At 32.8% G+C, this 128,706-nt stretch overlaps 2 protein-coding genes across 2 annotated transcripts; one reads left to right on the forward strand and one right to left on the reverse strand.

Moving 5' to 3' along the window:
• Positions 1–23,926: 23,926 nt before the first annotated feature.
• On the reverse strand, positions 23,927–81,342 carry LOC124358427 (sensory neuron membrane protein 1-like). The gene is made up of 11 exons (XM_046810724.1): positions 81,232–81,342; positions 69,417–69,574; positions 65,731–65,878; positions 64,490–64,744; positions 59,837–60,025; positions 59,626–59,660; positions 47,541–47,707; positions 45,068–45,186; positions 27,156–27,281; positions 25,470–25,603; positions 23,927–24,047 (listed from the first exon to the last, which is right to left on the reverse strand). Exons 1-11 carry the CDS (start codon positions 81,337–81,339, stop codon positions 23,927–23,929), a joined length of 1,560 nt encoding a protein of 519 aa, XP_046666680.1. The 5' UTR covers positions 81,340–81,342.
• Positions 81,343–106,325: 24,983 nt separating this feature from the next.
• LOC124358428 (sensory neuron membrane protein 1-like) lies at positions 106,326–122,967 on the forward strand. Its single transcript, XM_046810725.1, has 9 exons — positions 106,326–106,511; positions 107,416–107,570; positions 109,617–109,776; positions 114,214–114,471; positions 115,654–115,868; positions 119,810–119,976; positions 120,146–120,264; positions 121,252–121,377; positions 121,789–122,967. The coding sequence occupies exons 1-9, from the start codon at positions 106,326–106,328 to the stop codon at positions 122,923–122,925; spliced, it is 2,523 nt and encodes an 840-aa protein (XP_046666681.1). The 3' UTR covers positions 122,926–122,967.
• The last annotated feature ends 5,739 nt before the right edge of the window (positions 122,968–128,706 follow it).

Genomic DNA, 128,706 nt, shown 5'->3' on the forward strand with positions numbered 1-128,706 from the left:
AAGTAGCGCACACCATAAAACAGTTTGTTTTATGGTGTTTATTTTAACATATACACCATAGTTAAGTAATTGTGTATATGTTACACTCAAACACCGAATTCGGACAATGTCCGAAATTTTTTACTCACTCCGCGATGTGGACACGTGAATTACCCACGTCGCGTATTGAGCATTTTTTTTCGGACATTGGCCGAAGCGAAATACCCAGAACGCGTTGTGGGTAAGCGAAAGTACTCAAGAGACGAAATAAACACGTTCATCGGAGATTGAGCAAAACCATAATAACCCATAACCCGACGTGGGTAATCTAATTTGCCCACGTCGGGTTGTGGGTATTTGTAATTTGCGCAAACGCCGAAAAGCCTCCAAACACAATCCATACCATACCCTACACTAATTCCATTATAACAAGTAAAATAAAATCAAATTTTCCTTGAAATTCCATTTATTTCAATCAAAACAAAAACTAAACAGTAAAATACAAGTATCTTATTATTGAAAATAGAAAAAAAAAGTTTTATTTTTCACACATGTACCACTTTCAATGTTTATTAAAGTTCTTTTCAGAAAAGTATTCACTTTACTTGTTAGCACAAGAAGTGCTACCGTGACATTTAGAATTGCATTTTAAATTTGATTTTACACATTTGCAAGATCTGCCCGAACACTTCTTCTTGCATCCACATCTGATGAAAACCTTGTTTGGACCCGGATGACTTCATTGCTTCTTTACGGACATTGAGCTGTTCATCAGGTACATCGATGTTATTAATAAATTTATTAGGAGCTACCTGGAACTGGTTTCTGGAAAACTGTTTGTCAAGAACTCCAATGCTTTGTACCAAGGGTATAGGAATCATCGTTCTTATTTATTACAACAGCCATTACATTTCTTGGAGCTAGTCGGCCCCGGTCGACATCAGGAATGTTTACCAAAACGTTATCGCCGACTGAGACTGGAGTTAATTTTCTTTCAGTACGCTTTAACATTTTGGCTGCCTGACTTTTCAATGCAGTTACACAGTTTTCTCGTATTGTGTCTATGGCAGATTTTCTTGAGCAAAGAGTGCACAAAGGTAAGCCTAGGTCTTCGTTATTTAAAACTTCATAATATATGTGCTGACCACATTCAAAACTGCTGTTTGCTTTGTCACAATCTATTGCTTTGTCACAATCTATTGCTTTGTCACAATCTATATTACAGAGTGTTAAGTTATCGCTGGACATAGTTTCTTTTTCTACGTGTTCATTGTTTTCTACAGTCCTTGTCAAAATCTCCGAAGCATCTTCATCCACAGCATTTATTTCTTCGTTGTCTTCTTCATTAAAACTTTTTTCAAGCTTAGAGAAACTCTCCTTCTAGTTCTTCCTCAGTAGTTATTTTTTTTACGGACGTCGGCTGTCAAAGGGGAATCTAATAATCCATTTTTTCTGTGGTGAACCAAACATTGCCTCATAAGGGGTTCTCTTGATCCCACTGTGGTAACTGTTGTTCTTAGTATTCTGAATGATCCTGAGACCATTTGCCCATCCTGAGGTGTTGTTATCAGTCATCCAAGCCACAAGACTATCTCGAACGTCTTGATTGGCCCGTTCGACAGACCCTTGACTCTGCGAGTGTCTTGGTTTTCCATGTACTAGTTTTTATGCACTCCATTTACTGGCTAGGTTCTCGATAACCTGAAAACCGTACCATTACCATTACAAAAATACTAAATTCTAGGGTGGAATCTTTTCACTACAGTAATTTGTTTTTACCAACTTACCCGGTTACAAAATTCCCGTCCATTATCACTGTGAAGTATGTATGGAGCCCCAAATAAGCAAAAATATATCCAAAAGGATGTCGGATACTTCATCAGCAGTTTTTAGTTTTCAAGGGACGTAGAACAACAAACTTGGTGAGATGATCTTGATAATTAAGGATAAACTTGTATTCGCCGTCAGGCTCTGATTGCATATCAATTAGATCCACCTAAAATACAATAAAAATACATAAATCGACTCAACATAAATGTTATGTCAACTATACCATATACCTCATTATAAACAACTGCCAGTGCGTAATACGCTTAGGTATTTGTCAGCAAAGGAGAAACTGGTCTTATTTTAGAGAAATGCTATGATATCTTACCTGGCAGCGTGAATTTAATGCTGTCATAATGATGGGTTTATTTAACAACCAGCCCTTTACTTTTTGACTTTTTCTTAAGTGCGCAAGGTTCGCCAAAGATCCAAAATATATTTTAATTACCTCCCTGGTAATGTTACAAAATTTCTTTTTTAGCTCGGCTTCCATAGCTTTTTTTTCTTTTTTATGACCAACTCGTAAGTGAGCTGAATGAATTGTGTCATACATTTGATCAATGCGACAGAAATATTTTATATCTGTCATTTCTTCAGTTGTTTTTTTTTTTCAATCAACATTTCTTTATCGCCAATGTTTATGACATCAAACCGATTGATTCGGCGATAATCTTTAGACATCAAGGAACTGACCATTTTTCCTCTTCTGTTTTGCCTCCTTTACTTCGCTGATAATTTCTTCATAGCGTGGCTCCTCGATAATAAAATTTCGACTTGTGAGACCATTCTTCTTGGACATCAGATCTTCCAATTTAACTGTGAAATGATTCCTTCATTTCAAACAAAATCACACAAAACACAACAGCACTTTAAAATAAGTCAACACACGCCACTTACGCACAGAACAAAGAAAAAACTGCTTGTGTATAACGACAGTGCACTAATGTCAATGAAAATAGACCAGTAGGCCTATTTGTTGCTAACAGTGACGATAGTGGGGGTGGGGCGCATGTCTCGACCTGCACGTCTGGACTGTGGAGAAACGGATTTCGGCGTTTGCGCAAATTACAAATACCCCACAACCCGACGTGGGCAAATTAGATTACCCACGTCGGGTTTAATGGGTATATGGTTTTGCTCAATCTCCGATGAACGTGTTTATTTCGTCTCTTGAGTACTTTCGCTTACCCACACGAACGCGTTCTGGGTATTTCGCTTCGGCCAATGTCCGAAAAAAATGCTCAATCCGCGGACGTGGGTAATTCTCACGTTGTCCACATCGCGGAGTGAGTAAAAATTTCGGGACATTGTCGAATTCGGTGTTTGAGTGTAACATATATACTCTTTACTTTCCTCTTTTTTTCTTTGGTAAGTGAAATACAACAAAAATTACATTTAGTAGTATTTCAACGAAAAATACAGACTAAGGCTAAGCACCTCACAGTTTATAGACGTAATATTGTAATATTGCTGTATTTTATTAGGAGTGCTGGTGTCCGAGTGGACTAAGACATCGGAATTTAGATCTGTGTTAGAGATAGCACAGGTTCAAATCCCATCTGTGACAATTGTTTCTTTCATCAGTACAAACGACATTGCACTGTATCGAATCTCCCCCCCCCCTCCATAATATGTTCATTCTGACACAATCCAGTGGTCTATGAGTGGTCCTCTACTTTGAAAAAGTGTACCTGCCATGAATACGTTATCTAAACAATATATTACAATAAATTGTCTGGTTTTGAAAATATGTCATGCAGGTTAATGATAAAATGGCATTCGTTATTTCGCATAGTTCAAAGCCAAAAATACCTGAGACGCCGTATAAATAACAATATCTTGTTTCGAGATGATTGAGAAATTAACTTGATAGCGACTTGCAGATACGTAATAAATTACTGATATTATATGATTGATAGTAACAATGACATATGAAGTCTAACTGTTGAGTGAACTAACTGACAATTAAATACTAGTAGTTTACAAGTAATTAAATGTAATATTTAAATTTTCAGTTTGAAATTTGTACCCATTTTGTTCCTGATGTATGAATTTTCAAGTGTTAACTGCATAAGGTGAAAGATAAAATGACTTGTATAAATCTAAGAGATAAACTGCGCAGTACAACTAAAATCTGGTGAACAGTATATTTCATAAATATAGTTCTTGATACAACTTTAATTCCCGTTAAAGATTGCAACTGCAAAACCTCATCAGAGAAGAATTACTCGCGTGGTAGGTTATCAGTTGCTCGACCAAAATTGAGCACATATGTGTTGTATTGTACATTTCTTACAAAAAATGAATATGAAAATCACAAATTTAGGATACTTCTTCTGTATTGCTAATATTTATAACTTCTTCACTAAATTTTTTTATGTTGTCTTTTTTATAAACTTTTAAATTACTTAATGTAATTAGATTTTTACGGCAAATTTAATTTGCTAAACTGTATTAAACACGACGTTACATTATTTGGGAAGAATTATGTTTTTATATTTGGTTAGATATTTGTATATTTTAGTGTTTGGACATTTGACACACAATCTCATAAAATCAAGTGGACAGACTTAAACAAAATTTGGCAAGAATATTGCTTACATATCAAAAAATGTATCACATTTTTATCAAAAAAAGTAGTCGTTATAATTACTCGTAACTTGTGTTCCCATGACGGACACTGTATACTGAATACTGTATTTACCGCAGTGTTGCATTGTATAAATACCATAGTTAGCTTTGGATAGTCATGACAGTATTATTATCTAAATTTTACTATAGATGGCAGCAGTGAAGAATTCGCTTGTGACCACAACTTGAGGAAACAGTGAACCTGAGATCATTGCAAATGAAAGTAACATTGTAGGCACAAAGATAAACTTTTTATTTTTTTTTTAATGGGTCCGTTTTACTATTAAGAAATTACTTTATTCATTTATTTAGTAATAATTCTCAGGTATTGCGTATATTAATTTTTACAAAAAGTGTACGCTACATATAAATGTTAGCTATAGATTCAGGAAGATAACTATAATCTTCACATAGCATAAATCTGTTAATTGCACTTAAAAAAATCAAATTGGCTCAAAATTGGGCATAATTTTGTACTTTTTGGGTTCGGGCAATCAATTTACTAAATTCAAAAACACACACACACACACACACACACACACACACACACACACACCATCACATAAATTTAAGTCTCTTCTGCCAGAGAATTAAAACTAAATATATTAATAAAAGAATATTATACATACTTTTTTACCCTGTTTACCACAAAAGTGGCTTTTTCAAGCACTAAGGGATTTTATAATTCAAGAAGAAAATACCGTTCGCGGTTTTTATACCCACAATATAAATGAAAATATCAAATCTAATAGATAATAGCTAAAAACTAAAAATGTTCATTTGTAATAATCTGTGAAGTATTAAGTAATTTATTGAAAAACAGACGATTCCATCTCTCGATTTAATTCAAAGTAATTCGATTTTCAGAATTTAAACGTTCTAAAAAAAGTAAAAGTTATAGTGGATAACTTTTCAGGCAATTTGAAAATTATCCACTATTTTGGGCACGATAATTGTGTAAAATTTATTTTTTTACTCTTAAAACAAGGTAATCTATTACATATTTTGAATATGATACTCGCAATATAACTTTCTATAATTGCTTGTCTAATACATGCCAATTAAAATATCAGAATACCATTTTTTTGGATCTCATATTTTAATTTCCCTTCTCACTCACTCTAACAATCCAAAAACCATTGCATTATATATTTATTTAGCCAGTCTCTTTATCCAACGAAAACTCCTAGAAACAAAACTGAAATATTCAATAAAAAGAACATAAATAAATTATTTGTTAGCCTTGGTATACAAAACTTAATTGGATTGGTAAACACGATTATCGTGGGTAACTTGTTAACTTCAACGTGCTAATTTTAAGAAAAATTCTTGTTTTCTAGTGACGTAATTCAGTAACACAATCCAAGAGCCGTGTTATGTCAGAATTACGGTTTATAACGTTTTAATCGAGGTTTTACAACCACCCCCTCACCTACCACCCAAACCCCAATTCCCTTTCTTTACAGCAATCGTGTCATCTTTGCAATCTGGTTTAATACAGACCTTCACAAATGAAAAAAGCCTGGTGGCTGCTTTCGTTTTGGTCAAATATTTACTTTGACAGTACAACGTGTGGCTCGCACTTATTTATTCTTTATGGTAAACCATAATAAACTCAACTACTGTGTGGTGAAATCCGAGATCGTCACCTAAAATTTTGCAGTTCTATTAAAGTTTTGTTTCAAAAATAAATGAAGAACTAATCAAATATAGGGACAAAAGCAAATCAAAAAATTGAATGGAGAAAATAATTACGTAATTGTTAAAATTTTACGTAATTATTAGATAAATTTGAAATTTTGGAATGAAATAGATCATATAAACCTGTCGCTAGCACTAGAACATTAAAAATAAGGAAATTTTTATATTCGAATATTTTTAGTTGATTATATGAATTTGTTTTTCTACCTTTTTATTTTGCACATTACTGAAAATAAAGGAATTACAGGTGAAATCTATAAGCAATAATACAAACAACAAAAAACTAATGAAACTAGAGCAAGTAAAATATATTATTCCATGGAATAATCCATTTCTTCCTCTAGACACAATATATAAGAACAAATGTAAAATCTTAGAGGGTTCATAGGTTACAAATATTAAACTTTTCATGGAATTATATTACCAGTTGGTTCTATCGATATTTCTATTGTTCCTAAATAAAACTTATATATACTGTATATATATATATATACATATAGGTATATATCATCGGTGTGTGTGTGTATATATATATATATATATATTTATATATATATATATATGTATATGTATATATATCGACGTTGATCTTAATTCTTGCCTCGTTGCAGTGGGATCCACGGAAGAGCAAGTAACTTTCAATAACAATCTTCCTTCACTGGGATATGAACAACAAGTGTAGAGAGGAACCATCACGAGGGGTAAGCTACTGCAACCGGACCATGTCTTCAGAACGGCTCCTACGGTACAACTAGACACTGCTAACGAGTACAAGAAAATAGGGCATAGAGACCCAAGACTGTCCGAGAGTAAACAAAGTGCAAGACTTTGAAGTGACGCGCCTAGACGGACAGACACGCGGAAACACACGATGTGTCCACCAACGAGAGACAGCGGTCAAATCGTATTATAGGTACAACGGTCACTTGGATAAGCTCCCCAGTATCGATTTTGGTATAGGAATCTCCTAAACTATTTTAAAGAAAACAAGGAGTCTTCTACTGAGTATTAAAACCTAAAACGTACTCTACTGGATATATTGTACATATTAAACACATTTATTATAAAAGACATTCATGTATCACTTTATTATATATGTTATCATGTATTATATATGTTTATTTTATTTTCCTGTCACTCTAAAAATGGTAACCCGAAAAGGTCAAATAACCGTTGTGTGACTTTTTAAATTAACAAACTTATGCTTAGAATTCCTTAAATAAGAGAATTAACAAACTAACTTGTTAAAGTTTACCGATTTTAATGTAATAGTTGTCCAGGCAACCTAGCAATTTAATATTATGTATTATGAAATTACTTAGCCGATCGAATGTGGGTCGTGTATGAATGTTTGAGTGGGCTTTAATGGATAGTATATTTTTAGTTGCACCTCCCATATAATAAACATGCAGTGAATATAGCATGTAGCTGTATACGTGTAGCGAATATACTAAAAGCAATATATAATTCTTTTTTGGCTCTGTAATATTATAACTACACCAGTTTCGAATTAGTTTATTGTAGTTTTAAAATGTAATTTTGGAATGTAATAATATATCAAAATAATAAAATCATTATTATTAATAAAACTTGCATATTATCACCACAGATGATCTGAGTGGTAAACTATAATTTTCTCCTTATTTATTTATCATTCTTAGGTTATGAAATCTCAAAAATTAATAAAGTTTACTTTCTAGAATTTGGTACAGATATAACTGAGATTTTAGTTGTATGAAGTAACTATGGTTATAAAATTAAGGGCCTCGCTCTTTTGATTTCGATATTTCAAGAGCGGTTCTATTAATCTTAAGATGTGCTCAACAAAATGGCTAAAACATCTGCAAAAGCTGTTAACATATCTGTAAAGGCTGCAATAAACGAAAAGTGCTACCACAATGTACTTTTTAATGTAATTAAACATTGATTGCAATGAAAAGTGAATTACCTATATTTCTTTTACCAATATTGAGTAGAATGCGATAAAGATAATCATAATTATTGAATATTTTTAATGACGACTCCAAGCGAGCATTGGTATTATGAAAATCATTGAAACATCAGTTCAATTTTGTGAAATGGACGCAGAGGGTCTTGTTGACCAAATGCTTACATAGGGCGAGGTGGCAAATAATTTAATAGGTTTTACCGTAATTACTCTCGGAAAATTACACTTCCGTTTGTCAGTTTGTTCAGTCCTTTTGACATGGTGACGTTAATTACTTCAGATGGTATTTTATATCACGTGGATATTATAATTGTGGGTATTTATTCTGTATCGTACTTTAATTAAATTGGGATAAAATATGTATTCCTACAGAAATACATTCCTACAGAAAGCTGACTTATTATATAACAGTCTTTTCTGGTCATATATATGCTTAACGTGTGTAAGCAATTACAAATTTTATCTTGTGATTTAATTTTTGAAGTACCACTAACATCACTTTAAGCAGACGCTTTAAAATATTTTGACTAAATTACATCATGGTTAACGTAATATTGAATATGACAGCCACGCAAGCTCTTAAGTTATCCTCTCGTATTTTTAAGCTAGTGGGGCCAATAACTATTGGTAGCGTGTCGATATTCTTCAACAACCGCTGTACACCAAAAATTTACTCCATCTAGTTTTGCAACAACTACATTTATTCTATTTATGGTTATCCTTCACATAAGATCATATTTAAACTCAAAATAGTAAAATGACCACAATTTTGATGATTGCTGCAATAATGTAGTGCTTGTATCTAAATAGAGGAAATTTCATCATCCAAATACAGGCCACAGCTGTCATGTGTGATTTTTTTTATTGATTAGATAGGTTGTATTTTTGAGTAAAGCAAGAAACTAAATTAGGGAATTTTAGTGACTTTGTTTTGAATTGAAGTTTATTTTTCTTACATCAAGCCTCTTTTCATATATCGTTCCAGAGTAGAATGAGCTTTTCTGTCAGATCTTAATACGAGATTACGTATAGTTGAAATATCTAGAATGAAAATTTTTTTCGCTGAGCGAAGAGATTATTCCTCTATAGTAGATACTCTTTCAAATAGTTATCATCAAACTAAAAAAAAATAACTGAATACTTATTACAATTTATTTGTATATTGGCTGAATACATAACAAATGCATAAAGAAATGGAACTAATATTATAACATCAACATAATACTTATTAAACATTGAGTAGTTTTTACATAGCAAATATTGAGTATCCTAATTTTACCACTCACTTTAGTTATATCAATCTATTTGATTTTCCCTTTCTTGAGGTATTCAAGAAAAAGTAAAGGAGAAGTTGATTTTTGTCAGCAGTAATGAGACCGAGTCACTCTTCTCCGCTGATTACAAACAGACATAAACTTGCAGGGCCACCCCCCCCCCCTCACCTCTCTTTACCAAGAGTATAATTTCGTGTTTTATAAAAAGATCTTTTAATTATTGTAACTTTTCACTGTCATGAATTATAATATAATAATTATAATACTTGTTTATGATTCTTATTGATTTTATCCTGTATTTGTTTCTTTATTTTTAGCACAGACCATCAGTTTTCATGTAGAATTCTTTCCATTAAATATTATAATGACTCGATGGTGTTTAGGAAATGTATTGTATAAATTATGATTTTTAATATCACACTTTAGGCTATAATGTAATATTTCACTATTTTTTCTTAGACCTGAACATAATTTCCTGAATATTCTGTAAATAATTTATATCCAAGTGCTACATATGTTTCCATTAATTATTATACTATTAAATGTACGGTTATTGTTGTGGAAATAAATCTTTTTTGACTTGGTTTTCAGGACGTTAGAATAGTTTGGAAATATAAATATTCTAGTGCTGCAAAGTTATATAAATAAATATAAATAGTCTAAAAACTAATATCAATCATATTTAGAACTTATATAATTGCTTTTAGAAAATCTAACTATATTACAAGTCTAGAAAATATGAAACATATATTATATGGAAAAAGCTGTAAATACTTATAATCCCACTTGATAAATGGTAACATATTTTTAAATTCTTGTACGAAATTTACAGTAAAACATATATGTATTTTAATTACATAACAAATGTTTTGAAAAATAATAATCCCACTTGATAAATGATAACATATTTTTAAATTCATGTGCGAAATTTACAGTAAAACATATATGTATTTTAATTACAAAACAAAATTTTGGAAAAATAAACTGACAATTTAGACATAGATGTAATTATCGCTCTACTGTTATCTGTGAATGAGGTTTGATAAGAATGAGGATTTAAGCAAAAATACTCCTGATAGGTAGAAGGAGATGTTAACTAAAAAAATATCTTATTTAGAATCTAATAACCACGTCATAAATACTTCTGGCTATCTCAAGTTCAGGCCTATGTCATATCACACTGAACGTATATATTAATGTTATCTGGTATATTAAATCTGCAACTTCTCTGCAAATCAACCACACTTAAGATGTTTATTAACATCTGCTGAATTTGTGTTAATATTTCCTTCATAATATGGAACGTGCAAGATATCACAGGCATAATTCTTTATGAAGATTTAAAGTTGCAATCTTCTAAGGGATGTAAAACTGTATTAAGAATTGTAATACAATGCAATGTCTATTGTTCCCCAGATTCTAGTTTTATTGCATAGTTTTATTTCTTAAATTTCAACGAGTCTTTCCATCTTCTACGTTATTCATAAAAAATGCAGTCCCCGCTTCTTAGATATCTTTTTTTATCATAGCAATATTCTGTAAAATATTCAAATGCACATAATACATAAATTTACACATTTAAAGCTGGAAATAATATGGCTGCCTTTATTTACTTTTAAATTTCTACTATTTAATTATCCGTTTCATTACTCAACAGTAAGTAGGAAACGACAAAACACCCACCACCACATAACACACACACAAGCCACACAGAAACTGTTTACTGTTTTTTTTTTGGGGGGGGGGGGTGTTAATTAGTATTGGAATTTTGGTAGCTTCTGTTTTTGTGTTTGGTGTGTCTGTATTGTTCGATTTATAAATCGTATAATATTAGTAATTCATTGAATTTTTTAAGTAATTACTAAGTTAATTCTTTATTTATAACGATACCGAAAAGTAATATGTAAATCACGTCCCAGCAATTATTAGTTTTAAATTTTGAGAAATTAAGTCACTTTATTCTATATAGTCTAGGAGCCGGGAGTCAATTGCACTGTATAAGTATATAAACTGAGTTTTTGTAAATCGACAGAGAAATTTCCCTGTGGGTTCAAATCAATGGTCAGCCGCCCTAATTTTTGTGAAGGTCTGAATTAAATAGTATCAAAAGGATTATAAAAATAAAACGGTAATTCATTTTTTTGTTTATATTTGTTTTACTTACCACTCTTACAGCTAACCGTCAGTCATGTAAATAAATGCAAATGAGCGTCAGCTAACGATATATAGACTCTTAAAATGGCAACTTTCAACGTTTTTAGAATAGTATAATATCTTTACAGAAGAATTCTGGTAGATACATTTACACTAATAGAACGCCGCTAGCTAAGAGTGTCTGTAAAGTGGATTAAATTCATTGTAGTCTTGAATCAACTTTATGATGGTTTATTTTCAACTCACCAAACCAAACACAAAGAAAAAGTGTTGGTTTAAACATTTCTTAAGAAAGCAATCTGAAAACAATAGGATGGATATTTTGAAATAAACACAAAAACCGACTGTTGTAACATGCCATGTACTGTTACAATTGGCTTATGACTTTAACAAAGGCTTTTGAACGAGTTACACGATTTGTTGTTGTAACGAGTGGTTGTTACGTACCGTACAGTAGTTCCCGGACAGTTATAACAAGCTGCTGAGCCTCGGAGTTGTGTTGGGATTGTTCTAAAGTAACTTAGACATTTTGTTATAGAAAGGAACGAAGCAATTGTATACTAAGTTTACCAGAGTTTGCTATGTTATGTAACAAAATTAAAAATCAACTTTTTAAACCCTATTTTATTGTTTAGGATTTTTCTTTTTTATACAAAAAAATAACATTATATATGTTAGGAGACTCTTTTCTTAATTTAGATAACGATCGGCGTAATTATCCTGTTTCGTTCAAACCACAAATGTCTTAAAATCGCGATTATATGCGTGAGAAGTGATAAAATTGATAATCAAAGAATCACTTAGGTGTTTTGTTTTCTGTATTAAAATTATTCACGTTAATAAAATATAAAAGTATCTTTCTATATGGCTGTTTCTTACATTAAATTATCTTAACTTATCAGAAAATTGAAATAGCATCCATAAATAGTGGGTTACTAACAACACCACTGTTTTAGTTAAAATATTTTATGATAAATTTGATTACATTAAACTGACTGGCCCTTAGAATGTTAATCGTAAATATTAACTTAAGTACCAGTATTATATTCAAATAATAATGTTTTACCTTAACATTATAAAAACAAATAAAAATATGCAATACTTTTATATTTATTTATAACTAAACAACCAAAACTACATTACTGTGACTACCCAAAACTCAAAGATTTTGTTTATGCACCTTTGAGGACCCAGCTTTATAACAATGGTTTTCGTCCATTATAAAAACTACTTGTTTACTCATATGTTCAATCATCCTTTGACAAGGCGCCATGCAAAAATGATGCATCAGTCAATAAAAATGATGCAAGTATTATTTCAGTCAATAAAAATGATGCAAGTATTATTGTGTTATACTATGTCTACTGTATTTCATTTAAATGATAATAAAGATATCGGTATTAAATTTAGAACACTTTTTAATGAATATAGTGGTAAAGGATGATTCAAAAAGAGCGCCGGTTTTGAGATATAAAATTAAGATTTTATTTATTAAAAAACAACAAATAAATACATTATCATGTTCATACAACCTTCCAATTCGATGTATGAAAAGTGATTTCATGCATGTAGCCTTCCCTACTGCGCTGGCACGCAACTTCAGTTGCATTTCGTCGACAACACGGCAAATTTCCTCCATCAAGTCTCAGATTGTTCATACACCAATGACTTCAGATAAGGTCAATTGTCTTTCGATACTGAGGTGTATAAAAGTTTAGATTTATTTTATGTAGCTTAGCATTTGGTGAGCGAGAATTCAATCACCGGAGAGCTTCAAATCTGAAGAATTCTGATATGTTTTTACTGTAAAAAATAACTTGATGTATCAAGTCCATGATAATATTTAATTTAATGACATATAGAAAAACACTATTCGTTGGGTTCCTACTAATAATTTCTCAATCAATTTTCGTTTTAGTGGAATAAAATGTTTGTTCGAATGACACAGATTTTGAGTTTGGGAAAGAGATGAAGCCTTCATGGCTGATCATTGTCCATTTACGTTATTTCAATTTGTTTGTCCACTAGAGCTAATTCCCAAATAAATTAAAAAAAAAAACACTCGGAAAATTAGTGAAATATTCAATATCTTGAAATTGATATTGGGATCCTGCTAAAATCGCAAGAATTCTGCAGTAGGGATCAACCAGAACAACCGCAAACCAAGATCCGGTGGGCATACGGACTAATGCACAGGAATTATGTTATATATAGCGCAGATTTAAATCCTGTCCGGACTGGTGCATTTTTATCAGTACTTTTCACCTCCAACTGCCTCATTATCTGTAGTCTTTAGAGAATGAACAAAGTAAAGCCAACACTAGATAGGTCTCTTCTTTATTAGATAGAATCAAACTTTACTGGATATATAATATGCAGTCTTGCTGCATGATGTTTCACTATGACGTGTTTTTGACTGTTATAGTTATAAGAAGAACGTACAATACCGCTCTTTGTTGTTGAGGGACCAGCCAGAACCACCTCTTGACAGAGCACTCTACTGGGTACAATATGTACTACGTCATCACGGCGCTACGCATCTGCAGAGTGCTGCAAAGGATCTTTCGCTTACTCAATACTTTATGCTGGATACTATTATGATGGTAGCAGGTGCTGTTTATCTCTTGGGTTATTTGCTAGTGATATGCTGGCGTAAAACCTTCACGAGGAAGAATATTTCTAAATTAAAAACTAACTGTAAAAATAATAAATTGAACATCTAATTCACTATTGAGTACTTGTATTGCTCTATATTTTTAATACATTGATATTCAGAACTATGGTTTGATTCAAACTACAGTATCCTGAATTATCTTAATAAAAATAAAACAATTCACTACAAATTCTAAGAAAAAATAACCTGTTTAACTTTTAACTAGTATTTTTTTAATATGATTGATTTTTTTGGATAGCAGGGATAATGGATATTGAATTCTCTTAATAGGACAGTGATAAAAGTAAAGTTTTGCCTATTAAAAATTAAACGATACTACAGACCAATTAAACCAACTATTACTCCCGTTATTGTTTAAATATACTTTTCTATCTTTCCATAAATATATAATTTGTAAGCGTTCAATTGACAAAATAACCTTTTAATGACATACACATATAACTTATTAAGTGTAATATATCTGTATATCATAAAACATTATAGAAAGTTAATTAATAAACTTATTATACTTACACTTATTATAAACTTAGTTAGTTAGTCTCTATGCTTGACCTTTCTACGTAGAGGTCAGGTTGAATAAATTTTGTGAAATCCTACAAAATAAAAATTACAAATAGAAGGAAGTCCCTTGATGACGTTTGGCCAACGTACAAATAACAGGCCGAGTTTTTGAATATTTATTAGTTGTGTTAAAATCACAGGAAAACGGAAACCGTTTGGAACAAAGTAATTTGTAGAAATACTTAATGCACTTTTTTATTGACACAGCAAATACACTACGGTACCATCACTGTAAGTGAACTAATACAATATATTGGTTTATTTGCTTCTGCCGGAGCGTAAAGCGTTCTAAAATTTGGGAATTAGTCTGTTATCATCATGCAGCACCAAAGTTTTCAGAACGCTTGCTGAATCCTAGGGATGTAGGATACGCTTGTTCCGCAAGAGAGTGCTGGGAGGAAGGTTTTAAATTTGAAATATTAAAATGCGGACCATTTTAGATAGATACACAATACTTTGCAACACATTTCGTCTAACTAAAGTGACTTGCCACATCAGAATTTAACATTTGGACCACGTATTAGTCTAAATATAGGTTTAAAGCATGATTTTTTTAACCAAAGTCACTTTCAACAGATGGTTGACTTCGGTTTTATGTATTTTATGTATAAAAACAATTATTAGGCAATACATTTCTTACACGCAACATGCCTTTCAGAACCAGAACAAAAAAATAAGAAGTAGTTAACAAAAAGAACTGAAAGTGGCGATATTTATTTTATCCCCAGTCTTCCAACTTCCCAGGTGCGTGTGACGTGTTGTGTATTGCGCTTGGTTCTGCGCAGTGACATCGGTTGAGTCCAGTCTGGACTTAGCTGTGTGCTTGGTTTTACGACATAAAAAATATTTTGTTGCCAGTTGTAGACGGTAGCGATTTCATTGCTACGCTTTTTATGTTCTAATGTTTTCTGTATTAAAAGTTAAGTATATCTCGTTAAATTTGTCTCAGCAATTTTGACACTACTCAAAAAGGGGGTAGATTTTATCATTTTAAGACATACTGTTCTATTTTTTAACGTAACTGTGAAAAAATTCCGAAATGCGATTAAGTTTTTTATATTATTCTCTTTTCAATTTTTTTATGAAATCTAAGTGCAAAATTTTACGGTAGTCATTATACCGCTCGTAAACTAAGAATGAAGATGATTGTGTTGCCTGTTTTCTTTATTAACTGTAGTGATAGCTACAATACTTTACAATCCAGAGACCAAATCTGTACCAATAAAGGGTTTATTATCTTACCTAAGGGCACCGTCCTACTGAAATTTTAAATAACAGCAGAGTCTACTAAAATAAAATATTTCAACACAATAATGTTTGTTCGTGTTGTGTAAAAGTTACACATTAGATCTCTAACATATTTGCGCTATTTAATAAATCATTACGTTTTTAAATTAGTTCCAAATATATGTTGGTTTTCCAATGAAAATGTCTATCTGAAAAATATTAAGATTCTCTTTCTTAGTTTATACCTTGTTTGTGACTACCACCAATGCAGCTGCTATATTGTACAAAAAAGTATAAAGCAACGGGTAACATTACAAATGCATTTAATATGTATGTGTTATATACATATTATTAATATACACAGACATACATTAATTTAAAAAGAATTTTCTTTTTCAATATTACCGTCCTAAATAATAAGTTAAATTTAATTGATTAAAATTGTTTCCCAATTTAATTACTTGTAAATTCTACAGTGTTAAAGTTGGTCGGTATTACCAACAGGACTCTCCACAAGATAATACCATATGACAAAGAGGTTTTTGAAATAATGTTGGTGAAAAGCAAACTCAACAAAGCAGATTTGTCAGATTTATCAAATTACTCAGCTCATTGTATAAAAACAGAGAGGAATAAAGAACTTCACTACAGTAATGGTCCCCCGTAATGGCAGAAAGTAACGAAGTCGGAATCTCGGGTTACTCGTTTCTATAACGAATACACATATGGGCTAATCTGTCTACATTCGTTAAATTCCTTGTTGAGAAGGTCGTAGAATGCAATTAACTTAATTAATCAATCCAGAGTTATACATAGTTAAAATTTAGATCGATCGCTTTCCTACTGAAAACAACTCCACACATCTTGGTTCTATTGTTATAGTATATTTTTAAATAGTACCGAAAATGGCCTTTTCCGGGACGGGATCGTGTTTTACGCCGAGCCCGGAAATTCGATTAAGGGCTGGAAAATCACTTTATACACGATGTTTGAACAATACTTTTTATCAGTCTATAAATAATAACAATAAAACAAGAACAATTTATGAACATAATCTAATTTAGAAATAAATACAAATACAACATATGTAAAATATTTAATGTTTAGTATATTTATTAGCTAATTTAGTTTTAGAAACTATTATCCTATACTTGATTAAAATATGACATTTAAATCTAACAGGCATTGTTATAAGGTTTGCACAGTAATATTTCTCACAGAATGTTTTTAGGCAATACTGTTTAAATGTTATACCACTAATTATAAGAACAGCTGATATTGCTGATTTCAAATACTGTACATTACTACTGCTGATACAAGTAACCGGTTAATAACGCCTATTTTGACGTGACAACGTCTTAAATTAGGTTGCGGCTCGGAGTCACTCATGAAAAAGTGTAACGCCCGGTAACGTTACGATGCCCGTCCAGTGGGTCCGCCGCACGGGATCCGCACGGGATAAAGCAGATAACTGTGGGTCCGCCGCACGGGATAAAGCAGATAACTTGTTTATTCGTGAAAATGTGGAGTGCTTAGATTCGTCATTTACAACAACTACAACAATAAAGGTAAATAATTGTACACTGATATTTCATTATCGTAAACTATGATTGATTGATTAATTGTTAGATTGACACAAAAGTTGAGAAACTGAGTTTATAGGTTATGTCATACTATTGACAAATGTTGATAGTGTTAAGTAAATTATTAGTTTAAATCACTCTGCAATCAATCGTAATTCAGTCGATTGAGAAGAGACAGCGCGTATTGCTAGTCAAACATTTAAAATAACAAATTATAACCTCTAACCTGTCATAACAGTGCGACCAAACAAACGAACTAAACCGACCAATCACCACGCGCGGAGTTAGAATTTAACTGTGTTTAGCAAGAATTTCAAATTCCAATTTTAGTAAATGTTTTATTCAACTTTACCATTTACAATAACAAATTTTAATTAATTTCAAATTATGTACAATGTTTTAGTAAACAAAATATATTTCTATAGTTAAAATTTGTGCAATTCTTATTTTCATTCTATTCCTTGTTCCTATTGTGCAATTTAATAATATTCATACCAATAAATATTCTACCGAGAAAAAGACGTTGTCACGTAAAATCTTCGCCCGTAAAACCGACTTTACAGGCAACCATAATTTTTTTTTAAAGTAATTACAAGGTAACATTTAAACATTTTTATCAGGATTACACATCACTAGCCTACTTGCCATTAAATAATACATGTAACAAATTTTACGTATATATATACACTTATATATATATATATAATTTTGTATGTGTGTGTGTGTGTGTGTGTGTGTGTGTGTGTGTGTGTGTGTGTGGGTTTTTAACACACGCTATTGGTGTTAGAATTCATAACTACTAATAGTACAGAATAAATTCCAGTTATTTTTTTTTTCGTGATATAAACTGGAGAAATGCTACTGCAGGTACACATAACTATTATCAAAAATTTATTCTTCGATACAGATTGATGAAAACAAATTATATAGGAAAAATCTGAAAAAAACTCTGCCTGAAAATCGAGAGTCATTTTTATAACATGTTGCAATACCTAGAATGCACGGGGAAATGCGGGACAATTCAATTAGTTACATCAATAAGATCCTATATCAGAAACATCGCATATTAAAGAATGTTTTCCTTTTCCAATATCGATGCTTCTCTATTTCGTTTGTCGATACATGCAATTAGAGGTATCCATATACAAATTGCTCCATGCCATATTGGTGCAAACTAATTAAACTGCATAGATAGTACTGATTACAGTTTGTTTGTGGAGAGTAGAAACACGACCTCAACTAGTTTCACATTTTTTCAACACAGATAAAATTTTTATCATAATGTAGGTGTCGTACATAGAGAACCACTGATAATATTATAAACAATCACATGTATAATGAAGGAAAAGAACTTTTCCGGACATTTGTCATCGTTCAGTAATACAAAAAATCGATAACGTTTTTTCGTTTCGAGATTTGCAATCTGATGTCTTCTTCAGGTAAATAACTAATCTAGCACATAATCGGTGAAGCATTATGTGTTACATTAGTCATCACTGAACGATGGTAAATTCCCGGAAAAATCCTGTTTTCTTCACAATCCTTCCATCGTCAAAAACAAATTTCAAACAAATTTTGTATCGTCTTAGAAATAAAGCTTTACTATTTATTTTTACTTTTTCTGTTGCTTGTCGTCAAAATTTGCTATCGTTTTATCGTATTAAGTAGTTTTATCAGGCAATTTTAATGTAAAGATAACATTATCCTAAACCAATTGCTTATCCAATGGTATTATTACAGAAAGAATTGATGTTTTCAATTTGTAATATCTTTATGATAAACTTCAGATGTATATAGTTTATTTTACATTTTACATCAAACCTTTCAATTAAATCGACTTAAAATCCAGAATATTAACTGAGAATTTATTACAAAAGTATCAAGATTACAAATGAAATTCAAACGTAGCATCATGTTCCTTTATGTACTATAAATATAAAAAAGAATGAAACTCACAAAGATATTAGAAAGCAATGCAATTTAAGGAACCGTTGTAGTACATTCTTAATTCCTGAGCAGTCAAGCCTACGCTCGTAATCCAGGACTCCAGGACCTTTCTATAAGAAATTATCGTATCTACGGGCGCACATAAGTACAGACAGGCAGAAAGATAGACTGTCCAAGTTGTATCAAGTTTCAAGTCTCTAGAACCTTTCTACCAGGAGTTATCGTATCTACGGGTGCACATAAGTAGAGATAGACAGAAAGATACACTGTCCAAGTTGTATCAAGTTTCAAGTCTCTAGAACCTTTCTACCAGGAGTTATCGTATCTACGGGTGCACATAAGTAGAGATAGACAGAAAGATAGACTGTCCAAGTTGTATCAAGTTTCAAGTCTCTAGAACCTTTCTACCAGGAGTTATCGTATCTACGGGTGCACATAAGTAGAGATAGACAGAAAGATACACTGTCCAAGTTGTATCAAGTTTCAAGTCTCTAGAACCTTTCTACCAGGAGTTATCGTATCTACGGGTGCACATAAGTAGAGATAGACAGAAAGATAGACTGTCCAAGTTGTATCAAGTTTCAAGTCTCTAGAACCTTTCTACCAGGAGTTATCGTATCTACGGGTGCACATAAGTAGAGATAGACAGAAAGATACACTGTCCAAGTTGTATCAAGTTTCAAGTCTCTAGAACCTTTCTACCAGGAGTTATCGTATCTACGGGTGCACATAAGTAGAGATAGACAGAAAGATACACTGTCCAAGTTGTATCAAGTTTCAAGTCTCTAGAACCTTTCTACCAGGAGTTATCGCATCTACGGGCGTACATAAGTACAGACAGACAGAAAGATACACTGTCCAAAGTTGTATCAAGTTTCAAGTCTCTAGAACCTTTCTACCAGGAGTTATCGTATCTACGGGTGCACATAAGTAGAGACAGACAGAAAGATACACTGTCCAAGTTGTATCAAGTTTCAAGTCTCTAGAACCTTTCTACCAGGAGTTATCGCATCTACGGGCGTACATAAGTACAGACAGGCAGAAAGATAGACTGTCCAAAGTTGTATCAAGTTTCAAGTCTCTAGAACCTTTCTACCAGGAGTTATCGCATCTACGGGCGTACATAAGTAAAGACAGACAGAAAGATACACTGTCCAAGTTGTATCAAGTTTCAAGTCTCTAGAACCATTCTACCAGGAGTTATCGCATCTACGGGCGTACATAAGTAAAGACAGACAGAAAGATACACTGTCCAAGTTGTATCAAGTTTCAAGTCTCCTAGAACCTTTCTACCAGGATTTATCGCATCTACGGGCGCACATAAGTATATCAGACAGACAGAAAGATAGACTGTCCAAGTTGTATCAAGTTTCAAGTATCTAGAACCTTTCTACCAGGAGTTATCGTATCTACGGGTGCACATAAGTAGAGTTGATCAAGTTTCAAGTCTCTAGAAACCAGGATACAGGTAGACTGTCCAAGTTGTATCAAGTTTTAAGTATCTCTCTACCAGAGTTACTTCTCTACCAAGTTGTGTCAAGTTTCAAGTCTAGAACCTTTCTAACAGGAGTTATCGTGTCTACGGGCGTACATAAGTACAGAGAGGCAGAAATATAGACTGTCCAAGTTGTATCAAGTTTCAAGTCTCTAGGACCTTTCTAACAGGAGTTATCGCATCTACGGGCGATTGACTGTCCAAGTTGTATCAAGTTTCAAGTCTAGGACATTTCTTAAAGAGTTATCGAACGGTCGGAAAAACGGACGGACCGCCAGGCGAACTGCTCTTTGACATTTTAACCCCAAAATTAATGTTTCTTCTTTGGACCAAGAATAGGAACCCACGTGGTAAGTTTCAAGCGGCTAGCATTTTTCAGCGCACAAACGAACAAACTGACTATAACGACGTATAACGAAACAATTTCAATAAACGCGTATCTTTTACTTAATAAATAGGCAATATCCATTACAAAAAAGAAATTCTTTGATAATATTATGAATATAATGTTTTAACGATATCTGGAGAAATTAATCTTTAACAAATATTTACCCACTACACACAACAATTTTAATTTATTTTAATTCAAGATAAAATAGTACGACGAAACTAGGATATAGTTCAGGGATTTGTTATCCACGGCCTTGTTCACATTATTCTGCAGTACGCTTTGTTGAGTAGTTTCACATTCATTGCTGATTAGGTACGGTACCCACTGATTAAATATTGACTGAGATATCATAACATATGAATAAGGCATTATCAGGAAATTCTCAATAATTTTTTTCATAAAAGGCTAATATAATTGGTAAATTTCAAGATAAATTTAATATTAATTTCCACAAATAGCTCATATCGCAATGCGGTGTATTTGCAATATCATGTGTATGCATGCGTACCCGTTTTACTCGCCTCTCAGGCATGCAAGCTCGCTGATAACAAGAAGACAATGGTTGGAACCTTAACACGAGGTTTAAAAATGTATTTCTGAGGAGAACTTTTGCTTTTGCAGTCCATCTTAGTTTAGTGCTGTCCATTGGAGACGTACTAAGAAAATCTCAAACCTTACGTTAGACATTTGGAACCGTTTTAAAACAACTTACTTTTATTTCCATCAGTTACATTAGATTATATATTCTTGAGTACCGTGGCTCATAGCCACTACAACGTATGTCAATACTTGTAATGAAAAAAATGTAATGAATCCCAAGCATCTTGAATAGCATTCTTAGACTTTCTTAGGATCGTAAATCTTCCATTTCAAGTACAGGGAAAACTATTGACGGAAAGCTTGAGGTTCCAAATTAAACTCCAATGCATGAGAACTCAACTTTTGTAGCTAAGTATCTCTGAAATCTGTGAATCTCTATGGTAGAATTTTTTTCCTCTGTTCACAATCTCATTTCACAGCATGAAGTCTGTAAGTTCCAAGCCACCAGCTGAGATAATACCGGAATCGCCGGAAACCCCAAAACATTCAAGATTGTCTTGGGATATTTATTGTCAAATATCACCCACCACAACCCTCTCAGATTCACTATTCCATCTCTGGACATTCTAGAGATGATGTCATCACAAATATTCGTTTAACTTAAACAAGCAAACTGAGTAACCAGTGCATGATTCAGTGGATCATGATTATCATCAAATGATCGACGTTTTGACCTTGTCAACTATTGATAAAACACATTAAAATCTTGAAGTATTTCGGAATAGTCTTAGAGTCACAGTTAATAAATAAACGGGACTTACATCCTAAAGATATAAACTTCCTCAAACTTTAACAAAATGTTCTGGAAGTCAAGCTTATCACTACAGGATCTCTACAATGATAACACGCTATCAAGTTTTTTGTAAATACATTTCATAAAATTTTCATGATACAAAATAATTTAGTTTATAACAAGCTGCATAAAATGTAATGAAACATAAATTATCATAAGATAGTTAAGTAATTTTCTGTCCTTTTTTTCATTTTTTTTTTATTTAGGTCCCAAAAAATACTTTCTTCAAATTTTGGGTTTTTAAATATTTTGTTTGTTGTAATTAGTTTCTGAACCAAAGTTAAATCGATTTGGATTAGGATTTCAGAATATAACTCACTTGAAAACTATGCTCGGTTGTTAGCCTACGCAGGTATAGATATAACACAGGCTTAGGCACAGAAACCCCTCCATGTAGGCCTACCCCTGAGACGAAGGAAAATTTAGTTATTATTATTTTTGTAAATTATTTTTTGTATCAAAGTAAATTTTAATTTTAAGTTTTAATATTTCGATAATGCGTAAGTATGATTTTTATTTATTTATTTTACATTTACGAACATTTATTTTACAAAACATTCTTGTAATGATATATTATCCCTATTATAAACTCAAAAACTAAATGAAAATACGATCATAACAAAAAGCATTATTAGAATAAATGCTTGTGTATAAATTCGTAAGTGATAGGTGACGTTAAGACTTTGAAACTAAATCTTTAATTTATTGCTTATTTTTTACATAGTAACATAAATACTTCTTATTTTATTTCTGTAATGTAACAAAGCAGCCACCAGTGACACAATTCTAATGTTTAAATCTAACTTATGATTAGTCTTCTGACCCACTTTAGAAGTGGCTCAATACGAAATCACAGCTATTACTATTATATTCCTGTCCATGTAATCATGGAAATTCGTTCACACTTTGCAAGTTTTGATGTGTTTCTTATTCAGATCAAGCAGTTTTATTTATAAACTTTAAGTATACTTTAATATTCATCTTATTCTACGTAGATAAAGGTTGTTATAAAATTGCAATAAAGTAGTTACTAATATATTCAAATTATTTGTTGTTGTTTGTATTTTTAAATCTTTTACAATAGAGCACATTTGTATTATTTGTATAATAATCGACGTTTCTCTGTTTTCTTAAATGGACGCTAGTACTTTGTAGATGATGGGCTTAAATCCATAACTTGAGCAGGACTAGGAGTTTTACGGCGTGTTGGGGCAGGCTCATGGTCAAAGTATGTAGGCATGAGATTGTTTCGCATGGCATACCTAAAAATTAAAACAATTCTGTATGAGCGAAAATTAAATTAAATCTACATATAAAAATAATTTTATTATAAATCCATTATCTTACAACTTTCCTGATAGCGTGGCGAATATGAATCTATAAGTAAATTCCTTCCCCTTATCATTCGTGGCATTTATATTTTACTTTTTTTACTCCTTACTGTCTGTATTATTATAAATTTGATATTACTCGTATATCATATGATATATTATACCATAATACGGTAAATATACTATATTTAAGCGCACATGAGAGTGTTATTTAGTTAGGGGTTTCATTTATAAGTTGTCGCATGATAACAAATTCTAAAACTTTCACAAGTACTTTTAACCTTTTTATTCAAATATTATTCGTCTCTTATGCACCGACATCTCATGTTTAATATATATATATATATATATATATATATATATATATATATATATATTATATATATATATATATATATATATATAATATTACCACAGTATCTCATCTTGCAAAAATTAGAGAGTATTTGACAAGTCATAATTAAAGAATTTTACTTGTTAACGTTTGATAGTATGGTGTGATAAAAGCTCTCCTCTCAACGATGGGCTTCATAGAATGGATCACTAGTCTCAGGTTATGCCAGTAGAACTCACACCGGGTACAAAACGATTTTATCACTTGAATATGAAAAACTCTTTGGATATCCAGGAGTTGCATGTCACCATCAAAAAATTGTGAGATTTAAATTAAAGGGATAATTTAAACGTTAGGTCTAGTTTAGTGCGGTGCATGATAGTAGTACTTGGTGGAGCTCCCTTATTGTTAAAACAAGGCTAAACCTGAGAGACCTTTTGCTTTTACTGGTAGAGGTTTTAGCAGAGTTAACTTTTCCTAAGAAGGGCAAGAAGAAGGCATAACAGAATGACAGAAACCAAGAGTACTAAAAGGTTACTCCTTAAGGTAACTCTTCTATAGGACCTTAGCTGAAAGTAACCCCAACCACACATCCATGCTGATCCTGTGCATCATGTCACTTCGGGAGGCACTGCAGAGGACCTAGTAGGTTTAAGTGCAATAGAAATTACCACAGCTTCACGTTCTTGAGAAAAAGGAAAGAATGGTGGTAGAGGTTAGGTACATAAAAAGTAACAGTTAACTAAGAGAATCATAACGGTTAAGTCATGAGGTGAAAGGGGTTAATAGGAACAATGGTTGTTGGTAATAAGGCCATTTAATACAAAACTCAAAAAGGAAAACAATAGAGGAATTATAGTCATAAATGGTGACTATTGCTTATTGTTATCCTTTACGAAAACTTAGTTCATTAAAGAGTATCATTAGTAAAACATAACGTTTTTCACAACTTAGTTGACACATGTTACAGATCAAGTGGTAGACACGTCTCACTCACTTTCTTTTTTTTATTGCTATACCTTATAACAAAGGATGTGGCTATCATCAGCAGACCGAGGGTTAGGAAGACCCAACGACCGCCAAACACCCATCGCAGCGGCCGGAATAGGCTCTTGTCAAGGATGTCCAAAAATTTCTGATCCAAGTCTACACCCTAAAAACAAAAACAAATACAAATTGCTAAGGTGTATCTATAAATTAGTTTAACTTTACATATTAAATAAATTCAGCTTTGTTGGTACTCTTTAAAAAATAGTAATTTAAGGTTAAAGGTTTTTTTATATGGTATTAATTTATCTAGTACTTGAAGCCACTTGAGTGTAATAAAGACAACATTTACAACATACTCAAAGTAGCCAACAGCTGGCTCCAGTAGGAAATAACAAACAGAAAACAAAACAAGATTACTTTTAAGTGCATTACAAATTATAATGAGTTCCCTTTACTAAGAAATGGCTTGTTTCTTTGTTTTGAGAGTTCGTTCCACAATCGCTACGTCTTCCTTCTTTATCTAGTGGCAGTAGTAAAGTAATATACTACTTGAATTTCACTGCTTGGTGCTCTAAATTCACATGGTTGAATCTGAATTTCCAGATAATTGACTTTACATCCATATGGGAATTGTGTGACGAACATTTTGTTCGATTAAACTAAATCTGTCCCGTAAAGCTAAGATAGCGCTACTATAGTAAAGCGTTTGTTTATGGCTGTGATCCATTTTAATGTCGTAGTATTTACACCTATTTTATTAATTAAATTTATAATCTTGGGTATTTTTTACTATTGTTATAGTACGAGACATATCAATGCAAGGCTGAGTCATGGCGCCGTGTTGCCAGCTGTAACAGAAGAAGTAACTATTCATCTTTATTTCTCATCTATCTTCCTGAATCCTTCATCTTCACGATTTAAATTAATACATGTATACATTACGACACTTAACGTGAACAAAAATAGTAATAACAATTAAAACGCCCAGAATAAATGGACGTCGAAGAACAAAACAGATGTAAACAACCGGAATTAAGAGAGATGTCTCGGCACCTCATACTGAGAATTAGCTAATTACGACAATGTGGCAACGCCGCAAGGTGAGGGGGGAAGTGCGGCGCGGCAACAGCCCACACGGTCAAGATTGCAACGATGTGTCTCCTACTATAGTGTTTACTCTATTACATAATGTTTAATACTTTTCTATCATAATCGCTATTTGTTTTGTTTCCGATAGAGTTGCAAGATTACCGTTAGCGCAAAATCACAACATTCATGATTTTAGCATTAGATGCAATATCTTCTGATAGAATATAAGCAATATCACAATCAAAGGTTGAATTTTGTGCAATGAAATTTTTCAGTGTCTCTTTTGAAAGCCCCACGAAATCCGATTGCAGTTCGATGATGTAGCGATGTAGGGGGAAGGAGATTGCTCCTGTTGGACAATCATCTCTTATAACTAATCCTATAGGTCCTAGCACATTGAAGCGAAATACCTTGAGGAAATGAACAATAACCTATAACGTCCACATACGAAGTGTCTCAGGTGAAACCGTACGGGAAAAGCTTGTATAAATTTAACAGGTTAACTATTACAATTGATAATTAACCTATTTGGATAATTGAAACAATAAATAGTATGCAAAATATATCATAAGAAATACACAATCTCGCCTTTTAAATAATTCTATCTCACCTCTTTTTTGACTTACCTCTTCAACCCAGAATATCGGCAGTAAAGCATCGGGTAAGTTGATCATAATCTTGACTTTCTTGACCGCGTGCAGGTGTATGTTGAACTGCAATCGTTTCCTAGCAGACAGGGGGGTCCCAGTAATCTGTAAAATAATACAGGGATATGTATATAAGAGTACTGTACATTCGCTTTACTTTTAATGTGGTTCATCAATCTGCCATCACTGTTACAGGCAATACAGTAACCCAATGGCGAGCGCTCGTCTAGCTTATCGCTGGTTCGCACGTGAATCTCATAAGGAAGCTCTTTTAAAATAAAAAATTGACATATTTTCTCTTTTAACAATTTTCAATGTTTTAAATTAAAATAAAATGAAGTATATTTTTATTCACCAGAACAATATAACTTGTAAAATTAAAATGACTAAGCGAATTAGTTCCCACAGAGTCTACAAGAACCGTGCGAGAGACGAGCTCGCATCAGTATTTAAACATGGTAAATACTATACTATATTTTCATCAAGCTAAATTATTGTGGTATTTATTAATAAAAAAAAACTATTAACCCTGTTTTAACAATAATAATAGTGTAAAAATAATACATTTTGGGCAATGTGAAGTAATGGTGTTTTATATACCATAATCATTACATGCTTCTGTTATTATTTTTTTAACCATGACTTGTCTAACCGAAAATATTTTTTTAATATTAATGATCGAGAAAATCCCTTTCAATATTCGTATGTTAAATACTTTTTAAATCAGGTTTTAAGAAGGATTCGGTTTTGACTAGTTGTGATTCATCATCAGACCGAACGCGTGTGATGGTAGGGGAGAGGTAGCGAGCATGCTGCTGAATCCCATGCATGACCCAAGTAAAAAGTGAGAACACGTGTACTGGAACTAAATTACTAGTTAATACCATATTATTTAAAGTTTTTGTAACTAGTGGAAATGCCATTGAAAGTTTTAAATATTCCAACTAATTGTTGTTGTTAATGGTTTGACTGATTTTTTTATATTCCAGATTAAATGTCAAAACTAAGTTTAAAAAAGTATAAACTGTCCACAAACATAAGTTAATATAATTTACGTATTATATTTACACGTTTTCATGCTGTAATTTCAAACTGAGAATGTTTGCTTTAGAGTTAGAGAAAATATTTCGCTGAGATTTAGATAAAAACTAATTAAAAAGGCTAACGAGGGAACGTTCATAACAAGTAAGATTATAAACAAGTTAGTAACTGATGGGACATTATCAGATTAAGCTTAATAGGATAAACAAGGGTTTCCTTTGCCTCAAGATTATAGCATTTAAGAATAGTTTTAGGGTCTTATTGTAATATTAGATTTAGCTCTAACAAAGATTTACATTTCATAAAGGCGTTCAGTTTACAATCTTCCTTCACTTTTTTGCTATTGTTTTATATGTTCCCATTACAATTATATAAAATTCTCTTTAATCTATTATAAGCTAGAATATAGCCTGCATGTTAATGCCTATTATATTAGCCTTCATGTTTACTCCAACGTCTTGCCTGAAACTGGTGTTTCTGCTTTATTGGAAAATGTCACTCAAGGTGATCTTCGGGGTATCGAGTTCTTCATTTAAATATAAATTTCCACCTCATTCCTCAACTATTTTATGTAATGTGAGAAGAACTCATAAAATTTTCAACTATTAGGTGATAGCTAAAGGTTTAATTTAAACTCTAACTGTAAATGTGCAATGTAATAGGTTTCTAAAGGATAATGAGAAGTGGAGAGATATTCAGGGTCTAATGCACAATGGGATATTCGAACTTCTCACTTTTCGATCACTCTTCAGGGTAAGTTATGTTCTAAAAATAGCAAAATCGTATTTCCCCTCAAAATATACATTAATTCTTCTTGCGCGTTCATCATCTAATCACATGCCTAAAGAAAGTGTTTATTCTTAAAGGCTCGCATTACAGTTTAGAGGTTGTTGATGTAGTATATTAGAAGTATCTGCACTCCATGACCTAAAACCACAGTCCCACTTAAGGATAACAAATAACATTCGTTATTGGAATAAATCCTTTTATTTTCAAAAATAAAGCATCTTTGGATAGCAAGATTCAGATAGAATTCCGATGTAGGTCATTGGTATTTTCTCAAATCACCGACACTATGCAATTTCCTCTTGAAACCCTCTAGAGTGTATACTAAGTCTCTGGAACAACCTGATTTCTGGACGCCCGCGGCTTACACTGATTATTTGGATCATATCCAGTTATTGCTACTTCTAAATACCAGCAACCCCTAGGCTTCAGGGCAGCTTATTTATTGATTGGCGCATGTATTATGTATTTTACGATGCGTCACACCGAGTAATTACCATAATATTTCTCAGTGAGATCGTCTAAGTTATGGAAGTTGTAGAAAGAGACCATGCTATTATATTTAACAAACAGTATGAGATCAGAAAATATATGGTTTCATATGACGTAATGATCAAAAAAGAAGTTATTTTATGTTGTAAAACTTATTAGTTTTTAGGACACTAGTATTAGTGTTATGGGTTCAACTAATAATTTTTCAGAGCGAATTAGTAATTTTGACGTGTTTTACTAAGTATCTACTGATAAGCCATCCGATGTGTAATGTGATTAAATAAAATCTTCTTCATACGAGAGATACAAATATTTTACTGAAGGAAATAATAAAATAAACTATGGAACATTTGGTGACTGAAAATGGCAGTGAGGACTAAATATTTTAAGATATTTGTTGTGTGTAATTAATTTACGCAGTGTAAACCAGAATTCTCTGCAATTTCTGTAACAAATTCATTATTTTACAATTTAAATATGCAAAGTGAACATTTTTAATCATATTTGCAACAAATAAATGTCCGAGCTTAAATTAAATAAGCTAAAAAGAGAAATGAAAAGCTGCAAATCTCAAATGATTGAAAAATGTCACTCTTTATAAACATTAATTATTATATTCAGTGATTGTATTTTTATATTTTCAATAGTTTTTAAACATCATCTTAAGTAATGGCTCATAATGAAACTCGCTTTAGTCTTTAAATCTATAGCAATAGTAAGACATTAATTTTATCTTTGATATCTGAATATCTGTCAATAATATTTGTTAAAATTTACAGTGTATAGTTTTTATAAAAAATTTTATTTTTAATAAAACTTCCAGTGTTATTATCTGGTTAACGCTTGTGCTCAACAGTGATTGACATAAACAGTTGAAATAAGAAGTGTTGTTACTTTCAATCTTACTATATATGCTTTCAAGCTATTTGATTGGGGTCAAGTGGAATAGAGGACTTTATAGTCCTAACTTCGCTTTTGAAATAAAGCCAAGTTTCATGTCAAGCTATAAACGTAAACAAATTTAAAATGATACTTGAAGAAAATGGGTCTTTAAAATTATAATGATTCGAAGAACAGATGATTACGAAACCACATTTACTATTTTCTGATTATTAAAAAAGGGAGTTATTATCGTATTACGAGACAGCCATTATTATAGCTGTGATTTGAGGATATACCTTTATTGAAAATGAGAGATAGAGAACTTGGAGATTAAATTATAAAGAGACAAGATATAAAAGGTATAAGTTAGAGAGAATTATAAGTTTATAAAAAGAGAAAAGCTCATTTTAAATTAAAACTAGTGTAAAGAAATGTAGTGACCAAAATAGCGATAGTATAATAATAAAATAATATGAATATCTCTCATTGTTTCTATCGATACGATGAAGGTATGAATAATGTATCACTTCCTCATTTAAACTGTATACAGAATATTTTTTAACCTGTAGGTTTCTTTAAATAATTTGTTTAACCTAAATTTTATTTACAATACATTCCAACGTAACTCCTATTACAGAAAACGACTTCAAGTAATAGCATAACAAGATGCGTTTCTAAGCATGCGGTTAACTCGTCTTGTAAAACGTAATTGTAAAGTAGAATGATCACTTTATATTGTACAAAAAAAGTATTACTTAAATTAGAAAATAAAAACCTATTTGGTACTCAAGTAAAAGAGAATTTGGCTTCTCTTACAGATATGTATGTGTCTACTGCGTCACTTGTTAACCAATAACGATAATATACTACAGACTCTAAACCTGTCAATAAATCGAGGCAAGTGAAAATGAACGAAAAAATCAAGCATAAAAAATATTACATCTTTAAAAGAGGTTGGTTTACCTTAAACGATTTTGAATTTAGTATTATAAAATAATTTAAAACAATTTAAAAGAATAACAAGTTTTTAAACATTTTCCACCGTTAATGTTGCAAACATAACTAGTTTTACGGAATTAAAATTTATTATTTTCTTCAAATCTCAAGGAACCTTAAGGCATAAGGATAAGCATACAAAGAAGTAATTAATTGTGGTGAAAATCTTTGGTTATAAACGGAACAATTTACGTAAAAAGCGTAGTATATATACCTGAGAACCTCGGGTGACGAAAGCAAGTACCTAACACATCATTGCACAGAACTTCACATGGGAGCGCGGTCCGTCATCTGAAACAATGGGGGTTAGCATGGCGACTATTTTTAAAGGTAGCCATCTTTGGCCTTACGTTTTTGTTCTTCATTTCAAAGCCATAGCCAGTTTCGAATTTCAATGGCTGGGGTTTTTTAAGCTTAAGGGTTCATCGCCATGTATTAATTACTTTTTAATTTTATGTGTGCTTAACCTTATGATTTTATTATTTATACATCTGAGGAAGAGGGTAGATTTCGATATTTGAAACGTTGTATTTTTTAATATCCATAACTATGAAAAATTCCCTAAAACCCTTTATCCTTCCTTATCCTTAAAATTTCCTTAGCCATTGTCAATAATTAACTTTATACTATAAAAATAGTTGCTCTTATAAAATATCAGTTTTACCTTGGTTTTTCAGTTTTTAATTTTTATTTTAAAGTTACGTCTCAAGTCTAAATTTTTGTAAGATTTGGCGTAGCTTTTAATAAAAAAAAACATATAGCTTTAGTTTTTTGTAAATTGAACATTTAAAGAGGCTTGAAGTGATATAAATCATACTACTATAATAAAAATCTAGTTAAGCTCTACAAAAAGACTCGGGCAAGAATTGTGTAAGATTCAGCAATTTTGTGACGGGACTAAAATCAATATAGCCACCAACTCCATCGGCTTTTAAATCATGCCACGTTCAGTAGATGGAAACATATTTTATCAAAATGATTCATGTGCGATCCCCATCCACAATCTCGACTCTAAATCTTAATGACTTTAGCCATTTCTTACCCTCATTACTCTTATTAATCGTTTATTTCCTCCTTTACGATATCTTTGCAATGTAATAATCTGGGAACTTATTTCCAGCTTTTCCATTATAAGTCTTTCTGTACAGTACGGCATATTATTATATAATTAGACTGTATATTGTTTAATAAATTATAGTAGGATGTGTATTTAATAAATTATAATACGCAAATAAGATGATGAGCTATATGTGTAAGATTTTTTTTGATCTGTCTTAGCCACAACCTAAAAGCAATTGTTATTTACTTGTGGAAAATAATGAATTATTTATTAAAATTAATTGTCCATAAAGTTACCTAATTTCCACTTTTTTGTTTTCCAAAGATTAATGTGTATTTATGTGTGTATCTACTTAACTCGTCTGGTCAGTTTTTTCTTTTAATTTAACATTAATAAAAATTTCGATTTAGAGTTAATTAGTATGGGGCCCGTTTAGGCGGGTTCGTGATGAAATCTTTAGTGGAGCCAAGATTTTATAGTCTCATCTTTTGATTGTCTTATATCAAATTTTTCGATGCGGGAGAGCGATCCAAGTCGCTCGGGACGTCCAATTATTCACTGAAGAAATTAAAATACCCTCAAATTGTCTTTTTATTAATGAGAAACATTGGGATAGTTAGTGACGTGTTAATACCTAGGTAGGTTGATAGAATTAGGTTATCACTATTTATAATTAGTATGTTTTAATATCAGAATGTTTAAGAAGTCAATATGCGTGTTTCATCGTGGACACGGTGCTATGTACATAAACAGTGCAATTATATATAAGAAAATGTATTATTAACTCCGAAAGGATAGAACTTTAACTGACTTAAAAGAGTGCCCAACCCGTTATACCTCAGTATACATTTTTCAGGAAAACTCGTTTCTTTAATATAATAGAGAATTTGATACTAGAGGTTCTTTACTTAAGGTATTTTGTATTTACGTCAGAATTTCTTCTTATCATTTGAATTTTTAAAAATCACAAATAAAACATGTAAAGATTTCAAGATTGTATATATAGATAGGATAGAATTTCTTTTACTTTAAAGCAAATGGGTACAGCAATAACTGGTAACTTAACTTAGATAAGAAATTTAAAATAGACAAAACATCAAATAGAATGTAAACTATCTAAATTCCATCATTAAAACTGTGATTTCGTTTCCTAAGGTTAACGCATTTCATTATTATTTCGTTTCTTTCGATTACAACAATTTTAATAGTGGTGTCTAAAAATGCTTTATTACGTTTGAAGAACTAAATGGATATATGCTTTTGGAGTTGCTAATACATTTCGTATCCCTGGTTTTATATAATTCTAGTTCATAAGATTAAACTAAAAAAAGGTTTTTAACTTGCGCAAACGTCAGGCATGAGTGATGCAGAGACTTCTACATGTTTCGGCACTATAGTGTCATCAGAAATGAAGAAATGAAGAAAATAAAATCTGGATTAATTAGCTTAGCGTTGCCAATTCTTTAAAATATACAAATCAAATCCAGTTCACAATCAAATTTGCAAATCAGCCAAAGTCAGAAAAATGTTTACGGACGTATTGACAAAACCCGCCTTCGGCTCGCTGGGGGCTACGCCCCCCAGGCCCCTAATTGAGGAGTTGGCTGAATTCGGGTGTAATCGGAATTCGGAGACAGGATAAATATCCAAGGGTATGTATGTTACCGAGGGTTAATACATAAAGATATAGAGAAAAGTCATTGGACCTTTTTTGTAGTTCACTTCATTCCTGACTAAACGATTTTTCCTCCGATTCGAGCTAGCTCTAACGGTTCGCCCGCTATCCGGGCTTCAAAGGAAAAGCCTGCAAGGGTGAAAAGTGTAACATTTCAAAAATTTTTTGAGTGATTTAAAATAAAAAAAATCCTGTTTTGACGATAGGCACAAAGTCTTTTTGTAGATCACGCGATTTTCTAATTCCAGTACTACATCCATTTTGGGCTACGATCAACGGTTTGGCCGCTATGGTGCCCGGAGTCTAACATTTCACGTAAAAATTACGCCCCCAAAGTGAGTGCTTAAAAATTCGGGGAATTTAATAGATTTGGTGATTGGTTAAATTCGGACACGAAGTTTAAAGGTTTATATTATTTCACCTGTTTTTGATTCTTTTCATTTCTTTGTTGTTATTCTATGCTAAGTTGATAACTATCGTGATTGCTCTTTTATTATACCTTGAACGGTTTAGTCGCAATAGGTCGGTGTCAGCAACTCTAGTTTGGCAGATATGGACATAGTGAACATCGGCCTTGGTTTAAATTTTCTCACATTCTTACTGGTTTCAGATTGTTTCTTCTTAATTGACAGTTAACCTACTGGTCTACCTAGATTTAAGCTCCGATCAACGGTTTCGGCTGTTATCGACACCAGAAACTAAATTTTCACTCAAAAATTACAAAAGTATTGCATTTAAACGTGTTTTGTGGACAAATCATTGAGGAGAGGGCAAAACGTTACTAGATCTTTTTTGTAAATTCATGTCATTTCCTAAATCTTCTTGACGACTTGTTTTGAGCTACGACCAATGGTTTCGCCGTTATCGAGCCCGGAATCTAAATTTTTACGTGAAAATTGCACAAATGTTGCACTTAATCACGTTTTGTGACCAAACCGATGGAGACAGACACTAAAGATACTTGTCCTTTTTTCTAGATCTTATCAGTGCTATTTTTCGTTAACTGTCAACTAAAAAGAGATTCAATGTTTTTTGAACTACAACTAACGGTTTACCCGCTATAAGGCCCGGAAGTTAAATTATAAGTAAAAATTACAAAAATTTTACACATAATAGCGTTTTGCGGCCAAACGAATAAGGAAAACAGAGAAAAGTCGTTGACCTTTTTTTGTAGTTCACTTCATTCCTGACTAACGATTTCCCTCAGATTTGGGCTAGCTCTAACGGTTTCACCGCAATCGGGCTTCAAAGAAAAGCCTGCAAGGGTGAAAAAGTGTAAGATTTAGATCAGAGAATTAGCTTGGGAGAAAAGTATGCACTGGGCTGCTAATGTGAATTATTGAGTGTAAATATAATTAAAAACATACACTAAGTTAGTATTTTTAACTTGATGGTTTAATTTGCTCAGGAGTTTTATCTAGTCATGTCAGGAAATTCCCTGGCGGGGAGGTTAATGTTACCGGGGTTTAAGACATCAGGGGGTTTTAATTTACTCAAGAGATTATCTGGTCATACCAGAAAATGCCGGGAGGGGGTTAATAATGTTACCTGGGGGTAATGACACATGTCGGCCTCTTATCGACGCTTTGCTTACGCTCAGCTAATTCGCGATGTGGGCTAGTAAACGTATATACTAGTCATTCGTTTACATAGTAATACAAACTCAACCTGGAACCGGGTGAATGTCATATATTTTTTAGTTTTTTATCAGATTAAGTTGATCAGGGGGCTTTCATTTACTCAGGAGTAATTCCCGGGAGGGGGGTTAGTGTTATCAGGGGTTATCAGATCAAAATACGTTGTTTTTTCTGGGGGAAATTTATCGACCAGATAATCCGAAACGAGATTAGGTTTCGCCAGAAAGTGGTAAGTGTTTAATTTGAACCAGACTTTTGAGTTTGAGGGCGTTTTGTGGCTTAACCGTATAGGAGTTATAAGGTCCAGTCATTTTTTTTTCGAAATTTCATTTTGTGTTTCCATTCTGCCATTGGATTTTATGTAGGACCTATGGTTTAGCCGGCACAGGGCTTCCAAGAAAAGTCTGCACTGGTCAGCTTCTGTGACTTGTTTATTGTAAATATCATAAAACCCACCCTAAGTCAGTATTTTCAAGTTGTTTAGGGTTTTTAATCTGCTCATAGGTTTATTTATTCATCCAAGGAAATTACGGGGGGGGTTGTTCAATGTTACCTGGGGTTAAGACATCAGGAGTTTAAATTTTACACAGTATATTATCTGGTCATACCAGAAAATTCCACGAGGGAAATGGTACCGGGGGTTAAGACACACGTGGGCCTCTCTTGGAGGGTGTTGTGTTTGTGATCACAAATAAAATTCACTCTGTCCTTAATTACTATTGACCTTAGCCAGCGCTCAGTCAATTCGCAATGTGCTCTAGTAGACGTATACTAGTCAGTCGTTTACTTGGTAATACAAACTAAATCTGGAACTGATATGTATTGCACAATTAAAAAACAATCAAAAATCCCTAAAAAATTGCTAATTCACAAAAAAGATTTTGCCATTGAGAGCGTATAACAAGCTTACGGAAAGATATACACCAAAAAGCTACTGAAACTTTTTTGTAGATCCTATCAATAGCTATTTATAAATGTTTTGAGATTTTAAGCTAGCACAATCGGGTCAACCGCTATCGACTCCAATAACAACATTTTACAATACAAAAATATTAACATTTATTAGCCAAACGATGGAGATAGGGCAAAAAGTCCCTAGACATTTCTTGTAGGTCGCATTATTTTGTATTAATAGATTATTAAGTTGATCAGAGGGTGTAACTTAATCAGGAGTTCTCTACCAGGAAATTCCTGAGAGGGGGTTTTAAGCACGCGAAGTACTAATCTGGGAAATGTGTCTGTGTGCTACGAGAATATGTGTACAGTAATTTTTATTAAAAATAAAACTTTGATCTGAGAGTTTATATTAGGAAATTATCATTCAATACCAGAGTGTTGATAATGAAATCACTATTTCATTAAAGTAATTAAAAAGTAACTCTGTCCCTATCTATTATTGACGGTTAGCTAACGCTCAGCCAATTGACGATGTGGGGTTGTAGTCTCTCGTTAATGTACTGACACAAGTTAAATACGGAACTAGAACGGATTGCACAATTATAGTCGCACCATATTTTACAACACCTGAAATTGCTAATTACAACCAAGATTTCCATTAAGATAGCTTTTAGGGCTTACGTAAGGTTGTACGACAGAAAGCTACCTAACCTTTGTTTTTATCTCTAGATTGGTCTAGTTGTTGAAAATTTAGGATTAAAGTTATGGCCAATGGTTCGGCTGCTACCGCCTCCAGAAACAAAATTTTCACGTAAAAATATTCCATTTAAACAGGTTTTTTCGGCCAGACCTTTTAGGATAGGGAAAAAACGTTACTAGGAATTTTTTGTAGAACAAGTTATTTACTGCAACTTTATTAAAATGCGTGTTTTGGGCTACGACCAACCGTTTAGCCGCTATCAAGCCCGGAAGATAAAATTTGTAGACGAAAATTTCCAAATATTTTCACTTGGTTGTTGAAATATTTTCACATCATGTGTTCGATTTTCGTTTTACTGGATGTGGATCAGATCAAATAGGTACAGTTGTTTCTGAGAGCGCCAAAAAGCAACTGTCACTGTTTGTCCAGTAAACAAAACCCCAATGTTTTGAAATTCCTCGGCCATCAGAGATTCTAAAACATTGGACAGATAGATAACACTTTCGCTTACATCCCCCCCCCCCACACACACACACCTGTGCTGTCACAGGATATAAGGCGTCGTGCACAAAAACATTTTTTTCAACGGCTACGGATTGGCCCTGGATGGAGAATTCGCCTGGAAGTTTCATCGGTGCACAAGTACCGATAAGATTCTGAACCCTTAATGTTCTGTAAATACAGTCACCAGCGATGTGTCGTATCGATGGCCGTTGAATAAAACTCAAAACCAAGGGCCTTCCACAAAAGGGCACAAGCAGAATTCGCAGTGCACTGAGCGTTTTTTGCTCATAGGATATAATTTTTCGTTTCCCTGATGGAAGGAGCCCTTCACAACACAAGAGAAACACATTATTATGTTAAATAAACTTTGAATTGTAATACAAAAAATTAAGAGGAACTAGTGTTTGTAAAAAGCGAGAAAAGAAAAAGGAAAGGAGAGCAAATATCGTTTATAAATAGGTAGACGAAGAGGTTAAACTGTCAAAGTAAAAAGAGATTCAATCTGAAACCAGTAAGAAAGTGAGAAAATTTAAACAAAAAACGATGTTCACTCTTTCCCTATCTACTAGTGTTGCTGTCACTGACCTATTGCAACTGAACCGTTCAAGGTAGAATAAAAAGTGATTGTGATTGCTATAAACTTAGCATAGAATAAACCACCAATTAATAAAACGAATCAAAAACAGGTGAAATAATATAAAGCTTATCTTTTCCCGAGCCGGCCTATCTTGCTTTGTTACGTCCCGTATAGAGTTCGCTGCTCTAAAATAAACGTTAATTGTAATTCAAAAATGAAGAGGAAACTGTAGTGTTTGTAAAAAGCGAGAAAAGAAATCGGAAAGGAAAGGAACAATCGTATATGAGTAGGTAGACGAGGAGGTTAAATGTCAAGTAACAAGATATCCAATTCAAAACTAGTAAAAATGTGAGTAATATTTAAACAAAAGCGATGTTCGGAAAAATCTTATATTGAATAGGGAGACCAGGATGTTAACTGTCAACTAAGAAGAGATTCAATCTAAAACCAGTAAGAATGTGAGACTTAAATTATCCAAGGAGATGTTCACTATTTCCCTATCTGCCAACCAACTGTTTGCTGACACAAACCTATTGCGACTAAACCGTTCAAGGTAGAATAAAAAGAGCGACCCCCGATAGTTATCAACGTAGCATAGAATGACAACCAAGAAATGAAAAAGAATCAAAAACAGGTGAAATAATATAAAACTTTTGTCCTAACCAGAGCCTGCCTATCTTGCTTGGTTACGTACCGTACAGAGCTCGCTGCTCTAAAATAAACTTAAACTAGTAATACAAAAATGAACTGTAGTGTTTGTAAAAAGTGAGAAAAGAAATCGGAAAGGAAAGGATAAATCGTATACAAATAGAGAGACCAGGAGATTAACTGTCAAAACTAAGAAGAGATTCAATCTGAAACCAGTAAAAATATCAGACAATTTAAAACAAAGGCGATGTTCACTATGTCCCCTATCTGCCAATCTGCTGTTGCTGACACGGGACCTACTGCGACAAAACCGTTCAAGGTAGAATAAAAGACCAATCGCGATAGTTATCAACGTAGGATAGAATAATACTACCAAGAAATGAAAAGAATCAAATACAGGTGAAATAATATAAAACTTTTACTTTTCATAGTCTGCCTATTTTGCTCTGGTTGAGTACCGTACAGAGCTCGGTGCTCCATCCCTTTTTTGCAACTGAACTGTTCAAGGTAGGATAAAACTAATCGTGATTACTATCAACTTAGTATAGAATAAAACAATAAATAAACGAATCAAAACATATGAAATAATATAAAGGTTTTCCTAACAAGAGCCTGCCTATCTTGCCTTGTTACGTACCGTACAGAGCTCGCTACTCTAAAATAAACTTAAACTAGTAAGACAAAAATGAAGAGGAACTGTAGTGTTTGTAAAAAGTGAGAAAAGAAATCGGAAAGGAAAGGAAAAATCGTATATGAATAGGGAGACCAGGATATTAACTGTCAACTAAGAAGAGATTGAATCTGAAACCAGTAAAAATGTCAGACAATTTAAACCAAAGGCGATGTTAACTATGTCCCTATCTGCCAATCTGATGTTGCTGACTGCGACTAAACCGTTCAAAGTAGAATAAAAGACCAATCGCGATAGTTATCAACGTAGGATAGAATAACCACCAAGAAATGAAAAGAATCAAAGAGAGGTGAAATACTATAAACGTTTACTGTTCCCATAATCTGCCTATTTTGCTCTGTTGAGTACCGTACAGAGCTCGGTGCTCCATCCCTTACTACCCATCTCTGTCCCTAACTATTGAGGTCAATTTTAACGTGTTTTCGACTCATTTTGAGGGGTTTAAAAAAAAAATCCGGTTTTCAGACTTTTCCGGTGGTTTCACGGCAAAAGCCAACTACGTGCCAAATTTCGTGTTTCCAGCACTTCTTCTAGAAGTTACCTTAGAATTTGTATACGTGAGTGAGTTACACATGCGGCTGTAATTTTTTGTTACCCATTCTTAATATTATGCTAAACACAATTAACATATCAAACTGTTAAAGTTGTTATAAATTTATTAATTCACTTCCTATTCCGATTCCATAATTATTTACCTCTACGCTCGCGAGTTTATTGCAGATTATCGGCTAATAAAGTTTCCTAGTCTTCCCTTTATCGAATATTACTTTATTTCGTCCGCGGTAAAAGTCTTGAATATCGAAGCAAGGATAAGCAAGCTTATCCGACTTTGTGTGCCAGGAAACTTCATAAAGTTAAATGCCTGTTTACGACAGATAATATTGGATGCATCTGCAAGATTTCGTGTTGTCCTTTTTACACTGATATTCAATAATGTGCAAAATTGATATCCTTGTAAACCGCCATTCAGATCAATTAAATAGACTTGAGCCTGCAAAGCTTTACAACAAAAATAATTGAAACTCTATGTTCAAAACACCATAATTTCTACACAGTTTTCACTTTTAATTTAAACATATAGTATTGTTTAATACTTATGTACAATGTATTGTTTTAAGATATATTTAATAAATCATTAAATATGTTTCATACATATGTTTAATTTCTATAAATGTTCACAGCTCCCGTTTCATAAATTGAAAACTATTTTTAAAATATACATCAGTTAACATAACATATAATAACATCAGTGCTTAGAAAGCGCGTATTTATTATTATATGTACTGGAATGTTTATCATGTAGATTTTTAAACTACATATTGCATTGTGTTTGTACAAATAAATCTATACCTGTGTACATAAACACTTGTCCTTTTTTTAGGTTTGCATACATGTTACATGTATGTTTTCCATGTAAATTAAATACAAATTTCGTTGTTAAAAGGGAAAGTAAATTCCTCCATCAATGAAACACAAGATAAGGATCCTCAGAGCTAAAAGAGATTCACACAAATACTCTAGAGTTTACGTAAGTTTTATCCAGTATTGTTAAAAAGTTCGTTCTTAGTTCTAAAATCACCTTGTGCATAACAATTTGAGACGTATTGGACAGTATTTAATAAAGCATATAATTTATATTGTATTAAATATATTTTGATCAGATATACCAGGAGTGGAGTTCGAGTATCATAAGCGTCTTCAGCACAACTATTCTGTACGCCGTATTAATAAATGGATTTGGATCAGAATTGTTATGAATTTTGTGTGATTAAAATACAAACAGTGATTTTAAATTATATATTAAAATACGATCAATATTAAACAGTAATATCACCTTCTTCAACATGACGAAGTTTCCACAGACCAATAAAGTTTACAAGTTCAAATCTTACACGTACTATCTTACAAGGAACCACCAGAGAGTGCAGTTGGCGGCGACCAATAGAAGGGACTGGGCTGCGCGACGTTGCCACACAACTGCCGCTGCCGCCCGGCACGGCTGGCGCATTGTGGCTGATAAACCGCTGCGCTGTCACAACTAACACTGATACTGAACATTTAAAACTTATCAGTATAATTGAAAAACAATATTTAAAATGCGTTGACAGTTTGTTATATTATATTTAAATTACTTGTATAGTTTATTAATGTTATTACAAACTAACTATCGATTAAAACAAACAAATCGTCCCGTCAGTTTAGTCAGAGTAAAGTACTTGCTTATTTCCATACGATACAACAATCTTTTCAGTGATTTTAAAACGATTACTAAACACACACAAAATTTAATATACATGTTGCTTATATTGGACACTGCGTGACGTGTTTGCTTGATTAAAAATAATTAAAAAAATATGACAATATATAATCAATTTTTAAAAATTATCGAACAATTATATTTTTAAATTACGAAATAATCAAATTTTCCACTAAATAACTTTAGGGGCCTACTATTTTAAAACGAAATACGTTAAAAAAGCATGATTGACTTAATAATATTCCTACCTTTTGCACTTGTATTTTATTTATTCGCTCTCAGGCGGCAATATCGTAGCCAAAACCTCGGAGTCTTCTTCATTTTCACTTTCTGCCTCACTGCTACTCGTGTCAGAATTGTCTGCTAAGTTTATACTTATTTTGCTCTACAACACTTGTGCGGATACATTCCTTTTCAAAATCAGCTTGCTGCAAGGCTTCTGCGTGCTGAACTCTTGATTGCCAGTCTTCTTTAGTCACTTTGTCCAGAGCATCATGAAACAAGTTTCTCAACGTCGGTTATTTTTAAATGTCTTATTATTATTCTTGGAAACAGTATGACTCATGCCGTTTGGTATTACCACCACTGCTAGCTGGTGCGGCTTTTGTTTACAGGTATTTCACCCGTTTCCTCCACATTTTCACTCGTCTGACATCATCTATTATGTACTGTGTTCAAATTTCATTGGATGTTATATAAAACCGTTTACTTTAGAATTTTATAAGAAAAGTGCATTCATATTATAAACATACTTGTGCTGTATGATTTTTTCAACTATGGCCCAGTTTAAATATTTAAAATCACCCACGTGTGAAAAACAATTTTACATAACAACAGATTCAAGACTATTAATAGCCAGTAGGAAAAATGCTTTCTAATGGTTATAAATTTATGAGAACCGAAGTGCGTAACAAAACCGTTGCGGCAACAATTCCCACCGTTATGTACTTAATAAGTATACTTATGGAAAAGAACATATATTTCAGATGTATTTGATAACTTTCTTACCAAATTTAAAATCCATTTAACATAACATGATTATACTATGCAAACATGTATTGCCTTATTATATATCAGTGATAATGGCATTATCTAACTGTTAAATACGGGAAATTAACGTTTTTGCGGTATTGTTATGTTTTCTTTTTTAATTTATATTTCGGCTAAAGATTTTAATCCTACGATCTTCGTATATGAGTAATATAATACAATAATTTATTTCAATCCATTTAACTCAACATGGAAATAAGCTACAGAGATGTACTTTTTTTTTAAATGACCGTAAAATTACAACGTTGTAATACGTAGTTAATTAATTCAAGACAGCTCTAACATTTCTTTCGAGCGTAACGGTTTAAGTATTTTAAGAACGCTGGACTCGCTCGGCTTGTGGTTACAGCGGGAACAAGTTTGGCAACGTCGCTCAGTTCTCGTTGGCCGCTCGAAAGTCACGGGCAAAATAGGCTCCTCCTCAACTGCACTCTCTTGTGGTTTTTTGTATAGTAGCTTGGATGGGAGCTTCCCAGACCAAGAACCTCTACAAACTCGAATCTTGCATGTATAGTAGCTTTTAGAGGATGGAAGCTTCCAAGGGCCAAGAATCTCTATGATTTCGCATCCTTTATTATGAACCATTTCCTTCTAGGGCGGGAGCTACCATAAACCCAGAGACTCTAGAACCTAACCTAACCTAACCTAATCTAATCTAACCTAACCTAACCTAACCATCCAATGGTGTGATATCTTATACGTACCATTGGTTTCAAGAGGACGGAAACTCCCATACACCGAGACACTCCAGAAGCTCGGGTCTTATACGTACCATTAACTCCTAGAGAACAGGAACTCACAGATATTCTCGAAATTCAAATCTTATACATTTTAGGAGCTTCTACGGTACTGAAGCTCGTAGGGACTGAAAATTACCATGTATTAGGAAATACCATGGATCTTGAGCATTAAAAGGCAGAAAGTCCTATAATCTGGAAACTTCAGAGAACGGAATATTCAAGAAGCTATATAGTGCACTTTCTTTAACTCAACATTTTATTTAAAATAATGTTCATGTAGCTGAGCATTTATGAAAAAATATATTTCATACTATTATATAAAACATTGATCTTTGTAACTTAGCCCATTCGTCAGCATAAAACCGATCCTGGACTATCGAGGATCTTACGATACCGAGTATAACATCAGCTTTAAACAGTCTGTAACGGGAGGATACTAATCAGTATTCAGAATATATTAAAATTTGTATACTTTAATTCTTGAATGTAATCTAAATTCTTTAATGCAGATGTAAATTCTCGTCGGAGACTACTCAGAGGGCGAAATTCTGTCTACATTACGTTCTTTGCTATTGTGACAGATTCCAGTGCGCCAAACGCGTTCGATTCATAGTATTCCAGATATTTTTGCAGTGAGGAAGTTTCGCCCATCTCCTACTATTACCAAATATACAATTAATAATATACATTTTTTTATAAGAATAATTTATAATTCAAATCCAGAGTTACTATTACCAATGAATAAAAAATAATATTATTATAGTACTATTATGACTACATAAACACAAAGATAAAAAAAGAGTACTTTAGTACGGTATGCCAACAAACAGTTGCAACATAATATTTATACAGAGTTGTGCAAATAAAAACTTCGAATCGTCCGCTGTTTCCATAGTAAATATAGATTATGTAAATTTGTAAGTTCTACTTCGTAACTGCGTTTTCTGATTCTCACTAGGTTACAAATTTTTTTATAAGAATAATTTATAATTCAAATCCAGAGTTCCTATTACCAATGAATAAAAAATAATATTATTATAGTACTATTATGACTACATAAACACAAAGAAAAAATATTTTAGTACGGTATGCCAACAAACAGTTGCAATATAATATTTATACAGAGTTGTGCAAATAAAAACTTCGAATCGTCCGCTGTTTCCATAGTAAATATAGATTATGTAAATTTGGAAGTTCTACTTCGTAACTGCGTTTTTCTGATTCTCACTAGGTTACAACATTACAAGTTTCTAGTTACCGGCTCAAAGATGAGGAATATCTGATGGAGCTCGCCTCGAGGGTGCAGTCCCTCAACAGTCTCCAGGTAGGAGGGGTCGGTGTCGTAGAAGTGAGGGAGAGTCACTATGATTGGCGACTCTATACAACATGGCAAACCAGTTTTACTCGTTTTAATAATCAAAACATTGATTTAGTGACTGGTAAATGTCATTTCCTTACTTATTCATCACTCACCTACCTATATTATTACCAGATCCGTGAACTTCCTGCAATATCTGTAAGCAAATTTTATAAAATAGAAAATTTCGGGCTTAAAAAGGCTTCAATTAAGAGTCAGCTGTAGTGAATTTACCTTACGTTTTATCGTATAAGACCAATTTTACACTTTAGACCCATTTACGTCCGAATCATGGCATATTAGAGAATTATGGAATATGTCACAAAGATATAATTAATACACATCCCAAAGCTTTTTCAGTTTTTCTTGTACACTATATATTTTTTTAATATATGGTTTAATACAAAAAGTTTTAAACTTTTTCTGAGTACGCTAACAATTAAGTCTATTTTTAAATGAGACATCTGCGATAATTCTACGACTAAAGCTACACGCGTAAAAGGGTTCTACGTGACATGTAGCACTGTCATACGTAATATTTCGTATTAATCTATTTCATATATTCCTCTTTGGTTTCTCTCTATATTAAAATAACTCCTTGCATATTTGTTGATAAGAGATGACCTTCTTAAAATATCTGTTCATGGCCATTCTGAAAATCCGTACGAAAGTCTGACTAAGGAGTGGATGTGATAAAATTACCTTTTTCGGCTATAACGCATTATGTATTGGTGTTATGGATTCAATAATTGCATTTAATGATGGAACAATAAGAATAGCAGCAGATGTTACAAATCTAAATCTCAATATTTAAAAAAATCTCCGAGATTTAATTATGAATGACCAAGCAAGAATACTGAAGCCGTTAAAAACGAAGGAAGAATCAAAAAGAGTTAACAGAAATAAATGTAGAAGAAGCATGAGACAATTATGACTATGAACCAGGACAGTTCTAAAATTAATCTTTTACACCATGTTTTTACTCTCTTACTCAACTGAAGACATTTTTTGAGACAAATTTTCTTCTAATTACTACTGTGGATAGCCCCAGGAGGTAAGATTTTTACTGCAGCTGTGGTTTGAAATAAGAATGCATTTGAATTCAATCTAATATTAAAAAAATGTACATTTCACAATAAAACATATGCATATTAATTTTATAGTTAAATTATATATTTCCCATAATTCTACGACGAAGCATCAAGGTGTAAATGAGTTTGAAGTTCATTTAGTTCTTGTGGTGTAAAACTAGTTTATTTCACTACTGCTAGCTCTTAAGTTCCCAGTTAGATCGGCGTTGTCGTCAGAGTAGAATCTTCCTGAAAACTGCTTTCTCTGTGTGCACATTTGATTACATGTATTCCAAATTATATTTTAAATAATAGCTAACTTTATTCATTAAAATCTTAAAAATAAATAATTACTCGTCATCACGAAGAGGAAATCCTTGCTTATTGCACAGATAAATTGTCTTGCTCTAACTTGCATAAGCTGCTGGATGTAGGTCAACCGATATAACTAAGGATTCAAACCAGGAATACGTTGACCACTTTGCATTGTTGGATTTACACTAATATAATTACATTTATTTTATTATCTGACGCCATATAAATTGTCTTTATTTTCATGTAAACAACACAACTATCAAAAATGTTTCAAGAACCACCGATCGGGTATAGTACCTGTCTTCATAGTTTTAACTCACTAAAAGTATTTGCGAAGTATTTGTGGCAAATGACTGGACAAAGATAACTGTAACTATCGCAGTACAACCAAGAATATAATAGAACGAATCCATTGAACATATTGGGAGCAAAGAGTGCAGCTACTCTTCATATCTCTTCTTTTCTGTTCCCCATTCACTATTTTTATATTAATGAACATTCATATTCCTAGTGTTAAATTAAACTTAAAAAAAACAACTAATGTAGGCTTCGTGGACCAAATGTTTTTTTTTCCTTGCTACGTAGCATTCATCATTACAATATTCCTTGTTTTATTTCTTGATCTTATGTGGTTCTGCATGATTAAATGTTCAAATATTCATGCAATTGTCCAGTTAAAAGTGGTTTCTGAGATTTTATTACAGTTTTAACATTTAATGCCAGTGAAAGTGATTCCTGATGCCAGAGACCAAAGCCTTCCTTGGTGACGAAAACGTAACATGGATGTGTATACAAACATATTTCCAGTTTTAAGGCTTTTGATATTAACTTTTTTAGTTCTTTGTATATAATAAATGTTTGAACGTCACTCCGTTGAGGAGAGTGTATTACTTATGAATAGCCAAAGTTCAAATTATCAAATCTCAGCATCAACTGTTACAATAACGTAGTAGAGTAGTATGCCTAGCAATAGAATGTGAGAAATATACCCAAGCACTCTGTAAGGTCCAGAGCTCCTTTCTTGAGGCAAGTGTCGGCAGTGGGACAGAAGCAGTGCTCTGCCGGGTTGTTGGCCATATCGCCCAGAGAGGCGGTGTAACTGTAGGCGCTGAACCCCTGGTACTCGGTCGAATACTGATATTTAGCTCCCAGCGACCTGTCCAAATTATACAATAATGACGTGAATAATCAGTTGTGAAATTAGTTTTTATTTCATTAAAATCTCTTATATTATTGAGTGCAGAGCCAATAAAGGGTCCGAAACTATTAGGTGTACCCTTGAAAGAAGTGACGTCAAAGTGTTACTCTCAGGAGTAACACTTAAAAGTTCGCGTTATCTTAGACCTGTATGCTATCTCACTTCTTTTAATAAATATGTTACCCTATTTTTAGACCTTAAAAATTTTAAAGTTCAAAAAATACAATAATACTTGTAACGTTTATTTTCAAACAGCTGTAAGCTTCTGATATCAATATTTAAATTGAAAACCAACTGTAATAAACGGCATATTTGTTCAACTTTATTCAGCATATTATTTATCTACACACCAGCAATAATGCAGAGTACCGAGGAGAAAATTTCTTTCCTATTATTCTCAAACTACCATCTCATTATTATTATTTCAGTACCTTTGAATATTCAGTGAAATTCTGAAATTCGAGTGGAACATCGTGGACATACTTCTTTTAAATGTCATTCTAAACACTCCTGAGTTAGGCGATAATCAGTAAAAATATTCCAATTTTCTGATCTATTTTATACTTAAGTTTAAAAATCAGTGTTTTGTAACCCTTAAGTCGAAGAGTGAAACAGATTTTATAAGTACCATAACATAACTGAAAGTTTTCTCAATTTTTCATGATAAATAATTTCAGTAACAATTAAACTATGTTGGGCCGGTATGGATAAACTATACTCAACTAAATTCCAGGTTTCTTAACTTTCCAGTTAACACGCTCGTGATTTAATGAATAATGGGGCCCTACGTCATTTTTAAACAGAAGTTGATTTTGCGTTGATGCGCCGATCAAGAATATAAACACGCTGCGTTCCAGGTTGACCTATGTCAATTGTACTTTATTCCGGTTTAAGGTATTTCTGGTGCTATATTTGAGTTTTTGTAAAATGTCTATATCGAAAAAACAACTAAGAAGTGTTTCATAACAGTCTTTAAATCTGTAGTAAAAGTTAGATAGTAAATTTGTCTTACCGTATACTTAAAACAAAAACATTTTCAGTTAAAGTATATTTTGACTAAAATTTTCTATTTTATTATGTGGATAACATAAGTTCTTATCCGTGATTCCAGAGAAGGTTAACATACGAACTTTGTTACTTTTTAACTACTGTATGCTTTCAATACTATAAATGTAAAGAAATTTAAAATGATAGTTAGATGAATTAAAATATGATTGTGATGTTAGGCTTATACAGGGTGATTCATGAAGTTCTCCCCCCCACTTCTACAGCACATTGTACTAGTAAAAATAATGAAAAAATGTTATATAAACATAGGTCCGAAAACGCTTCGTTAGCGAGTTACAGCTAGCGAAAGATTTCGCCTGAATTCCTGGGTAAAGAGTAAAATAAAGCCATACTGAACTTTTGGAAAGGTTAATTAAGTAAGAAATATCGTGGATTCTTATGTATTTTTACCTGATAAAGCTAATAAAATAAGTTTCAGAACTGTACCTGTAGTAGTTTTTGAGGGATTCAGGGTTATATGCAAAAAAATTGGGGCACAAAACAATGTTTTTTTAAGTTTGATGTACAATAAACTTTGTTAAATTGGTAATAAATACATAAAATCAACAAAAATTAATTGTAGAGAATTTAATTCTGAGAAATTGATATAATCAAAAGTCTAAAATAAAACAGAAATAGGTACCAAAAAATCGATTTTATTCAGTATAATACATTACTAGCTGTAAAGAAATACCGTACAGTATTTAGTTAAAATAAAACAAAAACAAAATGTTTGTTCCTTAATGATGAGATAAATTGAGAAAACAAGATTAACTGTTAAATAAATTTGTTTGTAAATAAAAAATATCATGTTTTATTACGTTGTATTTTTTTTTTTTTTTTTTTAATAAACATTTACATCAAATGTTCGAAAATAAATGAAGCAAACATTTTCCCCATTAATGTTTTACTAATCATCGAAATGAAGTTTTTTGTTTCATTAATGTCTAAGTTGGTAACGCACGAATAACAGCTGATCAACAATGGTATTCTGTACTGTTACGTTAGAACTGTGTGTATTAGTGGTGTTTTGCAAGCTACAGCAGGAGATCGGGTTCTGTGAATCGTGTTATTAAATGCAATTTTTCTGTGAGTTATAATTCGATTGTTTATTCAGCGAAAAAAATGCCTTACTTATTTACATCAGAGGAATACGCTGATATGGTTTTTTATTTTGGGTTACTGTAATGGTAATGCTAGAGCTGCTGTAGAAGAATATGAACTACGTTGTATGAACTACGTTACCCTAATAGGAGGATTCCAGATACCAAAACAATTTCAGGAACTTTTCGTACTCTTCGGGAAACAGGATCACTACCAAGTACTAGAACCAATTATGAACGAGCTGTCCAACTTGATGATGATATTGTTATTAATGCTGTTCATCGCAGTCCAGGTGTAAGTACACGACGTATTTCTAGGCGGATAGGAGTTTCGCAGTCAACGGTGTGGAGGTCACTTAATCGAAACAAATTTTATCCGTTTCATAAACAAAAAGGTTCAACATCTACAGCTAGGAGATTGGAGTTGGAGTTTTTGCACTTTTTGAATATTAATAATCAACTCTACAAGCGTATTTTGTTTACGGATGAGGCACAATTCACTCGGGATGGTGTCAATAACTTGCACAATGAAACACTTATGGGCAGAAGAAACTCCACATGAGGTAGTGGAACAAAACTTTCAACGCCGATTTAGCGTCAATGTCTGGTGTGTGGCCTTTTGCACAATCGGCTGATTGGACCTTTCATATTACCTGGACGCCTAAATGCTGAGTTCTATTTGCATTTCCTTCAAGAAGAGTTGCCGCAGCTGTTAGAGAATGTTCCTTTACATCTCAGACAAAATTTGAACTTCCAGCATGACGGAGTACCTCCCCACTTTTCACGTGCCGTTTCTGCTTATTTTAAATCATCAATTTCCTGGACACTGGATTGGTCGTGGAGGGCCTCACCTTGGCCACCAAGATCACCAGATCTATCTCCATTGGATTATTGCATCTGGGGGATGGATGAAAGACATAGTATACAAGACAAAAGTGAATTCTCGTGATGAATTAATTGCCCATATTATGGATTCGGCTGTGCAGATACAGGGAAGTCCTGAAAAATTAAGAAACGCAACAAAAGCAATACACAAACGTGCTGCAAAATGTATTGATAATGATGGCCTCATTTTCGAACATCTATTATAAAAAGGTTGCGTACGGTTGGCCCAACCTGATTAATTTTGCTTAAAACTAGTAATGTATTATACTGAATAAAATCGATTTTTTGGTACTTATTTCTGTTTTATTTTAGACTTTGATTATATCAAATTTTCTCAGAATTAAATTCTATACAATTAATGTTTGTTGATTTTATGTATTTATTACCAATTTAACAAAGTTATTGTACATCAAACTTAAAAAAAACATTGTTTTGTTGCCCCATTTTTTTGCATTTAACCCTGAATCCCTCAAAAAACTACTACAGGTACAGTTCTGAAACCTATTTTATTAGCTTTATCAGGTAAAAATACATAAGAATCCACGATATTTCTTACTTAATTAACCTTTCCAAAAGTTCAGTATGGCTTTATTTTACTCTTTACTCAGGAATTCAGGCGAAATCTTTCGCTAGCTGTAACTCTCTAACGAAGCGTTTTCGGACGTATGTTTATATAACATTTTTTTCATTATTTTTACTAGTACAATGTGCTGTAGTCTAAGTGGGGGGAGAACTTCATGAATCACCCTGTATAAAGTTTGCAATGAACAGTTGATTACAAAAATATATTTACAATCTACTCATTAACTCAAAAAGGAAGTTTTCAGGACCGGGGGGGGGGGTTTTAGAAATAGGAAAAGGCCAAATTTTAACCAGAAACTCTAATAATGCGCACATAAAATTTCAATAAAATCGATTAAGTAGTGTTTACATGATTTAGTAACACAAGTAATAATACACAAACATTTCATATTTTATTTTTATGTAATAGAATAGATATAGTAACTGATGGCATAAAATATAAATACCATATAGCTATTATTCTATTATTGGTTGGAAAAATATACTCCGTCCATCACCTGTGTTTAGCACCATAAATTATGTATAACCTGAACATCACTCTTGTGTCTTACCTGCATCAGTCATACGCCTAACTGAAAATGTGCAATTGTGAAATATATTTAACTACCAGGAGTTACCCTTGGTGGCTTCACTCGGGTTCCCACACTATTTAGAGGAGACTTTAATTTAGACTTCGATTATTGGTTATATATCTTAGACATAGAACTTTTGTGTCTAGTTTTCTAAAATAAGGGAAATTATTTACACTCTTGTATTGTGATAAGCAACGAAAAATAAATTCATCTAGAAAAAGTACGTGATCTACAATTGGGCACTGTGACGATTCTGGGTGTGATGTGCGAAACTAGCAATCTCGTCAGTTTGCAACCAAGGAGGAAACGTCAGAAAGACAACGCATTGCGGAAATCTACCTTGAACGTTCAGTGTGGCTGGAAATTTAAATTGTTTACATCATTCTGAATGAAAATACTCTCTTTGGAGTCTCATCTAATCTAACATATACACTAGTTCCTTTCTATGTAATTTTAATCTCAATCCAACTCAAGGTCTTTTAGTTATATAATAATACAGTATTTTATTTTTATCAATATTTGTTCTATTATTGGGGTTTTGTGTTAAAATAAGGATGTATTGTGATGACGCACTGTTAAATAAAGTTAACAATTACAACTCAAATATAATATATCATTATTCAAATCTTACCAGTACTGTTCAATAAGCTATTACCCTATTACACGACTCGGAATTTCTGTTGTATTGCAGGCAATGCTTTTAAGACCACGTTCTTAACATTCTCTTGTACTTAGATTTATGTATACATTCCAACGAATAAAACATAATCAATTATGTACTATAAAAACCTGTGATGAACATCAAAATTGATTTTTAATTAGTTTTTCCTTTAAAATTGATTAATTTTGTTTTTATTGGCCGCCTAATTTAGTAAATAAGTATATTATTCATTTGTTTTAAACTCACTGTAACTTTTAGACAAAACCTATAAATTTAACTTCATAGTATTTTTAGTTTACATTTTAGACTATATTTACTATTTATTATTCGTTAGTGTGTTCCCAGCCATACGTAACCAAAAAGGGAATAAAGCCATATGACCAGTGCTGTTCCACCGTTCGGTAGAGCTCTTTGTTTCCGATACCAATATGTAACAGAACCGCATTCATCTCATTGTTTGCATGAGGCAAGAGTCTTTCATCCGAAGTTAGCGGATTTTAAAATTTTCAGAACAACATTATATGAATTAAATCGCCAATTAAATTGCTAAAAAATCAATTATTATACATTTTGCAGATCATTAAACAAGAATAATATATTTTGAGGCTCTTTATTTATGAAACACCTCACCATACTTATATCAACCTCTATGTCAATCCACCAATGTTTACTCATCACATTGTACATCACATTGTACTCATCACTCACAATATACAAAAGAATATTATGTACATGTTTAATCATAATATCGCTTTTTGTTCTTGTAAACAATTCTCTAACTATCGTCACGATTGCATTAGTAATTCTTAATTGATATTAAAGAGGCTCGTCATGGAAATTCTAAAAACAAAGCTTATTTTTTATAGCCACTTGAAATGGAAAGGCGGGTGCCTGGTTCAAAAATCCGTTCCATTACTAGGGTTTTATAATTTTTGAATTACATGGTGTATATAATATGAGGAAACTCACTCAAGTTATAACTCAGATACTGGTTTTGGTATATCTTGAAAATTACAACCAATTGCATTGGGAGATATATCTGGAATTCCAAAACATCCAATAAGTGTTGAAATTTGAAACTAATATACTATTATCCGGTGAACTGTTGAAATATGGGGAATTCCGTCAAGTGTAAACCACATCTGCACAAGTTTTTAAAGTAGTGATATTTTTGTCAGTCTAACGAGCATGTTTTTAAAGTAGAAACTTTATAAAATTGGTCAAATACCTACACCTTATGAAATTTTTTGAGTAATTTGTTTGTACAACACACATGCAATTAAAGCACAATTTTTTACTTTTTAAAAATCGCAACTGACACCTAATAAAGCAAAACAAAATAAGAGAAACAAAATATATTACCCAACAGAGATAACTTTTTAGCAATAATCATTGAATGCAGCCTTCTAAAATCAGTTCTACCTAATCACAGTAGGCAACGGTCCTTAGGGGTTACTTGGTGACCAGAATTAATATAAACAGTTTATGAAACAAATAAACCGATAAACCGATATTAGTTACTGATGGTTTTTTTTAGTGGATGCAAAGATTATAGTCGGAATTTACAAAACTTTCTATGGAACAATATGTAATTAGGCAAAATAAAGCTTCTCTAATTAGAAAGAAGTGGTGTCCAGGTTGTACAGGTATACAACTTTTTAATCACATGTGACTTGGGCGTTAAGGTTTTAACAAAAATAATGCTGTGTGAAGTGCGTGGATTTTAACCAAATGTTACTTTACACTATAATAATATAGCACTATACACTACAACATAGCTACAGCTTTCCTTAGAGTAAATTGTGGTAGCAAGTAATTTAGACGCAATCTTGTCGTAATGTTGGCGAAATAAGTTACATTGATAGTACTGTAACATCTGTTACAAGTGACATAGTTAACAGCTGTTAACAGCCATGTTTCATTACCTGTTATAACGTTTATAATAGATTGTAAAATAAAATTACGGCAGCACAAATCATTATGAACACAACCATATTTTTGTGGCAGAGCCAAACTACCCTCACTTCCCGTAGAGGTGAAGTTATCTGTAATTCTGATATAATATTCGCTCTCGTGTTAGCTACACTAATATTTTTTTCTCGAGTTTTAATGCTATAAACTAACTAAATATTTACAATAAATTAAATTACGTTAAAATGTGGCTTGTTTAATTTTGCACTAATACATATGAATCAAATTGTTTAAAGATAATAGGCTTGATTTTTTTTTATTTGACCATCAACAAACAAGGTACCAGTTTTTGGTACTTTTCAATTAAACTGCAACTTTCAAAATTAATAACTCGGAATCATAAGATCCGACAAAGACAAAATTCCTATACAGAATAGTTACAAATCTACTACACATAATTCAGGTATGGTGGGAAAGATTGATTCAATACGAATGTTGAATTTCAGCTCTAGTTCACCTTCCTTTAACGTGCAGCATCTGAAATCTGATGCTGTCGCAAACTTGACTCCTGAAATCTGGAGTCATGTTCGTCTAAATTGATCCAAAAATAGTAGCCGATGAAGAACGAGGAAGCTCAAAACTAACTCTTTGAATAGTTTTGACGTCAGAAACACCTAGACTACAACATTTAGTGCAATATAAGTGAGGAGGTACTCACATTGTCTCATCAATTGAGTGCAATACGTTGTTAACTAACACGATCCCAAAGCACGGTGGAGCAACCGAATCTTTTACACACCGAAGCTATGATTGGAAGGATTGATGTAATGCGAGAGATGCAAAACGAGCAGATGTCGGTCATGGGTAAGGCATACATGAAATGTTCTTTTGTGTTTTAAATTGTTTAAGATTAAATATCAAAACAAATAACCAAAGGTAGTTTAAAACGTTCCATTTATAAATTTAGTGTACTACAGGTATTTCATGTTAGATATTAAATATAAAAATCATGTGAATTGTGATTTACGGATTGAGTGTAATGCAGGAATGTATATTGAATATTGGAAGGCGTCTCAAACCCGTCAGTCACTTCTGCATTGATAGAATGGTATTATATTTCTTGAAGGCACTAAGTCAATTGAGAACTTTGCGTGTTGTTTAGAAAGGTTACAGAAATCTGCAGTCAGTGCTTTAACTTGAAGAACAAATATCATTATTTAGAGAACATTCAAGTTGTAAATAAAATCACAAGGAAAATGTTGGCCATAGAGTCATAAGAGTTTAAATTTTCTCTTTATATTATATCTATTTATAGAGTTTAGGCTTTTATATAAATTATACATTTTGCGTAGTTTTTATAGATTTTTTAATATTTCAGAAAAAGTACCTATTGTTTTAATAATTATAGTATTTTAAAACAAAAATAAATTACTATATCGTATTTGATGCAGAATTAAAAGGATTCCACAACATACTTTATGATTATATAAGGTAATTACATATTCTTTATTTACATAACGTGTATTTTATGTGGCAAGTAGATATAGCTATTCAAATTTGCGTCTTAGGCCACAGTATAAAAGTATTTTGTAAATCCCCCTCCTCCATCATTAAAGCTACACACTGTCATATTTACTCCAAGCTTTAGTGTCCTTAGTCCCTTAATTATTGTTTTGGAATGTAACTCCATAACACTTTTCACAAATTCGTTCAGTTGCTTGTTTTTTCCCTTCAAGTAATTTTCTAACTACCTAGTGCCTACCAAATCCCTAAATATATGTTACCACACTAGTTAGGAAGGAGGAATAGATCTAATTTCAGCAAATTAATAATTGGTATATTCTTATAATAGTACTTTTGTTATAGTCTTACAATAAAATAAGGTTCAGGTGTTATATACCGTTGTAAACAGCATATTCGAGGCTATAAAATTGCATCAAAAACATTTTTCTTATTACTTGGAGTCCCGCCCCTTTTAAACAAAAAGTTGTACAAAAGCTGAAAGTCAACAAATAGCAAACAATTTATTTATTTATATAGCGTACGTATATCTTTGCCGTAGAATCAAAAGTTTAATTATTCACTTTAAATTTTGTATTCTAGGTACAGATGAGACTTTGGTTTTATACAACTTCGTATTAGTTGAACAAAACGATTAGTTAACATATTTACTTGCATAAGCCTTAACTAATGCAGAGGGTATTTTATTTTTTCAGTATTTATTTTCAGTAAATTAATCTTTCATCTTATAAAATTTGTTTTATCGTGAAAAAATTCTAATTGTCATGACGTAGCGTCTTATAAATAAGTTAAAGCTATGAATTCCATATTATAAGTTCTCTCAATAAAAATAATATAATAATACAACAATTTGACGAATGTCCAATTGGATGAAAAGATTACAAAATTTGATTAGTGAATTCTTTGTTCATTTTCAATTCTTTGACAAAAAGGGAATGAAGCTGAAACCAAATAAACAAGTTGGTCGGTTTAAATCCATTACCTTTAAATGCATATTGAATTAGCGTGAGTAGAACAGAAAACAATCTGTGATTACACCATCGATAGTTGAATCGGTTGTTGATGAATTCAATAGTATTCACAAATAAATCGATTTGCATGTTCCATCTTGGTAATTAGTCGTTAGCACATTTGTCTTTCATTACATGAATAAAACATAAGGGACCATGCATCATCAATCACTCTCTCTGTAATAGTTCAGCTTTTGTAGGCTGTGTGTTTGCGTTATAATGGGTAGGAATTACAGATTCACGGGCCGGACATTTCATAACGGAACATCCGACATTATCCAACTTCATCTCCTAATATTAGCGCTGATTAATAGCAATACTTTATAATTCGTCATTCAAGCAAGCAAAATTTGCAAGTTTTTATATTTATTGAATTCCTTAAATATTTATGAAACAATAATTCAAACTTTTAACATGGTTGTTGAACTGGTGTGTACACGTTTCTTTCGGGACTTGGTTTAAACTATAAATATTTGGAAATATGGATGAAATAGATTTAATTTATATTTTTGTGTGAATGGCAACAAAAAGAATTTCTCAGGTATTAATCATAAAAAGCCCTAATTTAATTCATTTCTTTGAATCATTACCAACATTTTGTACATGACTATTCCACACCCTTTCTGTGTAATAACAAAATATTTCATAACAATTTACTGAAATCCTACAATACATTACCATTGACATCAATTTAATTTAAGTCATTACTAATTGACACAGATAATTAATAAATTTAATCCATTTTTTAAGGAATTACATTAATTTTAGGTTAATTAATATAGGATTAAAGTGAATTGAGTAATCAATTTAACGTATATCAAATTTAAATGATAATTTAAATATTATAATGTTTTTAATGCGAAGAGATGGTATAAACTCAGTAAAGGTTCAGCCTCAGTAAAGAATTTACATAAGCTGCATCTGACCGCGATATCTCGCAAGTATACGAGTGACATACTGATACTGACGGCGTGCATTGAATTAGTGTGGTGTTTTTTCGTAATACGAGAATAATATATTTGAACTTAACATAAGCCAACATTCTTTTTATGGTAGTTCTCTCTATTGAGAGAAATTATATCGCGGATTTCATACTTTTCCACAGTAAAACGAATTTTTGTAAGTGGAAAATAAGTTCAATAACATCAAACAACTGACTGGACTGATACATAATATCTGCATTGGGTAGGTTTATAAATCCTTCAACTTTAATAAATTATTAAAGTTTATAACCTTACTTATGCAAAAAAATATGTCAACTAGTCGTTTGTTAAATTAACAGAAACTTGTATGAACCAGAAGTAAAATCTTATTCGGTCGCGGGTTGTTTTATGAGTATTTGAAATCATATACGTTCATCTGTAGTATGTAAAGTGAATAATTACATTTTCTGATTCGACGGTAAAGGTGTACTACATATAAAAATTGGAGCGTTTAATATTTCAGCATTTTTAACTTTTGTTCAATATTGTTTCAACAATACAAACCTTTTTCAGATTTATGTAAAAATATTGTTTATATTTATTTCATTTTAGTAGCTAGGTGAATGATTGGTAACCTATTGTATGTAAATTTTAAATAAGACGTAACTCATTTTTGTTATTGTATCACTTTAGGGAAAGTGCAGCAGAACCGTTCTATATTTTAACATTAGTACTATAATATAGCGATTCACAGATAACAGTGCCATCATATAGTTGTAAATACACAAAAATTAAGACAGTACTATATCTATGGATCGCTATTTGCTCTGAAATTTATTTAGGAAACTTAGAATAAGATAAAATAAACTAGCCTATAAATAAAGATAGAAACAGCAGATCATTATATTATCCTGAACTAATCCAGTATATATTAAGCCGCGCAGTTGTTTTGTTTATATCAGCACTGATATACTAGCTAGTAACCTAGTATTACAACAAACCTGCAGAGGTCCGGGGAGAAGGAGACGATGTCGTCCTGTGGAGAAATCAGAGCAGGAAACACGGTAGAATCTGTACCCTCTAACTTGTTACACTGCGAGCCGTCCCACACGTACAGCTGGGACTTGTTTTTGTATCATCCCTGATATACTAGTATTACAACAAACCTGCAGAGATCCGGGGAGAAGGAGACGATGTCGTCCTGTGGAGAAATCAGAGCAGGAAACATGGTAGAATCTGTACCCTCTAACTTGTTACACTGCGAGCCGTCCCACACGTACAGCTGGGACTTGTTTTTGTATCATCCCTGATATACTAGTATTACAACAAACCTGCAGAGATCCGGGGAGAAGGAGACGATGTCGTCCTGTGGAGAAAGCAGAGCAGGAAACATGGTAGAATCTGTACCCTCTAACTTGTTACACTGCGAGCCGTCCCACACGTACAGCTGGGACTTGTTTTTGTATCATCCCTGATATACTAGTATTACAACAAACCTGCAGAGATCCGGGGAGAAGGAGACGATGTCGTCCTGTGGAGAAAGCAGAGCAGGAAACACGGTAGAATCTGTACCCTCTAACTTGTTACACTGCGAGCCGTCCCACACGTACAGCTGGGACTTGTTTTTGTATCATCCCTGATATACTAGTATTACAACAAACCTGCAGAGATCCGGGGAGAAGGAGACGATGTCGTCCTGTGGAGAAAGCAGAGCAGGAAACACGGTAGAATCTGTACCCTCTAACTTGTTACACTGCGAGCCGTCCCACACGTACAGCTGTACAGCTGGGACTTGTTTTTGTATCATCCTTGATATACTAGCTAGTAACCTAGACATACAACAACAAACCTGCGATCCGGGGAGAAGGAGACGATGTCGTCCTGTGGAGAAAGCAGAGCAGGAAACACGGTAGAATCTGTACCCTCTAACTTGTTACACTGCGAGCCGTCCCACACGTACAGCTGGGGCTCGTGGTTGTACAGAAGTACTCGCCCCACGTCCTTGTAGTTTTCTGTTCCACGCTTGACATTAAAGGTCCCTGCCTCTGGGGTTCCATTTTTCTGTTAACAGTTTTAAGAGAATAAATAAATGCCTATGAATAACTGAGAATATTTTTAAGAGGCTTTGTTGTTAGTTAATGCGTAGTAGGTGCATGTAACACTTTTTTGACCAACTCAAAAATTATCTACCTCAAACTTATATTTCAATTTCTTTATATATATATATATATAATCCAATAATCTTTGTATGATAGGTTGCTTATTTTGTCTTATTTATCCAAATTACATATCGTGTGTTGGTGAGCGTACTCTAAAACTGATGCAACCATAGACCTCGCAATACTCACTTTAACAATGAAGTACCGTTGGATCTGCCTTGAAAGTACATGATAATTTAAGTTTTGGGGAATCACTATACATATTCCTTTAATCAGTGTTTGACTACTAACCGTTTGCCTATTGTGTTGTGGGACCAATACAATATTTTCGTACGATGCTTTAGATTAGAATTTACACTGTATATTTTATAAGATATTATAAAACTCAAACTGTGGTGATTATTTTATAGTAGATGTACGACCAAAACTAGAGAGAAGTCAAGATATTTCTCATTTGAATCAGATTATAGTTTAATCAATAAAAAAGTGTTTTCACGTTTGATCCACTTGGTTGATCAACGCAAAAATTATTTACTTCTCCGCTATTGAAGAGTCTTTAACTGACTGAATAATATCTGCAGTATAAACCGTATGGTACTCACTCAGGCTTTGAAAAACCTCACCTTTTTAACATCAAATCAAGATTTCGGTATAGAAAAAGATAAACAATACTGGGATTTACTTGGTAATCCATTTGATTGAAAAAACTGCCTGGTAACATATTTTTAACAAGAAAGACACATTTTAGGGTTCGTCATATTGTTATGTCTATGCGACATCTCATTTATAATTCTTTTTAGATTGCACTGATTAAAGTCATCCATATCATTTTTATTTTTCTTCCTAAATCATTGTTATAGGTGAAAGAATAGCTTTTAGATTTCCTTGTGCTTACAAAAGCGCAGTAACCATACTACAAGCTTCCTTCACAACATTTTAAGGCACATGTGAGTTTTATTAGACTTTTAAATAGTTTTATATTATGCAGTATTTCTTGGGCCTGGATTTCGATAATCTGTCTTTATAATTTAATTGTTACAATTGATTTGCAGATTATTATTTGACTCAAATTTGTTTGATTGACTAATTTTATTACTTAGTGAATTGAGAAATATATCAGTAAACCATCACTAAGTTGTGTGACATTAATTCATACGCACGTAGCGACCATACTGATACTTGAAGCACAGAAAGTTGTATCTCGCACATGTGCAATAGATATTGCCTCAGTATTTTTGTGCACAAAAGGTGACGTCCTGCTATGACAGAAAAAGCTGCAATTGAACGAAATAAGGTTTAACTATGCTTCTTACAGTTATAATTCTATTGCTTCGCCAATGTTTTCAAATACTTTGAAAAGTCCTATTCCTAGCAAATAAATATTAACAAATGTGCCATTTTGAGGAAGATTCAGTATAAGTAGGCATATTTGTGGCACTTGATTAAATTATTATTATTATTGTTATTATTATTATTATAAAAATGAACGATAAAATTATGGAGTAAAGTAAAGCTTTGTTGAGCTCTGATAGATTGTCGTGAACTTGACTTTAAAAACAAGTTTAAGTGAAGGTATATTATTTTAATTTAAATGTATTTTATTTTTTAGATTATTACTTTATACACAGTTTTAGGGAACTCAGAACTTACAGGCTTAATTCATACTAAATTATTGTTAATAGGTTATTAGTAAATTAACTATTTCAGTTGTAACTTAATTGAAAACATTGTTGAATAGTCTTACAATGTCTCCATTAAACTGTTTACTACGAGGAAGTAACCTACTTTATTCATTACTCTGACTAATAAGCGTTTTGCGTGCTTTTGTTATTGTCGATGCCTTGAATAAATCAAGATGCTCGCTGTGTCGTTGTTCATAAAACTAATGTTGATGGAAGTTGTTTACTCGAAGTTCCGTGTTTTACTTCAAGAAACTGTTGTCATGAACAGCACCAGATGAGTTTCTTACTTAGAAAATCAACGAGTTACGCTTGAATAAATCTATCTTGCATTAATAAATAGCCTGACTTTTGTTGGTTTCAATACTTTCTAATGTTGTGTAATCATCGAGCTGGCTGTGAGAGAAATGTCAAATAGCAACATGGAATAAGTTTATATCATTGAATATATAATTGGAAACTGCATAACAATACTTTTATATATTTCATATTTATACTTTGTAATCGCACATTAAAGTGGTGTGATTAGTTTATTGTTAAGCTTTATTTCCAATCACACAGTCGTTGATGATTTGGCTGGAAACAGGAGATCATTTTATATTATGTCTTGATGAGGAATAATTATATACATTTATACGAAACAATTTGAAAAAATGAAAATAGGCCAATGAAAACAACGATGGTAAGGATATGAAAATGTATAGTATGTATATTAATTATATTTGAAAAAACACGATTTGGTGAAATATTACTTAAAGAAGTAAAATTATGGTTTACTGAAATGTTTATACCCTTCAGTTTATTTACACATACTACAAAAGTTCATATCTTCAGCCATTTTTTCGTGGGACTAATGTCAACATGACCCAAATTACTATTTTGAATGCCTACAATTTCATATATAGTAGATTTATTAAAACGATATCTATTCCTTTCGTCATCAATTAATGTATTCAACGTCAAATAAGCAGTAAGTATCGGATTACAATAATTCAACCAAATACAAACTACCAAATCTTAAATAATTTACAACGTAAAATTACGCCACACCACGTGTCGTAACAGGCTTCGCTGAGGTTGCATGCAAACTTTCAAATTTACAACTAATTTCATTCTCAGGATGCCTTGCGGATAGATAGACAGACAGACAGATTACATTCATAAGACGTCATGAAAATTACTCATCATAGAACTCATTCTTGTAAAAATTACGTTTCATGCAAAATGTCAAGTCTGGAGATGAATTCTTTGTCGAGGTATTTTGCCACATGATATATTATAAAGTTCATTTTTTTTAGTTAAATTAAATTTAGTTTCAGATCAGTGTTTAAATAATAAAATTCTACATACCGAGTAACGATAAAATGATTTTGTATATTTTGCGATAGTTAGGCTGTACGTGTTGATATGTCAAATGTTTTAATCTCTAATGGATCTTAGTTTGAGTTCGTTTACTAGTTTATTAATTCTGATATATTCCCGTTGCCTTCAATCTTACCTATAAGACCAATGGAATATTCACTAACACTCAGCTAAATCCTATAGACATACACAATCATCTAACTCAGTGTTCTTCGTATAGAAATGAAGCTTCATTCACAATTCCACAATAGTTCAGTTCTTGTTAGAGATATCGTGCGTACAGGCAGAAATTAAATTTGTGGAGTGATAAGGTTCGCTAAAGATCAGCCAATTAATATAAAGCGGTGTATGTTTTAGATTTTTTACTTAAATATACGACCAAGGACAGATTAGAAGACATTAAGAGTAATTAGCTGTACTTTGCGTTCACCTCGGCATAAGCTAGGTATACTGTATATTTTGGAATATTCAAGTTTTTACTGAAGTATTAATTAATATAATAGTTGCACCAGAGTAATGGTAGTTTTAGAAAAATAGTTTAGTTGGAAAAACTAAACTCTTAGACTTATTATACTCACTCAAGGACTTGAAAGTATATTAAAAAATCACTTTAATTCAATAACAGAACTGAAAATGTTATTTTTCGAATGTGTTTTGCATACGTTCATTTTTTTTTTGTTATATGAAGCAAATACTAATATTTCCAGGATAAATTCTATCTGAAGAGTTACATAAAATTTAATGCAGAGCTCTAAGTCAATTCAAATTCTTAAAACTAATAGAAGAACAAGGATAGCATAGGAAAATGAGAGGGTATTCTTCCATGGCCTACGACTTACAATTGAATCAACAATAATAAGGAAACAATAAGGAAACAATAAGGAATGGGTCAATCTTCATTGATTGGAGTGACCGCTTTGCTTAATAAAAATTACTCTAAACTTGTTAGTAGCTTCAAACTTATAATGTCATTGTATTATAACATGTATCACAGTTTTCCGCGGAAGAATTTCTTTAATAATCATTTGAAGGAAATCGTAACGTTTCATCTGGGACCTGAATGTGTGTTTATTGTTGGTCTAATTAATGAATGTCTTAATAAAGAAGGACGGTGTGTTGTATTTAATACTTCACTTGAGTATACTTCATTCCTGAGAGCTTTACGGTCCACATTATGTTAATAAACCAAATATATGCTCTTGTTTTAATTTAGTGAGTATTTTAGTCTTACTGTTGAACCCTTCAATACAAGAGTTATATTTGCATGGAAACCTTCAACAAATATGCATAAATGCTTTCAAAATAAATAAGTAAAAATAACTCACAACTCCAAACAGGGAGAATTTAAAGATGTCGTCGCTGACTTTGTGGAGGCTGGCAGACTGGGCGCGGATGGCGGAGCACAGTGCTGAGGGAGCGAACTCCGTAGAAGTGCAGTTGATGACGTTTCCGTCGAACAGGAGGTCACGCACTGAGGTGGTCAGGAAGACGGTCTCGGGGCTGTTGTATAGCGCGGGCAGAGCGTTGTTCACAACCCTCAGCGAGCCGGGCTTGCGCTTCTCCACGATGTACACAAGTCCCTAAATTTACACAATATTAACATGCTTCATAATGTTCTATGCAACTTTAATTCCACAAAATTATGGTCATGCAATCAGTTTTCGGAATATTTTTTTTTTATTTTCAACAAAAATGTTGTTACTGTCCTTTAAGATCCCTTCTGTGACAGGAAAAATTAAACAATTTTTTGCTTTATTCCAAGAGAAGTGGTAGAAGCTTGAACACGAACTGTTTAACCTCTCATAATCAGATAGAAGAAAAATTGTTGAAGCAAAGAATATGAATTTTAATAATTTGTAAATATGTATTCATAAAGCATATAAGTAATATTATAAATTACATGCTGTTATCGTAAACTGTTTTATAATCGTAAATTATTTCTTACTATTTTTTATTTTTAAAATTAGCTATCCGTTATATATGAGTAAGAAAATTTAACTCCTGGAGCCATAATAATTAATGTCGAATTTTAATCATCAGCAGTTTTTATTTGAGCCTGAATAGAAAATTCCTTAAACTCCCTTCTTAAAATGCCTTTAATTCCTAATGGAGTGATAAAAAATTTATTATTTTTATGTTTTAAGGACAGTTATCTTAACTGACATTAATTTTAAACTAAAAAATATTTTTCCAACCGAAAACTAACTGTATTACTTTACACGCTTTCAATACAGAATTAGTTATAAACGATTTCCAACCGATAAAAATAAACCATGAGTTGATATAAGTAAAATTATATCAAAAGTATTTATATCAATACATATCGTTCAATAAACAAATCTTCAAATACGATTGTTTAGTTGCCAACAGTGAATATTTATTGAGTCATGAATAACATATGTCAGGAAAACACACCGCAAACACGGCAAAAGCAATTCAATTAAGTGTAAACCCGACCCAGTATTTGTACGTAAATGAGTTGTCTTTGGTTTTTTTTTCTAAATAAAACTCAGTTTATTCAATCATCGTTAACTTTTGATGTAACTTTATTCGTATTGACACTTACCAGCATTGCCATGTGGGGCACAACCACAATCTCGTCCATAGTCAGACCGCCGCTTCCTTCAGGGTTGAATATCCAGGTGTTCTTCATGTTGAATGATACAGTGTCGTTGCCGTTGTGATCCACCACGTTCACTTTCTCCTTCCATTCACTGAAACGTATTAAAACCCTTGATCGTGAGGAGTATAAAAATTAAATCGGTCAAACAATATATTTTTCGTAATTTTATTCTTCGCATGTTTTATCAATTATTTCAATAATTTTGTTTAAAACTAATTTCACTTAAATCAGACAAAAACTTTAAACGGTATGATACATTTTATGAAATTATGCACAGTATATTCTCACCTCATGGACCGCACATCCCCTAGAGAAAATATAACAAAGCCAGTTGCAATGATGAAATATATGATCACACTCAGCACTTTTACTTTCCAAAGTTTGGCATTGATTAAATAAATCATATTTTTAAAGATTTATCCAGTCTAAAAATTATCCATTCTATAAGAAAAGTTTTCATGGGTACATCCATAAATGTCTAATAAATTTTGAACGGTCTAGATCTGGTCTAGGCTACCAAAAACCATCTTCATTCTACAAAAACACCCTAGAACTGGGAATTTATGAGACTATTAGGTATACGATGAGAGGAAAACCATGAAATGCAATGATTGAAAGAATAAATGATTTGGTGAGCTCCTAATAAACTAATCGGATAATGCTGTTCAATATATTTAAATGAAATGCATACAGCAAAGGTCTTTAGCCATAAAGTAGCAAGAATACATGTATAAGGAGCAGTAGAACCCAGACTGTGTATCTTCTAATGGAGCTGTGATGTATCTTATAGGTAAGTATGCTGACATGAGGTAATAACACAAAAACATTTATTTTAGTTTCCCGAAAGTCTTACTTTTACATGTGACGCACTTTATCTAAGGAAACTTTTGAAATGTTTACATAAATCTGTGTTGTTTAATTAGGCTGTTTCAAGTGTACATTTTAAATGTAAAGTTTTCTTTCTACATAGCCACATTTAAGCTCTGCTAATAACACATTCACTGTAAAACTTTTCGAGTGAATTTAAAATAATCTAAGTACTACATACTGTAATAAAGTTTTACAAAAAGCTATTTGTGTGTTTAAATGTGTGTGTTTAAAAATGAAAACGAACTGAATCTTACTTAGATATTGAGAAAATATATATCTGAAGATTGTACTAATTAATATAAGGAGTACAGGATGTTCCGGCTTCCCTTAAATGTTCCTTCAGCATTATGTAAAAATATTGTACCTTTGAACTATAATACTTGTGCACCAACTTTGGTTGCAGTAAATTTTTTAACCATGTAAATAATTAAATTAAGCAACAAGTTTAAACATTGATAACTTTGCTTTACAAGTATGTCCTTTCCCACTGTAATATGGAAGCGTTCATATTCCATATTAATACGGATTCGTATTTCCAAAATTGGGTCTTGGAAATGGCCCAACCACCGAGCCTGAGGCTCAATTAAGGCAATGAGAATTATTATCTCAAAGATGGAAAGCGTCAACTTGCCTGTGATGGGTTGGTCATTCTTCTCGCATTTAGACTAATCGTTAATCACGGCAGTCAAAGTTAGTTTTAGAAAGAAGTGAAATTATGATTTCTCTGGTTCTTGGTGTGCGAGTTATAGGATAAGATTGAAGCTTTCAGTTAGACAAGTTCAGTGCTATTTCCTTGCATTTCATTGGAAAAAAAATAATAAAGCAGTTTGTATTATTCATTACATGATTATTATGGAGGGGTAAGACATTAATAAAATTGTAAGAGGTGAATTTTTCTTGAGGATTTCTTGATTTTATTAAATTGTAACGATATATATATATATATATATATATATATATATATATATATATATATATATATATATCGGCCCATCCTGTCTGACCAAACTTCCCTTCAAGGCTGGAGCCTGGTAGAGTCGTTTTCTTGGTTCTGTTGAGGCACAGAAGATCCTAAACTAAGTGGATGTTCTTGTAACTGGGCCAACTCAAGACATCTTCAGGACCTACACTGCCGCATTACAGTAATAACCAATATACAGGTAAGTATAAAAAAAGAGAAAACGGGTTTGAATCAAATAGTTCAAAGTGTAAGCCGAATCTTTTATTCATTCATATTATTTTACATCCTCATCCTCATCCTAATAATATTATAAATGCGAAAATGCCTTTGTTTGTTTGTTTCTCTTTCACGCGTAAACTGTTCAACCGATCGTACTGACATTGAACATTCTTAGGGTCCTTGGCATGAATATAAGCCTATTATTATCTCGAAAACCCCTCCGGGCTAAGTAAGCCCACTGGTCTTTAAAGTTGTGGAAATTAATTGAAAAATACTATTAAATATAATCAACTGTTTTGTGTAAACATTGCTTTATAACACCACGACAATATTTGAATATAACCACTATTTTAATTATAATATTCATGTTTCATGATCTAAATTAAAGGATACTAAACAGCTGTTTACACTTTTAAACTTTCATTAGTGTTTTTGCTGAACTACATCAAAAAGACAGAAATATTTTTTTCTATTTTAATTTTATAATACAAGTGCTTAAACAGTAGTTTCATGCAGATAACAAATATAGATACCTTATAACTTTTATTCCGGAATAAGCCACTGACGCATTAAAAACATCTAATGAATTGGAAATACTTGACTTATAGTTCGTTTTTGGAAATACCATCAAAATAATGTTATAAGATCCGCCTTATTGAGAAAAAACTTCCCAAGGATTTTCCTCTTACACCGGGAATAGATTCATTGCCGTAGAGAACTTCTCAGTCCTGAGTATGTGTCTATATTTTCTTCATAGTGACAACAAGACAAACCCAACTATATCACTGGAAATATATTAGACCGGAAGTAGATCATAATCACCGAAAATAAGCGGTGTTTAAACCAAAGTAGATTTCTGAGACCAAATATATATTTTCTTGATAGGGCCAAAAAGGCAAATTCAAGTACGGAATCTGAAATATAATTCATTTCAACCAGACCATCATATTACATGATAAGTAATTCAAGTAAGGACTTTGGCTTTAAAAATTGAGTGCGAAGCCGCAGGCAACATCTAGTATATGATAATTAAGTCTATGAAACAAGTTAAAACATTATGTATAAAAGCGATTTATTGAATACTATTGTTATTTGTAAAGCAAACTGCTCATACGATCATAAAATTTGTATTACTCAATGTTTAAATCGAACCTCATAATAATTAAACACTTTTAATAATATATTGAGGGAATATAATTTTGATGCCAATTAACTTGCTACCACATACAAACTCTTCTATTATTGACGAAAATTTACAATTATTAAAAAGTACCTTATTGCCATATTGTTTGCAATTGGTACCTTATTGTTGATTTTTCTTTTCAAACTCACTTTAAATGGACATAATAATTCCAGATGAATATTTAGAAATGTAATGAATAAGCAAAAACAACCAAACTCGTAATTTACACTTCAAAATATTGATTTTATTCGGTTTAGAAGTTTGTTATTTTAAAACACGAGTTAAATTTGAATGAAACGAGTTGGAAGTATTGGAAAGTTAAGATGACTTGTTGAGAAGTTGAACTGAAACTTAATTACATTCAATATAAACTTTTCATCTCCCTCCGATACTTACAAAAAGGCGAAAGGTCCAATCTCCTGAAGAACGGGTTTGCTACCATTGTGCACCTCCCAGGGGTTTGTTATGTTGAAGATGTAGACCTTGAAGTCGATTGCTATTGGCGCCTTCTCCCATGCCTTCCTTATGTCGGTGTCTGGAGCCAAGTTCACGCTCTGTAATTTATATATTTTTATATGTTTTTTTTATATAAAAAATTATTGATTTAAAAAACTTTAATTGCTCATACTTATTCATTAAAATTTGGTTTTCTCCTTCGTCCCATTTTTTATATAATGTAACAGTTTCAATCATGACTGATCATATCGAAGAGACAAAGATTATACCTGGAACGTAAGATAGAAAAGAACAAAAAACACTTCTTGGTCCAGACAAAATTAATAGTCGTGAGAAGATGTGTGGGAGTTTCCTGCACCTTTTGTTCTTATTTGTGATAGCGGCTGTTCTACAGCCCTCAGTAAACTACATTTACCACATTTCTTTCTCTAGAAATGTAAAATATTACAAAATGTTTACATCCTTAATTAAAATTATATTATACTACAAGAGTGCTGGTTTACACTTTATTATTAACGTGATCAAAAATCAACCTACACTGTATGGTAACTTCTTAAAAACGGTAATTTCTCAGTATGGAATCCTTTTAAACTAAACTAAAATTATTTTCCGGCATTAAATGTAATCTTAAGATTACTTAAATTGTAATGAAATTTTTACAAATATCTTACATGGAAGTATTTGTTTGACCGTAATAACACATTTAAATTATAGAGTGGATCACAAAGTCAATTAAAGGATTTTATAAGTGAAATATGCTTTACATCATGTACGTGTTAACTAGTGTTACTTGTAAAGAAACATAACAAAATACATACGTGGACTCAAATTCCCTTCCATGTTTTGAAAATGTATATAAAACATTATTAATAAATAAATTTAAAACATTAAAAGCATTTTTAACGTCATAGAAAGGCAAAGAAACTTATAATAAATATTTTTCATTGGACACTTGATTATTAAATAAGTTAAATAATTCAACTATAAATTAATTTGAGACTATTTACCGTATATCCACTATAGACAATTTTCTATAAGGTCCAATATTTTTTAATTGTGATAACACTTACTTGTAAAATATGTACTTAAGAATTATTCCAAATAAACATGCGTTAAAAATTTACTAATCGAGTGGTTTCCTACAATAATGCACATATCGACAAATTATTGTGTTTCGTATAAAGATTGATACAATAAGTTTTAAGCCTTATTTTTGCTAGAATTAAGGGAATAAAACTTCACCGGTACAAAATTTGTTATTCATTTAGGCAAGAATAAAACAATAGTGAATTTTATGGTCCACTTCAATTACCGAGTTCCTGTGTAAAAACCCGTTGCTCAATGGTTACAGTGTTCTACGTGTGACGGGTTACAGTACGAGATACAATATGTCTGGCCGTTTGGCTTTATTACTCATTGTAATGTAAAAAGACCTCAATTAATAATTATATTACCAGTTTTTTTACAAGAAACATTCGTTTACTCCATTCGTAATACTGCTTTGAAGTTTAAACTAAATATCTCAGAGACATCAATGCATTAAACAAAAGTTGATTTGCCACAACTCAAGCTTACCATGACCTCTCTTACTACAGGTTGTAAATTCGAGCTTCGCTAGAATTACCTCATGGGAAAGGACTATGCTGTCCATAAATTCCACGAAATTAAGGAAGATGAATAAACAAAAGTAGTTGCAAGGGTTGGCTTTTACCGCGTGGTGAATTACAAACCTTATAAAGGGTTGTAGAAGTAACCGCAGCAAGTAACATTAACAATATTTGTTTTTTTTAGTAAAGAAACCACTTCTGAGTGAATTTTAGACGAGTTTGTTTTTCCTTACTTTATGCAGCCTTTGAGATATAACATAACCAAACCTCAGTCTTCTCTCCAGAGGAAACTTTTGAACTAAGTTCATGAAAAATACACTTCTGTTTACGTAGAAATCACATTAGGTTATGTAAGTTACAGAAAGTAAAGCAAACTGACCCCAGTGCCGAGGGATGAACAGGTATTTATATACGACTTGTTAAGAGTTCTTCTGATGCTGGAGGGCAAACAAGAGCGGACAGTAGAGACGTGAGTCACGCGTTCTATGATCATGAATTCCCTCTGACTCCGCTAAGACGTAAACACCCTTTTCCTGACATATACATTATAGGATTACTCCCTAAGGCCTGCTGTTGTACAAGATTAACGCTTTATACCTGTTATACCTTCTGTGAAATAGAATCAAATCATACATAACAATATTGTGGTTGGACAAATGTTTATTCATAACATGATTTTTATTATTTTTAAATATTCTAACCGCACTTTTCCCAGGAATTCGTACAACACTACATTAACTAGATAGGGGATATTTGAACATTTTAAAGTCGTCTATAATCCCTTTTGGCTTTACGCTGAGTAATAAATAAATTCTTTATTTCCCATTTTAATAGAATTACTTTTGAATTACTTGTCTCATTTAATAATTTCGTCAGCTATGGTTTAAGTACAAACTTCTGCGCATGTGGCCAAGATTAAATATAATTAAAATAAATATAATGTACCAAAAGCTGTATTGTACTTTTTTATTTTTGTTCATCTACGATGGTTTATCTAGAGGTCGTGCAGCGTTTTAAAATGCAAACTGTTTTTATTTATCCTCTTCTGTTAACTTACTCTAAAATCCATACGGAAGTTATGCGTACTGAAAAAGTTATTATTATTATTTTTTTTTAACAAACTGTTGTTAAATCCAGTAATTTTCTCATAACGTAAAATGATTTCTTGTCTCATTAGCTTATGTCGAAGTGTGTATAATTAACAACTCTGATACTTTTATTACTATGCCGACCCTTAAAGCAATAAAGGGTGTTTAATGATTTAATGATGTGTACTAAAAGTAAAAGATTGTTTTCAAATTTTGTTGATTATATATTTAGTATTATTGAATCATATAATCAAATAGCTTACAACGTGGAGTATAATTATTTAAATACAAATATTGGTACTGACTGAGAGTTGTTATTATAAATAGGCGAGAACCAAGAAATTTAGATAGATTAATATTGGTTTATGTGATGTTGAGCTTATCACGTCTTGAATACAAAGTACACTAAGACATTAAAATGAATTAACTTCAGCGAGAAAGCATTTAGATTCACTGAGTTGAGCACGATGAATTTGGTTCTATAGGTAAGCTCGTGTCATGAATAAACGGAAAAATAGACTAATCCTGAGGGAAACTGTGAAGTTGGTGAAGTCCGGCAATACACAATGTGAACCGGGAAGCTCGACTGAGAGTCAAGATGAGAGAAGAGCTTAGAAAACCATACTTGGTACTGCCCCTTCACAGTTTGAAAAAAATATTTAAAAAAAATTAGTTTTACTGTATTGTACAGTATGGTAGCAAGGGAATCGCGGACGTTGAGAGCAGAATAAATGCGATACACACTGGGATGTTTTGTGATGCCGAGCCGAGGGGAAAGGTGTATAAGGACTGCGAATGAAGCCTACAAATACAAATTGTTTTGTAATTATAGAGCATTGGCAAAAGGACTATAATTGGTTGAAAGATGGTTTGATTAACAGTTTAATTGAGATTGAAAACATAGAAAAGTAAAATTAAATACTTTAGCTTAAACTGCAACACTAATACAAAGTAAATAAATAGTAATGTAATATATAATTATAATTAGTTAAAATATATTATCCGACACATATTACAAATCAGTTATTCTCACAGAAATCAAACCTTATCATATAATTAAAATTAATCCTTTTTTTTAAACAATTTTTTTATTTCTGATGCTCCAAAATATCTTTTTGTAGGGCTAAAATTTTGAACATTTTATGTATTTTTGTACACTTATTTTGTAACTCGTGCAAATTAAGACACATTTTCTTTAACCAGCCTTCTTTAAGGTCAAAACAGATTTACATTATTTTTCTATTACTTATTATTAGGTAAAATAACTCTGATTAACGAAGGAATAACTATTTATTATTATAACTAAAGTATTTATGTGATTGAGCTAAAGTGTTATAAAAATTAACTCTCATTTAACTCTCTGATCATTCTGGAGATTTACACGCCACACTACAGCTCTACTTACATTGGTCGATGCTCTGTAAGCATTAAGAGACTAAATCAATAGAAATGTTGAGTTTAGCTCCATTTTTATCTTTCTGCTTGGTGCAGCGTATGAAATCTGACACTGACACAGACTTGACTCTTGGAATCAGGTGCCCACGCTTGTCAGAAGAGATGAAAAAGCGACGAATTCATTCAAAACAAACTCTTTGCAAGTCTGTGACAGGATCAAATTACAAACGCTGCACTACGTAGAAGTAAAAATGGACTCAACATTCAGATTAAATCAACCCTTCCCATTAAATCTACATTATGTGTAAATCAATGGAATGAGTTTTAAAAATTACTGATTAAAAATTAAAAATCCATCATGTATTAACAATATAGTATTGATAATTAAATTTATAAATCTTACCTAAAAAATCTTTATATATATATATATATATATATATATATATATGAAAACATTTTACTTCATGAGAAAACATTAGTTGAGACAATCTTCATTCCTTGAAATAACAGGGATATAACACAAAACCATTGACACATAATGTTGAAGCTGTATTATTGCATAAATTACAAATGAATAATGTAGTTCATATTTATAATGTCACTGACGACAGCAAAAGAGCTAATATCTATTGACATTGATACAAAGTCAGGGACTGTTTGCATATCATTTCATCTTTACTTTGCCTTTTGAACGATGTCATTACAATTCGTATGTTACTTAGTATACTGCACAAGAGACTTACTGTATTTCAATTATTTGAGTCTAATAGTTACTAGTGTTACAGTTACTCTTCACTTAAAATGCTATTACTATTTGTATGTCCTGTTATTTGACAGTGGTATCACAGCATTTTTATATTCCAGATTAGAAATCTAAAGACCTCTAATATCATCTTATATCTGAGACAATATTAGACTAGGTTTTCCCACTGTTTGTACTGAATTGAGAAATCAATATCTCCTTATCCCGTTCCATCTGGACCCATAGGGTACAGAGAGTAAAGTATAAGGTTTAATGGTACTTAAAGAGCATATGTAACTAGTTTTACAACTAAGAATGGTGAACATAGAGTGATAAACAAGAGGAACTAAAAAGTGTTATTATTACAATAATTCTGATAATTGGTTGAATTAATTAAAATGTAAGTATAATAGGATTTCAGACATTTGCCATCGTTATACGTTACAGAATGTATAACACAACGTTTCGAGGATAAAAGTCTATCATCTTCGTCAGTTGCAAGTATAAAGTACATAATTTTTTTTTTAATAAGAGAAAGAAAATAGGTCAAACGTACTCCTTATTTTGTCCCCCTATCTTCCTTTCTTTTATCATTTACTAATTACATTGGCACTTGACAAAGAGGATAGGCTCAATCCTTGAAACGTTGTTTTGTACATTTTGTAACATATATCGATGGCTAATGTCCGAAATCATATTATTCTTTCAAACCTTCCACCGTCGTTAACTCACTTTAAGCAAAGAATTATAATGACTTGTACAAAAATAAATTTAAATAGTTTGCTATGACCTGTGCTCATGTTTTATATTACGGTCTTCTCCATTGTCTATTAAATACTAGCAATCCATTAGGATGTCCCAATCTCCCTCCAATATTTGTGCTATCAATTACAATTACAGTCAAAGTTTTGAATTACCTGATCTAAGATTATGACTCTTTGTACACTCCAATTTTCAAGACTCTGAAATTAAATGTAAGCTACGAGTATTTATATTGGCATGGAGCTGAAGGATAAATTTAAAATTATTATCGGTGAGTACTTTAGTGATTTGGATTTACAAAAAAATACCAGATGATGTTCTTACCACAACATCTTAGAATAAGTCTTTGTAATTAAATTGCTGTAGATTATGTAACATATACTAAATAAAAATAAATCTACCTGGTAAATACCTGAATTTCTTGTCTGATTATATAATTTTTGTGTCATACGCCATTCGATCGTAAGTAAGTGTGTATAAATATATAATACATATATATATATATATATATATATATATATATATATATATAATGTATATATATATATATATATAATGTGTGTATATATATATATATATATATATTTCTATATCTGAACAGCAAGGGAAATTCAACTTATGGCACTGGATATATCGGACTTTGATTACAAGAGCGAGTAGTAGACGTTTTATGACCGAATTTGTTTTGAAAACCGACGATATATTTCTTTATCAGAACAATTAGCCAAATTTTACTGTGGCACCTTAAATCCAATTAACAGAACAGAAAGTGAATTACACACTTGGAATAGACACTTTTAGGCCGATCGTGGATAAAAAGGCTGTAGACGATGGGCTCCTCAGTATATTTTCTTGATCTGAGATACGAACCAAACTAAACTTATGGAACTGGAAATATCTTAAGCCGAAATTAAATCACAACGGCTGAAAGTAAACACTTTTGTTTGGATTTTGTTTCTGCTGGTATATATTTTCCTGATTGGGGCAAACTCAGGAACTATGATACTGAAACTACCTTAAAATCTAAGTGAATTTAAACGGTTGGCAGCTACGTTTTTTACCGAGGTAGTTTTTCGAGACCTTCATTTTGATACTTTCGTGATCGGGCATCATACCAGTGACACTCGACTGTGGAATTAGAAACGTAATTGACACTGAAATAATAAGCACCGGTAATATGCCTAATTATGTTTGAAAAATATCTCGGGCAAGAATCTACGCTCACCGTATATTAACATTGTGTGCGAAGCCACGGGTAGCGGTAGTACACATTAAATTTAAATTCTTTACTCAAACTGTGCAGTTATATCATGCCAAGAGAGGCTTATCAACAGACAGCTAGAGACAATGTATTCTTCGGATATTCTGAAAACATCTGACTTATCGAAGACATTTGACTTCAATGTTCATTCAGTTATTCTCTTATGCATAAGAGTGCAAATTATGATTGCTACTGTTTGTTGTATATTTATGCTATGTATTGGGAAAAAATAAATACCTGAAATGTACTGCACAAGAGACACTCAATAAACATCAATAAACATTGATCAATAAAATGTATAAACCTTTTAAACCAACATAAAAATTCACCTTCGAAGGATGAGGTAATAAAATGTTTCTATGATTCATACATATTACCATAAAATGTACTAGGTGAGGAAGGAAACCTGAAGTAGGGTCATATTAGTAATATTGTGAAGGATTGTCAACTGTACTGATTTGAGTATTCATTCAGCTTTTACCGATGAAGTACATAAGTAATACTCGTTGCGCATTTTCTTTGCCTCTAGAAAGGCAAATAAAGTGACTTGGTAATGAATACATAATGAGCACTTTAAAAACACTTAAAGTTTAAAGATTCTGTTTCTTTTGAAAATACGACTTTATTTTTTAAACATGCAATTGAAAATAATAATGTGAGAAAACATATTCATTACACTTTTATTGTTGTAGTAACAAAAATGGCTTGGGATTAAATTGCATACATTTCATACGAACTCATACAAAAATTTTCACGGCCAAAATATACATAGTCGTATCGTAAAATAATAGTTCTATATATAAATATTTTTGACTGCAATTTCCAAATTAGTTATTTTAATAAAGAAGTAATCTGGTAAAATATCTTATTTCTGACTAATTCTAGTAGAACCAAAATAAAACATCTTACACTAAATACTTTTTACACCTTTTAAGAGCGTATGGAATACAAATAGTGAAAAGAATATACTGCAAATCATTCAATAAGAGCAATATTGAAATAAAAATTACAATTCTTGGTAAAAGATTTGATCTGCAGTATAGTGTATAATAAGTTCATTTGTTACTATACAATCCATAAGATATTTCCCACGTCTTAGCAGATCCCTTTAAATCAGATTGGCATAAACACGAAAAACATTCCATACAGCCTTGATATGAGCGATACCTGTTGCCTCCAACTGCTAAAGTACTTTTGAGTTCTTGAATGTCAGACCAATTACATTTAATAGATACGAGTGGGCATCTAAAGAACAATGCCGCGTTGCAACGTTTTTCATAGCTACCTGTGTAATAATATGAATGACTACTCTAAATCATGCCAATTGATTAGTTGATATTTAATTTGTTGCGTTTTATAGATTTATATCCTTTAACTCTTTCCGAAAACTAAAATTTAAAAATTATCACTAATGCGAGTTGTCTTCGCATTAATCTTAATTAATAAATCTTAATAAATAACAAGTGCATACCATACCACAAATTTTGAGTTTACTACAATTGAGGAAAAGAAATTTGGTGTAGCTACACAACAGTGGTTTAGCGGTGAATATATAGCGAAAACTTAAAGTTAGTACTACAAGTCTCTTTATAATCCAGAGTAGCTTAAACAATGTCTCCATATTAAAAATCAAAACTCAAACTACCTTTAAACCATGCCGTGTGGAAAAGAATCCCTAAATCCAGTTTTTTTTTTTACTATATGCAGTGTTTTTTACGCAGTTTCCTTCCCACATTTTGTGATTTTTTTTATACATACGGACTTCAAATTTTATATTACAGCTTTTTTATACCTTAATATATAAACTGTGTTTTTAGTGTATTTAACAAAGCGGAGTTATGTAAAACAAATTAAAATTAACAAAACATTCTAGTTTTTAATAGGTTTTAATACATCGTTTTGCTACAAATAAATATTTTTAAATTTCATTTAAAACACCTTTTAGATAAATTTAAGACCCCAAAGACATCAGATAACAAATTTCGTACTGATTAAACAGATAGTTTCGTAGAAAATGTTACTTTTATGGGGGTCTCGCCTGGCTTGTTGGGGAGACAAATTTGCATTTTTCTGTTATATCAATAAATTCGCAGAAAAATTCAATAAATCATTTGTTACAGAACAATGAAGTATCAGTTCAGTGAAGCGAAGTCCGATGGTCTGGGTCTCCTGTGCTGACCTGTGCATGGGAAATGTCCTCGACTCGAGCCCAGCCCCTTGCCGCGAGTACTTGCACCCTGTACCCTGTACTCTGGTTACGGTGCTTGGTGGCGCCTCTACGAACAATTCGCATGCGGAATATTGCAACGTTCAAAAGGTCAAAAATTCGACTGGCATAGTGCCGTGAATGCCAAGTCTATGAAAGATACGTGAAAAGGTAGAATGATTTCACCGAGTGTGGACTTTAGGAATTCTGAACACTGCAGATAAATATATACGAATGATAGGAAAAGTTAAGAACTGATGATCCTCAGCTCTAAGGGTGAAGTAGGAGGTGTTCAAAGGTATAGTGTTTAGGTAAAAGGGTACAGGAAGAAATACTTTGAAAAAGACATACGACGAGTTAAGGACAAACAATCCTCACCTCTAAGGGGGAAGAGGAAGGTATTTATATAATAATAATAATAATAAACTTTATTGTGAACAGAAAATGCACACATTGTATCACAATCGTCCTACCTAACCTAATCATTCACACTGACAATACACCATTCAGACATACATTGTATCACTCACGCCTCTTTCACACGATTTACAGGCCCGGCAAATTTATTTGTTTTGATGGTCTTTGAGAATTTTAAGTATAGGTTTTAGCTACAAGGGTACAGGAAGAAATACTGGAAACAAGACATAGGAAGAATTAAGGACAGATGATCCTTAGCTCTAACGGTGAAGAAGAAGGTATTTAAATATAAAGGGTTTAGGTACAAGGAAGGTTACTGAAGCAAATTACTGGAAAGAAGACATAGAAAGAGTTAAGGACTGATGTACTCAGTTCTAAGGGTTTTGGGGAATGTATTGAAATGTTTAGGGTTTAGGTACAAGGGTACAGGAAGAGAAAACTTACTGCTATATGGAAAGAACCCTGGTGATAAGACTCCGACTTGTACCAGACGTGGAAGTAAGAACCTCATATCTCTAGAATCTCTATCAATATAGAAGATAAGATACATTAACTGTATTCTTCATCCGTGGTACAGAGAGTTACATGAAAATACTTAACCAGATAAATTATAGAATGTTCATTATACAAAGCAAATTTTTGTAATTGGCTTAAATTGTAATTGAATTTATACTAAATATTTAAATTCACTTAGTTTGTTAGAAACTTTAGCAGTAACGTGTATACATAACCCAAACAGAATTCTCGACGTGTTGGTAAAACAATATATTGACAACAAAACAACATTAAATTGATGCCGTTAATAAACAAAATCGTGAAGCCTAACTAACGTTCGTAGATGAAGGGGGATAAACTATCCATAAAAACCTACCCATAACATAACAAAATGAGGCAAAAAACAAAAGGGAACGTATTTGAAGTCGGTTAAAAAGTATTAAAATTATTGTGTACATATGTTTAAAGCCCTGTGTTAAGCCATATAATTATATGACATAACTTCTTTCACATGCAACAACAAAGTATAACTGTTGTATGCATACATATTGAGTTTAATATGCGCACAAATTTACATTTTATTCGTAATTTTTATTTCTTTACTCCTACTAACATATTCTGGGAACTGTCAACAAATACATACTTCAGGTATTTACAAATTGATTATCAGATATTCTATGTGATTATGAAAGAAGGAAAAAAAGTTTCGTGATCACACAGAATACCTATGATATATGATTATGTACCTGTATGATATATGTACCTAGTCCAATTGATATACAGGTGTTATGTATGAAGTATGCAAACTATTTGATTGTTTAATTTAAAATTTTACGATGTGAGAAGTTTCTATCACAATGAAGAATCCTAATTAGAATTATCCTAAGTTAAAATTAAATCTTTTTAACAACACGTTTCCCAACCATTTTTTAACAGGATTTAAATCATAAAAATGTTTAAAAATTGTCAAATTTAGAGAAACAATATGCGTAAATAGTTGTTTAAGAACAAAATTAAAATTAAGAGGTGTCTAAATATTTACCAACTCTTTGGCTAATGTATTCCACCTACTTTCTATGAATCAAAATAAACATTCTCATGAAAAAAATAAACTTTTTAATTATTGTGAATAAAATATTATTTATCAGCTACATATATAGTTGAATGTTGCTTAAATTCGAAGTAAGCAAATTCAAAATTAATGAAGTTCTTCTCAACGACGGACATGTTCTTGTTTGATAGGTACATTCAAACTATAAATTAAATTCCGAAATTGCGATTATATAAATTGATTACTTCTTATATCCAATATACTAAACTTTTAAAGAAATTTTTAATTTTCAGATGTTTTCAGTCATATTTAGTTTCACAAAACAGTAACACAAAGTACCGTATTACAACTTTGAAAAAGATACTTTACATATATTTATTACACACTCATTATATATATATATATATATATATATATATATATATATACAAATTTAGAAAGTTGAATGAAATGCCTGGAATCAAGCAATACGGTCACTTTACACAAAAACTTCTGTATAAAGTTTGATAAATCAAAGGTACTGAGTGATTTTAGTAATGACGTTATATTATATTATAAAAATATTTTCCTTTTTTAACCGCACGATTGCTAAAGAGATTATTTTATGTATCCTAATTAATTTGAGTTCCAAGTCGTTTTAATCATGAGTTATTTATTTTCGGAAAGATATTGTTTAAAATATATTAAAAGCGTAATAGATTTTTGTCTTTACTATTTAGCAGTGTACTTACGCTAGTTAGTTTGTAGGTGATGAATTTCCAGAAACCCCAGAATCCAACTACTGAAGACAAAATAACAACTATGACACCCGCTATGGCGAGTTTGTTTAGAAACCCCATGTCTGAGACAGGTCAAGAAGTTGTTGGCATGCAGCGCACTCTGTCAGGAGAGGTGTGCACTCGTTGAGCATTCAATTATTTACAGGACAATTGTGGGTTGTGCGCATGACAGCTCTTAGTTTGAAAGTAGGTCTTCTAAATTGCCTTGTCAATTATGCAAGAAGTGGTTTCATTGGTAGCTTCTTGATGGAGGCCAATTATGTGTCGCCGACCCATTTTGTTTTTTAAAGTTTATGTATTCTTCTCTGTACTAATTGTAACTGAATATCTACAAACCTTTAATTTTTAATTATATTTTTTCATTTTAACCAAAAATATTGCCAGTTTAGAAAAGTGTAATTAAACGGGAAAAAGTGTTTAGTATAGATATTGAAAATTGTTCTACCTATACCTAATTAAGATTCTTCGAATCACTCAGATACTTCTTCTCTAATGTTCAGATTTACATTCCAGACTGAAGACTGAGTGATAAACTACATTTAACTAAATTAAAACAGCATAAGCATCTTTTTCTAAAAACTTACTCCGTGAGGAAGAAGCAATTTTTTGTATAACAACACAATTTTGTTTATGGTAAAATCGAAAGATAAATCTCCCTTAAGAATGGAATATATCATCAGTAATGCTGCTTGTGGTGGAAGTAAAAAGGTCAAGTAGGGAAAGGGTTAAAAAATACCAACTAATGAATTTGTTACAGGTTATATATTTTAGCTTGGCGCACATGAAACTAATCGTCAGAAATGTGCATAAAATTTATATGCAGGGGAGGACGAACATAAAAACTTAACCTATGCATGACCTTGGTTTGGCACTATCCCCCCAAACCACTGCCCCTCCTTTCCACTTTTTCCATTTTACCACACCATACCATAGTTACTTTTTTCATGTATATACTATTAAACAATACATATATATTTTGTCCATTACTTTTGTTCTAAAATATCCACTCTGTAAAGACCCCACCTCTAAGATTCCTAAACTCTGTACATGGCTTTGTTATTATTTCGGAGTGAAGAGGATCAATTAATAACATATATAATTACACAGCGATTGGTAGATTTTTTCAAGTTGAATAACAAAACCTAAGAAATTAATTTCAGCGAATATTTTGAAGAACTTTATTGAATATACATCAAGGACAAACCAGCTTTTTCTTGGTATTGTCGATCTAGTATATGATGAGTTTTAATTTTTTTCCATTGTCTCTCATGAGACAAAAACAGAAAGGATAAGTGCAATCCTAAGGGATAGAAACAAGTTTGAGAAGTTTGTCTTGTAGTGAAGAGGACATTAAATACTGAACACTTCTATTTGTTCTCTGTCTCTTTCTCTGCAGTCGTTTTGAAAAATAGAGGCTAGAATCATCAGTTTGCTATATAGTTTGTTACTATTAATGATTGCATGATTTCTGTCCGTTAGGAATATTTCACAATCAGTTTATTTCTTTAAAATTATGTAATTTTTCAGGTATTTTAGTGGATGTAAAACATTAGTTCTACTTTCCTGTATTCTAAGGACAACAATTTTCAATTTTTTTATTACTTACAGATTTTAAAATCAAAGGCGTTCTTTGATTCTTTGATTCTTTAAGATGGTGATACTTATAACATGAAACAGAAAATAAATTACTATAGGGTCCTATTTAAGGCTAGACAATGCTGCTTCATTTACAACCAGGTTACAGAAAAAGCACAACATGGTTGTTACTTTATGTAGATTTTTCATCTGATTGCATTAATTTTTTTCTCCCCGCTGTATTCTACCATCTATGCTTGTCTTTGTAAATTGGCTGCTGCCGTTGGAAATAAAAAATAAAATAAATAAATAAATAAACATGGCACATAAATGTTGGACGATTTACGTTTAATATTCTTTTCTTTACCTGGCGTGTTTTCTTTTTACATTGGTTTCATTCTCATAGACTTGTCCACTCATATTACAAAAATGCAGTTTCAATTCATCTAACTTTTTTAAAGTGTCCCAATTAAAACCTACATTCCTGAAATTCTCACTGACATTGGGATCTGATATGATATGCCTGACAATGAAAGATACCTGTTCTGTATGGTTGACGTCAGGAATACGTTTTAAAATATAAAATAGTAAATATATTTTTCCAGTTTCATGTACCTTGACTTTTAAGTTAAGCTCTTCAAAAATTCTTTCGTTGCAAATATCTTGTCAGAATGATTCTATATATTGTATCCTTCGTAAAATTTTTGTAACTATCCCATCAAATTTACCAAAGATCTATAACACTTCAAAATTTACCATTAAATATATTTTATATCTTGTCTTCTTTACTTCAAAATGATACATTTGTGTTGCAAGAAATTCTTTATAATTAATATTCTTTAAAAATATCCTTCTGTAGTTCAATTTCAGAGCATATTATTTTTCCATTATCTTAGTTCCTGTTTTCTCCCAAGCCTGATATGATTTCTTGCGTTCAAAGAATATCTTGTATTCTGGAGGCAGTTCATTAATTTCTACAGTTGCATATATTACCTAAAGGCCACATAAATTCTGTCTTACTGGCTTTAATGAAGGAATAATGTCTTTGTGGGATAAAAGCAAAGTTAGTCCAATATTTCCAAAAGACAGCAACAAGATAAAAAAACTCTGATTTCTCGATAAAATGTAAGTTTGCCAAGTTTATTAAATTTCCTCGCTAATCTCCAGACATTTACGTTAATGGATCTTGCTGAACCTTCGATTTCTATTGGGGGAAAAGTTATGTTGGTCATATATATCTACCACGTTCCATAATAATTTATAAAACTGGTAATTTTATTGGCTTTAAGAACTCAGAGATATAACTAGTAACTTAATGACTGAAATAGTTCATAATACTTCAATGAGTCACTGGTCTATAGAAGAAAGTTTTCAGTAGTCGTCAAAAATTTAATTGTTAATTATTTCTTAGTTACTACCAAGTGGAGTAATCAGCACCAAGTATTGATTGATAATACAACTCACGTAAATAATAGCATATTTTTAATCTGGCCTGCTTATACTATTACACTTTAATTAGGTACAAGTTTTATATATTTTGGTTTTGTCTAAAACAACACTAAAAGACTTATTTTGTAGATTGAAAATTGAATTGTTTCAATTTCAATAGCTTATATTTCTACGGAAGATTGCTTCGTCATACCAGAGGAGAGCAATAGGTTTTACTACAATTGTTTGCTTCTTCAAATGCAGATATTCATTCGCCACCATTGGTGTAAGGACATCCGATAAGGATGAAGATTGAATAATCCTCCAAACCTTTGTGCTGAATTCTGCTGAATCAGATCCAAGTATGCAAATTTTTTTTTACTTTGTTGGTGTGTATGGATCTTGTTACTTGTTATTAATTCTTAGTTTTTTTTGCATTGTCACTTATTTAAAACTATTTTATTAACATTGTTGTTCATTTATATATTTCTTTTTTTTTGTTCTTGTTATCCATTTATAGTTTTCTGCATTGTTCATTTTTATGGATAGTTTGTTATTTATTTCTAGGTTGCTTATCTGCTCAACAATTATTATCATTACTGTTATATTTATTATAATTTATACTTATTATGTACACTGTCAATCATGTCTAGGAGTATAGAGTCCAATCGCATGTTTGGCTTGTCCCTGTTATGTCTGGGCACTATAATGGTAATTAGCTACCTTGCACTATGTGTATTGTTATAAAGTGGTCGTTGACCGTTGAAAGGAAATAAAATAAAATAAATTGAATCGTGAAAATTTATCAGAACACCTCCAAAACTTCAGATTATTTTAGGCTCTTACAGGTATTACAGTGTGATTACCTTTATACTTGTCGCTGAAAACAATCAGTTAAACGAACAGATTCGGCCAAACGGATGAACGCCATTGAAGAATGGTAGATATCCATTCAGATATCCGAACAGCTACGTAGTTCTGGAAGCCTTCACTTATCACCATATACGTAACCAAAACCCTTTAAACCTTACCATAAAATGTAATAATTAAAGCCACATTAACTCTGCTGGGGGAAACAAAAAGTGACTTCTGAATCATTAATAACTGCAAGGGAAAATTGAACAATATTCGATATCCACAACTATTTGATTAGTCTAGTTTCGTGTTGTCATCTGCACACAAGCGCAAGGACGTACTTTGTCCTACAAGTCTGAAGTACTGCTAGATTAAACTTGGAATCAATTAATTAGTTTTAGATCAATACGAGATCTAATATTAAGAATGTTTTCTCTCTGTTTTAAAACATTAATAAGTATTCTTAATTTAATAAAAACACATTCACGTTTTTTAACACTATTACTAAGTAGCACAAGATATAACTACAATATAAAATATTCGTTTTAACAGGTACTTTGTAACCTTTGTTACTACTCAGAGCTTCTTACTTTTTGTTTTAAACTTTATTGTAGTTTAATGTTTTTAAACTAGAACGCCAAATATAATTTCATGTTACTCCCCATTTAGCCTAAGATGGTTATAGTTTTAGAACACTTATTTGGATACTGAAAAGTAAGCAGTAAAACTTGCATTAAGGCATTTTGTTATAATCTGTACAACACAATTTAAGAAACTGTGTTGGTAGGTAAATGTGTAAAATAGTGAGCTGTTAAATACAGTACCACGTGTCGTATGTTCCTATCTGAAATTATAAAATATCCCTTACCATCCCTTGTGGGGGGTTTTTCAAGGTTGAACATATTTCTTTAGTGACTTCTATGGGGTAAAAAGTGTGATTTTCTGTGAAACAAAATACATAACTCAGTTGCTATAATGGTGGTCTAAAACAAGCTCTATATATTTTGGCTGTACCCTGGCGTTTTAAGTTTTGTTGCAAAGCCTATAGAAACAAGACCATAACAAAACCAATACGTAAATGTTTAACAATCAGCTTTTAAATTATTTTGACTCCTTCAAAAAAAGGAACAAAACGTTCCCACAGTTCTAAGCTTGCAAAATATCTCTACGGCCCGCTATTACTAATTTATAGTACGTTTGAATCATTGTGACAGGCCACAATTCCATTTGCATGTATTATAAAAACACCTATAGTTTTAGTAACATTTAATACATTTTTAGACATATAATCACTCCTAATACATTACCTATTCCTAATATCTAGGCAACTTTTCCTTACAAATTAGTTTCTTTATAGTTGTAAGACCTCTGGATTTACCGTTGAAACAAATGTTCAGAAAGTCTAGTAAACGAAATTTCTTAATTTTTTATTTATAATTTTTGTACAAAGTTATAAATACAATCAAAATTTTTCTGAAAATAATTTTTAAAAACATTCTTCTATCTATCTATTGCAAAATTATTGGGAATGAGTAGACTTATAAAACGTTGTGTACAGTTTGACAAGACTAAAGATCTGTTTTTTCGCGACAGTAAAATTTAGGCTTGGAACAAATCAATCGCAATTTCTGTATACTGCCAGACATAAACAGAATGTCATTATGTCAAGACGGTGTCATAAAAGTTACAAATCTCCATGTCACTTGAAATAATTTCCATCTGTGCTGATTAATACTGTACTTTATATAAAAAAAATTCTACTCATATGAGTGTTGCAGGAAAATGTATACATTTTTAACATATTTTAAACCAAATATTTTTAGAATGTCTCAGTCCTGAATATTGTTGGTAAATGTATTGTTAATATTTACAAATTATAAGTAACGGGCTTCGCTGAAGTTGTATGCAACACTTGAAGTATATAGCTGAATATGCTATTGTGTCACATGTTAAAATGTCATATCATCCGTTTTTTTTACAAACGTAGTTATCCTGTGAATTATCGCTGTCAACAAAGTTACCAATAGGATCAGGTTTACTAACGCTCAGCCAACCCCCTTTAGAAACATGCACCATCATCAAATACGACGTTACCTATATAGAGACATGCAAAATTTCAAAACTATACATCACTTCGTTCTCGAGATATCGTGCGGGTAGACAGACTGGAATGAAACTTTTCCATCTCAACGAAAGATAGGTTCGCTAACGCTCACACAATAATAAATTTTTTGTTCTCCCATTTCTGTTTCACAGACATGTAATTCGAAATCTTGCTATATAGATAAATTAATATTATAAATATAAAATTAATAAAAAATTATTTACACAATAAATAACATGTATAATGGCGATTCATTCACTTACAATACATTAAAACTCTATGATTTATTTATGGTATATTACTGCGTTAAATAGATCCCTAATTATACTCAATCAAGCGCGGTAATTAACTATTGTACGTATCCAGTTCAGCATTGACCGATCCATATTAGTACACTCCATTGCACTGATAGGATGGCCTCAGGGGGGATTAAATTGTCTTCGGCGAGGAAACCGACCCTAGAGCTACGTTAAAACCATTAATGTAATGATATAGACTAGGTTCCAATATTACTATGAAACTAAAAGCTAATACCAGTGTGAACAATAAGATTTGAAAGATTAATTTTAGAGGTTATTGTAAAATAGAGATAGTAAAGCAGCACGATAAAAGTTGTAAATTTTAAATTTCCGATTACAATGTAGTAATACCATTTGTAGTTGAAATCCTATCCAACTCGAACGGTTCACCACATGTAAGCTTTAAGTGATTCCGCAGAGCCAGCCACTGACAAAACTTGCCTTGGCTGAATACGAATAGCGTAGTGGTGAAATTTATCATTGGGTCGAGAGCCGTATTCAAACTAACCCAGTTTTCAAACTAACTTTTATTGGGTTTCAAAACCAATTTAAGAAGGAAGCCCATATTATTCATACGTACATTGATAGTACGGTGAGTGGTTTCTTTGACATTGAAATAAAGCTGCCGTCCTGACATTTTAATGAAGAACCATAACACAGCTACAGTACTGGGAGAACGTAAACGAATTTCTTTGTTGCATGTGGATATTTTTCCAATACCTATCAATATCATATTTATATAAAGTGGACATGACCTAGTGTTAGATTTTTTTTAATACGTCACAAATGTGACTCAAATACGGAAATTAAAGGTTTTTATTTGTCACACACACACACACACACACACACACACACACACACAGAAAAGATTTTCGTTTTTTAATGTGAAATGTGTAAAATTTCTATTACATTTCGATACATTTCTGTAACTTTATTACTACCATAGTATTCTGTATTACATTTTGAGTAAGTATGGATAACTTTTAATGGGTCTGAATTCCCAAAAGTATTTACTAAATCGACTTAAACTAGGATTCTCATTTTTTTTTTAATTAAATGGAACAATCACAATTCTTTATACAAAATGCTAGAGACTACCAAATTTCATAGAAACTGCTTCAAAACCTAAGCTTTAAAAAATATGATACAAGGTTTTTGTTTTTTTTTCATATTTAAGTACAGTTATGTGAGTTTCAATAATGTAAAATACGATGTTATCAATATTTCACTAGCAAAACACAACTGCATTTGAATCCCTAAATATTGATGATATAAATTAATAAGTCCGACATCGTGGTTTTTATTATATAAAGCTACATATCAGTTTAGAGTTTTATTTCAGTTTATTTTCAAACTGTCCTCTATTCTCTCTTACGCAGGCTCCTATATATATATACTCGCCTTCGGCTCGCTGGGGGCTACGCCCCCAGGCCCCCAAAGTAAACGCTTGCAAATTCGGGGATAAGCGGAATTCGGTGACTGGTTAAGTCCGGACATTAAGTAAATGACAAGGGATTTAAAAATTGACCTTTTTCATAGATTTTTTTTCCGGATTCGTAAAAACTTTTGACTTTGAGGGCATTTTGCGGTTAAACCGTTAGAGATACGACAAAAGTGACTGGACCTTTCTTGTTGGAAATTTAATTTTGTCTTTCGATTGTGCCCTCAGATCTGATCTACGACCTATGGTTTAGCCAGAAATGAGCTCGGGAGAAAAGTCTGCACGGGTCAGCTATCTTGAATTGTTTAGTATAAACATAATAAAAACCGACCTCAAGGCAGTATTTTAAGTCGAACAGGGGGTTTAATATCACCAGGAGACTATCTAGTCAAGGCGAGAAATTCCCTGGGTGGGTGATTAATGTTAAGGAGGTTAAGACAAGAGGGGGTTTAATTTCGGTCAGGATATTGTCTGGTCATATGAACAAAATTCCCAGGGGGGGTTAACGTTACCGGGGGATAAGTCTCCAGGGGGTTATCTGGTCATACCAGGATCTTCCCAGGGGGGGGGTTAAGAGATTTGGTGACTGGTAAAATTCGGACATGAGGTCATGGCAGGAAATTCCCTGGGGGGGTTTAATGTTACCAGGGGGGGGTTAACACATCAGGGGGTTGAATGTACAGGAGGTTATCAGGTCATACCAGGAAATCCCCGGGGGGGGGTTAATATTACCGGGGGTTAATGACACACTTGGGCCTTTTTTAGAGGGTATTGTGTCTGTGAACATAATAAATATTCCTCTGTCCCTATCTACTATTGACGCTTAGCTAACGCTCAGCCAACTCCCGAAGTCACTGAACCTTTTCTGTAGATCACGTGATTTCCTAAATCCCGTTTAAAATTTGTTTTGAGTTACGACCAACCGTTTAGCCGCTATCAAGCCCGGAATTGTAAATTTTTAGGCGAAAATGTCCAATATTTTCACTTAATCGCGTTTTGCGGTCAAACTAAGGGAAATATAGTAAAAAGTCACTGGACCTTTTTTGTAGGTCATCTTATTTCCTAAATAAAACGTTGGTTCTTATTTTGACCTCCGACCAATGGTTTCGCCGCTATCGACCCCAAAAAACAAAAGTTTCGCGTAAAAGTTACAACAAAAATTGTACATAATCACGTTTTTCGGCCAAACCAATCGAGATAGGGCAAAAGATTACTGGACCTTTTCTGTAGATCGCGCAATTTGCTAATTTGATGGGTCAATCAGATTTGAGCTACGACCAACGTTCGGCCGCTATCGGGCTTGAAACATTATTTTTTATCGAAAAAATCTCTGGAATTTCAAATGTTCGAGCGTTTTGTCGCTTAACCATGGAAGATAGAGCAAAAAGTCATTAGACCTTTTTTGTAGTTCACTTCATTCCTGACCATGAATTTTCCGTCAGATCCGAGCTAGCTCCAACGGTTCGCCCGCTATCGGGCTTACAAAAAATGCCTGCAGGGGTGAAGAATGCGCGATTTTTTGGGAATTTTTTTGAGGGGTTTTTGAAAATGAAAAAATTCTCACTTTTCGGGATTTTCCTGGTGGTTACACGTGGAAAGCTATCTGTGTACCAAATTTCAAGTCTCTAACTCATCTGGAAGTAGGTTAGAATTAGTATACGTGAGTGAGTGAGTGAGTCAGTCAGTCAGTCAGTTACACATGCGGTTGTATATATATATTAGGACTCGCCTTCGGCTCGCTGGGGGCTACGCCCCCAGGCCCCCATGATGTACGCTTGCAAATTCGGGGATGAGCGGTAAAATTTACGCTTGCAAATTCGAAGATAAGAGCGAATTGGTGATTGTTAAAATTCGGACATGAGGTCATGGCGGGGAATTCCCCTGGGGGGGTTTAATGTTACCGGGGTTTAAGACATCAGGGGGTTCATGGTAAAATTCGGACATGAGGTCATGCCAGGAAATTCTCTGAGGGGGCTAATGTTACCAGGGTTTAAGACATCAGGGGGTTCATAGTAAAATTCGGACATGAGGTCATGCCAGGAAATTCCCTGAGGGTTTAATGTTACCAGGGTTTAAGACATCAGGGGGTTTAATTTACTAGGATGTTATCTGGTCATACATATACTTCCCGGGGGGGGGGGGGTAATGTTACCGGGGGTTAAGACATCAGTGGTTTAATTTACTCAGGATGTTATCTGGTCATACCAATACTTCCCGGGGGGGTTAATGTTACCGGGGGTTAAGACATCAGGGGGTTTAATTTACTCAGGAGGTTATCTGGTCATACCAGATACTTCCCGGGGGGGGGTTAATGTTACCGGGGGTTAAGACATCAGGAGGTTTAATTTACTCAGGATGTTATCTGGTCATGCAAGAAAATTCCAGGGGGGGTCAATATTACCGGGGGTTAAGACATCATGGGGTTTAATTTACTCAGGATGTTATCTGTCATACCAGATACTCCCGGGGGGGTTAATGTTACCGGGGGTTAAGACATCAGAGGGTTTAATTTACTCAGGATGTTATCTGGTCATGCAAGAAAATTCCAGGGGGGGTTAATAATTACCGGGGTTAAGACATCAGGGGGTTTTAATTCACTCAGGATGTTATCTGGACATACCAGATACTTCCCGGGGGGGTTAATGTTACCGGGGGTTAAGACATCAGTGGGTTTAATTTACTCAGGATGTTATTTGGTCATGCAAGAAAATCCCAGGGGGGGTTAATATTACCGTGGATTAAGACATCAGGGGGTTTAATTTTCTCAGGAGGTTATCTGGTTCATACCAGATACTTCCCGGGGGGGTTAATGTTACCGAGGGTTAAGACATCAGTGGGTTTAATTTACTCAGGATGTTATCTGGTCATGCAAGAAAATTCCAGGGGGGGTTAATATTACCGGGGGTTAAGACATCAGGGGGTTTAATTCACTCAGGATGTTATCTGGTCTTTACCAGATACTTCCCGGGGGGGTTAATGTTACCGGGGGTTAAGACATCAGTGGGTTTAATTTACTCAGGATGTTATTTGGTCATGCAAGAAAATCCATGGGGGGTTAATATTACCGGGGGTTAAGACATGAGGGGGTTTAATTTACTCAGGAGGTTATCTGGTCATACCAGATACTTCCCGGGGGGTGGTTAATGTTACCGGGGGTTAAGACATCAGTGGGTTTTAATTTACTCAGGATGTTATCTGGTCATACTGGGAATTCCAGAGGGGGGTTTATTGTTACTGGGTGTTAACACACAAGTGGTTCTCTTTTAGAGGTTGTTGTGTGTGTGTTAAAATAAATAAATTCTCTCTGTCACTATCTACTATTGACGTTTCGCTAACGCTCAGCCAATTCCCTAGGGGGGTTGTAATCACTCGGTAACGTAGTAATAATTGTTCAATCCGGAACCAGAATGAATTGAACAAATCATAGGAGCAAAAAATCTAAAACAACCAAAATGTGCATTTTGTAAAAAACACGATAAATATTTTACCATTGAAAGCGATTTACAGGCTTACTAAAGGATATAAGACAAAAGGCTACTGGACCTTTTTATAGACATCATAGTTTTCTAGTTACTGAATGATAAATATTTAAACTCTAATCAAACGGTTCGGCTGATATCGACTCCAGAAACAAGATTTTCACGTATCAAACACAAAAAAATTGCACTTAAACGCGTTTTGCGGTCGAACCAATGTAAGATAGGGTCAAAAAGTCACTAGACCTTTTTTGTAGATAACCTCATTTGCTAAATCAAACCTTTGTTTTATTTCGACTTCCGACCAAATGGTTTTGCCGCTATCGACACCAAAAACAAAATGTTCACGTGAAAATTACAAATAAATTGCACATAAACCACGTTTTTCGGCCAAACCAATGGAGATAGGGCAAAAAGTCACTGGACCTTTTCTGTAGATCACGTAATTTGCTAATTTGATGGGTCAAATCAGATTTGAGCTACGACCTACCGTTCGGCCGCTATCGGGCTCGAAACATTACTTTAAGCGAAAAAATCTCTGGAATGTCAAATGTTCGAGCGTTTTGTCGCTTAACCATGGAAGATAGAGCAAAAAGTCACTAGACCTTTTTTGTAGTTCACTTCATTCCTGACCATGAATTTTTCGTCAGATCCCAGCTAGCTCGAAACGGTTCGCCCACTATCGGGCTTACAAAAATGCCTGCAGGGGTGAAGAAATGCGCGATTTTTTGGGAATTTTTTTGAGGGTTTTAAAAGTAAAAAAGTCCGGTTTTCAGACTTTTCCTCGGGTCATATTGCAAAAGGTACCTGCATGCCAAATTTCAAGTTTCTTGCACTTCTAGAACTATGTTAGAATTTGTATATATCTGTCAGTCAGTGAGTGAGTGAGTGGTTTCACATGCGGCTGTATATAATATAGGACTCGCCTTCGGCTCGCTGGGGGCTACGCCCCCAGGCCCCCAAAGTAAACGCTTGCAAATTCGGGGATAAGAGGAATTCGGTGACTGGTTAAGTCCGGACATTAAGTAAATGACAAGGGATTTAAAAATTGACCTTTTTCATAGATTTTTTTCCGGATTCGTAAAAACTTTTGACTTTGAGGGCATTTTGCGGTTAAACCGTTAGAGATACGACAAAAAAGTGACTGGAACTTTCTTGTTGGAAATTTAATTTTGTCTTTCGATTGTGCCCTCAGATCTGATCTACGACCTATGGTTTAGCCAGAAATGAGCTCGGGAGAAAAGTCTGCACGGGTCAGCTATCTTGAATTGTTTAGTATAAACATAATAAAAAACCGACGGTTTAATATCACCAGGAGACTATCTAGTCAAGGCGAGAAATTCCCTGGGTGGGTGATTAATGTTAAGGAGGTTAAGACAAGAGGGGGTTTAATTTCGTCAGGATATTGTCTGGTCATATGAACAAATTCCCAGGGGGGGTTTAACGTTACCGGGGGATAAGTCTCCAGGGGGTTATCTGGTCATACCAGGATCTTCCCAGGGGGGGGGGGGTTAAGAGATTTGGTGACTGGTAAAATTCGGACATGAGGTCATGGCAGGAAATTCCCTGGGGGGGTGATTAATGTTAAGGAGGTTAAGACAAGAGGGGTTTTAATTTCGTCAGGATATTGTCTGGTCATATGAACAAATTCCCAGGGGGGGTTAACGTTACCGGGGGATAAGTCTCCAGGGGGTTATCTGGTCATACCAGGATCTTCCCAGGGGGGGGGGTTAAGAGATTTGGTGACTGGTAAAATTCGGACATGAGGTCATGGCAGGAAATTCCCTGGGTGGGTGATTAATGTTAAGGAGGTTAAGACAAGAGGGGGTTTAATTTCGTCAGGATATTGTCTGGTCATATGAACAAATTCACCAGGGGGGGTTAACGTTACCGGGGGATAAGTCTCCAGGGGGTTATCTGGTCATACCAGGATCTTCCCAGGGGGGGGGGGGGGGTTAAGAGATTTGGTGACTGGTAAAATTTCGACATGAGGTCATGGCAGGAAATTCCCTGGGGGGTTTAATGTTACCAGGGGGTTAACACATCAGGGGGTTGAATGTACAGGAGGTTATCAGGTCATACCAGGAAATCCCCGGGGGGGGGGTTTAATATTACCGGGGGGTTAATGACACACTTGGGCCTTTTTTAGAGGGTATTGTGTCTGTGAACATAATAAATATTCCTCTGTCCCTATCTACTATGACGCTTAGCTAACGCTCAGCCAACTCCCGAAGTCACTGAACCTTTTCTGTAGATCGCGCATTTGCTAATTTGATGGGTCAATCAGATTTGAGCTACGACCAACGGTTCGGCCGCTATCGGGCTTGAAACATTATTTTTATCGAAAAAATCTCTGGAATTTCAAATGTTCGAGCGTTTTGTCGCTTAAAACCATGGAAGATAGAGCAAAAAAGTCATTAGACCTTTTTTGTAGTTCACTTCATTCCTGACCATGAATTTTCCGTCAGATCCGAGCTACCTCCAACGGTTCGCCCGCTATCAGGCTTACAAAAAATGCCTGCAGGGGTGAAGAATGCGCGATTTTTTGGGAATTTTTTTGAGGGGTTGAAAAATGAAAAATTCTCACTTTTTCGGGATTTTCCTGGTGGTTACACGTGGAAAGCTATCTGTGTACCAAATTTCAAGTCTCTAAACTCATCTGGAAGTAGGTTAGAATTTAGTATACGTGAGTCAGTCAGTCAGTCAGTTTACACATGCGGTTGTATATATATTAGATATATATATAATATATATATATATATAATATATATATATATATATATATATATATAAACAAATTAGACTTCTTAGTTTAAATTTCCTTTAATATTTCGGCTTTGCCGTTTTCAAAAAGGTATAATAAAAGGTATAATAAAAAGTATAAAACAAAAATAACACAGCAACAAAATTTACACAAGTAAATAAATAAACATTTGCATAAATAAATAAATAAACAGGAATTTTTGAACATGTGATTAACACCAAAGAGAAATATCATGAACAGAGAAAGAATTTAGAAAAATAATTTAGAAAAAAATTATAATAACAAAAACAATTGATCATTTCATCTTTTATTCAGACCAAAGGGTACTTTTGATTTTAATATTAACTGATGTGCCTGTTCTAAATTTTCTAAGTAAATTTTGTTTCCATCTTCTGGTACTTTGCAAATACCTTTTCAATGAATAACATTGTTCAAAATTTTGTTTTGTGGCCTAATGCGTGTTGTGAAACCAATTTTTCATCCTGTTTTTTAGACGAACAACGATGATTATTCATTCTTATGTGCAATGGATTGGTTGTCAATCCAACATAATCCATTGCACAATTTTTACATGTTAATTGATAAATTACATTTTTGCTTTTGCAATTAATTTCTCCTCTAATAGGGTAAATTTTCTTTGTTTTACTACTGGTAAAAAAATTTGACGATTTTTATAATTTTGCAAGTATTACATATCGTTTGTCTTTACAGGGTTGACACTTAAAACTTTTCTTCTTTTCTGAATTTTGAATGTCAGTAGGTGGCAATTTGGGCCGTACCAGAAGATTTTTCAGGTTAGTATTTCTACGAAACACTAGCCTGGGTGGTTTTGAAAATAAGTTTTTAGTAATTGGTGAAGATTCAAGAATTTTGTGTGCCGTTCTTAGAATATTGTTTGTTTTATATAAACCAGGAAAATATTTTGTTATAAATTTTACATCATCATTATTTTTGGATTAAATATATATATATAGTCTCTTAGAGCAGTTTCAAAAGAAAACTACAATTTTTTCATGTACAATATTTCGTTGTAATTAACAACTTTGTCAAGTACACTTATAAACATACATATTATATATATATATATATATATATATATATTACAATATATATATATATATAATTATTATAATATATATAAATATATATATTATAATTTACCTTTCTAAATTAGTATAACATATTATTTTTGACTGATAACTATATTATGTTCCTAGTTACACCCAGTCATAGTGCTTGCTTACAAAAGCTTACTCGTACTTATTTCAGTTTCTAACTAAATACACACATACCAATACGTAATGTCATATTTGGATGGCAGAATATTAAGCTTAAAACCTCTAACAGTAAATAAACTTCAACAGGATACTAACTCCATGCATCTTAAAGAAAATTATTATATAGTTAAATCCTCCTTACCTCACTAGTACCTTAACTCTACTGCAATCAAACTCGTGCCCTACTACTGCTTAATTTCATAATCCTTATTGACAAGTAAAAGTCATTAAATGACAAAATCGTTGCTGAACAGAAATAATTCCTTGTCTGTTGGAAAGATCAATAGTCAAATACTCAACTTCTAAACTAAAATAATGTGTGTCAAAGCAAAAATAGCAAGTTTTTATAACTTATATCAACATTAATCATAAATTTTAATTGACCTTTTTAAACCAGAATTATAAAATAAACAGAAATGCTATTTAAATAGGGTTAGTATGTTTGCAGTTTTATAAAATAAATGTTGCTCCAATTACGTTTCCACCCTAATTTTCCACAGCAATCCCTAACATAGCATTTAAAAGTACATTTTTTTAAATCACATGATTACTTTAAATAGCCCGTTCAATTCTTTGTTTTTGTGTGTTAGAATTCCAACGCCAGTTGATTTTGAAATCATTTTTGTTAAAAGGGAATGTGTTAAACCTCTTCTAAGACATAAATTACGGTGTGGACGACCTGCATAGTCGTAGCTAATTGATGAAGTCGACTCTTAATTCTCATTATTAAATGTTCATTTATATATATATATATATATATATATATATATATATATATATATAGAACATCTGAACAGATTATTACTAATATCTGTGGTTGTTTCAGCAAATTTGAATGAATTTCTGCATAAGTATGCTCAAATCTACATAAATAAGTTGATCAGAGAGAGAAAATTAAAATGGTGAGTCGGAGAATATTTTAATCTCAGGCAGTAACGAAGCACCTGCTTCTAATATCGGAAGAGTTAATTCGACGCAATCTCCACTGAGTGGAATTCACAGTAGCGGCGTTATTAGATTAATCTCTATACCATGAAGATTTTCTTTTTGGTCAAATTTGCTGTGCTTCTTAACTAATTGACCTGTTAAATAAAAATAATGAAGCCGAGAGTTTTCATTTACGGTGACAAAATAAAATACCAATTATTTGTAAAAAAAACCTTTTTTGCGTGATGTAACGTATCCATAAATACAATTTTATTTATATTTTAATGGTTTTTAATTAGCCTCGTTCTATACTTGTGATTCAATATACTAAAAAGTCAGGGCCAATATCATATTAGAGGCTGACAGAACAGCACTAAAATTATACTACTTTATTGCTATATCATGATTTTTTTAATATTCAAATGTTGATTTCATTCAAAATAACATACATCTTCACAGTCATACTATTGTTTTAAAAATGTTTCTTTTATAATTATTATTGTTATGAAGTTTTGTCTTCAGATATTATGTTTTATTAAACTAAAGATAAAGGTTAAACACTAATCTTAACGTTAACTTACCTTTTGTAATTCCATATTGAACTACACTGAACTGGAAAACATAGAAGATAAGCCATAACATATTTGTATGAAATTTATGCCAACATCCTGGAATGGAAAAGGGGGAGTTTCTCTAATAACTTACCACATGTTTTGGTTTGATTCCTCAATAGCAGACTTTATTGCCACTAGTTTTTGTAACATCTTGAATTTAATTTAAACAAATGAGAATTTAAAGAATTGCATAAATATTTATTTAAATACAATTCAGTTGGTACATATTTTATGTAACTTTAAAGGTATACGAAAAAATCATACCTTCCCATACCATACCTTTTTTTGGTAGTATAGGAAATTCCATTTTATTCTACAATAAGCGACCAACTATTCTGTTTATAAATATGATTGTGTAAGAATACTATTAGGTGGTCAAATATTCTGTGTATGAACATGATTAGGTGGTCTACTATTATTTATATAAATATTTTTAGATGGCTAACTATTCTGTATATGAATATAATAAGAGAGAAAACTATTTATTGTATGAATATAATTAAGTGGGCAACCTTATTATGTTCTAATACGATTAGATGGTTACCAATTACGTATAAGAATATGATAAACAAATGTATTTTTCAATAAATTTCTCTAAGCTCATTAACAAAAGTATTTTTTATAAAAACCAATTCATTTTTTAATTGCATACGAATTTAATACTATTCTGCTGTCATCCTATTGTGTCCACACGTCACTCTCAATCTCAATCTACGCATGAGAGCTCGTGACAAACGCCCATCTGTGTGCTCAATGAACAGCTTTAGTTACAGTTTAATATACTTGTTTGATCGCAAGGCAACGTGTATTATTAAATAGGGTATCATTATCCTCCAAAGTGATTGAGTGGAAAAGTTTCAGCGTTAAAAGTCGACAGCCTTCAAGAGAGATGTCAGTAGAAAACTGTCTTGTGTCAGTGTTGTCACAGGTAAGTAACAAACAATGGCCGTCTTTCTCCCAAATCATAAAATCACATCTCGTTTCAATTTCAATAGAACTTTGCGTAAGAATAAATACATTTTTATTGACAATATGTAATGTTCTTTCAAAATGTATGTAAGTTTGCCTTTTATAAAAACATAGCTTTATGACACATTCAATATTTCAAATAAATTAAACCTAAGACTAAAATAAATTAATAACTTTTTAGAATAATTTTGTTACCAACAATTGATTGAACAATCTGATTGTTTTAACATCGGAGTTTGAAACTTCTTCATGTAAATAAAATGTTGGGCGTATATCCATTGTCAACATAAACTAAGACTGGACTAGATATAATTAATTAAATAACATTAGGTGTACGCTAATTCTTTCCGTAACAGTTGAGTAAAATAGCGTCCAAAAATTTTCCAAAATGAAACAATAATTAAAGTAATATTATCAGTTAACATGCTGATACTAATCCACTTATTACGATTGTTTGTACGAGAACAAGAAAAATGTAACCCCTTTTTATTTTCAATGCAGTAATGAGATTAAGTCGATAAAATCACATTTTTGGAGTTCAATTAATGGAAAAACATAAGGAATAAAAATAAGAAAAATAACCTAATACTAAAACTAATAACTGAGCTTCCGACTTGGCTAAACAGCCAAAACATAAGCAATATAAAAACGCCCCTTACAACATCTAACAACTTATATGACCGCTTTAATAGTATAATTGTAAATTTTAAGAATAAAAGTAATTACTATATACGATGTCCTATTACCAAATAAGTTATTTAATTTTCATCCGCTAGGTACAAACCTTTGACATTTTCATAACCTGTTACATACATACATTTACAACTTAGAAGAAATAAGAAATTCCCTCTTAAAACATGGTATGAGCACCCCAGAAACTTTTTTGTTTAACATTCTTTGTTAGAATAACAGGGTTTTGGACATTTGCCATCGTGATAGGTTATAAATGGTATAATACAACGTTTCGAGGATTGGAATCTATCACCTTCGTCAGGTGGGGAGCTATTAATACATGCAAAAATAACGAATAGAAGGAAGTAAAGAAGGGAAATAAAATTGTTAAAACATACCCAAAAGCTGCTTGGAGTCCAGTCCAGGCGTTGTCACTGCACAGCATGCAAGTCCCGAGCGCAAATCACAAGTACGAGGATCACAATCACATATTAATCAAATTCTTTGTTAAGCTTCGAGTCTATAAGCATGATCTTAATGACATCACGGTGGATATACGAGTAGTTCCTCACATTTTCAGTCAAAAAATACTGACAAATTTCCGAACTACCTTAACTTATACTCTACCAAAAAGTACTAAAGGTTACATATAATCATAAAAGAATTGCTGCTCAATCCCCCCGGATCCTCCGCTGATTGAAGACAAAGGACATATCTTAAATTAATTAAATAAAATGTTTGGTTCAGAAGGTGCTAGGGTTTATGCACATTTCAATATGTACAAAAAGAGTACTTAGCCCCTTGTTGTTTACAAACCATGTATAGAAGTATTATAAAGTATAATACCTGAAAGGATAGTTTTGTGTACTGAAACTATTAAAAAAACCAGGGTTTATCGTAAAAAAATCAAAATTTAAAAACTTAAACGAAAATTTGTGTATTCTATAAAGGTTAGAGATTATTAGCAATTTCCCTTATTAGCTTGAATTGCTTAATCTTCCAGAAGATATTAAGACTATCTCACATGCTAAATCTTTCAAAAGTCGCAAAGTTTACCATGTCACGTAGCTTGTAAAGTACTGAACTCGAAAACTTTCCATATTTGTAGTCATTATATAGTATAATACACATGCTTTTGGGTATTAATAATTTCACTCATCCTCTCAGAATCCACTTTGACAGTTTTGTTCATACTTTACACCGGAGGATTCTTGAAGCCAAAGAGCAATTAGTCGCTTTTGTCGGATATTTCTCGATTGAATTTTACAGTATTGAGATCTATATTTTTAACATTCTTTCAGAACCATCGATTCTGACATACCCGTAATTATTTTAACTTTCAATAAAACATTTCTCTCTATATTTACCAATATTAATACACGGAGTTAAACATTAATTAGACATAATAATAAATATTATACTCGGGGCTTTCAAATAATGTATTGAATACCCTCTAAATTTCATGGAAATAATAATTTCTGGCTATATATTGTTTAAAACTAAAATATTTATTATTAACGTGTACGTCTTTTTCCGGTCATCGCCGCGTCGAAAGATTACTTACCTCTCGCTGATATCTCGACCTCGCTGTGAAGGGACATCTCTAGTCAACCGATGTTTTAAGAGAGTTTTTGGTTTAACTCCTATTTATTGCAGCAAGGACAAAAATGAACAAAAACTATTTTTTATGCAGTATAATAGAAAAACTTAGATGATGGTTATGTATCATCGATGGAACTTATGTACGCCTAGGAACTAAGATTATAGTATTGTTTGCTGTAAAACAACCAGTGAATTTGCAAAGCAAGCATAGCATAGATGCAATGGAGTAAACCGGTTAACATTCTTAAGAAACCAACCAGCCAGCATTACAAACTTTTAAAATAATTATCATTGGAATCAAACAATTAGCAAAAAGTTCATATTAAATGTTAATAAATATATTTTGTAATTTTTATTTACAGTAAAGAGATATTTTCTCTGAAATCTGTACCAATGTTGTCAATTAAGGTGTAGACAACTTTACAAGAATTTACTCACAAATAAAATATAATATATAATAAGTATTTTATAAATGTATTTTCAAGTGCGGATGTAAAGTCCCGGATATAGCACACTGGGGATAGTCGCCCCTTTGTATCAGAGCTCAACGTAATTATATCGGACTAGAATACGGAGGATTACGCCGTAAGGCTCGAGAGTAGAATAGCTTACCTGCAGGCAACAGTTAATGACTGTAGTGTCAGAGGTCGTAGGTCTTATTCTAAGAACAATATGGACCATGTTCGTACAAATTTTAATTGAGGATAGGATACTACAAAATCCAATGTGTGATACAATATGAATGGTGAGTCCGATACCTTTCAAACGCATTGCAATTCTTGCACCAGATCATGATCTCGCGCGCACACACAAACACACACACACACACACACACTCCTTTGCAAAATTACCGCACCACCTTTTAAAAAACGGATTTTCAACTGCATAAGACTTTATAAGTGGTGTTGGTATCAGTACTACTAATATATAGATAAACAAGACCGTAACAAAAACAAGTTAGTGGAAGGTTATGTATGACCTTCCCAACAACAACATCAGGTTATAATGTTCTAACAGTGTCTGTACTTCCTTATCTATGCGTAGTACAAAGACGTAGCCAGCGAGGGGTCTATGGGGCCCGGACCCCCCCTCCCAATTTTAATTGTTTTCAATAACTTTTTTAGTAAACTATTATTATTGTTTAAATAATTCAGTGTTACTGACATGTACTGCCGAAAGATCGTTCTCGACAAAGAAACGGGTCAAGAACTTTTTAAGGAAGAAAATGTGACCTTACTCTATGTCCACTACAGAAAAATATGAGTTGTCTAGATCCCCCCCCCCCCCCAAAAAAAAGAAGATTTTTCCTGGCTACGTTGTTGGCGTAGTGCAAAGGTCAAGGTGGATTTCAGTCTTATTTTACAGAAAATTTGTGAGCATTCCTTCTTTTATGTACTACAAATAAGTTTTAAATTTAAAGTTTTTCTTTTTAAATGTGCCTCGCTCCTTAAATGCTGCTGAAGCCACCCTGGTAAAGTCTCTAGTGCTACAAGGTAGGTCATACAGGGAAGTTTCAGCAATGTTAGGTATGCCACAATTCTTAGAGCTGTAAGATGGTTCCAGGAAATCGGGTCCGATGAAGGAAGGCCAGGAGAAAACCGGCCTAGAGTTACAAACAAACGAGATAACCGTTTTTAATTTTAAACTCACTGAGGGACAGATTCACGACCAGCTCATCTCTGCAGGGACGGATTAGGCGTGTGAGACATTTTCACACAGCTAGGTTAGCTACAGACCCTCGTTTGACCAGACAGTACCATGTTGCTCGACTTCTATTTGCTCTTGATCACGTTAACTGGACTCTTGAGCAATTTAAATAAGTTTTGTTCACCGATGAAACCAAAGTGAGTTTAAGAGATCAAGATGGACGTATGTAAGTTTTGGAGAAGTGGGGAGCGATATTCTCAAGTGTGCTTTGTTCAAAGGGAGCCTTGAAGGTGGCTCTGATAATTTTTCTGGGGAGCCATGTTTTGAGGCCCGTACAGCAATACTACCTGTTCATCGTCCAATACTTAATTTAGAAAGGTACATACTGGACGTCTTACAAGACAAGGTCATACCATTTTCGCCATTTATTGGTGAACATTTTTTGCTTATGCAAGATAACGCACTCCCACACAATGCGAGAGCAGTTAGACGCTACCTAAGGGAAACTGGTGTGAACAAATTGGATTGGCCTCCAATGAATCTGATATGAATCCTTTAAAACATCTGTAAGACACTATTAAAAGATTTATTCGGGCTCGGGATCACGTACCACAAACTTTACGTGAGGTCGAACAAGTATTTCAGGAAGAGTGGGAAACCCTTCCCGACAAAACCATACAAATCTCATTTGAGGGATCCGTAGTCTTTCCATTTTAAACAACTGTCCAAAACTATTGTTAAGAATTTTAAAAGAGATGCCAATTTTTCGTCTCAAACATTTATTTCTAGACAGACTGTTAATTAAAATGCACTAAAATCATAATTTTACTTTCGTTTTCATGTAACATAATGCAATTTAAAGAGAACCACCGGTTTGTCTCATTCAGTGTTACATTAAAAATTATTTAGTTCCTAAAGATATTAACTTTAGCCACATTAAGTTGTATAATCTGTAAGTTAAATTGCCGATGTTCCCTTCATTTATACCTGTCGATTAGTATAAATCAGTAGCTTAACTTGTCTAAATCATGTCGCATACATTTCTATAAAACAAACTAGATGCTTTTTATAGTTATGTTTATGTCAGATTTACAAATGAAAGCAAACTATTGATATTTAATTTATCCAGTGACACGATTGAATTTTTGTTATCCAATATTTTTACAACGGTCTGTTTAAAGAAGTTTTCATTCAAACGAAAGGGTATCAACAACAGATACAATTTAAAATGTTGTGCCAAATTATGCCCGTCGTTCTTAAATATTTGAAGGTAGTGCTGGATCCAGGGTTATTGTTACGGGAGACCCAAGGTTAGACGTTCAACCCTCACAAATTGCACGCTCCGTTACGAATTGTTTATTTTATGAGAAGACTCCACCTTTCATGCAATATGTACAAGTCCTCCAGATATATATTTACAGTCATGAGGTGTCCACACTGAAGGTATTGTTCTATCACCGAGATTGAGCCGCTCATGAAAGTTGTAAGTTTCACCGTTTCACCTAACAACTGACTGAAGATTAACTCATTCTTTAATAGTTATACGGTAAATATATTGTTAGTATTAGTTCAGAACAATTTTTTAATATATTCTTCAATTATTCATTTTCTTTATCGTTGTATAAATCCAACGAAATAAGACATAATTTCTTAAAATTACATACAAACACAAGCTGGAAAACTTTAACTGTTTATACTAATTAAAACAATACACAACAGATAAATTTATACACGCTGAACGTGTTTAGAGACGAAACAAAATTCTTTAGTAATGGTAAATACTTTTCGATTATACTACTTTATTCTTAAAAACCATGTTTACAACATAACAAACATTATACTACCTTATGAAATAGTAAAGTTTACATTCCTTTTGCAAAATAACTTTACCACACAGGCATAGAAAATAAATTTCAACGCACAAGAAGCAGTTCTAACTTAAGAAGTGTTACAGTCAAATAAATTAATATATTTTATAATTTAAAAACTATATATTATCCGTGTGTTAAAATTTATATGTTTATTTTTTTATTTAATGAAATATTAAAATATTACTCACACACCAACATTGCGCAATCCTAACGAGTGTATGTTTTTGTCAAATGCCTTTAATTATAATCAAATTGAATAACTGTAATTTACTAATCGTGACAATTTCAGTCGTGGACGCTACTCAAAGTCGACGTTAAAGTAAAAAGTCAGGCCATTCAAAGCTTACCAAAATATTTTGAAATATTTTAATAATTTAATGTGTAAGCCTACTGAATAATAAATTCACTCATCTCGTTTTGACATCGTAAGCCACATTAATTTGCAAATTGATGCAACATGTCTAAGATATGATAGTGTATGATAATTTAAAATCAGTATAGAGGTAGAAATTTTCAATCAAGTTATTACAAGGAACGAGTGTCATGGTTGAAATTACGTAATTTGTGTCTTAAATTACGTTATTCAGATTTCAAATACATTTTGTTTACTTTTTTCGATGTATACTTTATGAAATTTAGTATAGCAATATACAAAATTGTAATTGTGAGGAAATATATTCGTACATTCCCGAAAGATCTTTTCCTACTAGTGGGTTTTAACTGAATAACAAAGAATTTTGTATTAAAGTGTACCAGAAGTATGTCAGTTGTCAAAAATGTTAGTCGCTTTTATTTTCACAACTTAAAGATGTCTAGTATCTAAACATATGCATATAATTGCAAAAACTTCAAAATACTATTTCTAAACCTTGTTTTAACTCTGTAAATAATTACGTCTATGAAATACATTTGAAATCTGTATTTCCTTCTTTCATCCAAAAGAGCACATTTGTCAATAAACTCTTGTTATTAACATTTAGTAAATAGCATTTAATTAAGCAATCGGTGCATGATGCCTTAATTGTAAGCGTAGTATAAATATCGATACTATATTTAAGTGTAAGCTCAGTATTTGTAGTTTTTCATTTAATTTATACTACAAATCCAAACCAGTTTCCTTCAAGTATAAATAAAGCTAGTAATGTATAGAAATTAAAAGTATGGTTTTAAATGGTTTAATTGGTTTGATTATAATCCTGTGGCTACCTGATGTTATTCTGCAGCGTCTTAGATTTACATCAATTTGTTAAGAACGCTTCATTCGAGTGCAATCCCAGTAGCTTCCTGGTTCTCTCTCTACCTCTCAGCAATTTTTATTAGGTTCTTTTGATTAGTTCTTTTAATATTCATTTTAGTACTAACTCTTTTACTAACTAAAAGTACTTCATTTCTAATGGATCACAATTCGCATTTTTTCTTAATCGGTCACTGTAGTCATACAGGGTACTTGTACATATTAGGGAAAAACATATAGCAGATATGTGTTGATTGGCAGATAAACCAATTTCTCTCGTCCTCATTCACGATGATGTTTCCAGATTTCAGGATGATCAGTCCAGAGGCTATGCAGAGGATGACGACAAAGATGAAGGAGAGAGTTGTTAAAACACCTCCAGGAACATGGAGCAAGCTGGGTATTGGGGTGTTAGTAGGAGGAGTCGCCATAGGGTGGTTTGCATTTCCCTATGTGCTCGACAAAGTAGTGGCTTCAGTAAGTTAATTTGTGATATGCGTTACTTGAATACATGTTAATAAGAAATAAGTATTTCCAATTTAATGGAAGGTTGTACATAACATTTATTTCAAGATATTTGGATTTCATCTGTTTAAATGTGAAAGGTTGTAAATATTTTCAAAATCCCACTGATTAGAATAGTAAAATATTAGCATTTTAATTGTCTTGGGAGAAAATCCTTTAGCGATATTACAGGGCAGTTTTTCAACATTTCTTCAGTGATTCAAACTGAGAAACTCGAATTTTACGGACAGTATTCCATCAACAATATTATATTTTCAATAAAACTCATTTAAAATTTCATTTAAAATCCAAACTATGACAAAAAAGTAACTAAACATTCAAAAATAATATGTTAACCAAAAAACATAATAACCAGATCAAAGATCTTTCTTGGTCTCTTGGTTGTGTGTCAAAGATATACGTATATGGTTTTTATACTCCACATTGGTCAAAGTTTTAGTTAAGCAATTATTTATTATGGTGCTATGTCCTTTCATATATAGGCAATACACTATATGAAATATTTCACAGGGTTTGCATAATGCCACAGCAGAAAATGTGAAATGTACATTAAATTAACCATATAAATAATTTAAAAAAGTAAATACAAAAGAAAAAGAAGTACTGTAGTATAATTAAAAGTATAGAACATAATCAGTTGTGGCCTTATGATAAGGTTTAAATTAAATAAATATTTATTTATTCCTGTGTTATGAACAGTTTTGGAAGCAATAAAACATGTTCATATAAAATAATTGAAAATCCAACTTTTAGCCTTAAAAATTATAATTCTAAATAGCGGTAAATGAATTTTATTTCAATCAAAACAATTCAAGACTGGCGCTAACTTACCTGTGCTCTTTTGTTCTGATTTTAGCAAATTAACTTGGCACAGGGCAAAGACTCGAGAAAGCTGTGGGTTCAGCTGCCGCAGTTTGACTTCAACATTTATCTCTTCAACATCACCAATCCAGCTGAAGTAATGCGTGGAGCCAAACCTGCTCTCCAGGAAGTAGGCCCCTACTGTTACAAGTAAGATTACATTTACTAACATTAACAATATTAACGGGAAATATTATCGAGCTAACATCTTAGACATACATATATCTCATCTTGTTTTAAAGTAAAACCTGTGACTGCTTTTAGTATAAACCAAATTGTACTGTGTCTTAATAGAATTTTACGAACAGTGGCTTGGATTTAATGAATTACATATAATGACGGATGGAAAACCAAAAGGATACAACCCTAATACATAAAATTAAACATACATATTTGAGTAATGTTCTTCCAGGAAATCAGTCTAACACACAACTTGTCTACAATGTTTCACTTTATTGTGATAAACTTAACTCTTAATTTCTTATCTTTTGCGTATTTAAAATACACATGTTTAGTTGTTTGAGAATAAATGAATCTACCAATTATTGATGAAATGTAGTGCTTTTGGTTTTTATTACAAAAGTTCGTAAAAATTATGTTCTCCTTCCAAATCAAAGATTAAGAATGCAACTCTGAAACTAATTATATAACTATAGCTGATTTGAAGTTTGTATTATTTAAATGATACATTATTGTGTAAAAAATCACAAATTTGAATGTTATATTTAGAAAATGTTGGATGTAAGACGTCTAATACATTTGAAATTGAGATATTTTTCAAATAAGTAGTTTTTAGCATTAGCACGAACAAGGTATATTAAACAAGGTAGGAGTACCCACAAAATACGTGTTGGCGTAATGGGGTTCTTTGAGGTTGTATGCACAGTTTTAAGTCTATAGCTCCTTTCATTAAGTTACATGACGTGTAGCTATACTACATATTAAAACAACAACATGCAGTCAACAATAATATGACTGTACTCGGCTTTTTGACAAATTTATTAATTCTGCGATTTTATCCGTACCATATTGGTTACCTATAATACCAATGTAAAAATGTCCAGTAATGCTCAGCCAAATCTCATAGATGAACATCGAACTCGATGTTCCCTACATAAATATTAGTTCTATACCAAATTTCAATTCTGTAAGTCAGTTCTTTCTCGAGTTATCATGCGGATACACAGACAGATAGGCGGATACACAGACAGATAGGCGGATACACAGACAGATAGGCGGATACACAGACAGATAGGCGGATACACAGACAGATAGGCGGATACACAGACAGATAGGCGGATAAACAAACAGAAATACAATTCTTCAAACCCCTCGAGTAATGCTTCGCTAACGCTCGCCAATGAACATTTAGCTTATGAAATGAAACATTGAATACACTTGAGCACATATGAAAGGTAGATCTCGAAAAAATATAACATCCCCCATCAGATACAATTTAACTTTACGGTATTTGTACGTATTTGGTAATATGGAGCAATATTGAAGCCACAACCATCACTATTACGAAATGAATATTTTAAACTCGTTGTTTATGTATTTAATTGATAAGTTACTCTCTCTGTTTTACAAATGATATATAATAAATCCAGTTTTCTATTGTGAAAACGTGGTCTGATAAATATTTAAAAGCTGTAAGTTATATTTAATTTTATATGGATCAAACAATGTTTGGTAAACTGAAAACGTTTCCGCGAAAGGACTATTTCATTTATATTTATTTTTTTCATTAAATATTTCCGTTTACGTCAGAGTTAGTTTGTTCGGTTCCATAAGTTTACCAGTTCTAGCTCTTGTGCTTTTCGTGCACCCAGCTCATTGAGCCTCGTGATAAGTGAAATAAAGTCTTATATTGTCAATGTGACTTTAAATAATCACATTTTAAATATTCTATATTGACAACAAGTTATTTTAAGCAATATGAACTTCAATGGCAAACGTAACTTCTGTTTGGAAAAGTTCCGGAGCTGCAGGTTTTATGCAAGTCATTCAACATTTCTTCATGTTCTTCTCGTGTGTCTTAAAAACCACTAAATGTAACATTAACTGAAGTAGAATATACGACACTTGCATCATACAAATTCTTAGTTTGTTCAAAATGTATAATTAAATATACCATTATTCTATCCATGATGTATGAGTCTATTTTTATTTAATCTTGAAACATTTGTATTCAAGGGAGATTAAAGAAAAAACTGACTTCATCGAGGACCCCACCACAGACACGATATCCTACAGCGCCCGTAACACGTGGCATGTGAACCCTGAGTCTCCACTGTGCTCCACCTCCGGTCTGACGGGGGAGGAACTCCTGGTCGTGCCCAACATCCCCATGCTGGTCTGTGCTTTTATCCACTTTTTGTTGCTATAAGGGCAAAGCTACCCTTATTTACAAGAGAATTTATCTAACAAATGTTCAATGCTAAATTAATTGTTATACCATGAAAGCTACAAAGCACGAGATGTAATGTTGTACGGTAACACTTTGTATGCTAAAGCTCTGTTCTCCCTCACAATATCCAAAATATACGGTATAGAGATTTATGGTAAATCCAATTCATAATTTAGCTTTGATATTAATATCAGAGATATAAACTGTCGTAAAAATTGTATTGGACCGTCTGGTCCATTTTGAAACAGAATAAACCTATACAACGTAGTATAGAAAATCCGACTGATCATAACGAAAGAAATATCGCATAGACTGACTGCCTTTACACATTTTGAGCACAAAATCAATATCATCTCATAAAATCCAGAGAAACGCGTTTCAAAAAGTTTCAAGTCTCGATTACCTGTCTTTTTAAGAATTATCATACAGACGGACACACTGAGAAACTTACACAGCCTTTTTGAGCCCAAAAATTGGTAGTGATCTTTCTTGAACCTAGAGAAAACTATGAACCGACATTAAAACTTCTAGATTATTCAATGAAGTGTCATCACACAGACGGGCAGACGGACAGACGAACAGACTATATTTTGATGTTTTGACCCCCAAAATCAATATGGGATTTCCTTGTTTCAAATCTCCAGAACCTTCCTACCAATGTTTAATGCCCAGAGTACCAAGTTTCTAGTCTCGATGACCTATCTTTTAAGAGTTATCATTTATACGGATACACGGAGGAACTTGCACAGCCTTTTTGAGCCCAAAATCGGTAGTGATCTTTCTTGAACTTAGAGAAAACTATGAACCGACATTAAAACTTCTAGATTATTAAATCGAGTGCCATCACCCAGGAGGGCAGACGGACAGACGAACGGACTATATTTTGATGTTTTGACCCCAAAATCAATATGGCTTTTCTTGTTTCAAATGTCTAGAACCTTTCTACCAAGAGTTATCACCCAGACAGACAGACAGCGATATTAATTTTAAGAGAACGATGTAGTGCCCTTAATAATGTTAAATCAGTGTATCATACGTAATTCATTAAGTACATGATGTATTATAGTAGAACACATACACGTAAAGTATGAATACAAAAGCTGTTTTGTTTACCACAGATTTTCATCCTATTTATTGTTATCCTACCGTTCTATGCATGTGTTATAAGACAGACAATAATAGAGTCAACTCAAAGCACTTGAAATCTTTGTAACTAAGCATTAACCTTGAGGGTATAAAGTGACTTTATAAGACTCACATGTGTATTTTATTTGACAGTGTCTTTCTATCTTCTGTGAATAATCGTTTCATCTAGAATTCTAACAACAATTAGGTTCACAATAATAATTATTCAGGATTGGCCGAATACTCAGGGCTGTAACAAACATATGAGAGAGATTTATTTTACTAAGTATCGTCATGACACTCAATATTGTAAAAAAGAGCCCTTTGACTGTACATAATGTTTGATAGTTATTTTTCGTCACCATTTATCAATTACATTTTTGGAAAACCAAAGGTACTTTCAATCTGTTTTCTCTGGAATCCCATACGATGATTGACGAGATCATCATGTACCTTTAAAAAGCTATTTGGCTGCTATTTTACGTAAGTCATTAAGATTTTATATTTGTGTATGTTTGGTGTGATCAATACTTTTAAAATGGTATTCAATTTGATTTATGCTAGGGCCACCCTATAGATTGCGATTATGCAAAAACTGTTTCCAAGTTGTTGTTGATCACTTGGGTCAAGAAGATAACTTATTCCTAGAAGGACCTTCTTGCTACTTCCAGAGTGGCAGGATATTCAGGATGGGTAGGGTTGGGGGTATAGTATTAACAAATGAAGAATGCATCTGGGTCCAGGTAGTTTCACACACACACACACACACACACACACACACACACACACACACACACACACACACACACACACACACACACACACACACACACACACGCACGCACGCACACACACACACACACACACACGCACGCACGCACGCACGCACGCACGCACACACGTGTAGGGAATAGGATCGACCGCATTTCCGCACTGCCACCTAGTGTAATTCTCCAATCAAACACAAATCTTTGCTATTTGTAATGTTGTCCTAAAGTGATTAGTATATTATTTATGTAGTAAACATCATAACGAGAAAAACATCACCATCATCATACATCAAACAACATATAATACATGGAATTGTAGCAGAGTATTGAATACTCGTGAGTCTAAGACGTTAGTATATATCCTGGGAACACGACAGGTGCCGGTAGGTTACTATAACTAGTATCCGTGGGTGCCGGACTAGCTCAAACACTCTGCGCTCGTGAGCATGGAGGTGTGTGCTTGCGAGGCGACTACCTGGCTCTTCAGCTGCAGCCTCTATTTGATAATACTATAGTAGCCGCATGATGTAATCAGGATAGAGTCAATTCTCAGGACAATCTTAGTCATATAACATTAGAAGAAAAGGAATTCTAACACTGTTCGAGACTCTCCCAGTCAACGCGAGTAGGAGAGACCATATTCCTTCTCTTTAGGCTTATAAAACCCTTTAATACAATTACAACGGGAGCACCATCCACTCCAACAGGCATCGTCCACAGTAGACCTAGACCTACTGACCAGCTTTTTTACCCCAATATCTGGACATTACGGTTAGTGATGTGCCACTCCTGGACGTCCAATTGGTTGTCCAGGTGTAAGAGCCACATCGTTCTTTGCTATATCTAATTGCTGTAACCTAATTTCCACTGGCAGGTGAACCTATCCTGGGTTATTGAAAGTTGTATAATGTAAGAAAATTAACACCGTAGTTGTCAAATATCTAGGAATAAGGCCCAATAGTAGAGGACCCATGTTAAAAGTGTTTACTGTTGCTCTTAACAAATTATAGTTAATGCTTTTGTCTCATGTACACTATTGTGTTTGTGTTACACAGACTATAATGTTGAAAGTCACTCTGAATTCATAGCAGATTGAATACAATTGGGCATAATATAAATCATAATTATCAATTCCCATCTGTAAGTCGGTCTTTTCAAACCCGCGTTGGTGAAATTAACTAACAATATTTCGATACATTTAATCTGTGATTTGTTCCAAATGTAATTACATTTGATTAACTTTATTGTTTTTTTCTAGGCAAGTATCATTGTGGGCAACGTCATTGATAGTTGAATGACGTAATTTGGAACGATGGGAGCTATAATTAACGGGTAACGTCAATCAGTAACATTAACAATGAAATGAAACTGTAGCGGCTGTAATTTCAGTGGCAAATCATTTTGTGCAGTGCAGCGCTGAGCTGGTTGTTACATAGGTACCGTTCAGACAATGGCGCGTCGATTATTGGCTACGTCAATTATACTCAGGCTGCAGCTTAAGACACTGACGTATGAAGCGGTGATTATTGGCAAAGAAAAATTTAATTCTACTAATTAATAATTCTCGCAATTACATAATTTACTTTCATCATTCTATATAATAAACATATTCAACTTTGTTCTATTTGGCATTGAACGGAGCTTTATTTCACTCAGTATGATTAAGGCGGTGCAATAAAATTTGGGTTTGGAAAATATTGTTTTATGTTAAATTCATACCTCTTTAAAGTAATTTCCATGAACACAGAAGAAATAGAATAATTTTTTATCAATCCACCTGAAATTACAGGCATTTATATTAGGAAAAATAGGCAATTGTTTAATCAGGCCAAAATAAAAACAGCCGAATACAAAAATGTTATTTTTTACAGTAAGTACATGAGTTAGACTTTCAGGGAGAGACATGTTTTTGTATTCGTACTATGACTTAAAGAAATTATGCTTTGTACTTAAATCAAATTTATAAAAATTAAAATTTCTTATTATTTATAACGAAATTGGATTTTTATAAATATGAAAGTAGCCTATGTCACTCCCTAAGCTATAACTCAAGTACATGCTTTCAAATTATATTCAGCTGTTTTTATTGTACCTAATCACTAAATTGTCTAAATTTTCTATTTTAAATACTTTTAGTGTCATAAGAATACTTTATACTTTTTCTATATTCAAAGTAATTATCTAAGCTAAGAATTTGACATTGAAAAACTCAAAATCTATTGCATAACCGTAAACGTATTAATGCATTAAAACTGCTAAATTGAGTCTAAAAATTAAAAGATTATTTAAACTTAGTTGTTGTTATACATTATCCTCAACATATAAATTATATAACAATCAATATATTTTTCGAAATATTTAGATCTGTATAGTGATCTACATAAGGGTTGGGTCTTTTTTATATTACTATATATTATAACGTTGATAGTATTTTTTTTCTCCGTTGCATGCCTTGACTTGATATTAGTGTCACCCTGTATGTTTCCAGGCAATTCTGCTGATAGCTGAGAAAGACTTTCCACCACCCTTCCTGACTCTGGTTAACCAAGCGCTCCCAAACATATTCGGCAGGTTCACCGACATGTTCATGACAGTGTCGGCGAGACGACTGCTATTCGATGGTATTAAGATTAACTGTACTGCAGGCGCCCTCTATCCCAGGGCAGTGTGCATCGCTTTAAAGCAAAACTCGAGAGCCCTCAAAAAGCTCGGAAACAACATGTACTCTTTTTCGTTCTTTGGTGCCGTAAGTATAATGATGTGGCTGTATTTATTCTCATAGATATTTATAGGCAAAGGTCTAGAGATCTTATTACTAAATTATGAAAACATTATGTATAAAATAACATTGTTTTTCTCATGGAACAAAATTACATCGCCGAAGCATTTCCTTCAGTGTCCTCGGTTTTGTGTGTCAGCAGTTCCAGTGAACCTGACTTAGTGAAGTTGTCCAGTTTTATCATAGTTCAATATTATGAACTCCACATTATAGGGTTATCTTTATGTTAGAATAATAAATCGTAAAATTATAAAATTATAAAAAAGATCCTCACAACATATTAAATAGCAATTTAAAAAATAAAACAAATCCTATCTTTGAAAAAATATCAAACACAGAATCTTAATCAAAATTACAACTGTGTCATATAAGTTTAACATCTGTTTAAATAGTCGACAGGTGTATATTTATTTGTTTTGTTTATAATTTAATTAGAGGTTAATGTTCACACTGAAGATGGTTTATACCGAAACACGTGTCTGAAATAAAAGAATTTAAAAGGGTTTTAGTTTACGATTTATTATTCTAACATAGTTCAATAATATCGTATAAGTACAACACACGTCATTGCAAGCTTGTGGTGTGGCAAATAAACTATTTTCTGATGATTAATAATCGCTCGTGGAGTGATAAAAACGTTTTATACTTATTCTTTAAATACTTACTCTTAAAGGGATATTACTTTAAATCTTTTCAACTTTATTCCAATCATACATCTATTGAATCACCTCAAATATTGTAGTAATCATTCTACGCATACACGACGCGACGGTAGGCGTTACATATCTGCTTCACACACAACTGCGATTTCTAAAATACCCCATTCCCCAATTTTTCAAGATTATTGTAACTGATAATCGATATTACGTCACAGACGGCCAGAAAGGTGTATAAAATGTACATACGAGCATGGTCAAGAAATAGAATAAAAACACATATATTGTTGTTGCATTGCACTTAGAATATACTCGTATTAAATCTTGTTTGGTTTTATTCTATAATAAGTTCCATTAATAAATCTTCTCTATATCGTAACGTTCCGAAGCGTTTACTCCTAAATTTTTGATAAAATTGTAGTACATTAAAAACAAAACCAATTTTATAGTTTACGATATCTCATCTTGCAAGTGTCATTTGTTTCCTATTTAGAAAAACAACACACTGGAAGAGTTCCGGTACACAGTTAAGCGAGGGACAGAGGATGGGCAGGAGATAGGGCGCTTGGTGGCCGTGGACGGCAAGCCAGAGCTCACGTTCTGGAGAGGAGAGTGCAATAAGATCCAGGGCACAGACGCCTCCGTCTTCCCGCCCTTCCGCCAAATGGAGAACGGGAGTCTGACCGCCTACTCCAGCGAGCTATGCAGGTCACCCACATATATTTGCTTTCCTTTAAACCTCAATACCTTTCAAACATATATACTGAAGTGATTCGTATAAATTAAGAGAAGACAAGAAAATTTAGTATTTGACTATTGTTGGTGCAATCTGAAACCAATGTTATAGGGTTAATTGTAATACATCATCAATTGAATTTTCTCTATGTCTATCTTTCCTAATGCATTAGTGAGGTTTAATTGGACTAGATTATACATCCACACCCAAGACACTTTTCAGAAAAATTCTAACTTAATCTGGGCATTTATGCACATGCAATCAAAGAAGTCTATAAAAAATATTTAGACCTAATTATAGAATCAAAAAAATATATCAAAAGTATTAATACTTATATTGCAATATATTTTTAATAATTTATTAGAATAATCGTTTTTTGGGTTATGGCCAGGCCACAATTATTTACTTTCTGCTATCAGTCTTATTTCTGTTCATTCTAAACTTAGGATGTTCTGACTGTTGGACTTATTGACTGTTTCCATTTCAGCGTAAGAAACGCTAAACCTCCTCGTGGTTTTGGCTAGCGATTGACTTTAGTTTGGTTTTTAGTCAAAAGGTGGTTACTGTGCTTCCTAGGTTGAGTGGCGATGTCATATTTCAATACTTAGCTAGTCTAAGAAGCTATAAAAATGTCTCGTCCCTGGCCAAAGACGAGTTGTTATAGTTTCGTTTCAATTTGAACTTAGCAGATTTTCTGTCGTTCTCTTGTTTGTAATTTATTTGAGTCATCAGTTGAATTATGGTACATTAATCCAATCCCTGTGGTGTGTCGGGGTAAAATCTTTAGAAGTCACAATATCCCAGTCTGCAGTATTTGTGCACACCATATAAGTGTCTCGGATCCATGGAGGCCTAACGTAAATAATACTTTAAAGCAAGTATTTTTAATTACTGCAAATTTTCTGGGCATTTTTGGTTTAGGGATAACAAAACTCCAGTCTGTGAATGAAAATCTATCTCCCTAAGCCTATCGGTCTTTCATTATAATTTAATTTATTTCAGTAGCTTCTTCCCCTTCAGTAGATCATTTATGAAAGAATGATTATAATTACTGAGTCATATGATTTGGAATTAAGGAGTATGAGAAAGGTTCAAGGCTCACTGAGGTCGGTGTGAATTATTGTAACATCTGGAAACAAGGTTAGTCTAAAACAAGAGTTAAAATTACCTCCACAGTTTCAATTGCCATTGCGACATATACGGATCAGCAAGAAAATAGAAGGCTCTGTTCATAACAAGATGTCTAGCGTCACTGAGAAGACTGTTAGTAGCATTTTCACAGGATTCTGCAGGACACAAGCTGCGGTAACCGGGCTATCTAAAATTCGTCTCAAATAACTAGATGGAATGTAACTTAAAATAGTTCATAGTCCAAAGATCCGCATAAGTGCCTTTTTAAGGTGACGTAATCGATTTTCTGGTTGAATATCTTTTATTATTTGTTAAACAAACTTTTGCAAGCAATGCCTTTTAAATACATTTTTCTGCAGACGGGAAACAGTTATTTTACTATCTCACGAAGAGTTGTAAGCATGAGTTTAGTTGTATCTTATGATCTGGCTCAAAAACTCTGTGGAATTTAAGAATATGAATTTTAGACAGTCCTTCTTCGGTATAACATTTCTTCTCGTTTTATGACGTCAAAAAGACTGTGTGAGTTTTCATGACAGATGACAGGAGGGAATTACGTGTTTTCAGTCACATACGAATTCAGTTCTTTTAAAAAAAGTGTTATTAAAAATAATTAATTTCTTGTATTGTCTTTCATTTAAAATATTACATTAAGCCAAATATCGTTAAAAATAACGTCACTTCCAGAAGTTATAATTAATGAGCATTGTGTAAAAAAATAACGTTTTTATCTTCAGCCATTTATTTACGCCTGGTTATGAAATTGCACATATTATGTAGTTCTAATTTCCTAATTCCTCTTAAATAGTACAAGGAATTTGTTTATGCCTATCCAGTCTTCAGAGAAGTATCTTCTATAATTTTAACATGAAGATCATTTTAACTATAAACCGAATGAACCATCTTAATGTGTCGGAGATTTGTTCTATAATAACCATAAATATATAATTATCATAGGAAGCTACAGTGATGAGTGATAGCTACAGTGATGAGTGATAGCTTCACTATTCAGTGCCAGAATATGGGTTTCAGTACTGTCTACATTTCCGAACACGACTGGCTATCGTCTGACCGTATGCCAGTCTCCATCATGCCATACAATGTCATTGTATACAAAGCTGACAGGAAGTACTAAGCCAACTGCACAAAGATAAGCGGTTTCGTGTTCGCTGTTGCAATAGATGTAGTTACTATCAGGAGATCTACAGATATTCTCCGGAAGTGTCTGAAACGTTCTTGTGATTATTCATTTCTCTTTTATCTTATTCAATCATTTAGTTCGAACTCTTCGCTGATGGGAGGAATTTACGTAATAAAACGTAGTATCTTGATCATATTTGACTTTATAATAGTGTATGACAACAATTTAACCCACATTATCATAATGGTACATATATAGGACACTTGAATTATGGTTTGTTTACTGTCTTTAGTAATGCTAGCTCAATACTCTACACTCAGCAGGCAAATGTGAGTTTATGGTCCTGATTGTGACTAATATATCTGCTGCTTTACTCCTGGATATTTTAAAGGCTACAACAGGTTTTAGGAGGACTTCTAGAGGACAAATAAATCTGCTTATTGCAATAGCAGTCATGACAGAATTTCAGAGAGGTGTTTTTATTTGTCACGAATCATAACCTCTGTTCGCAAACCACTAAGATCCAAAAATGGATGTATTTAAATTATTCTCCAGTATAAATTGAGCCTTTCAACTCGACCACTGCCATAACGTTTAATATATTCAGACAATACTCACAGGTGCAGTATTTGTATGAATCCGTTAGCCAGGTGCAACCAATGACAATTTTAAGATGGCGGCAATTCGTATTTTTGCAAAAATAACATAACTCTACTATTTATCAACGTAGGCTCAGATATTATGCATAGTAGAACAAGATGGAAATGTATTTAGAACTAGTTCATTTACAACATTGGTTCTGAGATAAAGGTCGTACAAAATGATAAGAAGTAAACAATAACTTCTAATCCTTACAGCTGAATAATCGTTTATTAGGGTTTCAAGATTATGTAGTTATATGAAGAAACCAACCTTTCTTCAGTTATGACAAATTTTTCCTTCTAAACTAATAATGAATCTGCACCTTCAGTTCGATATTTCCAGGTAACAGCTACGCGTGAAATCTACTTCGCTTTTGGCTACGCCGAAAGGGATATAAATTATTAAAGTTTATTAATTATTTTAATATATCCCAACTCCATCAAAGCCAGACTTTCCTAGACCTCATCATTACGAACAACAACTGATTCCCTACGCAGGTTAATAAAGATAAAGATTACTCCTGTGACAGTTGTAACTGACACCTGAGGAATTCTCCTGCCCTTCAATATTACTACTTTTTGAATTGAGGTTATTTAGGTTTGTACTACAAGTTTCCACCTCATAACTGGGGATTTTCCTTCCCCCTTTCAGTCTACAATGCAGTTTAACATTTTAATCCAACAAATACTGTGTTTTTGAAGAATAATAGTCACATTTTTTTATTCAACCATGACTAATTCAAATTTTTTTTCGGACAGGATACCAATTCACACGGTACACGATAGTGGAAATTGATTAATCCAAAACAAATGTGTTTTTCTGTTTGGTGTAATAACACTCACAAAACCTAAAATACCAAATCTGCCTTTTTCGTTACAATTTGCTTTTTGTAAACCCCAAGTTCTAGGACAGGCACTCAGTAATTAGTTCACTTCACCTTTTTTACATATTAATAGAGTTAGACCTATGACTCTAAAAAATATTGATTCATGTATCCAGGGTGCTCTTTGGAGTATACGAGGGACAGCTGGTGTACAAGGGGGCGACAGGGTACGCCTACACCGTCAGCTTCGGCGACACAGAGAGCAACCCAGGCGATCGCTGCTTCTGTCCAGCGGACGATCGCTGTCGCAAGAAAGGAGTCCTAGATACTCTCAAATGCCAAGGTTACTACGCAGTTTGCCTTATTTTAGACAAATTAGAAAAATACTTTTTTTATGAACTAGTCATACTCGAATAATAAATTTACTCGTACTCACAAGAAAATTTAGATATGTATTAGTAAACTCTACTTTAGGAAAACTTTTCTTATTTCTTAAATTATATTTGTTGAAGGAGCACCCTTGGTCGCCTCTCATCCCCACTTCTACCTGGGGAGTCAAGTTTACATCAGTGGTGTGACCGGGCTCAGCCCAGAAAAGGAGAAACACGGCATCCTGATCGTCTTGGAGCCGGTACTCATACAATTTTACTTTATAGCACTCATTAACTACACATTATACACGCCAATAAACAGCAACATGTATTGAATAATTACACGAATATTACTCATACATCCTCTTGAAGAAGTTTTATGGCAATGTCAGTTAGCTAATTAAAACAGCTAAAATATATTTTTCTATTGAGTGTCTTACCGCAATACTAGCCCTTCCTTTAATTGAAGTTTATTATTGACAATGGATTATTTAAAAGGTTAGCAGGATTTTAGACATTACGAAACGATGTTACAAAAATAGAACATTACGTTTCAAAGATTTAAGTCTATCTTCTTATTCAGTTGTCAAAAAACTTGACGTAAGGTTATACAATAGTAAAGAACCCGAGAACCAATCTGCATTGCATACGCAGATTGTTTTTTTTTTTTTTTTTTTTTTTTTTTTTTTTTTTTGTAAACTCGATAATGGAGTTTCTCCTAAGAAATAAATTTATCGTCAGCCGCGTTTATTTTTGTAAGTGTCGAAATGTTATATCAAAAACAGCAAACAATGAACTTTTTTTTTCAGATCACATTTTTTAACTTGATACTCTTAAAACTAATCGTCAGACATATAAAAGTATGTTTTATTGGTGGCTACGATACAACGAAAATCCTTTATATGGTTACCTGGATTTGATTTAACTTTAATTTTCTTTTCTTATGGTTGTTTTTCAGTGTATCGAGTCCGAAAACGTGATCTGATAAAACAATTATTGTTTGCTATTATTAAACCTTTAGATACTTCTCATTTATATCCAATCAAAGCTATCGTAAGAAAACGATTAATTTCTTTTAGGGGAACTACTCTGTCTATTTCACGAAAAACTATAGTATGTGCTAGTAAAACGAAAATGCGTTCTAGGCTCCTGGAGTATTAAGCTTGGTCAAATCAATAAAAAGTAAAGTAACATTTTTAAATGTTTAAAAACTAATTTTTGTTCCCATCTCAACCACTTTCCCTCAGATCAGCGGAACGCCTCTGATAGTCCGCAAGAGACTGCAGTTCAACATCGAGCTGAAGCCGATCCGCTACGTGACGGTGACTCAGCGCCTGCGACCCACGCTGACTCCCCTTCTCTGGGTTGAGGAGGTAAACATTTAGAATGGTTAGGAGGCATGTAGGTGGTGCATCGTTTATACATGATGTTATATTAAATTTATTTTCCTTATTTATATTTTGATGTGGTTAAAAACCACATTAAACTTGTTGTATTTTTCGCCAAACCAATTTATTTTCTATTCAACAACTGAGGTGCTGCTACACGTTAGAGTTATTACATTATTCTAGAAATACAATCAAAATATGATAGCGACCTATATTTTCCAATACACTTTTAACCTGTATTGCACGAAAGTAATTTTTCAACTAGAAGTTGAGTTCATGAACCCTTTAAATACCATTCCTTATAACTTATAGATTCCGATGTTTGCATTTAATTTTCTCAATGTCGAACCTTTAATCATTAATTTTTAGCTAACATTTACTTTTATTTCTGTGTAGAACTTGGACTTGGATGACAACCTAATGGGTCTCCTGGAGGCCTCCCTGTTCCGACCTATCAGAGCTGTGGATGTGATCAAGTGGATGTGCGTGGTGGCAGGGATCGGGCTGGGGATAACCGCTGCCGTCCTCAAGTTCCGCCAGAACAGGAGAGACAAAGTACACGTCCTCAGTGGAGAAGCTGGACCGGACTTCGACCACGAGGTGGAACCAAACCCCAATCTCAAACCTGAGGATCAAGACGGAAATAAAAATATTGACCCTTCCTTTATTAACTTCGAGAATTCTAAACCTTTAAAGAACGAAGTCAACCAAAGTCTCTCTGCTGTTTCACTGATGAAAACCGTATCGACGATGACGTCAGCAAACGGAAAATCTGGTAGAGTCCATTCGATTGAATCCCAAACACCGACTTTAAATGGAATCACGACGAATGGTTTTGGACCGAAAAATCCTCCGAAATCATTAGATCTTTACGTGTCTCTTGCAAATCACGATCACTCGAACACAGACACTCGTCAATCCAATGAACAAAACGAGACTCTTCAAAACGATTCAAAAAATCAAATAAGTGTTATCTCAATGCCAAAAATGGCTGAAGATTCGCAGGAATCTTCACCAAAATTATCTCCCAAATTACCCTTTTCCTCCTCTCCATCGCAATATGATCTTCAAAATGAGACATCCATGATATCTTCGTTTCCCCCAATTTCTAATCCGCGTCTAGATTCCCCTCTGTTATCTAATAAAGACAGACCAACTTTGAGTGAGGATTTTGTGCACAAAGAATCCTTACAAAATCCATTAACCCGTTTAGAGACACCCCTTGAAGAGAGTTCAACATTATCTGAGACTGGAAGTACAAAACCCATTTCTCCTAACAGTGGGGAAGAGTTATTCAATACAAATGAGGCCCATGTACAGTCTGGAGTAACTGAATCACCCTTACCCTCCATAAATACCGACGACATCAGAGCTGATAAAGATGAGAGATATGACGCTAACGTGAAACGTGAAGACACATTAACTGACGTATCTGATGTAACACATCTAGCGACGGAAGAAGACATTAAAGCTGTAGAATCCGACATCCAAAAACTTATGTCGGAAATTGCAGAATTGATACCAAGGAATTAAAACCATTTTAAATTATAAATACATAACATACCTTACCTTAAAACACTGTTGAAGTATGTCTGTAAAAGTATTAAAGTTTTATAGTATTTACTACTAGGTTAAGTAATTAGAGATGGGATAGAGCCATGTATTTTATTAATTGAAAGAGAATAATAAATATTTTTTTACTAGTGGTGTGTTTTTTTCTAGATCAATGTTTAAGCATTTCTTTACCAGCGACGTTGATAATATTTCGTGTACGCTCCGAACAAAGGTAATAGAAACCAGTGACTAATATCCAATATAATAACAACTTACATAAATCTTGTAAAGTTGATAACATTTTGTTTTTAAAATAAAATTAGTTAATGTGTCATTATTTTGTTACGTTTCTCAATTCATACCAAAGGTTAAATACTCAGTAGACCTTAAAATTTAGACCGTAACATTTAAAATTTTCTAATGCAGATTAATCTTGTACGTTCTGAAATATTTATTTTTCTAGAAACCTATGTTACCTTAAAATATAATTAAAATATAACAATTCCTTTGCCTAACAGTTTGCCTAGTCATTTCGCTAGTAGGCTATGTAGTACTATTAACATTTTTATAACAGGCCAGTTCCAGCCGCAAATAGTCAACATACTCTGTCTCCTATTTTTAGTTTTGCCCTTTACTCTAGCCATCGTAAAAACCGGACCAAGTCCTTGCAGATTCTCATTAGTAGCACTCTTTAAAAACTTCAAGCTTCAGCACATTTTATTCCGAACCTTAATTGGACTGACTTTAAATATTTAAAATTATTTAACTAAATACGTTTAATATAATATAATATAGCCCTCACAATAATGATTGTCGATAATATTGTTAGTGTATTGTTATAAATTTTAAAACAGTATTGAAGGTTTGTTAAAGCTAATATTGTGTTATTGTGTGCTGACTTTGACTGCACATCTCGGGGCTTCATGAAAAAGCAAATTAAAGAGAGAGAGAGAGAGAGAGAGAGAGAGAGAGAGAGAGAGAGAGAGAGAGATGTAAGCTAGTTTCATTTATTCTGTTACGTAACAAATATAGTAGAAACGCAACAAATGTAGTGAGACACAACAGATATAGTAGATACGCTACATATATCAGATAGGCAAACACGATTCGGGGCAAAATAGTCCAACAGAAAATCAGGATAGTGGGGATAGGTACGGGACTCTTTATTTATGTAGCGCAATATCTCCAAGCAATCCTAAGGTAATTTTGAGACCATTAGGAGAAATCCTCTTGCACTTATCCAGACTTGCGGCTCAACTCTTAAAGTTGGCGTAATTCAAGAGAAAAGCTTTCGTGTCCTATATTTTATGTTTGATTAATGAATAACAATTTTAGATTAGCAACCTCAACTCCAAGTTCAACCTCAATATAACAATTCATACAATTACTTGTTGCAAATTTTCACACTTCTATAATGACTGTACATTGCTTATTGATAAATGAACTTTACTTCGTTGATAGCAATTGATCGCAAAGTAAATCCTAAATACATTTCTAGGTTTTCTCAACTTTGAAAATACAATCTTTATTTAATGTTTACAGTAATATTAGTATCATTTAAATTGACTTGAGATGTGTGATAATACACTAATCATGTTGAATGCTAAAACTAATATATTGGTTGGAGGGTAACATTATTAAATTAATAATGTTTATTAGTTAACCTTTCTTAATTTTTCATAATCAATCATATTTCTTAGTATGTATGAATACATTTAATCGCTACAAATACCTATTAATAGCCTTATATAACTATTACTCAAGGACTGTTATGGTCGAAAAATGATACATTGTATGACTGAAAAACTTAATCTTTAGGTACATTTTTTAAACTAACGACAATTTTTAGTGTATGGAGCCACTGCAATGTTAGATATAGGAGTATGACTTTCTTTATGAGGTTCCATAAGAAATTAAGACAAATACCTCACTATTCAGCTTCTTGCTATTTTCCTTCAATCATCCATTTTTGTTATTGTTTTCTTTAGGTCGAAAATCCCCTTTGTTTCATGACGCAAAATACTCTCTCTATGCATCGATATGATGTTGGCAAGCATCCTAAGACGTATGGTCCTATTATAAAAATGTTAGTTCAGTTATTTAAACACATGTGTGGTAGAAACGGCCAAATACAAAATAATTGAATAATAAAAAGTGAGGGTACCACATAGGTGGTAGCATGCTCGCCCGGCAAGTGAGACATCCGGTTCGATTCCTGGTAGAGTTAGTAACGAATCAGGTTGTTTATTATAAATTTCCAAAACTAACGTACCTCGTTAAGTAATTAAAACGTTAAACCGTTAATACAGCAATTATAGTAATAGGTCACTGAGTTAAGTGCAATCAACTGTGGGTGATTAGTTTTCAAAAAGTATCTTTCAACCACCTCATAGGTCAAATGTTTGTGACTAAAGTGGGCTGAATGTGAAATGTGGCCCCGAGTTAACACAGTCTCGTTCATAATTCAGGGACAACTTGATGGCAATGTGTTCTGTAAATACTGGACATCAATTAGTCATTTTGTGCCCATTAATTGTAACCATTTACCTTTAGTGCATTTAGTACCGGACCACACACGGCTGCAACTGTTATTTTAGACCCAATTAAATTCACACGCGAGCCTTTTACTTTTCGTTAATGGAACGTTGCTCTTGCAATTTAGTTAACTAATTGTAACTGTCCACTAAGTAATGGTTTACCAAACAGCTTGCAGTAGATGTCGATTGGTACGTATTTACTAGTAAATACACCGTTTGTCGACGAGAAATTCTTAAGTAAATATGATAGATTTCCATAAGCTGTCACATTGGTTCCCAAGCTAATTTAAACCATTCATTTTTGTATTATTTAACATCACTTAGATGAAATTAAGTACAATTATTCCTTTTATACAACGCTGTTTTGTTACTGAATAATAATCAATCAATTAACAATACTAAATTAAACTAGTGCGACTTATACAAATGGAATTAATAGTTACGTGTGATTTTTATGTATTACGTTCATGCATAACAAATAAACAATAAGCGTACAAACGGTAGTGTTATGAGACCATCAGGTATTATGGAATATAATGGTCTTTTCCTCACTCTGGTTAAAACTATTTTGGCAACAAATGAAGATTAATAACATCAAAGTAAGTCCATAGAACAACGTGTTGTCAGTTGGCTGTTCCGAGAGTAACGATGATCGATGGACAAATAATAGAGTTTCTCTCCCACATATATCCACCTGTCGAAAACATTTAGCGGGGCAACGTGTTGCCCTACAAGTAGTACATTACCAATTAATTACCAATCTGGAACGCGCCTAAATAGAATGCATGTTTTAACCATGTAATGTAATATGAACATGGCCGAAGTTAGATAGTTAAGTGTTTAAACGACGAATGATGTACGACCTTGAAAAGTAGCTTGACACCGAATGTGTTTAGCAAATCTAACTAACGATTTGTTAGTTAGTTAGTTGACATCGTTAAATATTGACATAACCGCTAAAACGCAGAGTAACAAGGCTAATGGCATGGAACACACGCTACAGACAGGTGACATCGGCCCGAGACACTGTAGGAGTTGACATAATTAAATATACATAGTTATTATTCACATAACCTCCAAAGCTCTGACTGTCAAGGTATTTGTTGTGAAATACACTCTACAGACACATAATATCGCCCCGATACACTGCAGAAGTTGATATAATTAAATATACATAGTTATTATTCACATAATCTCTAAAGCTCTGATTGTCAAGGTATTTGTTGTGAAATACACTCTACAGACACATAATATCGCCCCGATACACTGCAGAAGTTGATATAATTAAATATACATAGTTATTATTCACATAATCTCTAAAGCTCTGACTGTCAAGGTATTTGTTGTGAAATACACTCTACAGACACATAATATCGGCCCGATACACTGCAGAAGTTGATATAATTAAATATACATAGTTATTATTAACATAATCTCTAAAGCTCTGATTGTCAAGGTATTTGTTGTGAAATACACTCTACAGACACATAATATCGCCCCGATACACTGCAGAAGTTGATATAATTAAATATACATAGTTATTATTCACATAATCTCTAAAGCTCTGACTGTCAAGGTATTTGTTGTGAAATACACTCTACAGACACATAATATCGCCCCGATACACTGCAGAAGTTGATATAATTAAATATACATAGTTATTATTCACATAATCTCTAAAGCTCTGACTGTCAAGGTATTTGTTGTGAAATACACTCTACAGACACATACTATCGGCCCGATACACTGCAGAAGTTGATATAATTAAATATACATAGTTATTATTCACATAATCTCTAAAGCTCTGATTGTCAAGGTATTTGTTGTGAAATACACTCTACAGACACATAATATCGCCCCGATACACTGCAGAAGTTGATATAATTAAATATACATAGTTATTATTCACATAACCTCTAAAGCTCTGACTGTCAAGGTATTTGTTGTGAAATACACTCTACAGACACATAATATCGCCCCGATACACTGCAGAAGTTGATATAATTAAATATACATAGTTATTATTCACATAATCTCTAAAGCTCTGACTGTCAAGGTATTTGTTGTGAAATACACTCTACAGACACACATACTATCGGCCCGATACACTGCAGAAGTTGATATAATTAAATATACATAGTTATTATTCACATAATCTCTAAAGCTCTGATTGTCAAGGTATTTGTTGTGAAATACACTCTACAGACACATAATATCGCCCCGATACACTGCAGAAGTTGATATAATTAAATATACATAGTTATTATTCACATAATCTCTAAAGCTCTGACTGTCAAGGTATTTGTTGTGAAATACACTCTACAGACACATAATATCGCCCCGATACACTGCAGAAGTTGATATAATTAAATATACATAGTTATTATTCACATAATCTCTAAAGCTCTGACTGTCAAGGTATTTGTTGTGAAATACACTCTACAGACACATAATATCGCCCCGATACACTGCAGAAGTTGATATAATTAAATATACATAGTTATTATTCACATAATCTCTAAAGCTCTGACTGTCAAGGTATTTGTTGTGAAATACACTCTACAGACACATAATATCGCCCCGATACACTGCAGAAGTTGATATAATTAAATATACATAGTTATTATTCACATAATCTCTAAAGCTCTGACTGTCAAGGTATTTGTTGTGAAATACACTCTACAGACACATAATATCGCCCCGAGACACTATAGGGGTTAACATTGTAAAATAAATAAATATATATATATATATATATATATATATATATATATATATATATATATATATATTCTCTTTCAAGTAGGTCAAAGTTTATAAAAAAACAGAAAAACTCATGTTCATGTTTTAATTTTCGAGTGTGTTTAAAACCAGTGTGTTTCTGATAAAGGATTGTGGGAACTCGAAATTTAAACACTGGTTTTTCAGCTTTTATGCCTTTTTGCCTTTGAACTATTTGGAAGAGCCTAGACATATAGTAGCTATTGACATAATTTCCAGAGCTCTAAGTGACAATGCCGATGAACCTGGGCCAGGAGAATCAACGATATAGATATACCGCATTAGCCTAGGGCACTGTTAAGGTTATATTAAGCTTTTATTATACCTTTATACATCCATAAAAGTATTGGAGGGTCAGACGTCATTTCTCTCTCAAATCCCTTGTACCCTCGTTATCACTAACGTTAAATTGTTGATTGCCTTTGCTTAACAATCTGTAATA

Source organism: Homalodisca vitripennis, chromosome 3 (genome assembly GCF_021130785.1).
Source record: "Homalodisca vitripennis isolate AUS2020 chromosome 3, UT_GWSS_2.1, whole genome shotgun sequence".
Taxonomy (NCBI): domain Eukaryota; kingdom Metazoa; phylum Arthropoda; class Insecta; order Hemiptera; family Cicadellidae; genus Homalodisca; species Homalodisca vitripennis.

Coding starts and splice junctions, on each gene's coding strand:
- LOC124358427 (XM_046810724.1), bottom strand. CDS start 81,339: ATGGGGTTTCTAAACAAACTCGCCATAGCGGGTGTCATAGTTGTTATT. Junction 69,575..81,231: donor TCACCTACAAACTAACTAGC/GTAAGTACACTG, acceptor TATAAATTACAG/AGCGTGAACTTGGCTCCAGA. Junction 65,879..69,416: donor ATTGGACCTTTCGCCTTTTT/GTAAGTATCGGA, acceptor AATACGTTTCAG/TGAATGGAAGGAGAAAGTGA.
- LOC124358428 (XM_046810725.1), top strand. CDS start 106,326: ATGATGTTTCCAGATTTCAGGATGATCAGTCCAGAGGCTATGCAGAGG. Junction 114,472..115,653: donor CTTTTTCGTTCTTTGGTGCC/GTAAGTATAATG, acceptor TTTCCTATTTAG/AAAAACAACACACTGGAAGA. Junction 121,378..121,788: donor CCCTTCTCTGGGTTGAGGAG/GTAAACATTTAG, acceptor ATTTCTGTGTAG/AACTTGGACTTGGATGACAA.